The sequence below is a fragment of the Oncorhynchus kisutch genome, linkage group LG17, assembly GCF_002021735.2.
Source record: "Oncorhynchus kisutch isolate 150728-3 linkage group LG17, Okis_V2, whole genome shotgun sequence".
Classification (NCBI taxonomy): domain Eukaryota; kingdom Metazoa; phylum Chordata; class Actinopteri; order Salmoniformes; family Salmonidae; genus Oncorhynchus; species Oncorhynchus kisutch.
The window spans coordinates 45,213,652-45,327,208 of NC_034190.2; the positions used below are offsets into that span (position 1 = coordinate 45,213,652).

Sequence of the window (113,557 nt, forward strand, 5' to 3'; positions counted from 1 at the left end):
TGTATGAGTTTATTATTACTTCTGTCAAGAGAGAGACAGAGAAGAAGAAAACCAAGTTAAAAGGTGAAAGCAAAGCTCTGACTAGATTACATGTATATGAGTGGAAAATGTGATGTCAGTTTTTCTCACAAGGAAGGTTGGGAATGCAATTGTAGGCACATTTATTGGTGTGGGCCCTGGTCTCTGTGCTTGAGCTGTGCTATTGTGTAATAGCAATTGCGGTTGGAGGCAATCATGTTGATATGCATGTAAACCGGAGGGGGAGGGAGAAAGAGAGATGCAGCGAGAGATTGAGCAATCTGAAGGGTGCGTGAATTAGCGCGCTTGCTCCTGCTGGTTTGATTTGTCGTAGAGAGAACTGGCGTTGGGAATCCAAGTCAAAATCAACAGAAGACTTGTTATGCATTTTAGCCTATAGCTTGCTGCTCACCAGAGGTGGAATCGTGAGACAGAGGGCTGTGGATACGCATCCGTACCCGTGGCGACATGCATGCCCGACTCATAATCTGACGCAGAGGACGTAATATCTGAGGACAGGACACAGGAGCGCAGGTACATTGGGAATGATGAAAGGCGAGTTTGAGATACATAAAAACTGTATGAACAGAGGAGAAAATCCGACAGGCCTACTACAGGCAATGAATTATTAATGGGTAATTTAGCCATACACGCGCGCTTAAAGATACCATATTCATATGCCTTTTATATTATAATGAGTTTATTATTTCCGGCTATGTGTGCCACATTTTGTCAATGTGAATGAATGAAATCGAAATATTTGAGTGGCTGTGGTCGTTTTTCTATCGTTGGGAATCTCTGAGCTGTCGGGCACCGTGGGGACAGGCTGCTGCCGACATTCTCTGCCAGTTGGCTGCATCGTCGGTTCTGTAGCCTAGACCAACCTTTCGGGAAAATACGGGCAAGGACAGACGTTCCTCTCCTCCCAATGATGCGATGATAGGCCACCTGATACTACGCCAGACTATTATCCTCACGACGTCCTACTATTCTTTAAATACTAACAGACCCAGATACCCAATGTACTATAAGAAAGAGAAGGGGTGAGTTGGACACACAATGAGAATATGATTGAGATCTTGATTGTAAATGTGGAATGCACAAATAGCCTGTGTGTGTGTGGTTTACACGTGCTCCTATGAAACTGAGGTCTGTCCTCTAGCTGGTAGCCGGTTGTGTGTTTGTGAGTGTGTTTATGCAACTAGCCCTCACAGTCTCATGTCACAATTATACATTCATCCATGTTTCTTAAACATGACACAAGTGTTTAAGGTTAAGTTTAGGCATTAACTCAGAATGGTTAAGGTAAGAGTTAAGGTTTGGGATAGGCTAAAATCTCAAATAGCTGTATTCAATCTGGCAACCTTTTGGATCATAGGCAGATGCTCATTGTTGCCCCTAGTGGGCGATTTCCACTTCAGCTCCCAATGTCCACAGACATGTGTAACCGGAGTGAAATGGCTAGCTAGTTAGCGAGGTGCGCGCTGATAGCGTTTCAATCAATGACGTCCCTCGCTCTGAGACCTGAAGTAGTTGTTTCCCTTGCAGGCCGCGGCTTTTGTGGGGCGATGGGTAACGATGCTTCGTGGGTGTCAGTTGTCGATGTGTGCAGAGAGTCCCTGGTTCGAGCCCAGGTAGGGGCGAGGAGAGGGACGGAAGCTATACTGTTACATTGATGCTGTTTACCCGGATCACTGGACAGAATAGTTAACATATCTGACTGACAAAACACACAGCAGATATAGAACATTAATCACAACAAACCCCAAAACCTATACTGAGAGAGCAATAGACAGAACACAGGCAGAACATTGAGAATTGTTACAAAACACTTAAGAACAACAGACAGAATAAGCGACATAAGCAAGGAAGAATAGTGGAATACACCAAGGTGCAAAAATTGGTTGTGCATCAACAGTTTTTCTCTTGAATGATATGTCAGTGACTCATTTTGGGATTGGCAGACTCCTCAGTATTCCTTCACTATCAGCTGTTTCAATCAGTCAAGAGTCTGCTCGAGTCTGTTCGAGTGAACTGTGGCTTGTCTCAGAAGAGGAGAACATCAGAGAAAGATGTCCACCTCAGACCTAGCTGAATATCTTCCTCATCCAGAGATCACAGCAGGACTCAGATTATTGGTTCTGGAGCCACAATAGCAAGGCTAACTCAGTGGAACAATGAACACCTCTCTAAGGCTTCATCATGTCTCACACTCTTCTGTGTGGTCAAAGTCACATTGGACAGGGTTATAGCCCTAGACAGAGTGGCAGAGGGTCAACAACCTTTAGTGCTGGTTCATGATGGTGTGTCTATATCCGTAATAGAGTGCCTCTTACCACGTCCTTAAATACTTCACATTATGGAGAGAACTGTCATGATACTGTAGGTGCACAAATACTGCATGTATCGCCTATTATTGGATCATTCAAACGGTTAATGTATTTATTACTCCACATGTTTTCTCAACATGGTATTGAGACAGAGATAGGGCATTACAGGTAATCAGAGGTGTTGGGAACACTGAGTGAGTTAGTGTGTGTGTGTGTGTCGGTGGAGGGAGGGTCTGGTCTGATAGTAAGTGGTTTGTTTACATTCCTGCACGATGGTGGAATCTTAGCGGTCAAATTGACCACATACCTTATCTCCCACACACATTTCTCTCACCTCTCCCCTACATGACACGCTAACAGGCCATACATGTATAATAATATGCAGTAATACTTGAACTGTTCTGTTGGACTGTGGAATCGCTCAGTGACCCTTCATGACACAGCTCTCTAGTACTATATTTCTGTCCCTCTCTCTCTATCACTCTCTCACTACACTCTCTGTCTATAACTGTCGTCTAGCTCTATGCCTCTCTCGTACTCCTCTCTTGATTCTCACTTTCTCTCCCACTGTCCACAAGTCTGCTATTATTAGTCTCTTGATCATTATTCCTATCTTTTCTCTTTCTCTCTCCCCATCTCAGTCTCCCACTCTCTCTTTCTCCCACTTCTCCCACTTCCCAGTTCTCTCTTTGTCACTCTCTCTTTCTCACACTCATTCTTTCTCTCTCTATGTCACATTATTTCTGTCAATATCCAGTTCCAGTCTTCCTGTGCCACCTTCACATTTGCAGACTCCCCCATTCCCTTTCACACACATACACACACACACACACACACACACACACACACACACACACACACACACACACACACACACACACACACACACACACGCATATGGAGGCCAGTATGTCACCGTTCAGACTGGGGCTTTCTGGGGCGAACTCAGAGATCCCTCTGTCCACAAATAGGCTAGTCTCTGTTCCTGAAAATAATCACTAAAACGTATGGACATTTCAGACCCTCACTCTCTGGAGTCTGACAAAAATGTGTATGTGTGTGCAAGAAATATAGAGAAAGAGAGTTTGCGTGTGTGTGAATGTCAATCTGGGCAATGTTTGGGTCAAAAATGGCTATGATATGTGGTAATTTCAGTTGAATCTGGAACAGAGATTGCATTCAGAATTGGGGAGGTATTTGGGCTTACTACGATGTACATGGCTTTGTTTTTCAGATTTAGATATTTAGTTTGAGCTTAAGGAAATCATCCTGATTTTTGCCTGTGATTTTTGGAACCCATTCGGTTTTGGAAATAAGAGTTTGCACCGTTTCTCTATTTGTAGAAGAGATAGCAGTGCTTTCAGAAAGTATTCACACCCCTTGACTTTCACCACATTTTGTTGTGTTGCAGCATGAATTTAAAATAGACTAAATTGAGATTTACATACAATACCCCATAATGTCAAAGTGGAATTATGTTTTTAGAAATGTTTACAAATTAATGAAAAAAATAAGCTGAAATGTGTTTATATTCAACACTTTTGTTATGGCAAGCCTAAGTAAGTTCAGGAGTAAAAATGTGCTTAACAAGTCACATAAGTTGCATGGACTCACTATGTCTGCAATAATAGTTTTTAGCACGATTTTTAAATAACTACCTCATCTCTGTACCTCACACATACAATTATCTGTAAGGTCCCTCAGTTGAGCGTTTTAAGCACAGAAAGACCAGGGAGGTTTTCCAATGGTTCGCAAAGAAGGGCACCTATTGGTGGGTAAAAAAATAAACAGACATTGAATATCCCTTTTGAGCATGGTGCAATTATTAATTACACTTCGGATGGTGTATGAATACACCCAGTCACTACAAAGATACAGGTGTCCTTCTTAACTCAGTTGCCGGAGAGGAAGGAAACCGCTCAGGTATTTCACCATGAGACTTAAAACAGTTACAGAATTTAATGGATGTGATAGGATAAAACTGAGGATGAATCAACAACATTGTAGTTACTCCACAATACTAACCTAATTAACAGAGTGAAAAGAAGGAAGCCTGTACAAAATGAAAAATATTTAAATATTTAAAATACTTGTTTGCAGTAAGACACGAAAGTAAAACTGCAAAAAATGAACTGTATGTCCTGAATACAAAGTGTTATGTTTGGGGCAAATCCAACACAACAAGCATGATCATTTCATAGCATGGTGGTGGGTGCATCATGCAATGGGTATTCTTGTCACCGGCAAGGATTAAGGAGTTATGCACAGAGCTATCCACAGGCAAAATCCTAGAGGAAAACCTGGTTCAGACACTGGGAGACAAATGAACCTTTCAGCAGGACAGTAACCTAAAGCACAAGGCCAAATATACACTGGAGTTGCTCACCAAGACAACATTAAATGTTCTTGAGTGGCCTAGTTACAATTTTACATTAAATAGGCTTGAAAATCTGTGGCAAGATGTCACACCCTGATCTGTTTCAACTGTCTTTGTGATTGACCCTACTACCCTCCAGGTGTCACCCATCTTCCCCATTATCCCCTGTGTATTTATACCCGTGTTCTATGTTTCTGTTGCCAGTTCATTTAGTTTTGTCTAGCCTACCAGCGTTTTTCCCTCTGTTCCTGTCTCTTGATTATTCCTGTTTTCTATTTATCCTGGTTTTGACCTTTTCTGCATGCCCTGATCCTGAGCCTGCAGCAGGTCTGGGACAGGTAGCACGTCTGGTGAACAGGTCAGGGTTCCATAGCCGCAGGCAGAACAGTTGAAACTGGAGCAGCAGCACGGCCAGGTGGACTGGGGACAGCAAGGAGTCTGTCATGCCAGGTAGTCCTGAGGCATGGTCCTAGGGCTCAGGTCCTCCGAGAGAGAGAAAGAAAGAAAGAAAGCAGAAAGAAAGAAAGAAAGAAAGAAAGAAAGAAAGAAAGAAAGAAAGAAAGAGAATTAGAGAGAGCATACTTAAATTCACACAGGACACAGGATAAGACAGGAGAAGTACTCCAGATATAACAGACTGACCCTAGCCCCCCGACACATAAACTACTGCAGCATAAATACTGGAGCCTGAGACAGGAGGAGTCAGGAGACACTGTGGTCCCATCCGATGATACCCCTGGACAGGGCCAAACAGGCAGGATATAACCCCACCCACTTTGCCAAAGCACAGCCCCCTGGCACAACCCAAGGGGGGGCGCCAACCCAGACAGGAAGATCACATCAGTGACTCAACCCACTCAAGTGATGCACCCCTCCTAGGGACGGCATGGAAGAGCACCAGTAAGCCAGTGGCTCAGCCCCTGTAATAGGGTTAGAGGCAAAGAATCCCAGTGGAGAGAAGGGAACCGGCCAGGCAGAGACAGCAAGGGCGGCTCGTTGTTCCAGAGCCTTTCTGTTCACCTTTACACTCCTGGGCCAGACTACACTCAATCATATGACCTACTGAAGAGATGAGTCTTCAGTAAAGACTTAAAGGTTGAGACCGAGTCTGCCTCTCTCACATGGGTAGGCAGACCATTCCATAAAAATGGAGCTCTATAGGAGAAAGCCCTGCCTCCAGCTGTTTGCTTAGAAATTCTAGGGACAATTAGGAGGCCTGCGTCTTGTGACTGTAGCGTACGTGTAGGTATGTACGGCAGGAGCAAGCCCATGGAAATGCTTTGTAGGTTAGCAGTAAAACCTTGAAATCAGCCCTTGCTTTGACAGGAAGCCAGTGTAGGGAGGCTAGCACTGGAGTAATATGATCAAATATTTTGGTTCTAGTCAGGATTCTAGCAACCGTATTTAGCACTAACTGAAGTTTATTTAGTGCTTTATCCGGGTAGCCGGAAGTCTAACCTAGAAGTTACTTCTAGTCTAACCTAGAAGTAACAAGAGCATGGATACATTTTTCTGCATCCTTTTTGGACAGAACGTTTCTGATTTTTGAAATGTTACGTAGATGGAAAAAGCTGTCCTTGAAACAGTCTTGATTATGTTCATCAAAAGAGAGATCAGGGTCCAGAGTAACGCCGAGATCCTTCACAGTTTTATTTGAGACGACTGTACAACCAAGATTAACTGTCAGATTCAACAGAAGATTTCTTTGTTTCTTGGGACCTAGAACAAGCATCTCTGTTTTGTCCGAGTTTAAAAGTAGAACGTTTGCAGCCATCCACTTCCTTATGTCTGAAACACAAGGTTTTTCATGTTCTTCTGTTTTCCACTGTGATCTCAACTCATACCCCTTTATCTATGTTTGACATCCTTCTATTCTGCTTCTGCTTATCTCTCTATCTTCACAGCCCCTATCTCCCCTCCCACACCATGTTGAAATAACACCACCTGAACAAGGGAACAGTGATTCATTGTAGGTGGATTGGCCAATAGAAGGCTGGGGTCTGAGAAAAACAGATGGTTGAGTGGGAGAAGGAAATTAAACCGCGATACTACTCTGAGGAGGTGGAGATAGAGACATAACTCTTTATTACCCTCTCTCTATCTATCTCTCTCTCTCTCTGTGTGTTTCTCTTTTTCTGTGTTTCTCTCTTTCATTATACCTCGCTAAAGGCGTCAGCAGGCTTCGGTTTGCTTGGCACCTCGCCGAACCCGGCTAGGTGAACCGAACGAGTGTTCTCTCTCCCTTAAAAGACCTTCGCTTGAAAAACTTGAAAAAACACCAAATAGTACTGCAACCAGAATACACTTCCTCAAAATGTTACTCAATAAATGTTATTACGTTTTTGCCGAGGAGATCTTAGTGGCGCACTTTTACATCTAACTGATATGTGTGGTGCAGTATTTCCAAAGTCATTTTTTGTTGTTGCATGAAAACACTTAACACTTGTTGACCAATCACTGAGGAAGGGGAGTGAACACCATGGGACAACGCAGCCGTCATACCGCTCAGGAAGGACACGCAGTCTGTCTAGTAGAGATGAACGTACTTTGGTGCAAAAAGTGCAAATCAATCCCAGAACAACAGAAAAGGACATTGTGAAGATGCTGGAGGAAACAGGTACAAAAGTATCTATATCCACATTAAAACAAGTCCTATACCGACATAACCTGAAAGGCCGCTGAGCAAGGAAGAAGCCACTGCTCCAAAAGCGCCATAAAAAAAAGCCAGACTACGATTTACAACTGCCTATGGGTACAAAGATCGTACGTTTTGGAGAAATGTCCTGTGGTCTGATGAAACAAAAATAGAACTGTTTGGCCATAATGACCATCGTTATGTTTGGAGGAAAAAGGGGGAGGCTTGCAAGCCGAAGAACACCATCCCAACCGTGAAGCACGGGGGTGACAGCATCATGTTGTAGGGGTGCTTTGCTGCAGGAGGGACTGGTGCACTTCACAAAATAGATGGCATCATGAGAAACGACTATGATGTGGACATATTGAAGCAACATCTCAAGACATCAGTCAGGAAGTTAAAGCTTGGTCGCAAATGGGTCTTCCAAATGGACCATGACCCCACGCATACTTCCAAAGTTGTGGCAAAATGGCTTAAGGACAACACAGTCAAGGTATTGGAGTGGCCATCTCAAAGCCCTGACCTCAACCCTATAGAAAATATGTGGGCAGAACTGAAAAAGCGTGTGCGAGCAAGGAAGCCTACAAACCTGACTCAGTTACACCAACTCTGTCAGGAGGAATGGGCCAAAATGTGTGAAGCCTTTGGAAGGCTACCCAAAACGTTTGACCCAAGTTAAACAATTTAAAGGCAATGCCACCAAGTACTAATTAAGTGTATGTTAACTTGTGACCCACTGGGTTTGTGATGAAATAAATAAAATAATAATTCCCTCTACTATTATTCTGACGTTTCACATTCTTAAAATAAAGTGGTGATTCTAACTGACCTAAGACAGGGAATTTTTACTAGGATTAAATGTCCGGAATTGTGAAAAACTGAATATAATGTATTTGGCTAAGGTGCATGTAAACTTCCAACTTCAACTGTACTAGAGAGAAGAGAGGTATTGTGTCAAAGGCTGAGAGAAAGAGACATACAAGGAGCCAATAAGATATAAAGGGATACAAATCCTCTGCATTGGAGGAGTGAAACCAATTTTGCTCCTTTGCTCTGGTCATTATGCAGGCTTTCTGCATTATGCAATTTAAATTGCAGGCTAAGGTCCGGTCTGTGTGTGTGTGATTGCGTGTGTGTGTGTTTCTGTGTGTGTGTGTGTGTGTGTGTGTGTACACATTTCATTGTTTGTTTGTGTGTCATGACTCACCGTAACTATACACCACACCCCTCTGTGTGTGTGCTGGTGTCGTGCCGCTTAAGCCTCTGGAAGAATTCAGTGACCTGCCCTCTGAGTCAGCACAGCAGAACAGCTATAAACACCACTCTCTATATAGGTACACACACAAAAGTTTCACATTTTTATTGTCAGTGAAATGCCTTTATTGCTTCCAATGCAGTAGTACTATAACAATTTAATTAAAAAGTCAACTAGAACAAAACACACGAGAAATAGAAATAAGAAGAACACGAGAAAGTAAGCTCGGGTCACAGGGTCACATCGCTGGGTCGCTCCTTTTTTCAGTTCGCCACAGCTAGCGACTGGAACGAGCTGCAACAAACAATCACTTTATTCAAACACTCAATCATGGACACTCTTACTGACAGTTGTGGCTGTTTTGTGTTATGTATTGTTGTCTCTACCTTCATGCCCTTTGTGCTGTTGTCTGTGCCCAATAATGTTTGTACCATGTTTTGTGCTGCTACCATGTTGTGTTTCTACCATGTTGTTGTTGTGTTACTACCAAGTTGTGTTGCTACCATGCTGTGTTGTCATGTACTGCTGCCTTGCTATGTTGTTTTCTTAGGTCTCTCTTTATGTAGTGTTGTGTTGTCTCTCTTGTCATGATGTGTGTTTTGTCCTATATTTATATTTTCTTTATTTTTAATCCTCCGTCCCCGCAGGAGGCCTTTTGCCTTTTGGTAGGCCGTCATTGTAACTAAGAATTTGTGCTTAACTGACTTGCCTAGTTAAATAAAGGTTAAATAATAAATAAATAAATAAAGTTCCAGGGTCAGTGCCAATACCATATTTACAATGGGCAGGGATACTGGAGTGGTAGGGTTAGATATGTATAGGGGTAAGGTGACTACACATCAGGATATATGATAAACAGAGTAGCATCAGTATGTATGATGATTGTATGTGACTGTGTGTGCATGTATGTAGAGTCAGTAGAAATGTGTGTGTGTGTGTGTTATGTCTGTGAGAGCAAATGTGTGTGTGTGTGCATAGAGACAGTACAAAAATTCAATAGAAGGGTCATTGCAGATAGTCCGTGTAGCCGTTTTGTTAGCTATTTAGCAGTCTTTTGGCTTGGGGGTAGAAGCTGTTCGTTCGGGAGCCTGTTGGTGGGAGACTTGATGCTCCAGTACCATTGCCGTTTGGAAGCAGAGAGAACAGCTTGGGTGGCTGGTGTCTAACAATTGTGACCGACTGTCTTGATTCGGTCTTATGAAGCAAAATCAGATTTTTTTTTTTTTTACATCGGATAAAGCAGAGACACAGAGCTACAAAATGGTACATCATACACTGTATTTGAGGAACAATGGAAACGTAGTTCTGCTTTGAAAGTTGATAAACTTGTAAACACACTTTTGGGAAAATGGCCTTTGAATGTTTTGGTAGTACTACTGGAGAGCCCTTCTTTGTCTACACCCATTCAGCATCGTTCACACCATCTTAAGCTTTAGCCCAACCCATCTCTTTAAGGGTTGATCCGAGTGTTCTGTACTAACAGCTTAGGTGCTTGACTCCTGTTAACGTGCTAGCTACCTCCAGACACAACTGAGAGCTGGTTAGGCTGTTATGTTATCCAGAGCGTTGGTGACTGCAACTGTGCTGTCAGATTGTCTGTTCGTAAATTCAGAGCGTTTAGCTCTGAGTGTTCAGAGCGCACACTGGACAGTTTGGCCGATGAGTAGGGTTGATCAGAACGTCCTGACCGCACAATGGCAGTCAAGCACCCAAGCTAACTGGCTAACACTGGATAGGTTGCTAGTTATTTCCAGACACAAATGAGAAAACACCCCACTCTTAACATTTTACTCGCCCTAGCAGAGCTGGTTAGGTTGTTTTCATGTTATCCCGAGCATTTGTGAATGTAACTGTGCTGCTGGTAACAATTGAATGCCATTTTTTGCATACATTCACTGACACTGGCTATATTGAACAGGTGTTGAGCGTTTGTAAATTCATCAGTTATTCTGCACTCCGGCACACTCAGGCGAGAGTGCTCTGAAATCGGAGTTGATGGCCAGACTGAATTTACAAATGCACCCGAAATGGTTACTTGCACAGTCTTTTGTTAAGACATGTAGCTTGCTAGCTAGGTAAACAATGAACCACCAACCAGCTTCAATGTTAGCTAGCTAACATTAGGCTATAGCTAGCCAAGCAAATTGCTCTGAGATACGAATAATACGTTCATACACGTAACATTAGCTAGCAAGCCAGCCAGCTAATGTTAGCTAGCTAGCTAGGTAAACAATTAACCATAATCCCAACCCATGACGTTACTACCCTGCATGAATCTGCAGGTAGATAACCAACCAGGTTAAATGTTAGCTAGTTAACATTAGTCTATAGCTAGCCAAGCAAATGGCTCTGAAATATAAATAATAAGATCATACACATAACATCAGCTAGCTAGCTAACAGTACACTTTAACTTGAAATAAACCACTTTCTGTCAAAATTAGAAACTTGTAATATCTGAAAATGTAGCTAGCTAGACTATCTTACCCGTATACATCATTCATGGATAGATGCGTCTCCTGTCAGATGCCATGGTTACTCTTAGTTTGAAGATGTCATCCGGTGACAGGTGTCTCAGTCCTCCAGAAAGTGGAGAGCAACACTTATGCAGTTTTACTACACAATACATTTTAAAAAAGCCGCGTTACACAGGACTACCTAGACAAACTGAGCAGATCAAAAAGACAGAAGCGTGCTATATGGCAGACCAATCCAAACTCATCTCTCAGCATGTCCAGCCCACTAATTATCTCAGCCAATCATGGCTAGCGGGAAGGTTGCTGACTTTTTCTGTGGCTAAACCAACTAGGCTCGTAATTTAACAATTTTATTTGTATTTATAGATGGCTTACAAGTTTGTTATTAAGGCACATGAAAGTTCAGATGTTCAAGAAGGAATTTCTGCCAAAAAACACATTTTGATAGAAAAATGTTTTGCATTAGAACGGCTCTCCTGTAAAGTAGTGACCCACGATATACGCCTAGTTTCCTGAAACGGGTCACAAATGGTTACTTGCATAGTAGCAATATCAAAAATAGATAGTGTCAATATAAAGAAAAAAAGAACAAGTGTCGATGCCAGTAGAAAGAACAAAATAATATACAGTCTGTACAAGAACAATATCAATAACGATATCAGTGATAGATTGTCAGGACTTCTAGGAGTAGTGGGTGCGGAGTCAGGTGCAGAGGGTTTAGGACAATCGTATTTATTCCGGTACAGAAACGGTCACACCAAAAACAGGACCCAAAAAGTCAGGAGAAAATAAGAACAATGCACATCCACAAAAACTAACAGAGGAACAAGAACAGGCGGGCATAACCGGCTTAAATAGTCCTAACCAAAACCCAAACAAGAAACAGGTGTAACCAATAAGACAAAACTAACAGAAAAGGAAAAGGGGATCGGCGGCAGCTAGTAGACCGGTGACGACGACCGCCGAACGCCGCCCGAACAGGAAGAGGACCCACCTTCGGTGGGAGTTGTAACATAGATGAGCTATTTATATGCATACAATCAGGGGTAAAGTGGCTGAGCAGCTGGATAAAAAAATAAATAGTAGCAACAACGCATGGCGTGTGTGTTATGAGAGAGTCATGTGAATAGAGGCACTGCAGATAGTGCTGATGACTGGGAACTCGCCCCCATTGATGAACTGGTCCATCCGAACCACACATGAAAAATGGAATCTGTATTTGGAGAGCCTGTTTCTGTCCTGCCCTTGACTTTGGTGCAGGGTATGTGATGTCTATAGCCTCTTCGTTGCAAAATTCCCTGATCTTCTGTGGTGGTTAATTTATTCACCCTCAAATGAGGAGAGATAAACTTATCACACAAGTCAGAGTCCTACTTTAACTAAATCTTTACACTTATTAATAAGGGATACAACACACACATATAAAGTGAATTGATTGAGTGCTCTACAAGAATGATGGCTGGTCGACGAATCACTCTTAGGTGATTCGTTGAGAGCCCCGAGATAAAGGTATTTTATAGCCAATATACACCCCCTTCAGTCTACATGACAAACAACAGATGTATGGAATGGGTCACAAGGTTAAGATTTGTATGAAATATACTTATAATTCACAGCAGACCGTATCTGCTGTAAAAACTATTTTCATTGTGTAAAAACCAGGGTCTGGCCCTGGTGTCATCTCTCCCTGGTACCATATAAAAGAGAAACATTAACTCATGCTCTGTAATGCAGTCTCTTTAGGTTTTATCAAACAAAAGATATCGTAAATCTCCTGTCAGTGTTAAATCTCCCAGAGGCCCATCCTCAGTAGAACACACCCAGATGAGTGTTCTAGCAACCCATTATTCTGTTGCATAAAACAACCATTTGATGCAATAACAGTATTATAACAATCTTGTAATTGCTCTTACACTTCTCAAAAATATAAGTTTGTCTAGTTGTGTCCAGTCCAGGTGGTGCTTGTACAGGCAGACCATCTATGACAGGAAGGATGTCAGCGTTGCACAGCAGCTGAAACCTGGTCTTGACTGAGTCTGAACCCTCTTTGGCGACAACAACACCAGGCTCCAGAGCATTGAAGCTGTAAAACAGGAAATAACAAAAAAACATAGAGAAGACATTACAACCTTGCATAACATCAATTCACCTCCCAAGGTTAGATAATAATAATAACCTCCTACAAAAAAATTATATTCACCTGAACTGCTGGTACTGCTAGATCTATAACAGTGGCCTAATGTACAGAGTCAGGTGTTGTTGCCAGCCATAGCTTTCAACCAGCACCGTGCCATCCTCCAGTCCAACCAGCTGTGGGATGTTGACCCGTCTCAGTGCTGTGCTTCACAACACCAGCAATCTCAGACAAAGTGGTCACTCTGGTCTTTCTGAAGTGCTGCTTGATGAGGCCGAAGCACCAGTCGGAGGCAAGCTTGTGATCAGGAACTGAAGGTCAAGACTGTGGTGGAGCTTGTGCATGGTCCGCCAGGCACAATACGAGAGCACAAACTTGTTCTTGTTTTGGCCACTGCAGTTATCACAATTCAGGTCCACATGTGTTTCCCCAACTCTGTAGTTGGTGACGAAATAGTGCATGTAGTTGATGACTGGGCGGCTGCCTTTGCTGGATGACATGCCTTCATCAATCAAGTAGTTGACTTGTTGTGGTATTCCTTCACAGCAGGCACCAAACAAGCCACACTAGGAGGATTTAAAAAGGAGATGGGACATGGCTGCATAGGGTCAGAAGGACAGTGTACCTGGAAACAACAAAATAACATAAAGATAAATAAAATATATTGTCTCACCCCTGTCAGTCTGTCTTTACACAGCTCGGTGAAAGGTATTTGCCTACTTCCCAATTATATATTGTGTGTGTGTGTGTGTGTCACGCCTTGGTCTTAGTATTTTGTGTTTTCTTTAATTATTTGTTCAGGCCAGGGTGTGACATGGGTTATTGTGTTGTCGTATTGGTTTTTTTTGTAGGCATTGGGATTGTGGTTGATTAGGGGTGTGTCGAGTGTAGGCTTGGCTGCCTGAGGCGGTTCTCAATCTGGAGTCAGGTGATTCTCGTTGCCTCTGATTGGGAACCGTATTTAGGTAGCCTGAGTTTCACTTTGTATTTCGTGGGTGATTGTTCCTGTCTCTGTGTAGTTTCACCAGATAGGCTGTAATTAGGTTTCACGTTCCGTTTGTTGTTTTGTATTTATTAGTTATTTCATGTATCGTCACCTTTTTCTTCATTAAAGACATGAGTAACCACCGCTGCATTTCGGTCCGACTCCCTTTCAACAAACGAAGAACGCCGTTACAGTGTGTGTGTGTGTGTGTGTGTGTGTGTGTGTGTGTGTGTATCTCTCCATCTCTGTCCTTAATCAGTATAAAGGAGGAAATCAAAGCTGTAATGCATCCTGATGTCTTGCTTGCTGGTTCAGTAGGGGCCCCCAGAGACAACTGCAGGTCTTGACAGGTGGTCTTGCAGTCAGCAATCATCTTCTGGTAGACAGACCGCTCACTCTGAACAAGTGATTGCTTGGGCCAGCTCTCTTTTTGATGGGAGACATTAGACCATTCTCCTTGTATGACTGGTGGAGGAGAGTCAGGCGTGTTGTAGCTAGACTCTTACCCGTATACATGGATGAACGCTTCACCACAGACTGCCACCCCTTTCATTAAATAAAACATCCTGTCATTTCCGTTTAATTTGTACAGCTTGCATGTCCCATTGTGTCAAGTCACTCAGGTTCACATGGTCTGATTAATTTTCAGAGTCAGAGAAGCCAGCATGGTACGATCATCCTCCTGAAAGTAGTCCATTACAACCTTTTCCCACTGACCTTTGTCGATAGCGCCTGAAATTCAGGGCAGCAATGTTATGGAGAGCAGTAGCAACACATTTGCAGTTCTCCATGTCTAACGTTGTATCTTTAGAAAAAACTGCAGCTAATTTTAAAGACGGAAGATGGCAGACCAATCCAAAACTCATCTCTCGGCATGTCCAGCCCATTCATTATCTCAGCCAATCATGGCTAGCGGAAAGGTTCCTGTCTTTTTCTGTGGCTAAACCAACTAGTCTATTAATTTAACAACTTTATTCGTATTTACAGATGGCATACTAGTTTGTTATTAAGGCACATGAAAGTTCAAATGTTCAAGAAGGCATTTCTGCCAAAAAACGCATTTTGATAAAAAATTTAAATAAACGTTCAAATGCCTCTACTGTTAAGTCGTGACTCGTGACATACGCCTGGTTTCCTGAAATTAGTTACAATTTTCTGTTACTTTCTTTCACACCGCCTGATATAGAGGTCCTGGATGGCAAGGAGCTCGGCCCTATTGATGTACTGGGATGTCCGCACCCCCCTCACCACCTGGGGTCAGCCTGTCAGGAAGTCCAGGATCCAGTTGCAGAGGGATGTGTTCAGTCCTAGGGTCCCAAGTATGGCAGCGAGGTTGGAGGGAACTATGATGTTGAACGCTGTGCTGCAGTCAATGCACAGCATTCTCACATAGGTATTACTCTTATCTTGGTGGATGAGAGCAGTGTGGAGTGCAATTGAGATTGCATCGTCAATGGATCTGTGGGGCGGTAGGAAAACTGGAGTGGGTCTAGGGTGTCTGGGATGATGAAGTTGATGTGTGCCATAACCAGCCTTTCAAAGCACTTCATAATTACAGATGTGAGTGCTACAGCGGTAGTCATTGTGGCAGGTAGCCTTAGAGTTCTTGGGAACAGGAATGATGGTGGTCAGCTTGAGACGTGGGGATTACAGACTGGGACAAGGAGAGGTTGAAAATGACTGTGAATATGCCTGCCAGCTCCCTGGTTAAAAAACCTTACTCACGTCGGCCTCGGAGTGCAAAATCACCCACGAGGGGGGCCCTCGTAAATGCCTCGGTGTTGTTTTTGCCCAAAGAGTAATAAAATGCATTGAGTTCATCTGCTAGAGAGGCATCGTTGGGAAGATCACGTCTGGGTCTTCCTATGTAATCCGTAATGGACTGTAGCCCCTGCCACGTGTCGGGCGTTGGAGCCTGTGTAATAGGATTGCACCTTGTTCTTATATTGTCCTTTTTGCTCTGTTGATTTATTTTTACTGATATAGGGTTATTACCATCAGCCTACCACCCTGCATCCCACTGCTGAATTGCATCTGAAAATAAGCAGGGTTGGTCCCTGGATGGGAGACCAGATGCTGCTGGAAGTGGTGTTGGAGGGCCAGTAGGAGGCACCCTTTTCACTCTTTCCCCCCAGGCAGTGATTGGGAACATTACCCTATGTAGGGTGTCGTCTTTCGTATGTACGTTAAACGTGTGTCCTGGCTCTCTGTGGTCGCTAAAGATCCCATTGCACTTATCGGAAGAGTATGGGTGTAAAACCCCATGTTCTGGCTATATTCCCAATATGGCCACCTAATCAATCCCAGCTTCCAATTGGCTCATTCATTCCCCTGTAACTATTCCCCAGGTGTTTGCTGTAAAGGAGAATGTGTTCTCAGTCAACTGACCTGGTAAAATAAGGGTTAAATAAATATGAATATTGCTTATCTCCTATTATGTATTGATTTCCTTTTCATTCTTTATGCTGTGTGCACTGCACGGGAACAATATCTGGTTGTTTGACCCTTATTTTACCAGGTGACTGAGAACACCTTCTCATTTACAGCAACCACCTGGGGAATAACCAGGGAGAAGAGTGGGGTGAATGAGACAATTGTAGGCTGGGGATGATTAGGTGACCGTGATGGTATGAGGTCCAGATTGGGAATTTAGCCAGGACACCAGGGTTAACACCATGACCATTGTAATGTTTGTATGGCTGACCCCAATTAGTCGACTGGTCGATTGTTTGGTCATTAGGCTGTTGTTCGACCGAGATTGTTTTAGTCGAGCAGTAACAAATATATTATATTTGCGCCCATCTCAGTGAACTAATTCATTGCTGAGGCCTAGACTAAAAGCCAATTTATGCTTGATCCGAAAATGTGGTCTGAGGGTGTGACGCAATTGCGGAACCTCCAGAGGCATGCAGAGACCAAATCGAGCTCTGTCCGCATCGCCATGCGCCTCCCAAATTTTGTAACAATGTGAAGGGCTCCATATACTGTAGCTCCGCATAGACATGATTGGTTGATTGTAGGTGGGGGCGGTACATCTTGTATAAACACAAACTCGCTTCCTTGACAACAGCTCTGCACTGCTCTGCAAAGCGCAAGAAGTATGAATACCCTGACTTCTGCTGAGTCCATATCCCCGTAAATGCTGCATGGCCAATGCATACGTCAGATTGACCCTGCGCCCAGATGCACACTGCACTTCTCTTTCCAGAATGCGCTCTCTCCCGCCAATTTGTGCATATTCATTGATTCATAACTCCGTTGTGTGAATTGTTTGCATTTGATTATTAGTGTATATCAATTCCCCATTACATATATCACCAGATGTACATTTACCGTTAATTTCTATCATTTCTAATCCACAATGTTTGTTACTTTGGTTACAGTAATTTATTTTAATATTTTAATAATTTATTATCATATTTTATTATTCCAGACTTCCTGTTGTCATTGTTGGAGTGGACACGTTGATTGCAGAGCGCACAACCTATGCCACACTTGTGAGAAACAAGTTTTGGTTTATTTAATTCCATTTACAAGTTTTGTCAATTTAGTCATTGTCTTTTGTTTAGAGCGCCCCTGTCAATGTTGAGTAAGGTCACGCACACATAGAAGTAGGCCGATAGGCTACGTGGCCTTCACGCAAATGTAGGCATGTAAATGTGCCCGTTTGGGGATCAGATGGTATTTCTGATTGGCTTAATGCACCACCACTAATGACCTGTGGAGCTTCTCAAAGTAATTGTCACGATTGTCGTATGGAGTAGACCAACGTGGTGTGAATCCATTCTTTTATTGAATGACAAAAAGCACGAAGAACACTTAAACAAAAACACAAACGTGACGCTATGACAACGAGTGCAGACACAGGCAACTACACATAACCCACGAACTACAATACAACACAGGCTACCTAAATATGGTTCCTAATCAGAGACAACGACAAACACCTGCCACTGATTGAGAACCATATCAGGCCAAAACACATAGAAATAGACAAACTAGACATAGAATGCCCACTCCTATCACACCCTGACCAAACAAAACATAGAAACAAACAACGCAAATCATGGTCAGAGTGTGACAGTACCACCCCGGCCGCAAAACCTAAACCTATAGAGGAGGGTCTGGGTGGGCATCTGGCCGCGGTGGCGTGGACCCCACTCTAGCATAGTCATTGCCCTCTTCACGGGCCTCTTTAGAGTGATGACCCTCACCTCCGACCTTGGGCCTAAGACCCTAATTAAAGGCCCCACTGGTCTGAGGGGCAGCTCCGGACTGAGGGGCAGCTCCGGACTGAGGGGCAGCTCCGGACTGATTGACGGCTCTGGCACCTCCTGGCTGACTGGCGGCTCTAGCAAGTCCTGGCTGACTGGCGGCTCTAGCAAGTCCTGGCTGACTGACGGCTCTGGCAGGTCCTGGCTGACTGACAGCTCAGGACAGACTGGCGGCTCTGACGGCTCAGGACAGATGGGAGACGCTAGCAGCTCAGGACAGACGGGAGACTCTAGCAGCTCAGGACAGACGGGAGCACCTGTAGAGATGAGACGGAGAGACAGCCTGGTGCGGGGGCTGCCACCGCAGGGCTGGTGCATGGAGCCGGCACTGGATAGACCGGACCGTGCAGGCGCACTGGAGCTCTTGAGCACCGAGCCTGCCCAACCTTACCTGGTTGAATGCTCCCGTTAGCCAGGCCAGTGTGGCGAGGTGGAATAGCCCGCACTGGGCTGTGCTGGCGAACTGGGGACACCATGCGTAAGGCTGGTGCCATGTACGCCGGCCCGAGGAGACGCACCGGAGACCATATGCGTAAAGCCGGCTTCATGGCACCTGGCTCGATGCCCAGGTACCGCACCGGGCTATGCACACACACACTGGGGAGTCTGTGCGCTCCACCACATAACATGGTGCCTGCCCGGTCCCTCTCTCTCTCTCCGGTAAGCACGGGAAGTTGGCGCAGGTCTCATACCTGGCTTCACCACACTCCCCGTGTTGCTCCACCCAATACATTTTTGGGGCTGCCTCTCAGGCTTCCAGCCACGCTGCCGTGCTGCCTCCAGCTCTGCTTTGGGGCGGCGATATTCCCCTGGCTGTGCCCAGGGTCCTTCGCCGTCCAGAATCTCCTCCCAAGTCCATGAGTCCTGCGTTCTTTGCCGCCGCTGGCCGTTACCACACTGCTTGGTCCATTGTTGGTGGGTTATTCTGTCCGCGGACAGACGCCCACCCAGACCCCTATAGGTTCAGGTTTTGTGGCCGGAGTCCGCTCCTTTGGGGTGGTGGGTACTGTCACGTTCTGACCATAGTTCTGTTATTTTATTCTTTGTTTTAGTATGGTCAGGACGTGAGTTGGGGTGGGCAGTCTGTTTGTCTTTCTAAGTTGTTTTTTGTGTTCAGCCTAGTATGGTTCTCAATCAGAGGCAGGTGTCGTTAGTTGTCTCTGATTGAGAATCATATTAGGTAGCCTGGGTTTCACTGTTGGTTTGTCGCCACACGGAAACAATTCAGGTACTGTTTCGGTTTTCATCACATTGTTTTGTATTTCAGTGTTCAGTTCGTTTTTAGTAAATCGTCCTGAACACTTACCATGCTGCATTTTGGTCCGATCCTTACTCCTCTTCAGACGAAGAGGAAATCTGCCATTACAGTAATGTTTTCTTCACAGCAAGCAAATTAAGTCTGTTTTTACATCCATTGAGAATGACAATAATTCCTCAATGTATCTCCCTTTCAATAACCACTCAGCGTGAATGGGGAAAAATGTAATCCTCTGATCCAGTGGGAAACATCATAAAATAGGCCTACCTTATCAGTGCTTGACTTGGACGGAAATAGGTCCCGGTACTCGTTTTGGGTACTGGTGCTGTTTATATTTAGGTGCAGGAACTCCACAATACTTTTGAAATAATATTCTATAAGAGGAACAAAATTTGAGGTGCCGGTACTCCGCTCTGGTGAGCTCCTGCCCAAGTCAAGCACTGCTTCTTATCCCTTGCGCAAATTGCCTACAGCGGTGTCTGTCCCGAGCTCACTGGTGCAGGAAACCCTGACAGCCCAGAACTTTTTACAATGTAGCAAGTTCACTAGTGCAAGCTTCAGGCTGGACCCAACTTAATAGTTGATACAATGTTTCAAGTTTGTTGCAGACAGGCCATGTGTAGCCAATGGGATTTATAGGATATTTATTTTTATCAGGATATTTTCTACCTGCAGGCTGCTATTTTTATTTGTTGGCTTTATGTAGGCTATTTTTACATAGTTGGCAAATGGCAATAGATGTTACTTTTTAGGTTTGTGTCATTTTCACTTAGATTTGGATAGAATTTCGATTGACCACATGACAATGATTTTGAAATATGAAGATGTTATTATAAATGAAATGAAACTGTTTCACGAAAATGTGCATATGAAAACCATAACTGGCACGCAGATCGGTAGAAATGGCAATATAAATGAGAATTGAACATGAAAAAGGTTGCCTACTCCTCATGTAGCCTATTACTGACAACTACAGGAGAGTAATGGCAGAATCAGGAGAATAGCTGGGTCAGTTTTTTTGGGGGGGGGGTTGGTTGGTTGGTTATCTGGTGCCCTCTTGAGGCATTTGTCTTACTTTAAGCATCAGACGAGCTCAATGCATATAGTTGATTTTATAAAAACACATACAGTATATATGGAATGTCAGGTGACTGTGTGGAGAGGATTGTCTATATATGGAAAAATACACGTTTAAAAATGTCCAGCAATCAATTCCGGTCGAAAGAACAGACGACTTTTGGTCGACAAAGATTATTTTTTAGTCGGACAGCCCAAAATGTTTTTCAATTAATCCCGTGGAATGAGTTGCCAACTAGAGATTGTTAAAAGAAATATGTTATTTCACTCATTCATTCATTCATTCATTCATTCATTTGTGTATGCTGCTTATGTGGTTTCATGTGTGGTCCCCGAGAGCTGTACGAAGTTAATGTGTAAAGGAAATATGGAGAGGTAATCATGTGTGCTCTGCGGAAGTGACATTTTATTCCCCGCATCCAAAGGCCGTGGCGCGGATGTTACAATATTCACTCCTATACTGAGTTAACCTCATCCATCATTCTCTGTTCTGTCTGTGTCTACAGAGCCCAGTATGAGGATGGTGTGACAGACGGATGGAAAGACAAATAGAGGGACTGTAGAAATCATTACCCTCAACAGCCAGACCATGACCACTGCATCCATCCTCACCCTCCTCCTCCTCCTCTCCCCTCTCCATCCCTCTTCTGGCCAGGTGATCGTCAGCTCCTCCTCCTCATCCTCCTCTCTTCCAGACCCTGCCATCACTCCATCCCTCAAACCCAGTCTGCCCTCCTCTCGTCCCAGAGGTCAGAGCGACGGGTCTGTCAGAGTGATCAACATGGATTGGCCCACAGAGGGAGGCGGTAGGGGGGAAGGGGGCTCTGACCTGGGACAGGGTGGGGGGGAAATGGGCACTCTCACAACACAGACTAGAACTATAGACCTCAGTCAATCCCATTCCCCCTCTCAGAAACTCAACATTGGGTCTGCCCAAAGCCAGTCCACTTCTGTTGAGGCTAGGACAGGTACTATGGTAACCCCAGAACCAAGTGGGGTTGCATCTGCAAAGGGACCAACCGCGCTCCCACCCACCAAATCCTCAGGTGCTGAGCCAGTGACATCAGGGGGCAGGGAATCTGATGGACCAATCGTACCAAAGGATGTAGATGATTGGCAGATGACTGGATCAGGAAGTGAATTTGTCCCTACAGTGATGGCTGTTGTGAAGAAAGAATCACCGGTTGCCTTGACAACATCAGATGGAATGGCACAGTTCCGGCCACAGGCTCAGACGGCTTTCAGCGGAGGGCCATCATCCAAGATGGCCGAAGCACAGATGACCCCGACGGTCAGCCTCACTGTCCAGCCCCGCCTATCTGTCCTGACAACAGCCAAAACAATCCTTTCCACACAGTCACCTAACATTAGATTGACAGTCGTCACTGTGGTGTCAACAGTCCGTGGAGGAGTAGTGACAGGTGAGTGCCTAAAGATAAACTTGTATGTACAGTACCAGTCAAAAAACACATATGGAATCATGTAGTAACCAAAAAAGTGTTATATTTAAGATTCTTCAAAGTAGCCACCCTTTGCCTTGATGAGAGCTTTGCACCCTCTTGGCATTCTCGCAACCAGCTTCATGAGGTAGTCACCTGGAATGCACTTCAATTAACAGGTGTGCCTTGTTAAAAGTTAATTTGTAGAATTTCTTTCCTTAATGCATTTGAGCCAATCAATTGTGTTGTGACAAGGTAGCTGTGGTATACAGAAGATAGCCCTATTTGGTCAAATACCAAGTCCATATTATGGCAATAACAGCTCAAATAAGAAAAGAGTAACAACAGGCCATCATTACTTTAAGACATAAAGGTTAGTCAATCTGGAAAATTTCAAGGATTCTGAAGTTTCTTCAAGTGCAGTCGCAAAAACCATCAAGCACTATGATAAAACTGGCTCTCGTGAGGACCGCCACAGGAAAGGAAAACCCAGAGTTACCTCTGCTGCAGAGGATAAGGTCATTCAAGTTACCAGCATCAGAACTCTGTTATGAACTGCATCTCAGATTGCCTCCCCAATAAATGCTTCAGAGTTCCACTGACAGACACATCTCAACATCAACTGTTCAGAGGAGCCTGCATATATTTCATGGTCAAATTGCTGCAAAGAAACCACTACTAAAGGACACCAGTAAGAAAAAGGGACTTGCTTAGGCCAAGAAACACGAGCAAAGGACATTAGACCGGTGGAAATCTGTCCTTTGGTCTGATGAGTCCAAATGTGAGATTTTTGGTTCCAACCGCCGTGTCTTTGTAAGACGTAGAGTAGGTGAACGGATGATCTCTGCATGTGTGGTTCCCACCATGAAGCATGAAGGAGGAGGTGTGATGGTGTGGGGGTGCTTTGCTGGTGACACTGTCAGTGATTTATTTAGAATTCAAGGCACACTTAACCAGCATGGTTACCACAGCATTCTGCAGTGATATGCCATGCCATCTGGTTTGTGCTTAGTGGGACTATCATTGTTTTTCCAACAAGACACTAACCCAAAACACACCTCCAGGGTTATTTGACCAAGAAGGAGAGTGATGGAGTGTTTCATCAGATGACCAGATGACCTGTCCTCCACAATCACCCGACCTCAACCCAATTGAGATGCTTTGGGATGAGTTGGTCCGCAGAGTGAAGGAAAAGCAGCCAACAGTGCTCAGCATATGTGGGTACTCCTTCAAGACTGTTGGAAAAGCATTCCTCGTGAAACTGGTTGAGAGAATGCCAAGAGTGTTCAAAGCAAAGGGTGGCTACTTTGAAGAATAAAAAATATATTTTGGTCTTTTACCAAATAGGGCTATCTTCTGTATACCACCCCTACCTTGTCACAACACAACTGATTGGCTCATTAAGAAGGAAAGAAATTCCACAAAGGGTGGCTACTTTGAAGAATCTCAAATATAAAATAGATTTTGATTTGTTTAACACTTTTTTTTGGTTACTACATGATTCCATAGTTGTGACGTCTTCACTATTACTCTACAATGTAGAATATAGTACAAATAAATAAAAAAATCCTTGAATGAGACTGGTAGTGTAGTTTCAGAGGAATATGTTTTAACCTACAGTAGAAGTACTAGTGGAGTAGTAGACGTTCATCCATAACTGGAGCTTGAGTACTGTGTTATAATCTCTGAGTGGTTCTTTATCATGTTGTTAGATCTTTTGAGTAGTATTGGAGTGACATTTATGTAGTTGTCAGCTGCTTCATGTCTCTTGTGTCTTTCTTCAGGTAATATGACAGCTAACACTACTACAGCCACAGACGGACCAATAGTAGGACAGACCTCCACTGTGACATCACCATCTCCCATAGCAACCACTCCTGGCTCAACCAATCATCAGCCACCTCAGGGAACCACTCCCAGCTCAACCAATCAACAGCCAAGTACCACAGCACAAGGAGCAACCACCACAACTAAAACCAATACGACGACAACAAAAGAAGAACCCAGAAATACTTCAATAAGCACAACCAATCAACCGACAAAGGCTACTGAACCAGGAAGAACTACCAGTACCACCAAACAGTCGGCCAAGACAGGTAGAGAAAGTAGGCTTTTGGGTGTTGTAGTTCCCTGGGTGGAAATCAAAAGCCGCTTTGTTTCCTTTTTATTTATGCAGCTGGAGTTTTTACTGGAAGTTCATGGAAGAGGCTCAAAGGAGGGAAGAGGCAGAGACAGAGTAGGCGAGAGAGTGATGGAAAGTGGATGTGCCCAGGGTAGACTCAGGCAGGAAGGAGAGGAAGATGGACAGAGAGAAGAGCATAGAAACAATGTAGCACACTCTTAAAAGTAAATATGCCTGGAACACCTTTTGGGTTGCTACACCGATTAAATCATTTTAATAATATATCAGAAGAATGGAGCGTGGCTTTCAGATAATTATTTTTGGCCACCCATTAGAGTAAATGTAATTCCTGTTCATCATGTTAAGTTTGTACACTACAAATAAAGTTATAAAAATGGAGTGTTTATGCATATGACATATTTTTATATAATATTACATATACATATACATGTAGTAACTATTCCTAGTTTGGGATTTGACTAGGCACTTGGGGAACTCATAAACCTTTGTAAGCCTCATTGAAGCTACAAAACGGTCAATGTTCAACCTTAATATGACAATACAACTGAAGAGATTAACAGGAATTACATTTACTCTAACGGTAGGCCAAAAAGTATCTATCAGAAAGCCACACAGCTTACTAAGCCATGCTACATTGAAACATTAAAGGGTCCTCCAATAAACCCTCAACTAACCGAAGGTGCAAATATGAACCATTGACTAGCCATGCTTCCTTGAGGATCTCCAAGGGTTTCTTCCAATTCTAAGATCGTAGAGAAAAGAAGAAAAAGAGAAAGAGATAAAGGATTAGAGTGATGCTGAGAGTTTGAACAATGGAAGGGGATAGCGAGGACATAGAGTAAGGAGGTAGTGAGTGAAAGATAAAGTAAGGCAGAAGGAGTGGTAAGGGTATAGAAAGTACACAGGGTGAATAATGAAAACGAGATGGATGAGAGAGTGATGGAGAACAGGAAGAAGTAGAGGAGAGGAAAAGCAGACAGAAAAGGAGAATAATGACACGTGGGGTCTCTTTGATACTATCATGACAACATTTGAGCCACGTTTAAACAACCCTCCATTTGGTATGTTGTCCCCAGGAGTGTACTGAAACTGAACGACTATGCCTCTTTACAGAACACTGAGGTTGATAGGTTAACTAATGGCTCATAATAATGATAACAGAGAGATGTGCTAGAGTAGAGTATGTGCTTTCATATGTATTTTGTGTGTGTTGGCACATGGGTTGGTCTTGTTAGTGTATTGTAACGTGTGTGTGTGTGTGTGTGTGTGTGTGTGTTAGAGAGTGGGGACTTCCAAGTGCCTCCAACTGTGAAATTTGAGCAGCACATCTGGGACATGTCTGAGTCCTGCTGCTCAGAAAGTGGAGAGTGTAGATAACATCTCTGGGATATGTGGGACGGTAGCGTCCCACCTCGCCAACAGCCAGTGAAATTGCATGGCGCCAAATTCAAAACAACAGAAATCCCATAATTAAAGTTCCTCAAACATACAAGTATTTTACACCATTTTAAAGATGGCCACAGTGTCCGATTTCAACAAGGCTTTACTGCGAAAGCACAACGGTAGAGTTTGTTAGGTCAGTACCGAGTCACAAAAAGCAGAAATAGAGATAAAATGAATCACTAACCTTTGATGATCTTCATCAGATGACACTCATAGGACTTTATGTTACACAATACATGTATGTTTTGTTCGATAAAGTTCATATTTAAATCAAAAATCTCAGTTTCCAAAACATCCGGTGATTTTGCAGAGAGCCACATCAATTTACAGAAATACTCATAATAAACATTGCTGAAAGATACAAGTGTTATGCATGGAATTTTAGATCTACTTCTCCACACAACCGCTGTGTTAGATTTCAAATTTTTTTTACGGAAAAAGCACACCATGCAATAATCTGAGTACAGCGCTTAGACACAAAAACAAGCCATACAGATATCCGCCATGTTATGGAGTCAACAGAAGTCAGAAATAGCATTATAAATATTCACCTACCTTTGATGATCTTCATCAGAATGCACTCCCAGGAATCCCAGTTCCACAATAAATGTTTGATTTGTTCGATAATGTCCATCATTTATGTCCAAATACCTCCTTTTTGTTCACGCGTTTAGTACACAATCCAAACTCACGAGGCGCGGGAAAGTCCAGGCGAAAGTAAAACAAAGTCATATTACAGTTCGTAGAAACATATCAACCGAAGTATAGAATCAATCTTTAGGATGTTTTTATCATAAATCTTCAATAATGTTTCAACCAGAGATTTAATTTGTCTGTAGAAATGCAATGGAACGCAGCTAATTCTCACATGAGCGCATGTGATCAGTTTATGGCCCTCTGCCAGACCCCTGACTCAATCAGCCGTCATTCCCCCCTCCTTCACAGTAGAAGCCTCAAACAAGGTTCTAAAGACTGTTGACATCTAGTGGAAGCCTTAGGAAGTGCAATATGACCCCATAGACACTGTATATTCGATAGGCAATGAGTTGAATAACTACAAACCTCAGATTTCCCACTTCCTGGTTGGATTTTTTCTCAGGTTTTTGCCTATCATATGAGTTATGTTATACTCACAGACATCATTCAAACAGTTTTAGAAACTTCAGCGTGTTTTCTATCCAAATCTACTAATTATATGCATATTCTAGCTTTTATGGCTGAGTAGCAAGTAGTTTACTCTGGGCACCTTTTTATCCAAGCTACTCATAACTGCCCCCCAGTCCCAAAGAAGTTAAGAGAAGGGAGTTACACAAATGTGAGAGGTGGTGTGTGTGTGTGTGTGTGCTTTTTCCTTTTTCCCTATGTATGTGCCTTGAATATTGTGTTTGATAGACTAGCGAGTGAGAATGTCTGTAGACCATCGCTGCGACTGTCAGTTTTCTTGTCGCACAGACATGAAAAAAGTCTCTGCGACTGTCGCAATGTCGGCAATGTTGTCATGGTTACCAGACTGTAATAATAAACAAAAAGTAGTTGTCAGCTATACTCTGGTCATTATTTGAACTGGCTAGCCAGCTAGAATGAACAAAAGCATTGTTTAGAAATAGCTTTTGGTTGCCTGGCTTGCTTGGTTGACATTTACTGAACTCATTTTTAAACGGATGGGTTCATTGATGTTGAAATAGAGAAAGTATGCTATTTGGAGACCTGGACTGCTGATATAATCATCTCGCTAGGACAATTGTCTACAGACATGTCGATAGACGGACTGTAAACCAGCCTTTAAACTTTTTTCATGTCTGTGCAACATGGAAACTGACAGTCGCAATCTAATTGTCTACAGACATGTTGTTAGACCACGTATAAGCTGGCCTTTAGGACTCAAAGAGCTCTGAGTGTTCTGTTCACCATTTCTTTACTTCTCCAAGTGTGTGTGTGCATTCTTGCGTGTGTCAGCTAGCGAGCACGCACGTGTGTGTGTGTGTGTCTTTACAGAAGGCTGGGAGAGACTGGTAGAATTTACGATTACAAATTGTCTGAGATTAAAGTTGAGCCAAACCCCATACATTTCTCATTTGGACAGCATACAGTGCATTTGGAAAGTATTTAAACCTTTTTCTACATTTTGTTACGTTACAGCCTTATTCAAAAATTGATTAAATACAAATATTTCCACGTCAAACTACACACAATATCCCATAATTACAACGTGAACACAGGTTTTTAGAAATTTTTGCAAATGTATTACAAATAAAAACAGAAATACCTCATTTACATAACTATTCAGACCCTTTGCTATGAGATTTGAAATTGACCTGCATCCTGTTTCCATTGATCATCCTTGAGATGTTTCTACAACTTGATGAGGTGATCAAGAACCCAATGGTAACTCTGACAGAGCTCCAGAGTTCCTCTTTGGTGATGGGAGAACCTTCCAGAAGGACAACCATCTCTGCGGCAAACAAAATTCTCTGGTCTGATGAAACCAAGATTGAACTCTTTGGCCTGAATGCCAAGTGTCATGTCTGGAGGAAACCTGGCACCATCCCTACGGTGAAGCATGGTGGTGGCAGCATCATGCTGTGGGGATTTTTTTCAGCGACAGTTGCTGGGAGACTGTTCAGGATTGAGGGAAAGATGAACGGAGTAAATTACAGAGAAATACTTGATGAAATCCTGCTCCAGAGCGCTCAGGACCACAGACTGGGGTCAATGTTCACCTTCCAACAGGACAACGACCCTAAGCACACAGCCAAGACAACGCAGGAGTGGCATCGGGACAAGTTACTGAATATCTTTGAGTGGCCCAGCCAGAGCCCGGACTTGAACCCGATCGAACATCTCTGGAGAGACTTGAAAATAGTTGTGCAGCCACGCTCCCTATCCAACCTGACAGAGCTTGAGATGATCTGCAGAGAAGAATGGAAGAAACTCCCCAAATACAGGTGTGCCAAGCTTGTAGCGTCATACCCAAGAAGACTCAAGGCTGTAATCGCTGTCAAAGGTGCTTCAACAAAGTACAGAGTAAAGTGTCTGAATACTTTGTTTTTCCTTTGTGATTATGGTGTATTGTGTGTAGATTGATGAGGGATTTAAAATGTAATGTAACAATGTGGAAAAAGTCAAGGGGTCTGAATACTTTCCGAATGCATTGTAAGTTGTGTTATGGTAGTCCACCCGGTCAGTGTTATCTTAGTGTTTAAGCTCTGGTGGTTGGAGGGGATGAATGGAATTGTGATTGGAATGTTATTGGCTTTACCGGGCTTAACAGGATAAGGTGGAGCTCTCTGGGAAAATGATTTGCTTGTTTTACCTTGAACTGCAGATCGTATTGTGTATGTGCATTTTCATGTGTGAACACATGTACGTGTGTGTGTGTGTGTGTCAGAGAGAGAGCGAGAGAGTGTGTGTGTGTGAAGGGAGGGGGAACAGGCATATGTGATAGATATTGTGGCAGGTCTTTGATAGTTTCAGTTTGTGTCATGTGCTTCATGCTCCATTCCCACAGATATATTATGTGCTATACAGGATTTTTCATTGTAATTTCTGAAAATGTCCATTTATTTTTATTGAACCTTTATTTAACTAGGCAAGTCAGTTAAACAAATTCTTATTTATAATGATGGCCTACCCCGGCCAAACCCTAACCCGGACGACGCTGGGCCAATTTGTGCGCCGTCCATAAAAAAAAAATTGATAAAAAATATATAAATATTTTTGGGGTTTAAATGCTCATAAAAGTGTGGTAAATGTGTACATGTTCCTGTTTTAAATATATATTGTTCAAAACAAGCTGTTCAGTTACTTACTACTCCACCCCTCAGTGACTGCCAGCAGCTCCGCCTCCGTGGGCACATAGGCCTTGCGAACATTGCTTGGATTGTTTTGACAGCTTTTTGCTATGAGGGGAACTGCCCTAATTAAATTGCAGGAGTTCATAGCATAAATTATAACAGCACAAAGTAAGACTAACCCAGTGCACTGCTTGCTACAAATTCTACAGTGCCTTCGGAAGGTTTTCCTACCCCTTGATTTATTCGGTCACAGCCTGAATTCAAAATGGATTAAATAGATTTTCTTCTCACCCATGTACACACGATACCCCATAATGACAGTTTAAATGTTTTGAAAATTAAATAAAGAAATATCTGATTTACATAAGTATTCATAGCCCTGAATCAATTCGTTAGAATGACCTTTGGAAGCGATTGCACACCTGGATTGTACAATAATTGCACATGATTATCTAAATGCACATTCAATCTTTTAGCTCTGTCAAGTTGGTTGTTTGTCATTGCTAAACAGACATTTTCAAGTATTGCCATATACTTTCAAGCTGTTTTAAGTCAAAACTTTAACTAGGCCACTCATTCAATGTCATCTTGGTAAGACTCAGGGGTGTAAATACTTAACGAAATTAGATATTTATGTATTTCATTTTCAATACATTTCCAAAAATGGATAAAAACATGCTTTTAATTTGTCACTTTGAATTCAGGCTGTAACACAGCAAAATATGGAATAAGTCAGGAGATATGAATACTTTTTGATTATGTCAAGAGATGATCTCATCAATTACACAATCTAGTAGTAAGCAGTGAGCTCCTATCAGGGAGAGGAAGAGGTGGAGAGGAGGTGATAATAAGAGAGAGACTATTTACTATTTGGATTGTGTGTGAGGGCTGTTTGGGGTTGAGAGGTGAACTGTTTCACAATTACCCTTTGTGATTTTTGCCCTCATTGGAAAAGACTGTTGACAAAATATTGAGTATTGAGTGTCCTTTGGCCTGGTAGGAGAAAAGAAGGTCAAGATATTCAACTCCCTGTGGGTTATTTGTTGCCTTGTGGAGGAGAACCTGCTGTGCTTTCAATACACTCTTCTCATAGGAAATTAGCCCCCTCTAGTGGGGTAGATGGTTCACGTATGTGTCCACTTGTTTTAGCTGGGTTCTGCTCTATTAAAGAAAGTGTATTTGAGTATTATTGTCAATCATAACAATCATGTTTTGGGACAGTTCAATATGATGAATTAACAATTTCTCTCTCTGCCTCCAGGGATGACCCCTCTCCACATCACCCCTACTCTACATATAGTCAGAGGGCGGTACATCCCCAAAAATGACACCCGCCCAGTTCAGAGGAACCACTCTATCCCTGTGGGCCGCCCTCACCTCCACCCATTCTCCTCTCCTTCCTCCACTCTCAGCTCCTTAACTTCCCCCAACGGCACCTCTCTCCTGTGGGATGACCTGAGAAGGACGCTGGGCTTCGCCTGGGGGCTCCACGTCTACGGCTCGGCTGTCCTCTTCCTGCTCTTCCTGGCTGGAGCGACCCTGGCTCTGGTCCTATCCCCTAGCATGCACTGCCCTCACCGTGGTGCGCTGGTCCTGGCCAACACCCTCCTCCTCCTGGCGGGCGCAGCCAGGGCAGCTATGTGCCTGATTGACCCATACGGAACAAGGAAGATTCTTCCACGGTCTACATTGACTGCTCTTTATAACCTCCCTCTGCCGTTACTGGTGTGGGCTCAGGCTGCACTGGTGCTGCTCGCCATGAAGGGAGCAGGTGTGAGTCTGCTGCCATCTGCTCTGGAGCGCCCTCCTCTGGTGGCTGTGTTGGCTGTATTACAGTGCACCCTGCTGCTGGCTACTGACCTGCTCTCCCCAGCTCTGTCCCCAGCCGTGCCTGTCACCCTGCAATCTCTATCTCTCTGCTGGGGCCTGGCACTCTGTCTGGGATTCCTGTGCTACGTCTTCCCCAGCCTCCGCCACCCACCCACCCAGCCACCTGTCCCAGAGGAGGGGAGGGCAGTTGAAGCTTGGCTGGGGGGTAGGAGGGCAGGGTCGGTGGTGGGTCGTGTGCTGGTGTTGTCTGCCCTCCTAGGGGCATTGTGCTGTGGGCTCCATGTCCACGCCACCATGTGGCTCTACGGGATGTTGGGGGACTGGAGGCGCTTCTGCTGGGAATGGTGGCTGGTGCACTTCTGGGCCCGGCTTTTGGAGCTGGCCTGGGCCTTTTCTCTCATTCTCTTGGGCTCCTGGGTGTTCTGGAGGCCCCAGAGGGCCCAAGGGAGAGGAGAGGAGGGAGCAGTGGAGAGCAGGGGGGGAGGAGATCTCCCCTCACCTGGACAGTCATCTGCGTCGACTCATAAACACACCTGCTGGGCCAAGATAGTCAAGAGCCTGACGGGGAAGCCCTGTGGGAAGTCAGAGAGTAACGGAGTGGGAGGGATAGGAGTAAGAGGGGGCGGGGCGGGGGAGCTGCCTAATAACTGGGCAGGGCAGGAGCGCTCAGGGGCTGACATCAGCAAGAGTCTGATCAGAAACCAGAACCGTGAGGCTCCACCATCACTCCCCCGTGGCGTCAAGGACAGCAACCGTGGACGTAACCAGAGGGGCAGGTCTGCAGAAAATGGGGTGTCGGAGAGGTCCACAGGATCTCTGTTGCAGGCGTTAGGCCACCCCCCACTGCACTTGCTTAGCGGCAGCCTGGAGCAGGAGAAGGAGTCCGGGGTGTCTCTGTATGAGTTTGACCTGCGACCCCCCTCCCCCATTGACCTGAGCCGCAGCATCGATGAGGCCCTGCACCAAAAGCACCTCCTCCATGGGGGCAGCCTGTTTCAGCCCCTGTGCGGCCCCTCACCCACTCCCTTCCTGGGCTCAGCTGTCAGTCAGGGGGGCCACTGGCTCCGCAGGAACACCGACCCACAGATCTCTGACAGCAGTGAAGATCGCTTAGCCTGTACAGATTCCTCCGTGCCACTTGGGGGCAGTGTGCTCAGCAGTGTTCCAAACAGGCAGGTCACTGCTCCCCCCATGCCCTCTCACCAGGGGCACTGCTGGGCCGGGGACGGGGGAGCCAGTGTCCCCTCCTCAGTTTCCTGTCCCATCTCCCTGCACCCCTCCAGAACCTCCAAGGGGCATCTTGGGGATGAGGGGGAAGTCGACACAAGGCTGTTCCTCACCCCAGACACTAAGACCCAGAGGGGGAGGGTGAAGAGGGAGGGAGTGGGAGGGAAGAGTTACCTTGTGGTCAGCAGGCAGGATGACTTAGCCAGCATCAGCAGTGAGATTATTGACCTCTGAACCCATAACTCTAACCTAGGACATCAGGACCAGTGACCAAGCCCCAAGCAAAACCATCAAAAAACAAACTTACATGAGACCTTAGACTTAGGTAATAACTTTAAGTGTTATCTAGTCAACTAGACTTTATCATAAACATTGACTCAACTACATGAAGAATGTTACGTGATTCATGGACAGAGGACCTATTTTGAGAAGCTGAGGGAAAATACATAAAAGCTTTCATATCCCCTGAGTAAAAACAGATGTCCTATATGGGACATTATCCAGTGTTTGCTCTAAATGTGAGTGGTTCAAATGTATTTATGGCACAGGTGTGGCTAACCTGACTCAGATTCTTCTGTGAACAACAGAACACACACACAAACACACGCCTACAGATACACACCTGTGTACATTTGATTAACTCGCTGCATTTCAAGCATCACATACATCAGCACATACTGTACATTCACTCCTTGTAGCACTATTATTTAAGGTGGTACTGAGCGAACAGAGGAATGGATTGATACAGGATTCATATTGGTGACTACCCAGGGATTCCTTAAAATATTTATTGGTCATCTCTCTACCATTCCCTCTGTGAATCTGTTGCCAGCCATGTATGTTAAATATGAACGTCATGGCTCTTTCTGAAAGCCCCTGTTAAAAATGCCTTTATATGAATTTATTCACTTTGTTCGCTTTGATAGTATTAATTTGCTGTCCTTGATATTTGAACTTGATGCATACGTTCATGTGTTTTTAAGAGTTGTGCCATACACATTGATCACATTGGTGGTTGATTTCAAGTTATGCTTAAAAATACATTAATAACACATTACCTGACTGACAACAGTGGTCTTTTTCCATATTTCCTCTCGCAGGAAGTTCGTGTAGCAGTCCACATGCATAGGATTGCTGGTAATCGGCTCATAATTGAGTTGCTGTTTCAGTAGTTTGCCTTGTATGTAAATGTGATGTTTATTAGGAAAAACAACTGAAATGACACGCAGAAAGAAAGTGCATTATCCTGTGAAAATAGTTCCTGCTAAAACCAAAATGATGCTGATACATTTCACCTGCTGATTGTGTGTGGTACATTCTATCATCACGGACTGTCAAAGCCTATGACTGCATTTTGTAACACTCAGTATAACTGACATCAGTATAAACATACCCACAATATTTTATCAGTTGCAGCATATCAGTGCACACTTTTTGTATTTTCTAGCTATGCTCCTTGCTCCATACAGCTAAGCAGCTATATTTAATTATATTTGCTTACTGTACTATGAACTACAACACTTATGTACTGTAGTACGCTACAGCCTAGACATGAGCACTCTAGGCAGAAGTATTTTTACTACTCAAGAGGAAAATATCATACAAGTATATTATGTAACGTAAGAAAGTATGTATGTTATTTTTGGATCTTTGTAAATAAAGGTGCACTTCAAAAATGATCAAAAGGTATTTACTGTGAAGACAATCTGAAGTGGTCTTACTGCAGTCTTTGAAGCGTTGAACAGAGTTATCTGCCAAGAGAGTGATGACTGGTCATGGCTTATGGGGGAATATTGGGAAGAGTGACTGTCCAGCCCTAATTTCTGATATGCAGGGCTCCGTTCAGGATAGAAGTGTTGAAATACGTTTCACAACAAACAATACCAGGGATTGCAGTAGACATTAGCATTTCATTTTTAGGGGTTAAATGGCAGTGGCACTCTCTAATTTGGAGCTGTGTCCATTTTAAAATGATACTGAACAAAGTCCAGGAGTCGACCCTCAGTCCCATATCTCCTTTTGAGACCTGGGTTGAGCAAAATAGGCACAAAATGGGAGAAGATATTTTGAAACGGAGTAAAATGGGGAGGTACTAGATCACCTCCAATAAGAAACTATTTTTATATTTTTTTTATTTAAAATCCTTCCAAATGTGTCATACCGAACACGGCCTGGGTCCCTGTACAACAGGATCAGCTGTTTTCTGCCTCTTTCAGGGTCATTGCAGTCTCTCCCTGTGACGTGAAATGATTGACTTGTTTAATATTTACAGTACAGTACAATGGGGTGGTGCTGTTGTCCACATTCCAATGACCCCATCTGATTTCAGTATACTTTGCTGTTTTTCCATTCACTTTCAGCTTGAGGTACTGTAGAAATCATCCTTATAACTACACGTTTAGGATCAGATCACCCTACCTCCAATTCTAACCTTAACCATTTGGATGGATGACGAATATCTGACCCTCTATCCGTGATCTGGGACAACTTCTGCCTTCTCCTTCATTGCATTATGGGGTTGGGTTAGAAGGACCTTCAGCAGTGATTGGCAGTTGTGGGGATGTTTGTGTTGTTTGTGCCATAGTACAGCAAACCAATCAGTCCTCCTCTGTGAACAGTCATCACAGTGCAGAAGTAGAGATTTTCCAACATATTCATTTAATTCATTTGCTAATTGACTGTTTCTATATAAAGTTGTATTATATTGTGTTGCGGCATCTTATCTGGTTTCAAATAAATGAGAAATATTTTAAAATAATCTGAAATAATGTGTTATTACTTAGACAGTGTGTCTTTGCTGCCAATACTTACAGTGTTATGTGTTATTACACTTGTAGTACAGGTCTTAAAAATGTCACAGCATGTAAATTGCTTTAGATAATGAAGGCAGTCCTATATTATTATACAGCTCATTCATTTACTCGTTTATCTCGTTCACTTAATCTTTTTAGGAAGTTGTTCTTGTGTCCTTGGCATTACGGGCCACATGAGTGAGTGAGAGAGAGAGGTATATAACAGAGAAACATAGAGGACAAGCATAAATATAGGCAGACGGTACCCTGGAATTCTGCTCCCAGATGGACTTGGGCAGCAACTGGACTGGGAGGTGAGTCTTGAGGTGAGAAGAGGTGGTTAACTTGTCCAGAACCTCCACCCCCAGGACAAACAGTAGAGTAATAAAGTAGCTGTTTGATGATCATAAACAACGTCACCAATCCCTCTCTTGATTTTAAACATGTTTTTACATATCCATTTTTTTTACAGTGAAATTACAAAATGGCAGAAGTAAATGTTGAAGTTTTCCAATTCTCTATTATAAACTGAAGGGAAAAGTGGAATGTGCATCTTCAGGAAAGGAACTTGGATGTCAGAAGCTCAGGGGCTGTCTAACCAAAGTACAGCAGGTCTAGAATGTAGGAGACCAATGTGGTTCCTAAGAAGGATAAAGAGAGAGGATGGATACACAGTCATTCACAAACCCAAACACTGTCTTTAATGAAACATCAACATCAGACATAGAGAATGTAATCCAGCCTGGCCTGGAAGTTATTATTCTGTCCCAGCTGTCAGTGAAGTAGTTGGTCATAGAGACTATGGAAGTCAAAGAGTTTTGGTTTAAGTTGGCAGCCCCATCTGTAAAAATGAGAAATGTAGGTTATTTTCTCCAGAACCAAAACAATAGGGTGTTTAGGATGTGAGGTTTAGTCCTTGTGAAGTTTTTTTAACAGTGAGGAAGCAGATCTGACTTTTCTTGCCCAGAGTGAGGCTTTTTATTTGCGTGGAGATAATAATTAGCCGGTGACTGTACAATATACACAAAATATAAGAAACTGCACTGTATATAGCGTACATTCTCCTTGTATAGCCTATAGCATACATTCTCCTTGTATAGCCTATAGCGTACATTCTCCTTGTATAGCCTATAGCGTACATTCTCGTGTCTTTTACTTTTCGTGTTGTAAATTAGTTTTTATTTGGCTCTTTAAGATCCCAGATCTTCTATCTTTTAACATATTACAACTTATTTTGTGACAATTGTTGTTTAGGCTACTCTATAACATGCTAGAAATGCATTCATAAGGCTTAAAAGGCCATAGCCCACGCAGTGGTGTGTATTCATGGACACTAAGGGAAGCCAGGCTTCCCCAAAACACTTACCCCCAAAAATTACAATTAAAATACTTTTGTCACTCTGTGTTTCACAATTTTCCTTCAATTAGCAAGAGGCTGAATGTATCACACAGCAGAAAGCATCCTAGCGAGCGAAACAGCGCCCCTACGTGTAGGCCATCCAGTGTTTCCAACTTATCGACTTTGTCGCTATATTTAACGAGTATTCAGACTTATCTAGCGACACATTTTCAAAAAAGCGACTAGCGACAAATCTAGCTACTTTTTCTGATGTTATTGGAGACTTTTGGAGACTGGCGTGAAAGCACGTATCGTTCTTACTCTTCTCAACGAGCAGCGGGTGCTGCCATGGGCCCCACCCCCGTCCCAAAGCCAGCTGCAGTCAGAGCAGGAGATGTTCACCCCTCCGCTTCCAGACTGCAAATGTATCGCACAAGCGGGAAGCCGCCGCTGGCTGATCCCACCCTGGTTTACATTTAAAAAAACAATTAACCTGAATTAGGGCCAGACTAGTCACCATAATTATCTCACATTACCATTGACAGTTTTTTTCTATTGGTCCATTTAGATTGTTTATGTAGATTGTATACAAAAAAAATGTTTAAAATGTTTTACTGTGGCTCCTAAACTAAACAAAAAAACAAAAAAATGTAATAAAAAATGTAATTAAAAACTAAGTAACTCCGCCAGAGTGTCTCTTTTGGGTCACTTTGCCGCTCCTGTTAGTGTTTATATATTGGAGAGTCGAGACCAAATCACGGACGCTGGACAGAGTGGATTTCAGTTGTAACAAAAGACAGTTTTAATGAGTCAAAGATATCTTGTCCCGCAGTTTTACGTGCACGGATCTAGTTCATACAACTCGGCAAGGAGTCAGGTGAAAAAGAGGCCTTATACAAAGGTTACATAAATTTTTATACATAGAATAAAGTAGGTGGAGTCTTGTCGTTTGGGTCTTCTGACTGGTCACAAAGGGTTGGAGGCGGGCCTTGCTCTAGCCCGAGCGGGCCCCATTGATGCACAGCAAAGTCCTGTTCTCTGAGCTCCCGACCAGTAGAGGGGGTGAGATGTGTGTTTGTACTAGGAGATGTTTGTGTCAGGGGTTCGTGAGGTAGAGGGGCAGTTTTTATGGCTGGGTGTATGTGTTTATGCGATGGAATGTCTTTGTTTCCTGGGGTCGGGAGACAACCAAGCTGAGGGGATAGTTTTAGGGGGGTAGTTTTATTGCTGGCTGTGTGAGCTAGTTCCTGTTTTAGCAAGGGTACGTAAGATAACTTGAGTCAGGCGGTTTAGCTTAGCGCTGTATAATATATGAGCTATGTGTATGAATATTTATATAACACTCCCTAGCCCAGATAAAGAAGGAGGGTTGGAATTGTGACATAAAAAAAACAAGAATCGACAGAAAAGTGTAGTTCTATACATATTTAGGGTGTTTAGGGTCACTCACTTTTCATTTAGGGTCACTCACTTTTTGTCTCCCCCACGACGTTATTCCTCTCTCCTAAAGCGTCCATCACAATTACATGCACATGGCCAATTATGCAAATTAGGTGATGATGTCATTTAGCAACTTCTAGCGACTGAGGCCATCTATCGGATACTGTCCAAATGAGTATGACATTGTTGTCGCCTGTAGCATTGAATGCAAGGGTGCCAGTGAGCATATGGTCTCCCATGACAAAAAAAGTATAAAAAGTTAGCCAATCAGCTTTGAGCTAAACTGAGCGAGCTCAATTGTGAATGGTCCTGGCAGGGAAAAAAAGTTTAATGGGAAGCCAGTTTGGATTTCAGTACTGTTGATGTTCAAATACTGGAGAGTTGAGACCAAATCACGGACGCTGGACAGAGTGGATTTCAGTTGTAACAAAAGGCCGTTTTAATGAGTCAAATATATCTTGTCCCGCAGTTTTACGTGCACGGATCTAGTTCATTTAACTCGGTAAGGAGTCAGGTGAAAAAGAGACCTAGACATTGGTCACAGCAGATTTTATACATGGAATATGTAGGTGGAGTCTTGTCGTGTTGGTCTTCTGACTGGTCCCAAAGGGTTGGAGGCGGACCTGCTCTAGCCAGATCAGGAGCCCCATTGGTGCACAGCAGAGTCTTGTTCTGAGCACCCGACCAGTAGAGGGGGGTGAGATGTGTGTTTATACAAGGAGATATTTGTGTGTCAGGAAATCTGATACAGGAGAGCAGAGGGGGTCGTGAAAGAAGAGAACAGAGGGGGTCAGTTTTATGGCTGGGTGTATGTGTTCTTACGATGGAATGTCTTTGTTTCCTGGGGTGGTAAGACAACAGAGCTGAGGGGGGGTAGTTTTATTGCTGGGTGAGTGAGCTGGTTCCTGTTTTAGCAGGGGTACGTAAGATGATTTGAGTCAGGCGGTTTGGCTTGGCGCTGTATAATATATGAGCTATGTGTATGAATGTTTACATATATATATATATATATATATATGACAGTACTCTCCAATCAAATTGCTTTGAGAGCATATGTCATTAACAGAAACAACTTGAATTGTTGCATCTAGTTGTGTTGTTGTCCTCTGGTGGCTAGCTAGCTAGCAATGAGGAATCGGCCCAGAAGCAGCCCTGATTGAATCGGCCCAGAATCGAGTGTCGGATTCGGCCCGGAATCGAGCAGTTTCCGTCTTCTGGAATTCAGCCGAATTGCCAGCATCTTACCAGAATCCCTCCAGAAGTGGCCCCATGGAAATTTTTATAAATGACCCGATTTAGTAATTTTAAATATGACTATTATACATTTTATACATACAAATTATACCCATCCCCAAATGTGTTGTTGTTTTTTTACCCCCTTTTCATCATATCCAATTGGTAGTTACAATCTTGCCTCGGGGAGGCGAAGGTCGAGAGCCGTGCGTCCTCCAAAACACAACCCCGCCAATCCACACTGCTTCTTGACACAATGCATGCTTAACCCGGAAGCCAGTCGCATCAATGTGTCAGAGGAAACACCGTACACCTGGCGACCGTGTCAGTGTCAGTGTGAATGCGCCCGGCCTGCGACTGCAGTCGAGACAGCGTGATGGGACAAGGACATCCCGGCCGGCCAAACAGGTATCAAACCAGCATCTGTAGCAACGCAGCTTGCACTGCAATTCATTGTCTTAGACCACTGCGCCACTTGGGAGGCCCCATCCACAAAGTTTTTAATGCTGATCAATTGCCTTGCACAAAGTTTCAAAATTCTAAAATATTACTTAAACAGCAAAGACTCTTAAAGAATTTAATTGAATGTTAATTGAATTTTTTGATCACAGAAACATTGAGAAAATATGGAAAAATAATGAAATAATGAAATGTTAATTATAAAAAGCAGCCAGTGTAATCATCTGCCAGAGAGTAGCCACAATCGGCCCGTGCCACAAGTACTACATGTGGGCCAGATAACTCACACCGGAATCGGCCCGAGCTCAATCCCCGCATCCTACCCATAAGTAATATTGCCGAAGGCGGGCCAGACTCGGGCCACAGACTCAGCCGAGTCTCAGTCGGAATCGGCCCAGATCCACTGTGCTAGCTGGGTAGCTACAGTGGCGGAATAAATTCAACCACACACATAGGCCTAACTATTGATTCAGGACTACGGACAGTTACTGCGAGCCAGAGCAAAGAAAAAAGGCACACCGTCTCTGCTATTTCAGTATCATGCTGAAAGAGAGCGCCGATTAAAAACAGCAGTCACACACAGCATCAAATAATGTTAAGGAAAAAGCAGCCCATTCACTCGAAAATAATAAGCCAGTAGACCCCAATAAAAAGACACAACCATTTAGCATACACAAAATGAACAAGCTAGCTATTACGTCACATTGCAAACATATTTTATCATGTTCAGCACACAAAATAACCGGTAGTCTAAAGTTAAAATGCAACAATGTTTCACACGCATTATATCAAAGATATTAATAGCGGGCATTTGCAGGGTCATATAGTTTGTCCTTTGATTTTATATAGGCGAGAGGTACTTTCTTGATTGAGATCAAAGCCAAGGCTGACAGTTCAGGGTGGTGAATGTCATTTCAACAGAGGGAATGGTGAAGACCAGACGACAGGTCAACCTGGTCTCAGAGCATTTCGTATTATTCTGTACGTACATCCAATATACTTCCTTTAGTATGATACACTACATGACCAATTCATCCCAAAGGTGTTCGATGGGATTAAGGTCAGGGCTCTGTGCAGGGCAGTCAAGTTCTTCCACACCAATCTCAACAAACTTCAAGGATGTGCCGTACGTACAGTGGACCGGGGGCAGCTCTAGCTGGGCAGAAATTTGACGAACTGACTTGTTGGAAAGGTGGAATCCTATGACGGTGCCACGCTAAAAGTCACAGAGCTCTTCAGTACAGGCCATTCTACTGCCAATGTTTGTATATGGAGATTGTATTGCTGTGTGCTTGATTTTATACACCTGGCAGCAACGGGTGGGGATAAAATAGCCGAATCCACAAATTTGAAGGGGTGTCAACAAACTTTTGGCCATTTAGTGTATGTTAGTTTCATTTGGTGTGGATGTCCATTACCCATTTCGTATATTATGAATTACAATTCATATTATCTGGTACGAATTTGCAAAAGATTTGATATGTTAGGAATTCTAGCTAGGTCGCTAGGTGGCTAACATTAGCTAACTGGCTAATGTTAACTAGGCTAGGGGTTATGGTTAAGGTTAGGGTTAAGTTTAAGTTTAGGAGTTAGATTAAAGGGTTAAGTTTAGAGTTAGGGAAAGGGTTAGCTAAGAGAGTTAGGGTTAGCTAAAAGTGTTGAAGTTAGGATAGTGGAAGGGTTAGCTAACATGCTATGTAGTGCAAAGTAGCTAAAAAGTAGTAAGCAGTTGAAAAGTTGGTCAAATTGTCAGTGATGAGATTCGCACTCGCAACCTTTTGCTTGCTAGAATTTCGCAATATACACCCACCCATCTACCCTGACGAACCACTCTACTTTAGTTTTTCCTTAGAGTAACCAACTCTCTTGCCGTGTGTAACCATACCGAATATACTGTATCATACTAATTTCAGTGTCCTGAATTTACTTTTACTATTTTATGTCTAGTCTATGAAACCAGGTTGGTCAGGAAAGCAGATACATACTCTCATTCAGCCTCTTCTACCATAGAAAGTGGAGGAGGTCGGCTAGGCTCCTACGCTCGAAGTGAGACATGGAGTTAAGTTTTCATCCGCAACACCAGCAATCTCCAACAATGTGGTCACTCTGGTCTTTCTGAAGTGCTACTTGATGAGGCCGAAGCACCAGTCGGAGGCAAACTTGGTGTGGCTTGTGATCAGGAAGTGAAGGTCCAGACTGTGGTGGAGCTTGTGCATGGTCCGCCAGGCACAATACCAGAGCACAAACTTGTTCTTGTTTTGGCCACTGCAGTTATCACAATTCAGGTCCACATGTGTTTCCCCAACTCCGTAGTTGGTGACGAAATAGTGCATGTAGTTGATGACTGGGCGGCTGCCTTTGCTGGATGACATGCCTTCATCAATCAAGTAGGTGACTTGTTGTGGTATTCCTTCCACAGCAGACACCAAACAAGCCACACTAGTGAGGATTTAAAAAGGAGATGGGACCTGGCTGCATAGGGTCAAAAGGACAGTGCACCTAGAAACAACAAAATAAAATTAAGATAAATTAACATTTATTGTCTCACCCCTGTCAGTCTGTCTTTGTACCGAGTGGTACAAAGACAGACTATATACAGTGGGGCAAAAAATATTTAGTTAGTCAACAATTGTGCAAGTTCTCCCACGTAAAAAGATGAGAGAGGCCTGTAATTTTCATCATAGGTACACTTCAACTATGACAGACAAAATTAGGGGAAAAAATCCAGAAAATCACATTGTAGGATTTTTTATGAATTTATTTGCAAATTATGGTGGAAAATAAGTATTTGGTCACCTACAAACAAGCAAGATATATACACACACAGAGTTGAAGTCAGAAATTTACATACACTTAGGTTGGAGTCATTAAAACTAATTTTTCAACCACTTCAATAATTTCTTGTTAACAAACTATTGTTTTGTCAAGTCGGTTAGGACATCTACTTTGTGCATGACACAAATAATTTTTCCAATAATTGTCTACAGACAGTATATTTCACTTATAATTCACTGTATCACAATTCCAGTGCGTCAGAAGTTAACATACATGAAGTTGACTGTGCTTTTAAACAGCTTGGAAAATTCCAGAAAATGATGTCATGGCTTTAGAAACTTCTGATAGGCTAATTGACATCATTTGAGTCAATTGGAGGCTGGATTTCAAGGCCTACCTTCAAACTCAGTGCCTCTTTGCTTGACATCATGGGAAAATCAAAGGAAATCAGCCAAGACCTCAGAAAAAAATTGTGGACCTCCACAAGTCTGGTTCACCTTGGGAGCAATTTCCGAACGCCTGAAGGTACCGCGTTTATCTGTACAAACAATAGTATGCAAGTATAAACACCTTGGGACCACACAGCCATCATAACGCTCAGGAAGAAGACACATTCTGTCTCCCAGAACAACAGCAAAGGACCTTGTGAAGATGCTGGAGGAAACCAGTACAAAAGTATCCATGAATCCTATATCGACATAACCTGAAAGGCCGCTCAGCAAGGAAGAAGCCACTGCTCCAAAACCGCCATAAAAAAGCCAGACTATGGTTTGCAACTGCACATGGGTAACAAAGATCGTACTTTTTGGAGAAATGTCCTCTGGTCTGATGAAACAAAAATAGAACTGTTTGGCCATAATGACCATCGTTATGTTTGGAGGAAAAAGGGGGAGACTTGCAAGCTGAAGACACCATCCCAACCGTGAAGCACGGGGGTGGCAGCATCATGTTGTGGGGGTGCTTTGCTGGAGGAGGGACTGGTGCACTTCACAAAATAGATGGCATCATAAGGGAGGAGAATTACGTGGATATATTGAAGCAACATCTCAAGACATCAGTCAAGAAGTTAAAGCATGGTCGCAAATGAGTCCTCCAAATGAACAATGACCCCAAGCATACTTCCAAAGTTCTGGCAAAATTTGTGGGCAGAACTGAAAAAGCGTGTGCGAGCAAGGAGGCCTACAAATCTGACTCAGTTACACCAGGTCTGTCAGGGGGAATGGGCCCAAATTCACTCAATTTATTGAGGGAAGCTTGTGGAGGCTACCCAAAACGTTTGACCCAAGTTAAACAATTTTAAGTTAGTACTGCCAAATACTAATTGAGTGCACTATGAGACATAAATTGTCTTAAATCATTAATTTATTACTAACTAAGTAATTCACAGAAATGCATAAACAAACAGTAAATATGGTTACATGAAATGATAGAATGTGCCCTAGTGGGCTGAACCGGCATGGCAGCTTGTTAGACAAAGGCCCTCTCATAATTGAGTAAAGCTTGGTCTACAACCTTATAGTCCCCTTCCTAATGGAGAAAAACATGGTCTGGTGATAATTTCTCAAAGTTGGGTTTTATTCAGAATGGCATCCTGGCTGTCCCAGGATGTCTGACCCTAACTGGGCTCAGGGGCGGTCCTCTGATTTAGTTCAAATCAAAAGGGAATTGTATTTTTCATTCGTTAAACAGTCCACACTCATTACACCATTATACAAACAGTATCATCCTTACTCATTCATCGTATACAACAATTAGATGTAAAACCTCATATCTGAGGCTATTACATAAACAGCGTTATGGTAATGTGGCCATACCATCTCCCATGAGCTTCCCAAGTTGTGACAAACACACCAGTTCGCACCAGGATTCTTCACCGATCTTTTACACTTACTCTGGAACATAAAATTTGTTTGTACCTCACGTTCTGTGAGGTGGAAGGATTTCCTTTGTCCTCTGTGAAAGTTTACCCTCTATAACTGTGTGTCCATGAGGCAAGGTTTTCCTTAGGAATTTACGACCTCACTCTGCCCACAGGAGTCTGGTTGTAGAAGCAGAGAGCGGGGGATGGTGCTCGCTGTAGTCAAAGAGGGCAACATCATGACAAGGGTTGCAAAGTGTCGGAAACTATCCATGGGAAGTTAAGCCTGGGGAATCTTGGGAATTTTGCTTAAATTCATCAAAAAAGTTAGCTTATAACAGTGAAGCTTTTTTTGTGGGATACACATAAGTTAATTTTAGGTCTTGTGGCATATTTTGATTAAACTATCCCCAATTCAATGGAATTGCAACTCAATGCAATGGAATTGTACAGCTGATTCTCAAGATCTTGCACACCAATGAGAAGCTATTGAGCCCACACTACTACACTGTCTGAGCCAAGGACCACATGCTTTCTGGTAAGTTTTGATTACAATACTGGGTGGGGTGAATATATTTTAAATGACATATATGATGTTTGTTAACTAGTAAATAGTAGCCTACAGCAAAGTGTGTTTAAATCATTTCTAACTTGTTAACAATTTCCACTAGTTACTTTTTTCTACCATGTGGGTTTTAGCTTGCTTGAGCCTGCTAACTGAGTGTTAATTCACCTGTTTCCATACATGTTTCATTTTAAAACATTTATCTCACAAAGAAGTTGTTTAATCTAACTGCTTAACTATTTATCTGTACATGGATTTGTATTTGCTTGTTTTTTTACTAATTTTTTCCTAATCTTGATGGGAAAATAGCTCAAACGTGGAGGTGGAGAGCACTATCTGATGTGTGGAGACATTTCACTGCAGCTAATGTAGAAGGGAAAAGCTGTGTACATTTGCAAATACTGTGCCAAATCATATGTGAAGACTGCAACAAAGATGCCGAATCATCTGGCCAAGTGCATAAAGTTCCCTCAGCGCTCACAACAAGCAACCTCTGACAAAAGTCCCTCTACTTGAGGTGAAAATTATGAATCAGACACCTTATCGATAGCAACAGCTCATGGTCCTCCTGGAATCAGAAGTTCAAGTGAAGGTCAAGCAAATCATAGAGAAAGCAGACTGTATTGCAATCATCTCTGATGTGTGGTCGAATGTTTGTGGGCAAGGAATAATTAACTACATAATCTCCACCCCTCAACCAGTATTCTACAAGATCACAGACACAAGGGACAACAGACACCCCTTGCTGATGAGTCATCTACATTGCTGATGAGCTGAAGGCAATCATCAATGACCTTGGACCACTGAAGGTATTTACACTGGTGACAGACAATGCTGCGAACATGAAGGCTGCTTGGTCTAAAGTGGAGGAGTCCTACCCTCACATCACACCCATTGGCTATGCTGCTCATGCATTGAATCTGCTCCTCAAGGACATCACGGCACTGAAAACAATGGATACACTCTACAAGAGAGCCAAGGAAATGGTTAGGTATGCAGTTCTGAAATACATCAGAAGCTTCAGGCTTCTGCCTGAAGCCCATACTCGCCACAGCATACATGTTGGAGTATGCTGTGTATGCTGCCAAGTATGCTGGCAAGAGCATTCTGTCTGGTGCAGAGATCAACAAGGCCTATGGTGTCATTTCTACCGTGTCTCTCCACCTTTGCCTGGATGAGGGCAAGGGTTTTGTCAGTCTGGCAAAGTGCACTTCCAAGCAAGGGCTTTGGGATGGAGATGCAATATGGCAGTTGTGCCAAAATATCTCATCAGCCACCTGGTGGAAGGGACTTTGTGGTTCTGAGGCTCTTTCCCCTGTTGCCTCCATCATCCTCCAAATCCAACCAACATCAGCTGCCACAGTGTGCAATACAAGGGTTGAAAAATTGGTGGCCATCTGGGCAAATTTGAGAAATCCTCAACAAGGTTGGAAAGTGACAGTGAAGATTAGGTGGACATTGAGGAGGTCCAGGGAGAAGACATGGAAGCCTGAGAGGAAGACGACCAAAGCTTTAGTTTCTAGACTCATTTTACAGATGTATGTTGAAAACATTTTTGGGAGATGCGATCGATCATTCAATATTCCCTTTTCTTTGTTCAGTGAAATCCTCCCATGTGAAGAGTAAAGTCATGTAATTAAAGTTAAATTTGGAACTAAATAGTTTATTTTATTTCTATTATAAGGATTTAATCATTTGCAATTGTGTCTACTTATAAGGTAAAATGTTTCTGTTTCTGTCTCCATATGATATGGTAAATATATCCAATGCAAAAACATCTACATTTCAATGGCATTAATATGAATTTGCATATATTTCCGTTAATTCCCACGTCTCTAATATGGTCATACATTTGGCAGAAGGTTAAGAAGTGCGTCTCAGCATCCACCTTCATCCCGCGATGATTGTATTTTCAGTCACCGGTAGCTTGTGGGTGCTTTATATGCGCTAGTCAATTATGAGTGCGTCTACTTATATTAAATATATAATAAGTAATATATGCCTACTGTATGCTGTAAATTAATTAACTAACGTTAGTCTGCCAAGTTGGAACTTCAGATATGAAAATGTTTTATTTGGACAATTTCCAAAAGATAACCAAACATAAATATATTTACTTTTAACGAGACGTGTTTTTTTTTGCCGTCATTTGCATTAGTAGCACCATTTCTAACTTATTTGCATTCGTTTTTACTTATACTTTTATGTTCCGTTGATGTTGTTTTTAAGTTTTCGCAGACTTTTCTTAGCGGATGTACAATCGTCGCAATTTGAATTATGGGGAGTTCCAGGCCCCTTAGTGAACATAATTGCATACCACCCTGCATACCACTGCTGGCTTGCTTCTGAAGCTAAGCAGGGTTGGCCCTGGTCAGTTCCTGGATGGGAGACCAGATGCTGCTGGAAGTGGTGTTAGAGGGCCAGTAGGAGGCCCTCTTTCCTCTGGTCTAAAAAATATCCCAATGCAGTGCCCTACACTGTTATGGGTGTAAGATGGCACAGTGATGCCATCTGTTGGTAAATGTTCATTACTGCAACTCTTGTGTTTTACCGGGGTGCTTGAGATACCCGGATGTGTTGTCATGTACTGAACAAGTCACCTGCTCTGGTTTACAAACAAATGCTTATTTGTGTAACATTTCGCCCGGAATTGGCCTTAAGCTAGAGTGAGTTTGCTAGTTAGCTTCAGTGTTGTTAGCACCGGTTAGACATGGCAGCGAACATTCCCCCTCCCGCCGTTATGAAGCTCAGCGGGGATTGGAGCACGAACTGGGATACGTTTAGAGGTGAATGGGAGGACTATGCGCTAGCAACGGGACTTCTGGAAAAGGAAGATGAGGTAGTGGCTGCCACTTTAAGGACTATAATGGGAACTGAATGCCGACACGTATACAAACACAACCTGAACCTAACAGCAGCACAGCAAGGTAACGCTATAGCTATTCTTGATGCTCTTGAACATTACTTTACGCCAGCAAAGAACGTCATCTACGAGCGTTATGTTTTCGGTCGTTGCAAACAGGAGGACGGGGAGTCCATTGACAGCTTTGTCACTAGGTTAAGGGAAAAGGCAGCTACATGTGACTGTGGTGCTTTAAGAGATAAACTGATCAGAGATACGATTGTGCTTGGCATAGCTGATGAGGGCACCCGCAGACGTTTGCTGAGAGAATGTGACCTGACGCTGGCCTTGGCAGTGGAGACATGCCGTGCAGCAGAGCTTACTGATATACGGATGAGGTCCATGGAGCTAGAAAGGCAACATATGGCCAATGTCAATGCTACATCTGAAGCAAGCTTCCAGAAAATTGGAACGGAAATGGCGCCACACCAAACTGGAAGTCTTCCGACTAGCTTGGAAGGACGGTACCGTGCAGTACCGTAGAGCCCTTACTGCTGCTCGATCATCCTATTTTTCTAACTTAATTGAGGAAAATAAGAACAATCCGAAATTCCTTTTTAATACTGTCGCAAAGCTAACTAAAAAGCAGCATTCCCCAAGAGAGGATGACTTTCACTTTAGCAGTGATAAATTTATGAACTTCTTTGAGGAAAAGATTATGATTATTAGAAAGCAAATTACGGACTCCTCTTTAAACATGCGTATTCCTCCAAACCTCAGTTGTCCTGAGTCTGCACAACTCTGCCAGGACCTAGGATCAAGAGAGACGCTCAAGTGTTTTAGTACTATATCTCTTGACACAATGATGAAAATAATCATGGCCTCTAAACCTTCAAGCTGCATACTGGACCCTATTCCAACTAAACTACTGAAAGAGCTGCTTCCTGTGCTTGGCCCTCCTATGTTGAACATAATAAACGGCTCTCTATCCACTGGATGTGTACCAAACTCACTAAAAGTGGCAGTAATAAAGCCTCTCTTGAAAAAGCCAAACCTTGACCCAGAAAATATAAAAAACTATCGGCCTATATCGAATCTTCCATTCCTCTCAAAAATTTTAGAGAAGGCTGTTGCGCAGCAACTCACTGCCTTCCTGAAGACAAACAATGTATACGAAATGCTTCAGTCTGGTTTTAGACCCCATCATAGCACTGAGACGGCACTTGTGAAGGTGGTAAATGACATTTTAATGGCATCGGACCGAGGCTCTGCATCTGTCCTCGTGCTCCTAGACCTTAGTGCTGCTTTTGATACCATTGATCACCACATTCTTTTGGAGAGATTGGAAACCCAAATTGGTCTACACGGACATGTTCTGGCCTGGTTTAGATCTTATCTGTCGGAAAGATATCAGTTTGTCTCTGTGAATGGTTTGTCCTCTGACAAATCAACTGTAAATTTCGGTGTTCCTCAAGGTTCCGTTTTAGGACCACTATTGTTTTCACTATATATTTTATTATTCGAAAACATAATGTAAACTTTCACTGCTATGCGGATGACACACAGCTGTACATTTCAATGAAACATGGTGAAGCCCCAAAATTGCCCTCGCTAGAAGCATGTGTTTCAGACATAAGGAAGTGGATGGCTGCAAACTTTCTACTATTAAACTCGGACAAAACAGAGATGCTTGTTCTAGGTCCCAAGAAACAAAGAGATCTTCTGTTGAATCTGACAATTAATCTTAATGGTTGTACAGTCGTCTCAAATAAAACTGTGAAGGACCTCGGCGTTACTCTGGACCCTGATCTCTCTTTTGAAGAACATATCAAGACCATTTCGAGGACAGCTTTTTTCCATCTACGTAACATTGCAAAAATCAGAAACTTTCTGTCCAAAAATGATGCAGAAAAATTAATCCATGCTTTTGTCACTTCTAGGTTAGACTACTGCAATGCTCTATTTTCCGGCTACCCGGATAAAGCACTAAATAAACTTCAGTTAGTGCTAAATACGGCTGCTAGAATCCTGACTAGAACCAAAAAATTTGATCATATTACTCCAGTGCTAGCCTCTCTACACTGGCTTCCTGTCAAAGCAAGGGCTGATTTCAAGGTTTTACTGCTAACCTACAAAGCATTACATGGGCTTGCTCCTACCTATCTCTCTGATTTGGTCCTGCCGTACATACCTACACGTACGCTACGGTCACAAGACGCAGGCCTCCTAATTGTCCCTAGAATTTCTAAGCAAACAGCTGGAGGCAGGGCTTTCTCCTATAGAGCTCCATTTTTATGGAACTGTCTGCCTACCCATGTCAGAGACGCAAACTCGGTCTCAACCTTTAAGTCTTTACTGAAGACTCATCTCTTCAGTGGGTCATATGATTGAGTGTAGTCTGGCCCAGGAGTGGGAAGGTGAACGGAAAGGCTCTGGAGCAACGAACCGCCCTTGCTGTCTCTGCCTGGCCTGTTCCCCTCTTTCCACTGGGATTCTCTGCCTCTAACCCTATTACAGGGGCTGAGTCACTGGCTTGCTGGGGCTCTCTCATGCCGTCCCTGGAGGGGGTGCGTCACCTGAGTGGGTTGATTCACTGTTGTGGTCATCCTGTCTGGGTTGGCGCCCCCCCCTTGGGTTGTGCCGTGGCGGAGATCTTTGTGGGCTATACTCAGCCTTGTCTCAGGATGGTAAGTTGGTGGTTGAAGATATCCCTCTAGTGGTGTGGGGGCTGTGCTTTGGCAAAGTGGGTGGGGTTATATCCTTCCTGTTTGGCCCTGTCCGGGGGTGTCCTCGGATGGGGCCACAGTGTCTCCTGACCCCTCCTGTCTCAGCCTCCAGTATTTATGCTGCAGTAGTTTATGTGTCGGGGGGCTGGGGTCAGTTTGTTATATCTGGAGTACTTCTCCTGTCCTATTCGGTGTCCTGTGTGAATCTAAGTGTGCGTTCTCTAATTCTCTCCTTCTCTCTTTCTTTCTCTCTCTCGGAGGACCTGAGCCCTAGGACCATGCCCCAGGACTACCTGACATGATGACTCCTTGCTGTCCCCAGTCCACCTGGCCATGCTGCTGTTCCAGTTTCAACTGACCTGAGCCCTAGGACCATGCCCCAGGACTACCTGACATGATGACTCCTTGCTGTCCCCAGTCCACCTGGCCATGCTGCTGCTCCAGTTTCAACTGTTCTGTCTTATTATTATTCGACCATGCTGGTCATTTATGAACATTTGAACATCTTGGCCATGTTCTGTTATAATCTCCACCCGGCACAGCCAGAAGAGGACTGGCCACCCCACATAGCCTGGTTCCTCTCTAGGTTTCTTCCTAGGTATTGGCCTTTCTAGGGAGTTTTTCCTAGCCACCGTGCTTCTACACCTGCATTGCTTGCTGTTTGGGGTTTTAGGCTGGGTTTCTGTACAGCACTTTGAGATATCAGCTGATGTACGAAGGGCTATATAAATAAATTTGATTTGATTTGATTTGATACATTCAGGCAGCCAGTAAAGAAATTCCCCTTTGCCACAGCTAATGCTAATACTACAGCCAACTCTGCAGTAGACAACCCCAAAACATGCCGATATTGTGGCATTTCTCATGGACGAGGAAAAGAACACTGCCCAGCCTATGGAAAAATATGCAAATCCTGTGGTACAGCTAATCACTTCGCAAGGGTCTGCATGAAAAGCAAGAGAAAGGAGGGTAAAGTGCACTCCATGGAAACAAACACAGATGAAGGGAACGACAGCACAGAGGATGTATATGCTAGCGAGTGCATAGGGGCAGTGAGGGCAAAAGGACAAAAGTGGTTTGTCACTCTGTTACTTAATAATAAACCACAGCAATGCCAGCTAGATTCAGGGGCCACATGCAACGTTATGAGCCTTAAAGACAAAAGGAGGCTCGCGCCCAGAGACAAACTCACACAGAGTAGCACCAAGCTGAAACTGTATTCAGGCCAGTTCATGACCTCTTTAGGCCTGTTTGTGACAGAGTGTGTTTTACGTGGCCAGAAATACACCCTTGAGTTTGAAATAGTTGAGGCTAGTCAACAGCCATTACTGTCAGGTTCTACATGCGAGCGCCTTGGACTTATTAACTTCACCATCCCAGTTGATCTTAACATTATAGACAAAGTCCAGGCTGGGCCCCTGAGCAAGGAGACACTCCTAAGCATGTACCATGATGTCTTCAACGCACCGGTCGAGTCAGTTCCTGGGGAAGTCCACTTTGAGTTGGACGCAGCAATCCAGCCTGTCCAGTGTGCACCCCGCAATGTACCAGTGGCCATGAAAGCAGCTACGAAGGCTCAGCTTGACAAATACGAAGCAGATGGCCACATCATATCCGCCTACGGACTGGATAAGTAATATGGTTATCGTCAAGAAACCAGACAAGCTACGGATATGCATTGATCCTAAACACCTCAACCGGGCTCTGCGACGTTCACATTACATTATGCCCACGTTGGAGGATGTTCTTTACAAGCTCCCAAAGGCCAGAGTCTTCACGCTCGTGGATGCCAGAGATGCCTTTCTGCAGTGCAAGCTCGACGAGCCCAGCAGCTACATGACCACCTTTTGGACACCCTGGGGCAGGAAGAGGTGGTTGAAGCGTCCGTTTGGTGTCGCCGTGGCTCCAGAGGTGTATCAGCGGAAACAGCATGAGCTGTTGATGGGACTCAGTGGCGTGGAACCCATAGCAGATGACATTCTCGTAGTGGGCTGTGGGGACAGTGATGAGGAGGCAGAATGTGACCATGACGTCAAGCTGCTGGCCCCGATGGTCAGATGCAGACAGGTCAAGCTAAGGCTAAGCATAAAAAAGCTTCAGTTTAAAGTGCCAGAGGTCCGCTTTCATGGGCACATCTTGTCCTCCACCGGATTGAAGGCGGATCCTGAAAAAGTGAAGGCTGTCTTGGAAATGCCCCACCCATCTGACGTGAAGGGAGTGCAGCGCTTCGTCGGATTCGTCACCTACCTGGCCAAATTCCTACCGCGGCTCTCTGAAGTGTGTGAGCCACTGAGGAGGCTCATGGACAAGGACACCATCTGGCATTGGCTCCCAAAACATGACGCAGCGGTGAGGGAAATAAAACAACTGGTCACCCAGACACCTGTACTGCGATACTACAATGTATCAAAACCTGTCACGATTCAGAGTGACTCAAGCCAGTATGGACTTGGCTGTTGCCTCATGCAGGAGGGCCAGCCTGTGGCATTCGCCTCTAGGGCACTCACCCCAACAGAGCAGAACTATGCCCAGATAGAGAAGGAGTGCCTCAGCATTGTGTTTGCATGCCAACGCTTCCACCACTACCTGTACGGGCGCGACAATATTACCGCAGAGACCGATCACAAGCCCCTTATTGCTATATTCAGCAAGCCTCTCCTGAATGCCCCAAAACGACTGCAGAGCATGCTACTGGCCCTACAAAACTACAACCTCAAGGTGGTGTATAAGCCAGGGCCAGAGATGTATGTGAGTGACACGCTCAGCAGGGCTACTGCATCAGGCACTCACACACGCTCCATGCATGAACAACACGCAGTGTGCAGCTTACAAACAGAGCAAGTGGATGTTGAACACATCAACCAGGCTGACTACCTTAATGTTACGGACCAGCGCCTTATACAAATCAGACAGCACACAGACAGGGACGGGCAACTCCAGGCATTGAGGTCTGTGATTCTGATGGGCTGGAACGACTGCAGGGAAGAAACTGCTTTAGCCGTCAGAGAATATTGGCCAATCAAAGAGGAGCTCAGTGTTCAAAACGGAGTAATATGCAAGAGTCAGAGAGTCGTTATTCCCCGGTCTCTGCGCCCTGAGATGGGGCGGCAGCGTAGCCTAGTGGTTAGAGCATTGGACTAGTAACCGAAAGGTTGCAAGTTCAAATCCCCGAGCTGACAAGGTACAAAATCTGTCGTTCTGCCCTTGAACAGGCAGTTAACCCACTGTTCCTAGGCCGTCATTGAAAATAAGAATTTGTTCTTAACTGACTTGCCTAGTAAAATAAAGGTAAAAAAATAAATAAAAATACAAAATAAAAAAAGATGTTGGCACGTGTGCACTCAAGTCACATAGGAGGTGAGGCCTGTTACAGACAAGCACGTGACACACTATTGGCCAGGAATGCAGAGTGAAATTAAAGACTATGTCAGTAAATGCACAATCTGCAATGAATATGCCATTGGTGCGAATGAAGCCACTACCAGGGGACCGGACAGGCCTCTGGAGACTCGGATCCTGTGTACAGAAAGTGGCACCACGCTCCTACTTGGTCGAAGTGAATGGATCACTGTACCGTCGTAACAGGGTTGACCTTCGGATTGCTGAGCCAGCACCTACTCAGAACCCTGATGGTCAAAGGGGTCGCATGACAAAAGACAGAACCCCAGCAAGTCACATGGCCTGAGGCACTGGGCGAAGAGCCAGGGGATCACAGGTCCCTCGCCCATCAATTCTCCCGCAGACAAGCCCCCTGTCTTTTCACGATGCGGGCGTCTGTCCCAGCCACCAAAAAGACTTAATCTGTAGGTTTCCCATCAGGGATTGTTGACAGAGATAAAAGTGAAGAGAATATCAAAATGTGTTGTTGTTCTGGAAAAAAAAAAAAATTGTTACTAGGTTTGTTTTGTTAGTGAATTGACACCTCCTGTCCTATTTTATTAAATGGAAGATGTTATGAGTGTAAGATGGCACAGTGATGCCATCTGTTGGTAAATGTTCACTACTGCAACTCTTATGTTTTACCGGGGTGCTTGAGATACACGGATGTGTTGTCATGTACTGAACAAGACTGGTTACTCGCATCAATGCCTCTGTCTCGTCATTTAACATTCAAACATACACTGCCCTGTGTAGGGTGCCGTCTTTCAGATGGGACGTTAAACGGGTGTCCCGACTCTCTGAGGTCATTAACGATCCCATGGCATTTATCCTAAGAGTAGGGGTGTTAACCCCGTTGTCCTGGCTAAATTCCCAACCTGGCCCCATACCATCACGGTCGCCTAATAATCCCCAGTTTACAATTGGCTCATTCATCCCCCTCCTCTCCCCTGTAACTATTCCCCAGGTCGTTGCTGCAAATGAGAACGTGTTTTCAGTCAACTTAAAATAAAATGGTGCTCTCCCAAACCCGACTGAAACCGGGGGCTTACGTACCAAACTTCCCTTGCTTGGCTAATCATTGGACCGCCCGCCAAGATGGCGACGGTGATTCCCCATAATGGGAGGGTAGGTGAGTTTGAACCGCAACCCTTCTCTAGGGAGGACAACTGAGGTATAAAGAAAGGGGTGGACATCACCACTGTGATGTTCAGTGTGTCCAATAACACTTGTTTCCTCTGATGTTCCTCTGTATGTTTTCCTGTTGTGAAAAAGGACAGAAAGTCAAATAGATGCCTCTTGGCTTTCCCATCCATATGCATTTTGTGCGTTCTTCCCTCTGGTCTTGGCTGTATGCTAGTCACATGACTAGGCTAGGGCGGCTAACCTTTCAACCGCGAAGAGTGTTGCAGCGAGCTGTCAACATTTCATTCATAAACTGCACCGTTAACAGGTTTACATTGTGATATGTAAGTACACAAATGCGTCTTTGGATAGTTTTTGTCATTGCAAACGGTATACTCACCACTGGCGAAACGTCATTATCTACAGTAGCTAACTGTTAGTTAGCTAGGTTGTTAGCCTTTTGCTAACTTTAGCCAGCTAATTGCTAGCTAGTGTGAATAGTTCTAACTAGTTAGCTATCTATGACTGGCTGGTTCTAATCAAATTATGTCCCTACCTAGTGCCAATATGTTCCTCAATTAGATACAAGGTGAGACAGATGACTACCGTAAAGATACATTAGCTACATCACAGCCATCACTGGCTTATGGAGAGTTGTAAACACAGCCGACTGCAGCCGTTGTTAGCTATAAGTTAGTTAGCTAGCTAGTCTGTTTATTCTTTCAAACGCGGTTCTTTTAAGTAACGCCATGCATAGGATTTACGTGAGCAGTTAGCGTTCATTAGGTAACGTTAATCAGTGACTTCCATGTTATCTGACAAGTCTTTCATGCTGGAAGTTTTTAGAGTTCGTCATTCAGTAAGCCACTAAACCATGACTTTCATACACGTCTGAACTTCTTACATGTATGTTATTGTCAGTACCCTTAACCCCTCTACTGCTTCAAACGATTAGTATCTGCCTCAGGCTTTCTCCTGTCATAATGGAGCGGATGAGGGGTGGGCATCACACCCAGTTGGGCGTGGCATGAGACAGACATACACCCTGGGTGTCTCTGTTACCATCGTGCACCCACCCCCACCAAAATGGCCTCCAGCTACCCACCCCCATTCGAGGGCACAGGGGAGGTGAAGGAGGGCTTCCTGTGCCCGCTGTGCCTGAAGGACCTACAGTCGTTCTACCAGCTCCAGGAACACTATGAGGAGGAGCACTCTGGGGACGATCGACATGTCAGGGGACAACTCAAGAGTGAGTCCATTTTGTGCTCTACCAGACTAAATATGCACATCATGGAGGAGCAAAGGAAGTTCTAAAGCAAAAGGGTCTCTGATAATACTTTTAGAAGGCATGCATCCTTGCTTGAAGTAATCACAACTCTCTCCTTTTGGCTACAGGTCTGGTCCAGAAGGCTAAGAAAGCCAAAGACAAGCTGCTGAAGAGGGATGGTGAAGACAAGCCAGAGACGGGCAGTTATGAGTCCTTCTACTATGGCGGAGTGGACCCTTACATGTGGGAGCCTCAGGAGTTGGGTGAGACTGGGAGAAGAATGCAGGGGGGGTTACTGGGAGTAGAGGAAAGGGGTGGTGTGGTAGAGGGCTTCCCAAATCAAATTGTATTTCTCACATACATGGTTAGCAAATGTTAATGCAAGTGTAGTGAAATGCTTGTGCTTCTAGTTCCGACAGTGCAGTAATATCTAACAAGTACTCTAACAATTACCTAACCACTACCTAATACACACATATCTAAAGGGATGAATGAGAATATGTACATGTAAGTAGGTCGATGAGCGATGACTGAGCGGCATAGGCAAGTTGCAATAGATGGTATAAAATACAGTATATACATGTGATGAGTAATGTAAGACATGTAAAGATTATTACAGTGGCATTATTTAGAGTGCATTGTATAAAGTGACTAAATCTACACTACATAAGAGATGTATTGGTCTGGTCATTGAATGCTAGTGAGTCATCTCGACTGAATTGAAAATGTGGTGCTACATTGTAATGGAACACCCTTCCATCCAGTCTGATGGTGTCCCTCCTATACCCCATAGGAGCCACAAGAAATCATATGGACTTTTTTAAGAAGCACAGAGCTGCCCGGATTGACCACTATGTCATCGAGGTCAACAAGCTCATTATCAGGCTGGAGAAAGTGAGGACTCTTGCACAAACTACAGCAGACAATCACAAGTTGTTTGTCAATGTGGCTTTGACACATACTGTAGCAGTTACACTGCCCTTATTTTATTTTATTTATTTTATTTAACCAGGTAGGCTAGTTGAGAACAAGTTCTCATTTGCAACTGCGACCTGGCCAAGATACTGTCAGAACATGACTCACCATGTATCCTGTGTTCTGTTTCAGCTGACATCTTTTGACAGGATGAACATAGATGCAGGCAAAATTAGAGGTGAGTTAAGTGGGGATCATATTGCAGTGTGTTTTGGTATTCACCATCACATTATACCAGATCCGCATTTCTTCTTATTGAGTACAGTGTGGATTTGAATGTCATTTTCATTGTGTGAATCCAGAAAAGCCTCTTCTCTTCCTCTCTAGCGATTGAGAAGTCTGTTGTGGCGTGGGTGAGCGACTCTGATGTTCCGTTCTGTCCTGACTGCGGGAACAAGTTCAACCTTCGCAATAGGCGACACCACTGCCGCCTCTGTGGCTCCATCATGTGTAGGAAGTGCATGGAGTTTGTGCCCCTGCCTTTGGCTTGTGAGTACACTCACACACACATAAACACACCACATTATGGACATATATAACGTGTGCATGTGTTTACATGCATACTACAGTATTACATATTATTGCAACATATCTCAGTGTTGCTCAGTGAATCCTCACCCTGTTTGTTCTCTTCTCTCTAGACAAGCTGACCAGTGGGACTCGGGAGGCCCATAGTGTTACGGGCAGCCAGTCCCAGTCCCCTGCAACAGGGGGCGGGGGCAATGTCAGCGGGATGGGCTCCAGGAGGGGCAGCATCAGCAGCCTGAGCAGTGTCACCTCAATGCTGGAAGAGAAGGATGACGAGAGGATCCGCTGCTGCCTCCACTGCATGGACACCCTGATGAAGAGACAGCAGAAACTGGAGGAGAAAGACCACGTGCCTGACATTGTCAAGCTCTATCAGGTAACACAGAGCTCTGTGTGCTTCCTCTTGTTCACCATGTAGTGTACTTCCTGTCATTCACCATCCATCTTCCTGTCTTCCTCCCAGAGGCTGAGACTGTGCATGGACAAGGTGGATGAGAGGGCTCCAGAGTATATCAGAATGGCTGAGTCTCTCAAGTAAGATATAGCCTGTGTCTTAAATGACACCTCATTCCCTATATTGCGTACTACATTTGACCAGAGCTATATGTGGCTCTGGTTCGGTTGTTTTATCCTCATTGTCGAACTTCCATTTTCACAGTGCTGGAGAGACCACCTATAACCTGGACACGGCTGGTGGACTGAGAATGGAAGTCCAGAAATACTACGAACTGATCGATGCACTGAGGTACATACCGTTTACAGAACATGTGTTAACTAACTTCAAGTCACTTTGTCTGCTAAACGACCATATTATAACCTTCTCTCTATATATATATATATATATATATTCATGTCAGTAAGAAGATCTTAACACTGGGAATGAAGGAGGAGCCACAACCCCATCAAAAGACTCTCCAGCTGCAGAGGATGGTCAGATACACAGCCACACTGTTTGTCCAGGTGAGACACAGAGGGTACACTACTGTACACACAGAGCAGCTATGGACGAGCTGAATAGCATACTAAACATGTCATTGATAACTGAGACTGCCACCAGTAAAGTTATACTATATTCAAGCAACCCCCCCCCCTCTATACTTCTCCCTCCCTCCCTCCTGCAGGAGAAGTTGCTGGGTCTGATGTCTCTACCCACTAAGGACAAGTATGAGGACCTAAAGGAGAAGAGGAAGCAGGAGCAGGAGAAGAGGCTCACGCAGGAGAGACTGGTGAGTAGGCTGCTTATTGTTTAATCTAATGGCCCAACAATGATATTCCAAAAAGGATCTAATATATCTATGATAACAGACAAGCAAAAAGCAACACAAATAGTGTTTTATAATGAAGCCGTCTCTAAAAGCTTACCTTCCTATTTTACTGCCAGATTGCCCAGGTGGCCCAGAAAAGGAGACAGGACTCTGAGAAGAACCGCCCAGCTGCCAGCACCAATGGGGAGGCTCCCCAGGCCCCCAGGGCCCCCCGCATGACCAAAGCTGGGGGATGGCTGCCCTCTTCTGATACCCTCCACACGTGCGGGGAGCTGGAGGACCCCCTGCTGCAGCAGATAGACAACATCCAGTCATTCTTGCGGCAGGCCAAGGCCGCCCAGAGGCATGACGAAGTGGCCATGCTGGAGGAGAACCTCAGGCAGTTGCAGGTGTGGAAACCTACATTATATTAGACATGTACCACAACTAGTATTGATCAAGGCATTCATTGTTGTATATACTGTGATTTACAATGCACCACATCAAGTAGGCCTCTGTGTAGGAATAGGGTGTTATTTGTTGAACTATGTGTTTCCCAGGATGAGTACGACCAGCAACAGACCAGCTTGGCCATCGCTCTGTCCCAGAGGCTGGCGCAGGAGGAGAGTCTACAGCAGGACGAGCTGCAACGCTTGGAAGACAGAGAGAGGGAGCACAGGGCCCAGAGCCAAGCCCCAGGATCCCAGGCCACATACACCTGGCAGGGCTCACTGAACCTAACCGATATAGGGAGCCTCCATGGGGAGGAAGAGGGGGAAGAAGAGGTGACACCTAAAGCAGAGAGCAGCCCCCTGTCCATGAGGGCCTTCCCTGCCCTGACCGACCAGGATGAGGAGTCACCCCCCCGGCTGAGGAGGCTGCGGGGAGATGTGACACCTCCTGGTGGCGAGGGACAGAACAGCTCCTCCCTCAACCCCTTTGAGGAGGAAGACTCCACCCCTGTGGAGGATCCTTCCAATCCGTTCTTTGAGGAGATCCAGAAGGAGCACAAGGAGGTGGCTAACGGGAAGAAGGAGTACAACCCGTTTGAGCAGGAAGAGGGTGGGGAGGAAGAGGAAGAGCAGGGGCAGGCCGAGGGCGCCACTGGCAACCCTTTCGAAGTGAAGGAGGAAAACAATGAAGGTAACCCTTTTAAAGAGGCTTCTGGGTCTATCCCGCCGGGAGCCTCGACCAATCCCTTCGAGGGGGAGGATGAGGAGGCGATGCCGGATGTTGACGTGATTGAGGAGGAGTTGCTGCTGCAGCAGATCGATAATATACGGGCGTACATATTTGATGCCAAGCTCAACGGGAGGCTAGACGAGGTAGAGCTGCTGTCGGAGAACCTGAGAGAGCTGCAGCGCACGCTACAGGAACAGAAGAGCAAGACACACTGACAGACACCTCCCTGTCTCTTTCTCTCATACCCCCATACCATTACCTGACGCTTACAACAGGGCTGCCCACCCAGGGCTAGAAGGCTACTCCTGAGACGACGGTAGTTCCCTTTAAATGACCAATGATCTCGTTGATACTAGGTTGTGTTAGGTGACGGAATCACCCAGTGCCACCCTTGGTGAGTAGCCCTCCAGAGCCAGGGTCCAGAGGGTGCATCTCAGTCTATACTCCAATAGCCTATACTCCTTCATCTGCACTCATGTGAATAAACTGCATATAATAATAGCATTATTTCTTTGCCGATCCTGATTGCCCTACCAAGTGCAGGTCAAGGAGAGGAAGCATCTACAGACTTGAGGCTTTCTCAGGTTGACAGCCAAGCCACTAGAAGGATGCCGACCACGAGATGTATTTAGGTTGTGTTTTGATTTTCTCACTCTCGTACTTGCGAATAACACTCTCACTCTATAAAGGTGTCTTTTAGGAGCCCAGGTTGGTTTTTATTATATTTGTATGGTAAGAAGCACAAGGGCAGAGTATCATCACTTACAGACAGATGTCTGTATTCAGCCACTGGAGAGAGGATTCAAGGGGTCATAAGGGAGGTTATTTGAGGCCGGACATCGATCTGTAGTCCTGCTACACAATAGATATCTTATGTAGAGTCAGGGTTGCATTCAAGATCACATGGTTTTGAAAACATTCACTCAAGGGTTGGGCGATATGAGACCTACGATATGCTACTCCAAATACTGCGATAGCTGATATAATTGATTTGCACGTTAATGACCAGATAATTCCAGACTATGCCATTTTTGTCCTTATATTGTATTTAATCACATCGGCCCAACCTTGGTTTACTCTGAATAGTTTAAAATGGCAGCTGTGAGTGCCATGAAAACGTGTTGTCTGCACAAAAATGCAGCCCTGAATACTAAGCATGTCTAACCTGTAACCGCTACATTTGTCTGTCAGATCTTCACATACATGTTTGTAGGGGAGTGGAAACTCATTGCCGTTCGCACATAATCTTTTATCTTGGTCTTCTGTCATCCCTGGGGGTCGTGACCACTAGAAAGAAAATGTTGAACAAAACATGAGCGAAACCAACAAACTGTTTTTGAAATCCTACTTTGCCTCCTTCAGTTTCTGTAAGCTGGTTTTGTGTCTGTTGAAGTGCAGGATAGATGCATTAGCTTTCAGTGTGTGTACATCACTAGGAGGCACTTCAGCAGTGGTCCAAAGTAGGCTTTCAAAGCTGATAATGTCCTAGTCTCTCTCATGCTGTTTCTCTAACGTGTCCTAGTCCTCCTACTGTTCTCTCCTAGTGCACTGAGGGTCAGAATCTGTCCTACTCTGAACAAATCTAAAGCTCTTTACAGGGTAGAAAAACCCCATCCCATTTACTTTCTCTTATGCCAAGCCTGGTTCAGAATATTGGCCTTTGTCATCCTTATTCAATAGCGGTCTAGTCTTGTAACTTCAGTCTGTATTTAGTGTATTTATGCAACTGATTCAGCAAAGTCTTTCTTGGCATCACTTACCATTAACTCAGAACACCAACAGTTGAGCTGTTTAGGTCTGAGGCACATAATAGGTTAATTTACCCAGAGTGCTCTGCTTAGCACCTATATCTGTCACTGCATCAGCCTGCTCTGTATCCATAAGGTTGTGGCAACTTTAAGAGATGAATCAAGATAATCTTTTATCCTAAAGATAATTTACCTATGACAATAGATTAACACTAAACCTATTCCACGCTACCAAGTATAATTTATACTGTTGGCAAACTCCTGTGTCACCTGTTGAATAAGTACTTTGATGTATCTAAGTACTGGTTCGCTTTCCTTGCAAAGTATACAATAGTACTTGTCATTTTGAACTAAAGCAGTATTGTGTTCGCTGTAATCGATCATGCACCACTAACTCTCAGCTGTGTTGCATCTAAACCAAACATTTTCAGACATGAATAATGTATTTGTGGCAAATGTGAATGACTTGTCGAGTAGCTTTTTGATAATGTTGCCCGTTTGCCTTTTGTTATCGTAGAAGGTTCCGTCACACAACACTAATTAAAGACATTACCTATGTGAACAATAGGAAGTGGCCTTTTCATTCACCCACTCCAGCGACACGATGTGATAGTGTGTTGCAAAGATTATATACTTTCAACCTCACGAATCTAAGGAGCAGATTCTAGTTCACCGATCTCCAAATCATCATTGTTTACAACAGCTGACAATGAAACTAAATCCTGTCTGGTTTTTAAATGTACAGAAACATCCACAATATTTCCAGTGAAACATGATATACTACTAAATAACAGTTCAGTCCATGATTCCTTCCAGTCTTAGTCCTGTGCAGCTAGCATCTGAGCGCAGTCTTTCCCTGTCATCTCCTTGGGTGGTGCTGGAGCAGGGGACCTCCTCAGACAGTACTTCTCAGGCCCAAACTTGTCTGGGTTAGCAGCCTCCATCCTGGCTAGAGCCTCCGCTTGCAGGGCCTCGCTGTGAAGGGAGGGACAGGAAAAATAACGACAAGGGGAAGACAAATGACCCAAATCATAAATACTGTACACAGGTTTGCTCCTAGAACTCGGATAGTCAAACTGAAAGTCTGCTCGCATACTCCCTAAAGACCTTCACTTGAGCAACCATAGCAAAAACATAGCCGTAACACTTCTTCAAAATACTCAAATTTAAAGAAGTTCAAAATCAAGTCGATTTTTTTTGCAGAGGGTCTTAGTCACACAATTATACATCTAAGAAGTTTGGTGCAGTATTTCTCAGGTGAAAGAAATAGCATGAAAGCTAAGTCTCTCCTTGAATGGCAAACACTTCATGTTCCCACTCCTACTGTTGCCCAATCACAGATGAAGGGAGTGTTGACTTCAGCTACTGAACTTTGACTTGACTCAAGAAAAGAAATGTGCGGGCAAACAGCCAAGGAAAAACATTTTATAATATGCGCTAATCATTTCAAATGGGAAGCTTTAGATAAGAGCGTAGCATCTAACCCTGTGGTCACCAACCTTGAGTCAAAATATATGCCGAGATCTACCGCTCTAATTTTGTATTAACATGACTTAAAGGTAAGCCTATGCAACATTAACCAATTAAAGAGTACTTTAGCAATGAGGTTTGTGCAGTAAGCTGGCCAATACATTATCACCGCATACTGGCTTTGCTTGAATTTACCTGCCAATGCATTGTTGTTTGGGACATTTAAAAAAAATTTATTTCAAAAGTTGAGGTAGGCTATATGATCACACCGGTAATAGATCCCTTGTTACAAGTCAGAATGTTGAATAAACTTTATTGGAACTTACTCTCCCGAGTGTCTAGTGAGTTTGTCCTTGAACCAAAATTTGAGACAAAATAGTCACAGTAAAGTATTAGGCTATTAAACCGATTTGCGTGGCTCTCACGGTTTGTTTGTTCATCTGAGGCAAGAGCAAGGCACTTAACCCTAATTTGCTCCAGGGGCACAGTACTACTATGGCTGACGATGTAAAACAACACTTTTTTTAATACATGAATGATGCATGCATACTAACAGAGCTTTTTTTTTGTTGCATGGGGCGCTTCAGCAGGACATTTTGGAACATTGTCACGAACCGGCTCAAAGCCCGTAACAAAGGGAGACAACGTGGAGATAAGGAGTAACAAAATATATATTTATTAACTAAAGCAACTAAGGAAAATATACAATGGTGTGTGTAAGCAGTAATCAGTAGCGTAAGTGAGTGTTTTGCATGCATGAATGTGATAATGCAGGGTGTTGAAAGGTGCCAAAGCAAACAAAAGGCCACCAAGAACCACAACAATCTACAAAGGTGTCTGCATGGAGAGAGTCTCTTCCATGAATGTGGAAGAGGTCTATTTATCCTGGGAGACACCTGGCCCAGGTGTTTCCCATAAAGCTGACGACCCTCCCAACTCCGCCCACCGGCATCCTAATAAGGAAACAAGAACAAAGACAGAATACGGCAGACAGAGTGGGAGGGTCGTCACAACATTCAGAATAGAAACTTGCTATGTAGAATAAGGAATCACATCTCCCCTATTTGTGGAATTTCTATCTACAATGTTCTCGAACATGTTCGTACTGAACGTGCCCATGGTTTTGCACAGGTGATAGAAATCTTAACAGCAGTACTAGCATTTAAAAAAGTTGTTTTAGTAATATTCCCTGTGGATATTTTGTCTAAAATTTCCAGCTGCATAAGGACCAACTACCCAGACAACCAGTTGAGTAAATTTAAATGTAATTTCTACAAAGTGCATAAAGATGGCGGCCCCCATGTACATACCGCAAACGCCGGCAAATAAAACAAATTAAAAAGTATATTGATTTATCGGCACATTGAACCATGTCGCGTGCCGTAGTTTAAAAAAAATCTGGATAGCGCTCAAATGAAGACGTATCTAAATTCCTCCATCTTTATGCCCCTTTGCCATTGTACTGTTTGACTGATAACTATAAACTATCAAAATAAGTTGCACACTCCATGTATAATCTCCCAGCAATTGAATGTGTATTTACCAACGTTTCAGCATCACTGTGCCTTCCTCAGGGTAATGTCATGAATACTTGAACCAGGTTATGTAGACACACTGTGCAATTAGTGTAACCAATGACAGTAGTGAGGGGTGTGGCATAATGATTAAGTTAATTCAAATGAATTAGTGAAACTTAAATAGTATATGGCATAATTAAATATGCTATTACAGAGATAGGGATGCAGGCCAGGTAGCAGGCTGTTAGCCAGGTGAAACGTGGCAGTGTTCGCTTCAGCAATCTCACTGGAATAAAGACCACTTCCATTCCTGTCATTATTGAATGAGATTGTGATATTTCACATCTCATGGAATCCAAGATGGCGGCGCAGTAGGACCTGTATATCTGTCTTTGTCTTATCCCCTGTAAATAGCTGGCCTTTTTTTGTATACTTCTTAATCTCACTTTCTATCTATGAACTAAATATACTTTCCTGAAACCCGCCTCACCCAATGTGGTACGGATCTGCTATTTTTCTTCCTTATAACTGAAAACAAGACTCCCTAAATTGTATCAGCATATCGATTGCGCAACCAGGGCTGGTAAAACCTTGGATCATTGCTATTCTAACTTCCAGAAGCTAAAACAAGAAGCTCACCCGCTGAGGTCTGTTCAACGCTGGTCCGAACAATCTGATTCCACGCTCCAAGACTGCTTCCATCAAGTGGACTGGAATATGTTTCGTATTGCGTCAAACAACAACATTGACCAATACGCTGATTCGGTGAGCGAGTTCATTAGAAGGTGCATTGAAGATGTCGTTCCCATAGCAACGATTAAAACATTCCCAAACCAGAAACCGTGGATTGATGACAGCATTCGTGTGAAACTGAAAGCTCCGAACCACTGCTTTTAAATCAGGGCAAGGTGACCGGAAACATGACCGAATATAAACAGTGTAGCTATTCCCTCCGCAAGGCAATCAAACAAGCTAAGCGTCAGTATAGAGACAAAGTAGAATCGCAATTCAATGGCTCAGACACAAGAGGTATGTGGCAGGGTCGACAGTCAATCACGGATTACAAAAAGAAAACCAGCCCAGTCACGGACCAGGATGTCTTGCTCCCAGGCAGACTAAATAACTTTTTTGCCCGCTTTGAGGACAATACAGTGCCACTGACAGGCCCGCAGCCAAAACATGCAGACTCTCCTTCACTGCAGCTGAGGTGAGTAAAACATTGAAACGTGTTAACCCTCGCAAGGCTGCAGGCCCAGACGGCATCCCCAGCCGCACCCTCAGAGCATGCGCAGACCAGCTGGCTGGTGTGTTTGACATATTCAGTCAATCCTTATCCCAGTCTGCTGTTCCCACATGCTTCAAGAGGGCCACCATTGTTCCTGTTCCCAAGAAAGCTAAGGTAACTGAGCTGAAGGACTACTGCCCCGTAGCACTCACTTCCATCATCATGAAGTGCTTTGAGAGACTAGTCAAGGACCATATCACCTCCACCCTACCTGACACCCTAGACCCACTCCAATTTGCTACAGTGGTAGGCTTGATTACCAACAACGACGAGACGGCCTACAGGGAGGAGGTGAGGGCCCTCGGAGTGTGGTGTCAGGAAAATAACCTCACACTCAACGTCAACAAAACAAAAGGAGATGATTGTGGACTTAAGGAAACAGCAGAGAGAGCACCCCCCTATCCACATCGATGGGACAGTAGTGGAAAGGGTAGTAAGTTTTAAATTCCTCGGCGTACACATCACGGACAAACTGAATTGGTCCACCCACACAGACAGCATTGTGAAGAAGGCACAGCAGCGCCTCTTCAACCTCAGGAGGCTGAAGAAATTTGTCTTGTCACAAAGCACACAAACTTCTACAGATGCACAATCGAGAGCATCCTGTCGGGCTGTATCACCGCCTGGTACGGCAACTGCTCCGCCCACAACCGTAAGGCTCTCCAGAGGGTAGTGAGGTCTGCACAACGCATCACCGGGGGCAAACTACCTGCCCTCCAGGACACCTACACCACCCGATGTCACAGGAAGGCCATAAAGATCATCAAGGACAACAACCACCCGAGCCACTGCCTGTTCACCCCGCTATCATCCAGAACGTGAGGTCAGTACAGGTGCATCAAAGCAGGGACCGAGAGACTGAAAAACAACTTCTATCTCAAGGCCATCAGACTGTTAAACAGCCACCACTAACATTGAGTGGCTGCTGCCAACACACTGACTCAACTCCAGCCACTTTAATAATGGGAATGGATGTAAAATATATCACTAGCCACTTTAAACAATGCTACTTAATATAATGTTTACATACCCTACATTATTCATCTCATATGTATACGTATATACTGTACTCTCATCTACTGCATCTTTATGTAATACATGTATCACTAGCCACTTTAAACTATGCCACTTTGTTTACATACCCTACATTACTCATCTCAAAGTTTGAAATATCCAATAAATGTCATTCCACTTCATGATTGTCCCACTTGTTGTTGATTCTTCACAAAAAAATACAGTTATCTTTGTTTGAAGCCTGAAATGTGGCAAAAGGTCACGAAGTTTAAGGGGGCCGAATACTTTCGCAAGGCACTGTATATATGTATATACTGTACTCGATACCATCTACTGCCTCTTGCCTATGCCGCCGCTCTGTACCATCACTCATTCATATATCTTTATGTACATATTCTTTAACCCTTTACACTTGTGTGTGTGTGTATAAGGTAGTAGATTTGGAATTGTTAGTTAGATCACGCTTTGGTTATTACTGCATTGTCGGAACTAGAAGCACAAGCATTTCGCTACACTCGCATTAACATCTGCTAACCATGTGTATGTGACAAATAAATTTGATTTGATTTGAACTTCCATCAGGAGCTAGCCAGCTAACTAGCTACTAGTCTTTGATAGCCACGGCTAGCTGTCCTCGCCTTTTTTCCTCCGGAATCAGCCAGCCTTAGCTCGGACAACACCTGCCTGTCTGCACAGCACGTTATCAACCCAGAGCATAACAGACTGCTTCTCTCTACCATATCACCGGATTCCTGCCACTCTGGATCATTACTCCTAGCTAGCTGCCAGCTAGCTAGCTGCACACAAGTGGCTACTGTTAGCTAACGCCTCTGTCCCGAAGCAAGCACCAGCTAGCCTGGAGCTAGGCCCATATACCAGCTAATTCTAGGGCTACAATGCCTCCTTTGCCAATTGGCCTGGACCCTTTATTGTCGACACGGATCGGCAGGGCTCCATCACGACTGGATTGCCCGATGTGATTGCCCGATGTGATTGCCCGATGTGATTGCCCGATGTGATTGCCCGATGTGATTGCCCGATGTGATTGCCCGATGTGATTGCCCGATGTGATTGCCCGATGTGATTGCCCGATGTGATTGCCCGATGTGGTCTCAACAGGCTATTCTGTTACGATATTGCCGCAGAACCATCTACTAGCTCCGGCCCGTTAGCTTTTTCTTAAGTCTGTGTCCCCTGCTTGCCCAGCGTTTTAGTGAATACCATACAGCACCCTGACTCACCCATTGCTACTCTTTTGACCCTACGATCACTCGGCTACACAGCTGATTCCCCCTGGACTGTTTCAATAACACGGTACCTCCTTTTGTTTACCTTTAGGCCCCAGCTTCGAACTCAGGTCCTGTATGTATCTGACACGCTCTGCCATTTCTTCACCATTTACCCGTTGTCTTAACTCTCCTAATCAACACCTGTGATTGCTTTATGCCTTGTCTACTGCTGTCAATGTCAATATGCCTTGTCTACTGCTGTCTTGGCTAGTTTTTATTTCACTGTAGAGCCCTCAGTCCAGCTCAAAATTGCTTAGATAGCTCTTTCGTCCCACCCCACACACATGCAGAGACTTCACCTATGTTAATTGATGCCTCCAGAAACTAAACCTCTCTCATCATGCAACGCATAGGTTTACCTCCACTGTACTCACATCCTACCATACCCGTCTGTACAATATGCCTTGAATCAGTTCTTATAGCTTTTAGCCATACTCGTATCCTACTCCTCCTCTGGTGATGTAGAGGTTAACCCAGGCCCTGTAGCCCCCAGTTCCACTCCTATTCCCCAGGCGCTATCATTTGTAGACCTCCGTAACCGTAAAAAGCCTTGGTTTCATGCATGTTAAAATCAGAAGCCTCCTCCCTACTTTTTTCTTTCTTTCACTGCTTTAGCACACTCCACCAACCCTGATGTCTTAGCCATGTCTGAATCCTGGCTGAAGGCCACCAAAAATTCTGAAAATTCCATCCAACTATAACATTTTCCCGCCAAGACAGAACTGCCAAAGGGGGTGGAGTTTTAATCTACTGCAGAGACAGCCTGCAGAGTTCTGTTATGTTATCCAGGTCTGTGCCCAAACAGTTCGAGCTTCTACTTCTAAAAATCCACCTTTCCAGAATCTCACTGTTACCGCTTGTTACAGACCCCCCTCAGCCCCCAGCTACGCCCTGGACCCCATATGTGAATTAATTGCCCCCCATTTATCTTCAGAGTTTGTCCTGTTAGGTGACCTAAACTGGGATATGCTTAACACCCCGGACCGTCCTACAATCTAAGCTAGATGCCCTCAATCTCACACAAATGATCATTGAACCACCAGGTACAACCCCAAATCCGTAAGCTCGGGAACCTTCATAGATATTATCCTGACTAACATGTCCTCTAAATACACCTCTGCCGTCTTCACCCAGGATCTCACGATCACTGCCTCATTTCCTGTGTCCGTAATGGGTCCGCGGTCAAACGACCACCCCTCATCACAGTCAATTGCTGGCCTTTAATTGGCCTGGCCCGGGTTTCCTGGAAAGATATTGACCTCATTCCGTCAGTAGATGATGCCTGGTTATTCTTTTAAAGTGCTTTCCTCACCATCTTAAATAATCAAGCCCCGTTCAAAAAAATGTAGAACCACTCCAGACCTGACTGCCCTTGACCAACACAAAAACATCCTGCAGCGTACTGCATTAGCATCGAATAGCCCCCGCAATATGCAACTTTTCAGGGAAGTTAGGAACCAATATACACAGGCAGTTAGGAAAGCAATGGCTAGTTTTTTCATACAGAAATTTGCATCCTGTAGCACAAACTCCAAAAAGTCCATGGGGAATAAGAGCACCTCCTCCCAGCTGCCCACTTCATTGAGGCTAGGAAACACTCACCACCGATAAATCTACGATAATCAAGAACTTCAATAAGCATTTTTCTATGGCTGGCCATACTTTCCACCTGGCTACCCCTACCCCGGTCAACAGCTCTTCACCCCCCACAGCAACTTGCCCAAGCCTCCACAATTTCTCCTTCACCCAAATCCAGATAGCTGATGTCCTGAAAAAGCTGCAAAATCTAGATCCCTACAAATCAGCCGGGCTAAACAATCTGGACCCTCTCTTCCTAAAATGTTCCGCCACCATTGTTGAAACCCCTATTACTAGTCTGTTCAGCCTTTTCATATCTGAGATTCCTAATGATTGGAAAGCGGCCGCGGTCATCCCCCTCTTTAAAGGGGGAGACACTCTGGACCCAAACTGTAACAGACCTATATCCATCCTGCCCTGCCTTTCTAAAGTCTTCGAAAGCCAAGTGAACAAACATCACCGACCATTTCGAATCCCACCGTACCTTCTCAGCTATGCAATCTGGTTTCCGAGCTGGTCATGGGTGCACCTCAGCCACGCTCAAGGTCCTAAATGATATCATAACCCTCGTCGATAAGACAGTACTGTGCAGCCATCTTCATCGACCTGGCCAAGGCTTTCGACTCTGTCAATCACCGTATTCTTATAGGTAGACTCAATAGCCTTGGTTTCTCTAATGACTGACTCGCCTGGTTCACTAGCTAGTTCTCTGATAGAGTTCAGTGTGCCAAATCGGAGGGCCTGTTGTCCGGACCTCTGGCAGTCTCTATGGGGGTGCCACAGGGTTCAAATATCGGGCCGACTCTTTTCTCTGTATATATCAATGATGTCGCTCTTGTCGCTCTTTGATCCACCTCCCCTCTTTGATCCACCTCTACGCAGACGACACCATTCTGTATGCATGCTCTTCAATCGATCACTGCCCGCACCCGCCCGCCTTAGCATCACTACTCTGGACGCTTTTAACTTAGAATATGTGGACAACTATAAATACCTAGGTGTCTGACTAGACTGTAAACTCTCCTTCCAGACTCACATTAAGCATCTCCAATCCAAAATGAAATCTAGAATCAGATTCCTATTTCGCAACAAAGCCTCCTTCACTCATGCTGCCAAACAAACCCTCGTAAAACTGACTATCCTACCCATCCTTGACTTCGGGGATGATATTTACAAAATAGCCTCCAACACTCTACTCAGCTAATTGGATGCAGTCTATCACAGTGCCATCACCATAGTCCCATATACTACCCATCACTGCGACCTGTACACTCTCGTTGGCTGGTCCTTGCTACATATTTGTTGCCAAACCCACTGGCTCCAGGTCATCTTTGCTAGGTAAAACTCTGCCTATCTCAGCTCACTGGTCACCATAGCAACACCAACCCGTAGTACACACTCCAGCAGGTATATTTCACTGGTCATCCCCAAAGCCAACACCTCCTTTGGCTGCTTTTCCTTCCAGTTCTCTGCTGCCAATGACTGGAACGAATTGCAAAAATCACTGAAGTTGGAGACTTATCTCCCTCACTAACTTTAAGTATCAGCTGTCAGAGCAGCTTACCGTTCACTGCAGCTGTACACAGCCCATCCAACCAACTACCTACCTCATCCCCATATTTGTTTTTGTTTTTCTGCTCTTTTGCACATCAGTATTTCTACTTGCACATCATCATCTGCATCATCTATCACTCCAGTGTATATTGATAAATTGTAATTACTTCAACTATTGCCCTATTTAATGCCTTACTTCATTTGCACACACTGTATATAGATTTTTCTATTGTGTTATTGACTGTACGTTTGTTTATCCCATGTGTAACTCTGTTTTGCTTTATCTTGGCCAGGTCGCAGTTGTAAATGAGAACTTGTTCTCAACTGGCCTACCTGATTAAATAAAGGTGAAATAAAATAAACAAAACGACTTCCAAGGCAGTCATACTCAATGAACTAATCACTGATCACAATCTTGATGTGATTGGCCTGACTGAAACATGGCTCAAAGCCTGATGAATTTACTGTGTTAAATGAGGCTTCTCCTGGTTACGCTAGTGACCATATCTCACGCGCATCCCGCAAAGGCGGAGGTGTTGCTAACATTTACAAGAGCAAATGGCTGCGTTTGAGTCTTTTGAGCTTCTAGTCATGAATTCTATGCAGTCTACTCAATCACTTTTTATAGCTACTGTTTACAGGCCTCCTGGGCCGTATACAGCGTTCCTCACTGAGTTCCCTGAATTCCTATCGAACCTTGTAGTCATGGCAGATCATATTTGCATTTTTGGTGATTTCAATATTCACATTTGTGGAAATTTCCTTAATTACCAAATGATGAGAGAGCAAATCACACACCAGTCAGAGTTATGCTTAATCTTCACCTTTAATAATAATTAAGCTTTTGCAATAGCATTTTGGCATTCAACATTTCAGTATCTCTAATGAAAAGTTGAGTGGTCAACATAATGGCAACAGATATTTTATAGCAAAGATCCACCCCCCTAGTCGACATTTCAAACCACAGGTCTTAGGAACTTACAAAGAAAGACTACTTCAGAGAAGAGTATCCCATAGCCAGACAGCATTGGCTATAAATTATTGTTCAGTTTGGTCTCCTAAACGAAGCTCTTATCTCGTTCTTGGTACAAAATGGTACCAAGACATTACCTCACCCAATGGTATATATCAATTGTCATTTTAGATACTCCCATCCCAAATACAACCCATTCTGGGCACGCTCACGGAGAGGAGAGTGAGCCTCTAGGTCAAGATAAGGGCAACCAGAGAGGGAACATAGAATGGTTCCAGACGCTGCCATCCTCCTCTCCCCGATGGGAAAAGTAGGGAGTGACTGGCACACAGACATTATGGAGCCAAGAGATAATTGGTTCCCCCTCAATCATTCCTTCACATGGTTTAAAATATACGTTTACACATGACGACAAGCTTGACCTCTCCCCTCTATGTGGCCCAAGTAACTGAACCCTGACAGAGAACAGATTGCAAACGGCCACCACTATAGGACAACAATATACATTCTAAATGACATGCATCTCACAGGCATATTATGAAAATAAAACATCTTATCTATGTTACCCAACTAATTCTGATTCATCCCCAACATGGAAAACTCCACGGACCCACTCAAAGGATTTTGGAGTCATCATCGACTTTTGTCCAACATCTCTCCGGACCTACTCATTACCACAATCATACGTAGAATAAATATTGTGGACCTAAATGCTTTTCCTCAACCCTGGACTATTGGACCACCACTTTATTACGTTTGCAATCAGAACAAATAATCTGCTCAGACTCCAACCAAGGATCATCAAAAGCCATGCTATAAATTCTCGGACATCCCAAAGATTCCTCGATACCCTTCCAGATTACCTCCACCTACCCAAGGACGTCTGAGTACAACAATTGGTTAACCACATAACTGAGGATCTAAATTGAACCTTGAGTAATACCCTAGATGCAGTCGCACCCCTAAAAACCAAAAGCATTTGTCACAAGAAATTAGCTCCCTGGTATACAGAAAATACCCAAGCAAGCTTCCAGAAAATTGGAACGGAAATGGCGCTCCACCCAACTGGAAGTCTTCCGAGTAACTTGGCAAGACAGTACCGTGCAATATTGAAGAGCCCTCATTGATGCTCGAGCATCCTATTTTTACAACCTAATTGAGGAGATTAAGAAACTAAAAATCATGATCATTAGAAAGCAAATTACGGACTCCTCTTTGAATCTGTGTATTTCACAAAATCTCAGTTGTCCTGAATCACAGAACCAGGCCAGGACCTAGGAACCACAGAACCAAGCCAGAACTAGGCCAGGACCTAGGATCAATGGAGACATTCAAGTTTTTTAATCCTGTATCTCTTGACACATTCATGAAAATAGTCATGGCCTCTAGACCTTCAATCTGCTTACTGGACTTTATTTCAACTAAACGACTGAAAGAGCTACTTCCTGTGCTTGGCCCTCTTATGTTGAACATAATAAATGCCTCCCTATCCTCCGGATGTGTACTAAACTCACTAAAAGTGGCAGTAGTAAAGTCCTCTTGAAAAAGCCAAACCTTGGCACGGAAAATGTAAAAAAAAAATATTTAAAAAAAGTCGGCCTATATTGAATCTCCTATTCCTCTCAAAACCTTTAGAAAAAGCTGTTGAGCAGCCTTCCTGGAGACAAATAGCATATATGAAAAACGTACGTCTGGTTTTAAACCCCATCGTAGCACTGAGGATGCACTCGTGAAGGTGGTAAATTACCTTTTAAATGGCATCAGACCAAGGCTCTGCATCTGTCTTCGTGCTCCTAGACCTTAGTGCTGCTTTTGACACCATTGATCACCACATTATTTTAGAGAGATTGGGAACCCTAATTGGTCTATTCAGACAAGTTGTTGCCTGGTTTAGACTATCTCTGTGGATGGTTTCAGTGTTCCTCAAGGTTCTTGGTGATGTCATTCGGAAAGTCAATGTCAAATTTCACTGCTATGCGGACGACACACAGCTGTACCTTTTGATGAAACATGGTGAAGCCTGTGTTTCAGACATAAGGAAGTGGATGGATGAAAATGTTTTACTTTTGAACTCAGACAAAACAGAGACTCTGTTTCTTGAAACCTAGAACCTAAAGAGATCTGCTGTTGGATGTGACAATTAATGTTGATGGTTGTACAGTCGTCACAAATACAATTGTGAAGGAGTCTCTGCGTTACTCTGGACCCTGATCTCTTTTTTGATAAACATATCAAGAAAATGACAGCTTTTTTCCCAATCTTCATAACAGACTAGTGCAATGCTCGACTCTCCGGCTACCCAGATAAAGCACTAAATAAACTTCAGTTAGTGCTAAACATGGCTGCTAGAATCTTGACTAGAACCCCAGAAATGTATCATATTACTCCAGTGCTAGCCTCGATACTGGCATCCTGTTAAGGCTAGGGCTGATTAAGGTTTTACTTCTAACCTGCAAAGTATTACATGGGCTTTCTCCTACCCATCTCTCCAATTTGGTCCTGCCGTACATACAGTGCCTTGCGAAATTATTCAGCCCCCTTAAGTTAATACTTTGTAGTGCCACCTTTTGCTGCGATTACAGCTGTAAGTCGCTTGGGGTAAGTCTCTATCAGTTTTGCACATCGAGAGACTGACATTTTTTCCCATTCCTCCTTGCAAAACAGCTCGAGCTCAGTGAGGTTGGATGGAGAGCATTTGTGAACAGCAGTTTTCAGTTCTTTCCACAGATTCTCGATTGGATTCAGGTCTGGACTTTGACTTGGCCATTCTAACACCTGGATATGTTTATTTTTGAACCATTCCATTGTAGATTTTGCTTTATGTTTTGGATCATTGTCTTGTTGGAAGACAAATCTCCGTCCCAGTCTCAGGTCTTTTGCAGACTCCATCAGGTTCTTTTCCAGAATGGTCCTGTATTTGGCTCCATCCATCTTCCCATCAATTTTAACCATCTTCCCTGTCCCTGCTGAAGAAAAGCAGGCCCAAACCATGATGCTGCCACCACCATGTTTGACAATGGGGATGGGGTGTTCAGGGTGATGAGCTGTGTTGCTTTTACGCCAAACATAACGTTTTGCATTGTTGCCAAAAAGTTAAATTTTGGTTTAATCTGACCAGAGCACCTTCTTCCACATGTTTGGTGTGTCTCCCAGGTGGCTTGTGGCAAACTTTAAACGACACTTTTTATGGATATCTTTAAGAAATGGCTTTCTTCTTGCCACTCTTCCATAAAGGCCAGATTTGTGCAATATACGACTGATTGTTGTCCTATGGACAGAGTCTCCCTTGGTAGATTTGCAGTGGTCTGATACTCCTTCCATTTCAATATTATCGCTTGCACAGTGCTCCTTGGGATGTTTAAAGCTTGGGAAATCTTTTTGTATCCAAATCCGGCTTTAAACTTCTTCACAACAGTATCTCGGACCTGCCTGGTGTGTTTCTTGTTCTTCATGATGCTCTCTGCGCTTTTAACGGACCTCTGAGACTATCACAGTGCAGGTGCATTTATACGGAGACTTGATTACACACAGGTGGATTGTATTTATCATCATTAGTCATTTAGGTCAACATTGGATCATTCAGAGATCCTCACTGAACTTCTGGAGAAAGTTTGCTGCACTGAAAGTAAAGGGGCTGAATAATTTTGCACGCCCAATTCAGTTTTTGATTTGAAATATACAATAAATGTTGTTCCACTTCATGATTGTGTCCCACTTGATGTTGATTCTTTACAAAAAAAATACAGTTTTATATCTTTATGTTTGAAGCCTGAAATGTGGCAAAAGGTCGCAAAGTTCAAGGGGGCCGAATACTTTCGCAAGGCACTGTACCTACACGTACGCTACGGTCACAAGACGCAGGCCTCCTAATTTTCCCTAGAATTTCTAAGTGAACAGCTGGAGGCAAGGCTTTCTCCTATAGCGCTCCATTTTTATGGTCTGCCTATCCATGCGAGACGCAGACTCGGTCTCAAATCTTTAAGTCTTTATTGAAGAATCATCTCTTCAGTAGGTCCTATGATTGAGTGTAGCCTGGCCCAGGAGTGTGAAGGTGAATGGAAAGGTACCGGAGCAATGAACCACCCTTGCTGTCTGTCTGGCTGGTTCCCCTCTCCCTACTGGGATTCTCTGCCTCTGACCCTATTATGGGGGCTGAGTCACATTATGGGGGCTGAGTCACTGGCCTACTAGTGCTCTTCCATGCCATCCTAGGAGTTGTGTCACTTGAGTGGTTTGAGTCACTGACGTGATCTTCCGGTCCGGTTTTGCGCCCCCCTCAGGCTCATACGGTGGAGGAGATCTTCGTGGGCTATACTCGGGCCTCGTCTCGGGGTAGTACGTTGGTAGACTGTTAACATCCCTCTAGTAGTGTGGGGGCTGTGCTTTGGCAAAATGGCTGGGCTAATATCCTGCCTGTTTGGCCCTGTCCAAGGGTATTGTCAGACGGGGCCACAGTGTTCGGCCCTCCTTTTTCTGTAGTCCACGATCAGCTCATTTGTCCTGATCATGTTGAGGGAGAGGTTATTGTCCTGGCACCACACTGACAGGTCTCTGACCTTCTCCCAATAGGCTGTCTCATCTTTGTCGGTAATCAGACCTACCACCGTTGTGTTGTCAGCAAACTTGATGGTGTTGGAGTTGTGCTTGGCCACACAGTCATGGGTGAACAGGGAGTACAGGTGGGGACTAAGCACACACCCCTTAGGGGTCCCTCTGTTGTGGGTCAGCGTGGCATATGTGTTATTGCCTACCCTTACCACCTGGGGGCGGCCCATTAGGAAGTCCAGGATCCAGTTACAGAGGGAGGTGTTTAGTCCCAGGGCCATTAGCTTAGTGATGAGCTTAGATGGCACTATGGTGTTGAACGCTGAGCTGTAGTCAATGAACAGCATTCTCACGTAAGTGTTCCTTTTGTCCAGGTGGGAAAGGGCAGTGTGGAGTGCAGTAGAGATTGCATCATGTGGATCTGTTAGGGCAGTATATGAATTGGAGTGGGTCTAGGGTTTCTGGGATGATGGTGTTGATATGAGCCATGACCAGCCTTTCAAAGCACTTCATGGCTACAGATGTGAGTGCTACGAATCGATCATCATTTAGGCAGGTAACCTTGGCGTTCTTTGGCACAGGGACTATGGTGGTCTGCTTGAAACATGCAGGTATTACAGACTCGGTCAGGGACAGGTTGAAAATGACAGTGAAGACTCTTGCCAGTTGGTCAGCGCATGCTTCCTGGTAATCCACCTGGCCCTGCGGCCTTGTGAAAGTTGACCTGTTGAAAGGTCTTAAAAGTATGCAATAAGTTGTCTGTAACAGGAAAAATGTGGCAAAAACGAATGTAGACATTAGGGATGCACATTTTGGGGAATATTCAGAGGTGGAAACTTTGTGGGAATTAACTGAAAAATATGCAAATTAATATTAGTACCATTTAAATGTAGATGTTTTTTCCATTGGTTATATTTACCATATATGGAGACAAACCTTTTACCTTATCATAAATAGACAATTGCAAATGATTAAAATCCTTCCAATAAAAAAATAATTAATTATTAAGAATTTAAATGAGTTGACTCTTCACATGGGAGGATTTCACTGAACAACAAAAGAAAGGGAATATTGAATGATCCCCAATGATCCATCGCATCTCCCAAAAATGTTTTAAACATACATCTGTAAAATGATAGTCTAGAAACTAAAGCTTTGGTCATCTTCCTCTCAGGCTTCAATGTCTTTTGCCTGGACCTCCTCAATCCCCACCTCTTGAACATCAGAATCTTGAGGCCTCATCTTCACTGTCACTTTCCAACCTTGTTGAGGTTGGCTCGTTGTCAGGCTCAAAAAGCCTCAAATTTGCCCAGATGGCCACCAATTTTTCAACCCTTGTATTAGTCAGCCTGTTGCGTGCGTTGGTGTGTGTGTTCCCAAACAAGGACCAGTTGCGCTTTGAGGCGGCTGATGTTGGTGGGATTTGGAGGCAAAAGGGGAAAGAGCCTCAGATCCACAAAGTCCCTTCATATCTCTGGCTGATGAGATATGTTGGCACGACTGCCATATTGCATCTACATCCCATAGCCCTCGCTTGGAAGTATACTTCGCCAGACTGCCAAAAACCTTGCACTCATCCAGGCCAAGGTGGCGAGACATGGTAGTGATGACACCATAGGCCTTGTTGATCTCTGCACAAGACAGGATGCTCTTGCCAGCATACTTGGGGTCCAACACGTAAGCTGCGGCGTGTGTGGGCTTCAGGCAGAAGTCTTCATGCTTTTTGATGCATTTCAGAACTGCAGTTTCCTCTGCTTGGAGCAACAGTGAAGTGGGCAGGGCAGTATGGATTTCTTCTCTTACATCTGCAAACAGAGTGAACATCAGACAGGATGGCATTGTCTCCCTCAATCCGTGCAATGGCTACTGCTATAGGTTTCAGGAGTTTCACGCTGCTTACCACTAGAGATTAAACATTTCATATCATGATTATAGTGACAAATTATCACGGTTATCAGTATTACCGTGGTATTGTTAAAATGTGCTGGAAATTTTCAAAAAGTATTGATACACACACTGAAATTATTTCACCAAGTTTTATATTACAAATCAACAAACAAATTGAGCAGCGCTATGCACTTATGTGCATAAACATTAAAATAATAACATTAAAGATGGCACCATGTGGCCATGAGGTAAGTTTCCCTAGTGCAGGTTTTAATGAACACAACCTTAAGTAAGCAAATCAAATGTGCATATAAAAACTACACAAGTAAAGCAATGTGCATGTAAGAACAATACAACCATATGTAAACACATCCAATGTGCAGGTGTTGACATTAAAATAACAGCACAAAATATGTCAACTAATCAAATGAACAGCCCTGATTGTATGTCTGTTCTCTCCTTCATAAAGAAATAAGGTACTGCTGGCCTAACATCCTGTACGTATGCATCTTTGTTCACTTGAGATTGAAATGTAAAAATGTCAGTATATTTATTTTGTCCGGTTTAAGTAGTGATCTGCAAATGGAGACAATGTGCCCGCTGGCACTCTCTCTGATGGCACGCTGGTTGCTGGGATGCACAAAAGCTTCCTGGCAACCCTGGCAAGGTGAGGAAACTGATGTATTGCCCCCCTTGTGGTTCTTCCCTGACTTGTGAATCTGCCAGCTTCAAGGCCTCCTGGACACAGCTGCCAGCTTCAAGGCCTCCTGGACACAGCCGTCAGCTTCAAGGCCTCCTGGACACAGTCGTCAGCTTCAAGGCCTCCTGGACACAGCCGCCAGCTTCAAGGCCTCCTGGACACAGCCGTCAGCTTCAAGGCCTCCTGGATACATCTGTCAGTGTTAACTTTTGTAGCCTCAGGTTTATCTAAAAAGCTCCTTTTGAAGCGGGGGTCAATGAAACAAGCCATGTGGATGACTCTTTGCCTTCTCTGTGTATCTGTTAATGTCTTCTCATTACCCTTTTCATCTCCTCGGTCAGGGATGGCTCCGTATCCTTTTCCACCAGAACATCATGGGTGATGTGGTCCAGGACAGGCTTGACAGTGTCACTTGTGTTTTTGAGGAAAGTGCATCTGTAAACTTGCTCAGAGGTTCAAGGATCTGGCACAGTTGCTCCATGACACTTATGTCAGCATCCTTGGGCATCAGATGCCATGTTCCTCTTTCTCCAGCCAGTGTCACACAGACTGGCTGCTGTTGGCTGAGGAAACGCTCAAGCATCTTGTGTGTAGATCCCCATCGGGTCACCACATCATGGATCAGAGCCTTCTGTGGCATGTTGAGGGCAGCTTGCTTTTCTCTTTGTTGATCCCCCACTCTTCCAGCATATTCTCAAAAAACTAATGTGAGCAGAGTGATCTTCTGGGAAGAACTGTGTTTCCAGGCAGTTTGATTCCAGTTGACAGTCTGGGTTGAGGTAATGGATAGTGAAGCTTATGTAGGGTTGACCACCCCCGCTTTCACTGGTCTAGAGGTCAGTAGTTGCAGAAAACCATGTTCCTTGAGCCAAACTTTTTCCATCAGTTTTAACCTGGCTGTACAGGTTTGGGATTTCAGTCTTGGAAAATAAAGTTTGTGAAGGCACTTTGTGAGGCACGGCAACTTCCATCAGCCTCAGAAAGCCAGGCCTCCTAACAATTTGAAATTGCATCATGTCCACTTGCAATGTAATATGAAAGGGCTGCAGTGAAGTCTTGAGCATTTTTTGATGCGAGTGCATAAGCAGCCTGCCTTTTTAACCTCTAGCGTCGAGCAATCCCGTATCCGGGAGCATAATCATAGCCTCAAGCTCATTACCATAACACAACGTTAACTATTTATGAAAATGGCAAATGAAATGAAATAAATATTGGCTCACAAGCTTAGCCTTTTGTTAAAACCTGTTGACGGGTTAGGGTTCCCTTTTGGGAACGACCCCTCCCACGTTCAGCTGGAACGGTGGCGCACGGAATGCAAAAATATTCTTAGATACATTATATTATAATATTATATTAATATTTAACCTCCACACATTAACAAGTCCAATAGCTCAAATGAAAGATAAACACCTTGTTCATCTAGCCAGCAAGTCAGATTTCTAAAATGTTTTACGGCGAAAACATAGCACATATTTATGTCAAACCACCACCAAAGACACAGCTAATTTGCATAGCCAAAAAATGCAATCAACAAACGCAGGATTAAAAGAAAAATAATTCACTAACCTTTTGAAAATCTTCATCAGATGACAGTAATAGGACATGTTACACAGTACATATGTTTTTTTCAATAATATGCTATTTATATCCATAAATCTGTTTACAATGACGGCATGTTCACAAAATGCTACTCAAATGTCCGGAGAAATGATGATATCTGCCGGAGCTAACGTCAGATAACAAGCAATACACATCATAAACTTTGACTAAATATACATGTTCTACATATAGATAGAAAGATACACTTCTTAATGCAACCACTGTGTTACATTTATTTTTAACGTTCACTGGGCTATAATATGAGACGGCGCTCAGAAATTAGCATTATGTCTCCTCTATCTCGGAGTCCACAGAAACCCATAATTAACACATAAATATTCCCTTACCTTTGATGTTCTATGATCAGAAGACGTGGAAGGAGTTATACTTACCAAAAACTGTGTTTGGTTTTCAAGTCTGTGTCTTTAGGTTACCAAACGCAACAAATTCCGGTTGAAATGCAGCCAAAATTCTAGTCGATGCGCATCTAAACTTCAATATTACATATTATATGTCGACTAAACTGGTCAAACTAAGTGCAGAATCAAGCTTAAACATGTTCTAAACATGCAAAACAAACCGAAATAGTTTGGTCAATCCTGGAAGAAAGAGAGCTCCGGACCAGACGCGCGCATGAAAGTACATGTATTTTCGCGTGACCCGGAGGTTTCAGCCCGCCAAAACTTGAGGGAGCACGTGATTCTCACAAAGAGAGGCCCCACTGAAAGAGGACACCGCGCTGAAGAGATAGGAACTGTTCCCAGGTCTGTAGCTGGTTGGGAAGGGTGGGGGCGATGACGTCAAAGTTGGTCCAACTTTCATGAAGGCAAGAGAGAGTTTGGGAGAATGACTGCCCTGAGAGTTCTGCTTTACATAGACATAATTTGAACAGTTTTAGAAGCTTTAGAGTGTTTTCTATTCAATAATATTTATTATATGCATATATTAGCAATTTTTTACAGATTTTTTTTCTGTTTACTATGGGCACGCAATTCCTCCAAAGGGGGCAGTAGTCGGCCTTATCTTTAACAGGTTTTAACACTGTCATATCAGATTTTCAAAATATGCTTTTCAACCATAGCTACACAAGCATTTGTGTAAGAGTATTGATAGCTAGCATAGCATTAAGCCTAGCATTCAGTAGGCAACATTTTCACAAAAACAAGAAAAGCATTCAAATAAAATAATTTACCTTTGAAGAACTTTATGTTTTCAATGGAGGAGACTCAGTTAAATAGCAAATGTTCAGTTTTTCCAAAAATATAATTTGTGTAGGAGAAATCGCTCCGTTTTGTTCATCACGTTTGGCTAAGAAAAAAACCAGAAAATTCAGTCATTACAACGTCAAACTTTTTTCCAAATTAACTCCATAATATAGACAGAAACATGGCAAACGTTGTTTAGAATCAATCCTCAAGGTGTTTTTCACATATCTATTCGATGATAAGTAATTCGTGACAGTTGGGTTTCTCCTCTGAAGCAAATGGAAAAATACACGCAGGTGGAGATCACGCAATAATTGCAACGGAGGACACCAAGCGAGCACCTGGTAAATGTAGTCTCTTATGGTCAATCTTCCAATGATATGCCTACAAATACGTCACAATGCTGCAGACACCTTGGGGAAACGACAGAAAGTGTAGGCTCATTCCTGGCGCATTCACAGCCATATAAGGAGACATTGGAACACAGAGCCTTCAAAATCTGGGGCATTTCCTGTTTGAAATTTCATCTTGGTTTCGCCTGTAGCATCAGTTCTGTGGCACTCACAGATAATATCTTTGCAGATTTGGAAACGTCAGAGTGTTTTCTTTCTAAAGCTGTCAATTATATGCATAGTCGAGCATCTTTGTGACAAAATATCTTGTTTAAAACGGGAACGTTTTTTTATCCAAAAATTAAGAGCGCCCTCTATATCGAGGTTAAATGCTTGCTGGTGTGTCTGTGTCACAACTGTAGATGAGGGACCAGTAGCATCACTGGGTTTGCCTGCTGCTCACAGTGTTGTTACATTATAATAACAATTATTATTAACACACACAGTGTTTCTCCTGTTGGAACACTTTTACAACCAAGTCGAAGACTGACAGATTTTAAATGAACAAAATATGTTGGTTGGGTGACTAAACTACATAACGTGTTATCGTGTGCAATGGGTGAATAGTCGTCAGACACACGACGCATACAGCAGCAGAACAACGTGTAGTGTTTATACAAGAGTAGGTAACACTGACAGCTTCATTTTACATTATTGACAAGCTATTAGCAAGTTAGACAGACAAACCATGACATTTTCCCCCATCCCGAAGTCCCCACATCATGCATTGAGCTAAAAGTTAACTTACCTTGCATACGCTATAAAGTAGTTAGGTGGTGGTCACGAAGATGACTCAAGAGATTTGAAGTGTTGCCCCTTCGCAGAGTTTATTTTGTTTGCATGTTCTGCAGACAATTGAAGATGATCACCCTAAGTTTCCCTCAGCACTCTTGTAAAACCCAAAATATGACCACACTTCAGATTTAGTCCCCTTAGATGGCTGAAAAATCTCTGGAGCGCTGTCACCATGTTTTCAGACAAAACAAAACCCACGTTGCATGCTGCGCCTGCGTCAGACTGTTGCTAACTTTGGTTGATGCTGGACAGTATTTACCGTGAGTATTTACTGCGGTAATCAGACAGTTTTAATGATAATTCAAATTTGAAATGGTAATACTAACCGTCGGGAATTTTACTGTGGTTTATCGTGAAACCGGTACCAGTTTCATCCCTACATACCACTCTCTCCAAAAATACATCATCCAGGAGGACATTTTCTATTTAACGCTCCCAGGGTACGAGTCAAGAAACCTATAGGTGCTTTCAAGACCACAGGGAACTCTGAAAAAGTGATCTTCAGGTCGGAAAGTCAGAGCTCTAGAAAGATGCCAGAGTTTGAGTTGGAATTCTGAGTTGGTCCTGGATATATATATTTTTTTTAAATCCCAGTCAGAGCTGGTTTTTTCCCAGTTGTCTTGAACACCATGAAGTCAGATGTCAGAGATTTCACGGGTTCCCAGTTGTTTGAAAGCTGCATATTTTCCTTAATTTTTTTTACCTTTATTTAACTGGCAAGTCAGTTAAGAACAAATTCTTATTTTCAATGACGGCCCAGGAACGAACAGTGGGTTAACTGCCTGTCCAGGGGCAGAACGACAGATTTGTACCTTGTCAGCTCAGGGGTTTGAACTTGCAACCTTCCGGTTACTAGTCCAACGCTCTAACCACTAGTCTACCCTGCCGCCCCGACTATTGTTCTCAGTTGTTTAAAAGCTGCCAAAGCTATACAATATTACAAAGAACAAGTTCATTATCTCACATCTCAGAAAATATTTGTAATGTTGTACTTCTTGTTCATAAAATTCATGCCATTGTTGGGTTTTTTGAGCTAGTGCCCAATTGACTCCCATTCACTCCTTCAATGGCTGGGTTTTCACTAGGTGGTATACAGCTACGATCGGACGTAACTTCTTCGTAGCAGGTTAAAGGTGCTACATGGTTGAAGGTTGATTGAAGGTCATGCCATTTTTAATGAGGTCGCATTCAAGTTGCTGCAGTTGTTTCTCACCAACTGCACCATGTAGCAATCAACTGCATTGTAGAAGGCACTGTCAATCAACCATTAGGGTGTTTTCGCCACATGAACGTGACCAAATATGTAAAATGAAAGAGGTACCAACAATAGTAGCTATGTTGACACTACCATGTTGATCTGAGCCTTGCTGTTGGAAAAGTGTCCGACTTCGGCTGTCGCAGATGCACCTCTGACTTTACTCACCAACTTTCGCCTACAGTCGGCTTCCTTTAGGCTTACCACTCAAACACACATAGTCCAAGAATCGCCCAGAATGCACCATGCCACCCATTCTTCTTCTTTGGGAATGTGTTGGAGCGATCGTATCCAATTTAAGGTGCATACACTGCCACCTACTGTACTGGAATGTGAGGCCATTCACAGCCTTCCCACATTGAATTCTTTGTGATACTGTACTATTAAAATCGAGGAAAAGGAAAAATTACTCTGCCAACTAATAGCCCTCTCAAATATATATTTTTATTTAAAAAATAATACCACCCCATTCCACTATTTACCCTTTCTAATCCTATTCCAGACCAACTGTCTGGGAGGACAGAACATTACCATTCAACACCCACTGCAACTGTTCTGAAGTAAAAGTACTCAAGTATTTCTCTGCCGCTGCCACCACAACCTTTCATTTTCTGTAACTTTCCATCCATTTCTGCAGTACAATTGACAACCATCGCTATGAATGCCAAGAAACCTACTTTATAGAAGCACATTTTCCCCCCATCACTCTATTGGTCTCTGCCTATTCACAGGAAGCCTCAGGATCTCTCTCCCCGTACCAATCTTCCTCTATCAATCTCTTCACTGTTTCAACATATGATACTTTCTGTACTACTCTGACCCTAGCAACCTCAACCTGTCTTAATCTCACCGGGCATCCCCACAACTAACACACACAACTTCCTCCACAGAAACGACATATTCCTTCATCTCATGCTCTCCTGCACACTTCTCACATCTAGGACTCTCCCTTCCGCATAGTGCTGCAACATGCCCATAAACTTGATACCTAAAAAAGTACAGTGGGGCAAAAAAGTATTTAGTAAGCCACCAATTGTGCAAGTTCTCCCACTTAAAAAGATGAGGCCTGTAATTATCATCATAGGTACACTTCAACTATGACAGACAAAATGAGAAGATTTTTTTTTTGGGTGTGTTTGGGATCATTGTCATGCTGAAAGACCCAGCCACGTTTCATCTTCAATGCCCTTGCTGATGTATCGTGAGATTTTGAGTGAAAACCTCCTTCCATGGCCCCATTCATTCTTTCCTTTACACGGATCAGTCGTCCTGGTCCCTTTGCAGAAAAACAGCCCCAAAGCATGATGTTTCCACCCCCATGCTTCACAGTAGGTATGGTGTTCTTTGGATGCAACTCAGCATTCTTTGTCCTCCAAAACACGATGAGTTGAGTTTTTACCAAAAAGTTATATTTTGGTTTCATCTGACCATTTGACATTCTCCCAATCTTCTTCTGGATCATCCAAATGCTCTCTAGCAAACTTCAGACGGGCCTGTACATGTACTGGCTTAAGCAGGGGGACACGTCTGGCGCTGCAGGATTTGAGTCCCTGGCGGCGTAGTGCGTTACTGATGGTAGGCTTTGTTACTTTGGTCCCAGCTCTCTGCAGGTCATTCACTAGGTCCCCCAGTGTGGTTCTGGGATTTTTTCCTTACCGTTCTTGTGATCATTTTGACCCCACGGGGTGAGATCTTGCGTAGAGCCCCAGATCGAGGGAGATTATCAGTGGTCTTGTATGTCTTCCATTTCCTAATAATTGCTCCCACAGTTGATTTATTCAAGCCAAGCTGCTTACCCATTGCAGATTCAGTCTTAGCAGCCTGGTGCAGGTCTACAATTTTGTTTCTGGTGTCCTTTGACAGCTCTTTGGTCTTGGCCATAGTGGAGTTTGGAGTGTGACTGAGGTTGTGGACAGGTGTCTTTTATACTGATAACAAGTTCAAACAGGTGCCATTAATACAGGTAACGAGTGCAGGACAGGGGAGCCTCTTAAAGAAGTTACACGTCTGTGAGAGCCAGAAATATTGCTTGTTTGTAGGTGACCAAATACTTATGTTCCACCATAATTTGCAAATAAATTCATTTAAAAAAAATCTGTGTGATTTTCTGGATTTTTTTTCTCATTTTGTCTGTCAGTTGAAATGTACCTATGAAAATTACAGGCCTCTCATCTTTTTAAGTGGGAGAACTTGCACAATTGGTGGCTGACTGAATACTTTTTTGCCCCACTGTATATTTATTTATTTATTTGATTCAAAATACAGATGAACAATATACATTGTTACATCATACAAAACAGAATGCAGGTATTAACGAGAATTCTAAAACCTACAAAAAATATCAAGCGATAAAAAATAAACAATTCTAGTGCAATTGTATTCACTATGAAAACATCTTATTATAATGATTCAGGAAGATGTTATTCTTGTTATTATTCACTAGGGTTAATGTTTTAATAAGATAGTTGAATTCAATAAAACAAATGTAATTTTGGTATAGAATTTTGGAATTTTTGTTTGTGTATAAAGTATTTGACAACAATAATTAAAAACAATCATTTCAATGGTCTTGTTTTCATTGCAATAGTAACATATTATATCCTTCATGTCAAAAACATGGGTTGTGTTCATAATGGTAAATAAGTATTTTGCAAGGTTTTCACAAAATTCTGACACAAATTTACATTCAAAGACCGAGTGAGACAGATTCACCTTTTTCACAGAAAATGCAGATATCATCAATATCCACAAATTTGAATATCATAGAATTACATGGATATATCTTGTGTAAAATTTTAAAGTGCACTGCCTTAACTTTGTTAGGTATACAATATTTGTAGGGCCTTTAACCATGCATTTTTCCAGACAATGTCAGGAATAAGCATGTTCCAGAAAAACTTTCCTCACAGTGTAAGTTGGTTTTGTGAATGAAGAATTGGTCTTATATATTTCTTACAAGATTTCTCAAGTAAGTCCACGCCTTCCAATCTGAGTTCTGGATAAACTTCGTGATCATTACCAAAGCTAAGATGAGTTTTCATTAGTGTAGTTGGACCACTGGGAATGGCTTTGATCACAGAAATAAAAACTCTGAAAGGTACTGGAAACTCTTTCAATGTTATAAATTGTTCATGTGTGAGAATATTACCCTTGTCAAAAACATCAAGAACAAAGTCAATATTCTTCTCATGCCAGCTGGGGTAGAACAATGACATTCCTTACAGTTATGTCTGAATTATTCCACAAAAGAGCTTTGTGTGGAAAATAGGTTTCCTGCACAATTTTCCAGGCCATTAAAGCTTGTTGGTGAAACCTAGACAATTTAGTGGGTAATCTTTCAGGAATATAATTACATTTCAGTAAAAATTGAAGACCTCCCAAAATGATATTGAGAGGGGGGGGGGGGTACATCAGATCTTTGTTTCCCAAGTCGATGTACCACGTCGATCACGTCTCTTTGCTTGTCTTTGATGCACGGAGACACCTTTCCCAGGATATTAATGACTGCTTCCCTAATATCCTCTCCCTCTACCTCTACCTCTTTTACACCTTGGATTTTCAGATTCCACCTGCAAGAGTATCTTTGAAGTTCAGCTACATTCTCACACCGCTCATTATTTTGGGATTGCAGTTTCTTCAACTCATTCTTTAGGAACATGATCTTTTCCTTGTTCTCGCTCATAATTTTGTGTAGCTGGCTGACAATTTGACAAATTATCGATCTTCCTTGATGTTCCTTCGGTAGCCCGCTCTATGATGGACACTTTGGAGAGTGTGGCGTCTTGTTTAGTAGACAGGGACTGGATTGCAGAGAAAAGTTCAGACATGGAAATGTCCTCTTTTACTTTTTTCACCAGTGGATTTTTAACTGAGGTAAAGATGTTGCAAGGATTTCATCCTGTTGGCCACTATCGGTGGTCCGATAATCCTGGACTATGAGGAAAAACATTAAGATCCACAACATTTATTCCACGGGACAAAACTAGGTCCAGAGTATGACTGTGGCAGTGACTAGGTCCGGAGACATGTTGGACAAAGCCCACTGAGTCGATGATGGCTCTGAAAGCCTTTTGGAGTGAGTCTGTGGACTTTCCCATGTGAATATTAAAGTCACCAGAAATGTGAATATTATCTGCCATGACTACAAGGTCCGATAAGAATTCAGGGATCTCAGTGAGGAACACTGTATATGGCCCAGGAGGCTGTAAACAGTAGCTATAAAAAAGTGATTGAGTAGGCTGCATAGATTTCATGACTAGGAAGCTCAAAAGACAAAAACACCTATTTTTTTAGTAAATTTAAATTTGCTATTGTAAATGTTAGCAACACAGCACTTGAGACCAAGAGGAGTGCAACCAATTCATTACCTCCAAAAACAAGCAATCCCGTCAAAACAACAAAATTCATCCGGGAGGGGCAGAAAAGGCCCAAGCATCCTCCTACGAAGCCAGAAACTGGACACCTAGCCATGGCCCGGGACTGGAAGATGCTTGTCGATATTGGCCAGCAACTCATTTTTCCACCTGAGATTGCTTCTACCAACCTTAGGCCAGACATGGTACTCTGGTCCCCTTCACGAAAGGCTGTGTACATCAGAGTTCACAGTCCCGTGGGAAAACTCTGTTGAAGAGGCCTACGAGCGTAAGAAACTGCGTTACACAGTTGGCAGCAGATGCAACTCAGCGTGGCTGGAATGCAAAAGTCTGGCCAGTTGAAGTGGGATGCAGAGGATTTGTGGCTTCTTCCACCATCAGGTTGCTGAAAGAACTTGGAATCCATGGACAGGCTCTGTGGCACACCGTCAGAGCAGTTTCTCAAGCAGCTGAAAGAGGCAGCCAGTGGATCTGGATCAATCGGAAGGACCCTTGCTGGGCTATAACTTCATGACCCCCCACCCCCACCTGAGAACCCAATTCAGATCCCTCCAACATGAGGGCATATGAGGTATGCGGTCAGCTGTAGGGCTGGCTCAGGGAAGAGGACGCCCCTGTCTTGCATAGTCCTGTGGGAAATCTTAATTGGGCATGGGACACAAGCTAAGGCTGGATCACCCTTTAACTGGCCACCTTTGATGAGAGTGTTTAGTGATTAACTGGCCGAAACACCCACTGATTCGAAGGCACACTACTGAGGTTGTCCCAAAATTGACATCTTAACCCAGTCTAAGAAATACACCTACCATTCCACTGTCAACATCACGGCATACCATCTAGTGCATACCATCTATTGGCACAATGGACAGTTTTTAACATCTCGTCCCGTGTTTATGATTTCGCCTTTGCGGGATGCGCAGGGATATGGTCACTAGTGTAACCAGGAGGTGAGGCCTCATTTAACACAATAAATTCATCAGGCAAAGCCATGTTTCAGTCAGGCCAATCACATCAAGATTATGATCAGTGATTAGGTCATTGACTATAACTGCCTTGGAAGTGAGGGATCTAACATTAAGTAGTCCCATTTTGAGACGTGAGGTATCACAATCTTTCAATCATGGCAGGAATGGAGGAGGTCTTTATTCCAGTGAGATTGCTAAGGCGAACACCGCCATGTTTAGTTTTGCCCAACCTAGGTCGAGGCACAAACACGGTCTCAATGGGGATAGCTGAGCTGACTACACTGACTGTGCTAGTGGCAGACTCCACTAAGCTGGCCCTGAACCCTCTCTCATTGTGGAGCTAGGGGAGTTAGAGCCCTGTCTATGTTCGTAGATAAGATGAGAGCACCCCTCCAGCTAGGATGGAGTCCGTCACTCCTCAACAGGCCAGGCTTGGTGAGTCCATGAAATTGGGCCAATTATCTACAAATTATATATTTTGGGAGGTGCAGAAAACAGTTTAACCAGCGATTGAGTTGTGATGAGCTCTACTCTGCTGTAGAGCTCATCACTCCCCCTAACTGGGAGGGGGCCAGAGACAATTACTCGATGCCGACACTTTGTGTTCTTCCCATTCAACTTGACAAAAACGACCGCAACTTACCCTATGTCCCCAAAACAAGTTATAGTTAGTTTCTTTCAACATTGATAGCCAATAGACTGTTAACCACCTAACCCTCAATGTTGCTTTGAAGAGCGAGAAAACACTCACATTGACGCCATCTTGGCGTGGTTATGATGTGGCTACCAATACTGAAATACCAGATCTTACAATGCCTGATGGGTATGCGTCACTTTGATTTAAAGCTCAGTGAGGACTGTCATTGGCCAAATTACGAGTCTTTCAAAAACAAATTGCCATTGACATTCAAACGGAACAAAATGAAGAACCTGGCAATTCGTCAACATATTTATATCTATGAGATACCCGTTATTTAACATTTTATTTGAATGAGAAAACCCTAACAACAAAAATATAAGCACCCGCGTATATTTACACGTACAACCCCCCAAAACAACCCTTGTCCATGAGATGGCAAAGGTAAAAGGGTCGGTCGGGTTTATCTGCGTAGTACTAGCCGGCTATCAATGTGATTGGCTGCATTGACAGCTACAGCTCATCTTTTGTCCTCCGTTATAAACTTGCTACATTAAAGATCTATCAAAGGTTTGACATGGGAGACAGGGTATTCAACGACGTTGTCAATGAATAGATATTTTAATAGCGTTGAAAGAAGGGATGACAGCACCGCCCAGTTTTGACAACCATCCTCCAGCCCACAGGGAAGAGTTCTCCCTCGAAAATCACAGCACCAGCAGTCTAACCGAGCTAAATTGTCCTTTCAATACTAGCTTTAAATGTTAATGTTTATTTCACTGATCGGGTTAAGGTGGGGGTGTGGCTATATGTAAAATCTAAATTCCATGTAAGTGTGGCAAAGTCTGAAACTATTTGTAAACAGTTGGAATTTCTTGCTTTGAATATTGAGGTTTCAAAGGGCCTCTATGACTGTGATTGGCTGTTATAGGACCCCCCCCCTGCTCTCGGTGATGCATTTTATTCGACGCACCTGGTCTAAACTTCTTTACAGTGAAATGATCTTGATTGGTGATCAAAAGCCTGTGATTAATTCCTGTGTCTGATTTAAAAAGGTTTTGTAATTCTATGAATCTTACCCAGTTGATTAACTCACCCAAATCTTAAATGCCCAGATAAATCTACCCTGATTGATTTGATATTGACAAAATGTTCCACATAAATATTCTGTGGTTGGTGTTTTTTGTAATGATGTAAGTGACCATTGTGCTGTTGCTGTTAGAAATACTAAGGTTCCTAAGACAAACCCAAGTTTTATTTGTAAGAGAAATGTGAAGTGTTTTAATGAGCAGCTTCTTTCATGGTTTGTTTTATTTTGACTGGAGCAAGATTGAGTTTATCCCTGATGTGAAAACTGCCTGGAAATTCTTTCATGTTTTTTCCCAAATAGTAAACATGCCCCATTCCGCAGGTTCAGGGTTAAAGGGCGGGATAATCCATGGTTTTCTGAGCTGTCTTGTATTATTCACGACCGTAATCTAGCCTGGGCTATATATAAAGCAAGGAAATCATGTTCTGATGCTGATTCTTATTTTTAGGCAGATTCTTTTCTTCTCAGGAAGGCCAAGTCTGAATATTTTATGTCTGTTACCACTGAACCTGAATGACCCTAGAAAATTTTGGAAGGCTATTAAGTCTGTCTGGTAACAGTAATGTTAATGAATTAACGTCATGTGTTTTGAAGGACAAAACTGAAATGCTGAATTGTTTCAATGAGCACTTTATCATCTGGTAGGCTGTTTGATTCAGTGTCCTCTCTCTGTACAACCCTGTGTGGATGAACCAGTGAGAGCTCGTCAAACTTTTTGCTTTTGCCATTCTCAGTGCAGGTGGTACATAAAAGCCCTGAAATCCTTAGATCAGAGAAAGCCTGTAGGTCCTGATCTTTCAGATCCCTGCTTTTTAAATCTGGTAGCTGATTTCATAGCTGAACCACTTACATCTGTTCAATATAACCCTGGAATGTAATGAAATTCCAAGGATCTGGAAATCAGCATTTGTCCTACCACTTTCAAAAAGGGGGAGATCCAACTCTTTCAAATAATTATAGGCCAATCTCAAAGCTGTCACCCCTGGTGAAAATGCTTGAAACGCTTGTAAGTGAACAGCTAAAAAGAGTTTTTACCAACTATTTTACCAAATCGGTCTTCAGGAAGAAGCATAGCACAATTACAGCAGCCATGAAGGTTAAATGATATCACTGAAGCCATTGACAAAAAACAGCACCGTGTCTCACTTTTTATTGATCTCTAAAGCTTTTGATACAGTTGATACTATACTAAGGCAGTGTAGGTCGAGTGTAGGTCTTTCAGAGCATGCAGTTGCATGGTTTGCTAACTGTCTGATAGTGCACTCAATTTGATGGGCTTATGTCTGTTAAATTGTCTGTCTTGAATGGTGTGCCCCAAGGCTCTGTACTTGGTCCTCTTATTCACTATTTATATAAATTATTTAGACAAAAATGTCCAAAATGCACAACTTAATTTATGCTGATACTGTTATGCCTAATCTCTTACAAAAGCTTTCCAGAAAATGCAAACTTCTTTTTATACTGTTCAATTGAAGCTTATCCTCAATACTGACAAAACTAGTGTTTTCCAATGCAAGAAATAGACCTCTGAACCTTTCACCTATTACAACCTGTCAGGGCAAGGAGATTGAGGTTGTAACCTCAAATAATTTTGGAATTTTAATTGATGACGGCCTCTTTTAAAATTGCATACTCAACAACTTAAAAAAGAATTGTAACTGAAATTGGGATTTTATTTTAGGAATAAGGCCTGTTTTTCTTTTGAAGCCAGAAGGAGGCTAGTATTTTTGGAGGCTACATTTATGCCTTTAGACTATGGGGATATTTTTTATATATATATATATATATATATATATATATATATATATATATATATATATATATATATATATATATATATATATATATATATATATATATATATATATATATATATATGCTTCTGCTCAGTGTTTGAGATCAATTGACAGATTTATTTTAAACTGCAAAACCCTTAGCACCACTGCACTTTGTATACCAGGGATGGCTGGCCTTCTCTAGTCACTCGTAGGCTGTCACTGGTATACTTTTATTTACAAAGCCATTTTGGGTTTACTACCTTTTTATTTGGGCATTTTTATTGTTCAGAAATGTGGTGGGTACCCTCTTCGTTCGCTGGACTTTATCCTGCTAACTGTTCCAAATGTCCGAACTGAATTTGGTAAAAGGGCTTATGTACTCTGCGCCATCTTGGAACACCTTACAAAATACATTTAAAACTGGAAGAACTTGCCCCGATTGGTGTTAAGTCACTGATGAAAGATTGAGGCTGATTCCCTGACCTGTTAAGGCTTCTAGGAGTAGTGGGTGGAGGAGTCATGCACAGAGAGCAGGTTTAGTTCCGAACGTAGAGCTTTATTCCAAAGACAGTGAAAACGGACATGCCAAACAAAAGGGCGCATGAAATAACCAGTCCAAACTGTCCGGAAAAATAGAATCCACAAATAATCCAACACCATAAACCGGAAACAAGCAAACAAAACTAAACTCAAAAGGTGTAACCAATCAGACCAAACTAACAGAAACAAGGGAGTCAATGGCAGCTAGTAGGCCGACGACGACCGCCGCCTGAACAGGAAGAGGCACCATCTTCGGTGGGATTCGTGACACCTGTCAAATGTTTAATTTGCACATTTTTTTTTATACTCTTGTGAATGCAATGGTTTTTACTAGATTACTTGTAGTTTTTCATGTTGTCTGTCTAATTTTTTGTAATGACTGGTGCTGCCCATCTTGGCCAGGGCTCTCTTGAAAGAGATTTTAATCTCAATGAGCCCTTCCTGGTTAAATAAAAGGTTAAATAAAAAAATTCAACAGCGTAAATATTTTGGATGACGACTTACCCCCGGGATCAAAGTTGGAAGATTTAGGGATTTAATTGAATTTGGTTTTTTAATATGTTGTTTTTATTCATTGAAAGGTCATAGTTCGTGACTCCGTTCCTCAAGCCCCTTGCTCTTTTCTCCCTTCTAGTGCCTGATAGCACTGACTTTAGCCTGTCTGCCTTCTTCAAAGGGGAGCTGATTGGTAGATTGTCAATCTTGTAAACCTTTCATACATTCTTTAGAATAGAACATTCCTTAAAATAAGGAGAGAGCTGATTAGGATATTTATGGGTGTGTAAATCTAACCTGTATGCATTTATTGAATCTGACTGTAAAAAGTAGAGGTCGACCAATGATTTTTCCACGCAGATACTGATTGGAGGACCAGAAAAAAAAAAGCAGATACCGATTAATCTGCTGAGAGAGATATATATATATATATATATGACAATTACAACAATACTGAATAAAACTTAATGCATAAATAAAATCAATTTAGTCTCAAATAAAGAAACATTTTCAATTTGGTTTAAATAATTTATTTAATTTTTATTTAACCAGGTAGGCTAGTTGAGAACAAGTTCTCATTTGCAACTGCGGCCTGGCCAAGACAAAGCAAAGCAGTTCGACACAGAGTTACACATGGAATAAACAAACAGTCGATAATACAGTAGAAAGTCTTTATACAGCATGTGCCAATGAGGTAAGGTAAGGGAGGTAAGGCAATAAATAGGCCATGGTGGCGAAGTAATTACAATATAGCAATTAAAACAGTGGAATGGTAGATGTGCAGAAGAGGAGTGTGCAAGTAGAGATACTGGGGTGCAAAGGAGCAAGATAAATAAATAAATACAGTATGGGGATGAGGTAGTTGGATGGGCTATCTGTGAGCTGCTCTGACAGCTGGTGCTTAAACTTGTTAGGGAGGATGTTCCTGTCGCGGGATCAAATCAGCGCATATTTTAGAGCGCCACCGAAAGTTTGATAAAACTCAAACTTTCATTAAAACACACATACAAGGTAGTGAATTAAAGCTACACTCGTTGTGAATCTAGCCACCAAGTCAGATTTGTAAAATGCTTTTCGGCGAAAGCATGAGAAGCGAATATCTGATAGCAAACACCCCCCAGAATACCAGACCGTCAACAAAACAGATTTTGCGGTAGCCGGCGCTACCCAAAACGCAGAAATAAAATATAAAACATTCATTACCTTTGACGAGCTTCTTTCTTGGCACTCCTATATGTCACAAACATCACAATTGGGTCTTTTTCCCGATTAAATCCGTCATTGTATACCCAAAATGTGATTTGCTGAAGACCGGTCTGATCCAGAAAAATGCACCTTTACAAGACGCAACGTCACTTTAAAATTACAAAAGTTGCCTATATACTTTTACAAATCACTTCAAATTACTTTTCTAAACCAACTTTAGGTATTAATAAACGTTAATAATCTATTAAATTGATCACGGGGCGATCTGTATTCGATAGCAGCAAGTCTTGAAATCGTCCATGTTTTCACATTCAAAACATCCTGTGGTGAGCCCAAAGAAAGGAAATGCATCACGCTACCAAACCAAGGATAAAGCAGAATGAAAATGACAGCATTGGCGACATCGTGTGGAAGCTGTAGGCATTTACAGGGGATTCCTATGTAATTTTTTCAGCGTTAAACAATACATTGACTGGTGGATGGATATTTTTTTTGTGTTTCGGGGAACAGTTTTGCGATGCATTTTGACTCCTTAAACACGTTATGTTATAGCCACAGACACGATTTAACCAGTTTTAGGGACTTCAGAGTGTTTTCTATACACACACACTTATCATATGCATATACTATATTCCTGGCATGAGTAGCAGGACGCTGAAATGTTGCGCGATTTTTAACAAAAAGCTGAGAAAATTCGCATCATCCCAAAGAGTAGCTAGTGAGGGAGATATGAGTCTCCAGCTTCAGTGATTTTTGCAGTTCGTTCCAGTCATTGGCAGCAGAGAAGGCAAGTGGCCAAAGGAAGAATTGGCTATGGGGGTGACCAGTGAGATATACCTGCTGGAGCGTTTGCTACAGGTGGGTGCTGCTATGGTGACCAGTGAGCTGAGATAAGGTGGGGCTTTACCTAGCAGAGACTTGTAGATGACCTGGAGCCAATGGGTTTGGCAATGAGTATGAAGCGAGGGCTAGCCAACGAGAGCATACAGGTCGCAGTGGTGGGTAGTATATGGGGCTTTGGTGACAAAATGGATGGCACTGTAATTGACTGCATCCAATTTGTTGAGTAGTGTTGGAGGCTATTTTGTAAAGGACATCGTCGAGGATCGGTAGGGTATGGTCAGTTTTACGAGGGTGTTTGGCAGCATGAGTGAAGGATGGGGTTGTTGCGAAATAGGAAGCTAATTCTAGATTTCATTTTGGATTGGAGATGCTTAATGTAGGTCTGGAAGGAGAGTTTATAGTCTAACCAGACACCTAGGTATTTGTAGTTGTCCACATATTCTAACGCAGAACCGTCCAGAGTAGTGATGCTGGGCGGGCGGGTAGCGATCGGTTGAAGAGCATGCATTTAGTTTTACTAGCATTTAAGTGCTGTTGGAGGCCACGGAAGGAGAGTTATGACATTGAAGCTCGTCTGGAGGTTAGTTAACAGTGTCCAAAGAAGGGCCAGAGGTATACAGAATGGTATTGTCTGCATAGAGGTGGATCAGAGAATCACCAGCAGCAAGAGCGACATCATTGATGTATACAGAGAAGAAAGTCTGCCAGAGGTCCGGACAACAGGCCCTCCGATTTGACACACTGAACTCTATCAGAGAAGTAGTTGTTGAACCAGGCGAGGCAATCATTTCAGAAACCAAGACTATTGAGTCTGACGATAAGAATGCAGTGATTGACTCTGTCAAAAGCCTTGGCCAGGTCTATGAATACGGCTGCACAGTAATGTCTCTTATCGATGGCGGTTATGATATCGTTTAGGACTTTGAGCGTGGCTGAGATGCACCCATGACCAGCGCTGAAACTAGATTGCATAGCGGAGAAGGTACGGTGGGATTCGAAATGGTAGGTGATCTGTTTGTTAACTTGACTTTCGAAGACCTTTGAAAGGCAGGGTAGGATGGATATAGGGTTTGGGTCTAAAGTGTCTCCCCCTTTGAAGAGGGGGATGACCACGGCAGCTTTCCAATCGATTTGAATCTCAGACTATACGAAAGCGGTTGAACAGGCTAGTAATAGGGGTTACAACAATTTCGGCAGATCATTTTAGAAAGAGAGGGTCCAGATTGTCTAGCACAGCTGATTTGTAGGGGTACCGATTTTGCAGCCATCTGGATTTGGGTGAAGAAATGGGGAGGCTTGGGCGAGTTGCTGTGGAGGGTGGAGGGCTGTTGATCGGGGTAGGGGTAGCCAGGTGGAAAGCATGGCCAGCTGTAGAAAAATGCTTTTTGAAATTCTCAATTATATTGGATTTATCGGTGGTGACAGTGTTTCCTAGCCTCAGTGCAGTGGGCAGCTGGGAGGAGGTGCTCTTATTCTCCATGGACTTTACGGTGTCCCATAACTTTTGAGTTTGTGCTACAGGATGCAAATTTAAGATGGTGAGGAAGGCACTTTTAAAGAACAAGCAGGCATCCTCTACTGACGGGATGAGGTCAATATCCTTCCAGGATACCCGGGCCAGGTTGATTAGAATGGCCTGCTCGCTGAAGTGTTTATAATGCAAAAACAAAAGTGTTGGAGAAGAAAGTAAAAGTGCAATATTTGCCATGTAAAAAAGCTAACATTTAAGTTCCTTGCTCAGAACATGAGAACACATGAAATCTGGTGGTTCCTGTTAACATGAGTCTTCAATATTCCCAGGTAAGAAGTTAACTACAACTTATTATAGGAATTATAGAACTATTTCTCTGTACCATGTTATAGGTCAGAGCCTAGTCACAAAAACACATACAGCCATTTTCCAGCCAAAGAGAGGAGTCACAAAAAGCAGAAATAGAGATGAAATGAATCACTGACCTTTGATCTTCATCAGGACTTCATGTGTCACGCCATGACCTGAGAGACTTATGTCTCCATTTTGGTTTGGTCAGGGTGTGATTTGAGTTGGCATTCTATGTTTCTTTATTTCTATGTTTTGATATGGTTCTCAATCAGGGACAGCTGTCTATCGTTGTCTCTGATTGGGTATCATACTTAGGTAGCCCTTTCCCCTCCTTCAGTGTGGGTAGTTGTCTTTGTTAGGGGCACTATAGCCCTTCTAAGCTTCACGGTCGTTTTTGTCATTTCTTGTTTTGTTGGAGACATTTTACAAAATAAAAGACAATGTATGCTCAGCACGCTGCACTTTGGTCCGCTTCTTTCGATGGCCGTGACATCATGTTACACAATACATGTATGTTTTGTTTGATTAAATTCATATTTATATCCAAAAATCTGTTTACATTGGCTCTTTATGGTCAGTAATGTTGTGCCTCAAACATCTGGCAAATTTTCAGAGAGCTACATCAATTTACAGAAATACTCATACTAAACTTTGATAAGAGATACAAGTATTATGCACAGAATTATAGATATACTTCTCCTTAATGCAACCGCTGTGTCAGATTAAAAAAAACAAAAAAAACACCATGCAATAATCTGAGTAAGGCGCTCAGACAAAACAAGCCAAACAGATATCCGCCATGTTGTGGAGTCAACAGAAGTCAGAAATAGCATTAATATTCACTTACCTTTGATGATCTTCATCAGAATGCACTCCCAGGAATCCCAGTTCCACAATAAATGTTTGATTTGTTAGATAAAGTCCATCATTTGTCCAAATACCTCCTTTTTGTTCACACGTTTAGTACACAATCCAAACTCACTAAGTTCAGATGAAAAGTCATTACAGTTCGTAGAAACATGTCAAACGAAGTATAGAATCTATCTTTAGGATGTTTTTATCATACATCTTCAATAATGTTTCAACCGGAGAATTCCTTTGTCTTTAGGTATGAGAGAGGCAGCGCCCTTACTCAATTAGCTCTTTCCCCTCTCATTCACAGTAGAAGCCTCAAACAATGTTCTAAAGACTGTTGACATCTAGTGGAAGCCTTAGGAAATGCAATATGACCCCATAGACACTGTACATTTGATAGGCAATGAGTTGAAAAACTACAAACTTGATTTCCCACTTCCTGGTTGGATTTCCCCTGCCATATGAGTTCTGTTATAGTCAGACATCATTCAAACAGCTTTAGAAACTTCAGTGTCTACTACTATGCATATATTAGCAACCAAACAGGTTTTAATATGATCAAATCCGGAAACTATCATTTCGAAAACAAAACATTTATTCTTTCAGTGAAATACAGAACCGTTCCGTATTTAATCTAATGGGTGGCATTCCTAAATCTAAATATTCCTGTTACATTGCACAACCTTCAATGTTATGTCATAATTATGTACAATTCTGGCAAATTAATTACGGTCTTTGTTAGGAAGAAATGGTCTTCACACAGTTCGCAACGAGCCAGGCAGCCCAAACTACTGCATATACCCTGACTCTGCTTACACAGAACGCAAGAGAATTCACACAATTTCCCTAGTTAAAAGACATTCATGTTAGTAGGCAATATTAACTAAATATGCAGGTTTAAAAATATATACTTGTGTATTGATTTTAAGAAAAGGCATGGATGTTTATGGTTAGCTACACATTGGTGCAAATCACCCGTTTGGCGAAGTAGGCTGTGATTCGATGATAAATTAACAGGCACTGCATCGATTATATGCAACGCAGGACATGCTAGATAAACTAGTAATATCGTCAACCATGTGTAGTTAACTAGTGATTATTTTAAGATTGATAGTTTTTTATAAGATAAGTTTAATGCTAGCTAGTAACTTACTTTGGCTCCTTGCTGCACTCGCATAACAGGTAGTCAGCCTGCCACGCAGTCTCCTTGTTGAGTGCAATGTAATCGGCCATGATCGGTGTCCAAAAATGCCAATTAACAATTGTTATAAAAACTTGAAATAGGCCCTACATAATCTTCCATTCCGATTAATCGGTCGAGCTTTAGTAAAAAGCCTAAGTGTTCTTGTTATAGGCCCTAGTTAATTTGTGCATATACAGTACCAGTCAAAAGTTGACACCTACTCATTCAAGGGTTTTTTGTTATTTTCTACATTGTAGAATAACAGTGAAGACCTCAACTATGAAATAACATATGGAATCATGTAGTAACCAAAAAGTGTTAAACAAAACGTATTATAGATTCTTCAAAGTAGCCACCCTTTGCCTCGATGACAGCTTTTCACACTTTGAATTCTCTCAACCAGCTTCACCTTGAATGCTTTAACAGTCTTGAAGAAGTTCCCACATACACAGAGCACTTGTTGGCTGCTTTTCCTTCACTCCGTGGTCCAACTCATTCCAAACCATCTCAATTGGGTTGAGGTAATGTGATTGTGGAGGCCAGGTCATCTGATGCAGCACTCCAACTCTCCTAGCCCTTACACAGCCTGGAGGCGTGTTGGGTCATGGTCCTGTTGAAAAAGAAATGATAGTCCCACTAAGCTCAATGGGATGGCATCTTGCTGTTGAATGCGGTGGTAGCCAGTGTGCCTTGAATTCTGAAAAAAATTAAAAATAATCACGGACTATGTCACCAGCAAAGCACCCCACACACGACCTTCTCCGTGCTTCACGTTGGGAACCACACATGCGGAGATCATCCATTCACCTACTCTGCGTCTCACAAAGACACGGCAGTTGGAACCACATTTGGACTCAGACCAAAGAACAGATTTCGACCAGTCTAATGTCCATCGCTCGTGTTTCTTGGCCCAAGCAAATCTCTTCTTATTGGGGTCTTTTAGTAGTGGTTTCTTCGCAGCAATTCGGCCATGAAGGCCTGATTCTCTCAGTCTCCTCTGAACAGTTGATGTTGAGATGTGTCTGTTTCTTGAACTTTGTGCAGCATTTATTTGAGCTGCAATTTCTGATGCTGGGAACTCTAATGAACTTATCCTCTGCAGCAGAGGTAACTATGAGTCTTCCTTTCTTGTGGTGGTCCTCATGAGAGCCAGTTTCATCATAGCACTTTATGGTTTTTGCGACTGCACTTGAAGAAACTTTCAAAGTTCTTGAAATGTTCCACATTGACTGACCATGATGGACCTCTTTGCTTATTTGAGCTGTTCTTGCCATAATATTGTCTTTCACCAAGTAAGGCCCTCTTCTGGCCCTACCTTGTCACAACACAATTGATTGGCTCAAACGCATTAAGAAATTCCACAAATGAACATTTAACAAGGTACACTTGTTAATTGAAATGCATTCCAGGAGACTACCTTATGAAGCTGTTTGAGAAAATGCCAAGAGTGTGCAAACCTGTCATCAATGGCTACTTTTGAAAAATATTTTGTTTAACACTTTTGGTTACTACATGATTCCTTATGCGTTATAGCCCTCCCGAGTGGCGCAGGGGTCTAAGGCACTGTATCTCAGTGCTAGAGGCGTCACTAGAGACACTGGTTTGATTCCAGGATGTATCACAACCGGCCGTGAATGGGAGACCCCTAGGGTGGCGCATAATTGGCTCTGGGTTAGGGTTAGGCCGGGGTAGGCCGTCATTGTAAATAAGAATTTGTTCTTAACTGACTTGCTTGGTGAAATAAAATATGTTATAGTTTTGATGTCTTCGCTATTATTCTACAATGTATAAAATAGTAAAAATAAAGAAACTCTAGAATGAGTAGGTCTGTCTAAACTTCTGACTGGTACTGTATACACTGAATAAAAATATAAAAGCAACATGTAAAGTGTTGGTCCCATGTTTCATGAACTGAAATAAAAGATCCCAGAAATATTCCATACTCACAAAAAGCTTATTTCTCTAAAACATTGAGCATTTTATCCATTTATCCAAGATAATCCATCCACCTGATAAGTGTGATTAAACAGCATGATTATTACACAGGTATACCTTGTGCTGTGGACAATAGATATATTTTTTTAAAGCTTTAGTTAACTAGACAAGTCAGTAAATAACAAATTCTTATTTACAATGGCCTTGGGACAGTTGGGTTAACTGCCTTGTTCAGCGGCAGAATGACAGATTTTTACCTTGTCAGCTTGGGGATTTGATCTAGCAACCTTTTGTTTACTGGCCCAACACTAACCATTAGGCTAAAGGCCCCCTAACCCTAACCCTCTAAAATGTGCAGTTTTGTCACAACACAATGCCACAGGTGTCTCAAGTTGAGGGAGTATGCAATTGGCATGCTGACTGTAGGAATGTCCGCCAGAGCTGTTGTCAGGTAATTTCTCTACCATAAGCCTCATCCAACATTGAGTATTTCTGTCTGTAATAAAGCCCTATTATGGGGAAAACTAATTCTGATTGGCTGGGCCTGGCTCCCCAGTGGGCATAGGCCCACCCATTGCTGCATCCCTGCCCAATAATGGGAAATCCATAAATTAGGGCCTAATTCATTTCCTTATATGAACTGTAACTAAGCAAATCTTTGGAATGGTTGCATGTGTTCAGAAGGCATTACATTGCTTCCCCAGGCTTCATAGCGAATTGATGTTGAGAAAAAAAAATGTCCAAAGTGTGACACTTTGTTTCTTGTGTTTTCTAAATATGTACTGTACACATGGAGATGGGTGCACCTACAGGGTTTGGAATATCACTGTCACTCTCTCAACCAAACAGTGCCTGTCATTTGAGATGCAGACAACCTGTTCTTGTAAAAGATTATGCAACATGCACAGCTTTAGCACTGATTTAGTTAAATAAAAGTAAAAAAAATAAACAAATAAATTAGTACTAAAAAGTAGGGCCCATAAGGCAATACATGGACAATGTCAATGCTACACTCAGGCAGCCAGTAAAGAAATTCCCCTTTGCTACAGCTAATGCTACAGACAACTCTGCAGTAGACAACCCCAATACATGCCGATAGTGGCATTTCTCACAGACGAGGAAAACATTGCACAGCCTATGGAAAAATATGCAAATCCTGTGGTACAGCTAATCACTTCAAGGAAGCTAATACTTCTGGCCCTTCTTTGGACACTGTGTTAACAACCCTCCAGGCAAGCGTCAATGCCATACAACTCTCCTTCCGTGGCCTCCAATTGCTCTTAAATACAAGTAAAACTAAATGCATGCTCTTCAACCGATCGCTGCCTGCACCTGCCCGCCTGTCCAACATCACTACTCTGGACAGCTCTGACTCTCCTTCCAGACGCACATCAAACATCTCCAATACAAAGTTAAATCTAAATCTAAATTTCACAACAAAGCATCCGTCACTCATGCTGCCAAACATACCCTTGTAAAAATGACCATCCTACCAATCCTCGACTTTGATGTAATTTACAAAATAGCCTCCAATATCCTACTCAACAAATTGGATGCAGTCTATCACAGTGCAATCCATTTTGTCACCAAAGCCCCATATACTACCCACCATCGTTGGCTGGCCCTCGCTTCAAACTCGTCGCCAAACCTACTGGCTCCATGTCATCTACAAGACCCTGCTAGGTAAAGTCCCCCCTTATCTCAGCTCGCTGGTCACCATAGCATCACCCACCTGTAGCACGCGCTCCAGCAGGTATATCTGTAACGGTTTTCTTCCTGGGAAGGATCGGAGGACCAAAATTCAGCGTGGTTAAAGTTCATGGTTCTTTAATTAGAGAAACTATACATGAACAGAATACAAAACAAGAACCATGAAAACCTAAAACAAGAACCGTGAAAACCTGAAACCAGTCCCATGTGGCACAACCACGGACACAGGAGACAACCACCCACAAAATACCCAAAGAATATGGCCGCCTAAATATGGTTCCCAATCAGAGACAACGATAAACACCTGCCTCTGATTGAGAACCACTCTAGGCAACCATAGACTTCCCTAGACAACTACACTTAACACAACCCCATAAATCTAATAAACCCCTAGACAAGACGAAACACAAAAAATCACCCATGTCACACCCTGTCCTAACCAAAATAATAAAGAAAACACAGATAACTAAGGCCAGGGCGTGACAATATCTCTCTGGTCACCCCCAAAACCAATTCTTTCTTTGGCCGCCTCTCCTTCCAGTTCTCTGCTGCCAATGACTGGAACGAACTACAAAAATCTCTGAAACTGGAAACACTTATCTCTCTCACTAGCTTTAAGCACCAACTGTCAGAGCAACTCACAGATTACTGCACCTGTACATAGCCCACCTAAAATTTTGCCCAAAAAACGACCTCTTTCCCTACTGTATTAATTTATTTTACTTATTTATTTTGCTCCTTTGCACTCCATTATTTTTATTTCTACTTTGCACATTCTTCCACTGCAAATCTACCATTCCAGTGTTTTACTTGCTATATTGTATTTACTTTGCCACTATGGCCATTTTTTTGCCTTTACCTCCCTTATCTCACCTCATTTGCTCACATTCTATATAGACTTGTTTATACTGTATTATTGATTGTATGTCTGTTTTACTCCATGTGTAACTCTGTGTCGTTGTATGTGTCGAACTGCTTTGCTTTATATTGGCCAGGTCGCAATTGTAAATGATAACTTGTTCTCAACTTGCCTACCTGGTTAAATAAAGGTGAAATAAATAAATAAATAAAAATAAAAGGGTCTGCATGAAAAGCAAGAGAAAGGAGGGTAAAGTGCACTCCATGGAAACAAACACAGATGAAGGGAAGGACAGCACAGAGGATGTACATGCTAGCGAGTGCATAGGGGCAGTGAGGGCAAAAGGACAAAAGTGGTTTGTCACTCTGCTACTTAATAATAAACCACAGCAATGCCAGCTAGATTCAGGGGCCACATGCAACGTTATCAGCCTTAAAGACAAAAGGAGGCTCGCGCCCAGAGACAAACTCACACAGAGTAGCACCAAGCTGAAACTGTATTCAGGCCAGTTCATGACCTCTTTAGGCCTGTTTGTGACAGAGTGTGTTTTACGTGGCCAGAAACACACCCTTGAGTTTGAAATAGTTGAGGCTAGTCAACAGCCATTACTGTCAGGTTCTACATGCGAGCGCCTTGGGCTTATTAACTTCACCATCCCAGCTGATCTTAACATTATAGACAAAGTCCAGGCTGGGCCCCTGAGCAAGGAGACACTCCTAAGCAAGTACCATGATGTCTTCAACACACCGGTCGAGTCAGTTCCCGGGGAAGTCCACTTTGAGTTGGACGCAGCAATCCAGCCTGTCCAGTGTGCACCCCGCAATGTACCAGTGGCCATGAAAGCAGCTACGAAGGCTCAGCTTGACAAATACGAAGCAGGTGGCCACATCATATACGTCACCAAGCCTACAGACTGGATAAGTAATATGGTTATCGTCAAGAAACCAGATAAGCTATGGATATGCATTGATCCTAAACACCTCAACCAGGCTCTGCGACGTTCACATTACATTATGCCCATGTTGGAGGATGTTCTTTACAAGCTCCCAAAGGCCAGAGTCTTCACGCTTGTGGATGCCAGAGATGCCTTCCTGCAGTGTAAGCTTGACGAGCCCAGCAGCTACATGACCACCTTTTGGACACCCTGGGGCAGGAAGAGGTGGTTGAAGCTTTGGTGTCTCTGTGGCTCCAGAGGTGTATCAGCGGAAACAGCATGAGCTGTTGATGGGACTCAGTGGCGTGGAACCCATAGCAGATGACATCCTCGTAGTGGGCTGTGGGGACAGTGATGAGGAGGCAGAATGTGACCATGACGCCAAGCTGTTGGCCCTGATGGTCAGATGCAGACAGGTCAAGCTAAGGCTAAGCATAAAAAAGCTTCAGTTTAAAGTGCCAGAGGTCTGCTTTCATGGGCACATCTTGTCCTCCACCGGATTGAAGGCGGATCCTGGAAAAGTGAAGGCTGTCTTGAAAATGCCCCACCTACAAAACTACAACCTCAAGGTGGTGTATAAGCCAGGGCCAGAGATGTATGTGAGTGACACGCTCAGCAGGACTACTGCATCAGGCACTCACAAACGCTCCATGCATGAACAACACGCAGTGTGCAGTTTACAAACAGAGCAAGTGGATGTTGAACACATCAACCAGGCTGACTACCTCAATGTTACGGACCAGCGCCTTATAAAAATCAGACAGCACACAGACAGGGACGAGCAACTCCAGGCATTGAGGTCTGTGATTCTGATGGGCTGGTCCGACTGCAAGGAAGAAACTGCTTTAGCCGTCAGAGAATATTGGCCAGTCAAAGAGGAGCTCAGTGTTCAAAACGGAGTAATATTCAAGTGGTCAGAGAGTCGTTGTTCCCCGGTCTCTGCGCCCTGAGATGTTGGTGCACGTGCACTCAAGTCACATAGGAGGCGAGGCCTGTTACAGACAAGCACGTGACACACTGTATTGGCCTGGAATGCAGAGTGAAATTAAAGACTATGTCAGTAAATGTACAATCTGCAATGAATATGTCATTGAGCAACAGAGAGAGACGATGATGTCCCACGAGCTACCGATGCGCCCCTGGCAGATAGTAAGTCTAGATCTCTTCCAGCACAGTGGCAAAGACTTTCTGCTGGTAGTCGATCATTACTCAGACTTTTGGGAGATTGACCTCCTCCCCGACCTCTCAGCAGAGACAACGATCAAACGCTGCAAGGCTCAGTTTGCCCGCTATGGCCAGCCAGATAGGGTAATTTCAGACAATGGACCCCAATTCTCCAGAGTTGAGTTCCGAAAATTTGCTGCAGGATGGGAATTCGAGCACATCACTTCATCACCAAGACACCCAAAAGCTAATGGGAAGGCGGAGTCTTCAGTAAAAATTGCAAAGAACCTCTGCAAAAAGGCTCTGCGAGAGGGCAAAGATGCCTGGAAAGCAATCCTGCAGTGGTGCAATACCCCGACAGAAGGCATGGATAGCAGCCTGGCACAGCGCCTCATGGCACGGCGCTTAAAAGCAGCTCTGCCAGTAGCCAGCACTCTCCTGGAGCCATGTGTGGTGAAGCTACGTCACAGAAAACAGGTCTTCAAGTTCATCTACGACAAATCAGCAAAAGACTTACCTGAGCTCAGGGTGGGTGAAACGGTGCGAATGAAGCCACTACCAGGGGACCGGACAGGCCTCTGGAGACTCGGATCCTGTGTACAGAAAGTGGCACCACGCTCCTACTTGGTCGAAGTGAATGGATCACTGTACCGTCGTAACAGGGTTGACCTTCGGATTGCTGAGCCAGCACCTACTCAGAACCCTGATGGCCAAAGGGGTCGCATGACAAAAGACAGAACCCCAGCAAGTCACATCGGGCCTGAGGCACTGGGCGAAGAGCCAGGGGATCACAGGTCGGCTGCTCCCTCGCCCATCAATTCTCCCCTTAGACATTCAGGTGACACGCCTGTGCGGGAACCCGCAGTCCTCGCAGACAAGCCCCCTGTCTTTTCACGCTGCGGGTGTCTGTCCCAGCCACCAAAAATACTTAATCTGTAGGTTTCCCATTAGGGATTGTTGACAGACAGAGATAAAAGTGAAGAGAATATCAAAATGTGTTGTTACCTGAGAAAAAAAAAGAAAAAAAAAATACTGAACTGTTCATGTTGGAAATTGTTACTAGGTTTGTTTTGTTAGTGAATTGACACCTCCTGTCCTATTTTATTAAATGGAAGATTTTATGGGTGTAAGATGGCACAGTGATGCCATCTGTTGGTAAATGTTCATTACTGCAACTATTGTGTTTCACCGGGGTGCTTGAGATACCCGGATGTTTGTGATGTACTTGAACAAGACTGGTTACTCGCATCAATGCCTCGGTCTCGTCAAGCAAATTGTTTCTGCTCAGCGGGAATGAATTTGAAGCCGTACAATATTGCGGACCAAAACGGAACCAAGGACAGAATGTGTTGACACTGTCGTCTTCATTGGATTCAACGTTTGATGTTATTGCGTTTTTCTTTATTAGCGTGCTCAGATGATATCAGCATTTGATTGTTAGGCTATACAGCAGGGGTGTCAAACTCAATCCATGGGCCTAGTGTCTGCTGGGTTTAGTTTTTCCCCTTTCAATTAAGAGCTAGACAACCAGTTAGTTCATTAATCAAGTACAAGGGACGAGCGAACCAGCAGAGACTTGGCCTTCGTCGGAATGAGTTTGACACGTGCTATACACGATGATAAGCAATAGTTTTTTACCTTTATTTATGCAGAGAATCTAAATTGACACTATGGTCTATTTTGCAACTGTTGCCTGTATTACAACAAACAACAATTCAAAAAGCTCAAATATTACATAAAGATCAGAAATACAGAGCAAAATTATTCGATTTTCAATAACAAACAAATACACGAGCAAGCAACATAAGTACAGGAAATACGCAAAGAAAAACAAAAAACTATCATAAAAAACAACCACATTCCTTGGTAAATATTTGAATCTGAATTGCCCGTAAGGCACTATATATATGTACATACATATATAGATATATATATACAGTGCCTTGCGAAAGTATTTGGCCCCCTTGAACTTTGCGACCTTTTGCCACATTTCAGGCTTCAAACATAAAGATATAAAACTGTATTTCTTTGTGAAGAATCAACAACAAGTGGGACACAATCATGAAGTGGAATGACATTTATTGGATATTTCAAACTTTTTTAACAAATCAAAAACTGAAAAATTGGGCGTGTAAAATTATTCAGCCCCCTTAAGTTAATACTTTGTAGCGCCACCTTTTGCTGCGATTACAGCTGTAAGTCGCTTGGGGTATGTCTCTATCAGTTTTGCACATCGAGAGACGGACATTTTTTCCCATTCCTCCTTGCAAAACAGCTCGAGCTCAGTGAGGTTGGATGGAGAGCATTTGTGAACAGCAGTTTTCAGTTCTTTCCACAGATTCTCGATTGGATTCAGGTCTGGACTTTGACTTGGCCATTCTAACACCTGGATATGTTTATTTTTTAACCATTCCATTGTAGATTTTGCTATATGTTTTGGATCATTGTCTTGTTGGAAGACAAATCTCCGTCCCAGTCTCAGGTCTTTTGCAGACTCCATCAGGTTTTCTTCCAGAATTGTCCTGTATTTGGCTCCATCCATCTTCCCATCAATTTTAACCATCTTCCCTGTCTCTGCTGAAGAAAAGCATGCCCAAACCATGATGCTGCCACCACCATATTTGACAGTGGGGATGGTGTGTTCAGGGTGATGCGCTGTGTTGCTTTTACGCCAAACATAACATTTTGCATTGTTGCCAAAAAGTTCAATTTTGGTTTCATCTGACCAGAGCACCTTCTTCCACATGTTTGGTGTGTCTCCCAGGTGGCTTGTGGCAAACTTTAAACAACACTTTTTATGGATATCTTTAAGAAATGGCTTTCTTCTTGCCACTCTTCCATAAAGGCCAGATTTGTGCAATATACGACTGATTGTTGTCCTATGGACAGAGTCTCCCACCTCAGCTGTAGATCTCTGCAGTTCATCCAGAGTGATCATGGGCCTCTTGGCTGCATCTCTGATCAGTCTTCTCCTTGTATGAGCTGAAAGTTTAGAGGGACGGCCAGGTCTTGGTAGATTTGCAGTGGTCTGATACTCCTTCCATTTCAATATTATCACTTGCACAGTGCTCCTTGGGATGTTTAAAGCTTGGGAAATCTTTTTGTGTCCAAATCCGGCTTTAAACTTCTTCACAACATTATCTCGGACCTGCCTGGTGTGTTCATTGTTCTTCATGATGCTCTCTGCGCTTTTAACGGACCTCTGAGACTATCACAGTGCAGGTGCATTTATACGGAGACTTGATTACACACAGGTGGATTGTATTTATCATCATTAGTCATTTAGGTCAACATTGGATCATTCAGAGATCCTCACTGAACTTCTGGAGAGAGTTTGCTGCACTGAAAGTAAAGGGGCTGAATAATTTTGCACGCCCAATTTTTCAGTTTTTGATTTGTTAAAAAAGTTTGAAATATCCAATAAATGTCGTTCCACTTCATGATTGTGTCCCACTTGTTGTTGATTCTTCACAAAAAAATACAGTTTTATATCTTTATGTTTGAAGCCTGAAATGTGGCAAAAGGTCGCAAAGTTCAAGGGGGCCGAATACTTTCGCAAGGCACTGTAAATGTCTGTCTGTTAACCCCAATTTGTATTTGCCTCTTTAACGCACAGTTTTACCGGTCTGCAGAGTGAAAGCATCACACAACACCCACCAACAACCTGGATAGTTATCCACTAGCAGATCAACTGAGGTTCAAGCAAGAGATGCAACGAGGAAGTAAAACATGAGAAAAGCAAACAATTCAGAGTTATAAAGCTGGACTGAGAGAAGACCAGAGGATAAAGAGAGAGAGAAGGGGTGAGTTTTTGAGCTGTAGTGTGGAGGTTGGAGGGAGGTCATGGTGTGGCAGTGGCTGTGGGTGTTTAAGCCCCGCTTTGGGAAGCGTGGGGGCCTGTTCGGAGTGGTGCCTGCTCTCTGTGTGCTGATAGTCAGTACTGCCCTGCTAGCTCTACTCTTCATTGACTCCATTGAGTCATGGGCCACATACATGAATATGAACACAATGGTAGAGGCACAGGGGGGGATCATACCCCCTCAGAGTGTCCCCTCAACCAGACCCGAGGAGTACCTCCTTATGCCCAGCCCTCATGTCTGCCAGCATGCCAAGCCCTACCTCATCACCATGGTGACCTCCGCCCCAGCCAATCAGAGGGCCCGCCAGGCCATCCGGGACACGTGGGGTGGGGAGGGGGAGGTCAGGGGTCATAGGGTCATGACCTTGTTCATGCTCGGGGTGGCCTCTGACCCCGGGCTAGCCAAACTGCTGATAGATGAGTCCTGGGAAAGAGGGGACCTGATTCAAGGGCGTTTCTGGGAGTCCTACTCCAACCTGACCCTGAAGACGCTATCGATGCTGAGCTGGGCCCAACGCTTCTGCCCCCAGGCCCACTTCCTGGCCAAGGTGGATGATGACGTCCTGTTCAACCCTGGGGCCCTTCTGCTCTACCTGAACAGTACCTACGAGCACGAGGACCTGTACCTGGGCCGGCTCCACCAAAACGTGGCTCCAGACCGAGACCCAGGCAGTAAGCACTACCTCCCTAGAGGGGCGTACCCTGCCTCTGTCTTCCCCGACTACTGCAGCGGCACTGCCTACATCCTGTCCCGCTCCGCCTTGCTCAAGATCTCCCTGATGGCCGCTGCTTCGCCTCCGTCCACTCCTCTGCCCCCGAGGACATGTTTGTGGGACTGTGTGCCCGTGAGGCTGGAATGCCAGTATTTCAATACTGTGAATAGCACAAGCGGCAAGCACTCTATTTCATTAGCTACGATGAGGAATCACTGTGCAGTGTGAAAATGTACTTTTATTTTTATAGACTTTTAGGAACACTTTAAATGTATTTTATGGTGATGATTATTACGCTAGCATTTTGTAAAAGCTGAAGCTATATGAATCCGTTGATTTATTAGTGTGAATATATTTTTAAGACTATTAAAACACACACTACACAGACATTAACTGTAGATATGAAAATATTACTGACCAGGAAACATAACATACAGGATATCCTAATGTCAGTGTTTCGCCTATATTAATTTCGCAGTGTTTGATATTTCTCCCTCCAGCATGTGGCATTTTTTCATTGTTTCGCCCAACAAGCAAGGAGTTTTCTATGGAGGTCAATGAGAGGGTGTCGAATTTGGTTAACAAAAACATTTATGGATTATTTGCTGCATGAGGTTTATTTGATCGAATAGAAGTTTCGTAATGATTATGTTGATACGAGTCTACTGATATAAGTAGGACACATGACATCCCGGCAACTTTGAGAAAAAACACGTTAAATCGGAGTTGTCTCTAGATGGCTATGCATATTCATGGCATGAGGCTAGTACCATAGCTTCTCTCCACTGAATATAGGCGGTTGCGGGCGGTTGTCAACATCCCTCATCGAATATTCAAAAAAGGATTACAATAATGAGCTGTATCCACCAATCCAAAGAAAGGATAGGCGGGAGCTAGACAGCCCGCCATGCCGCTTTGTGGGCAACGACTCCCATTGTTAGGGTGGAAAGACATGTATCTTGTCAGTATACGGTATCTATAATATCTGGTATTGCTAGCATGCCCAGGCAACCTCTTCCGCCTCACATTACCAAAACACCGCCAACCGTGTTTGATTGACAGGTCTAACACATTGAAAAGGCAAAGGAGCAATGAGGAAACTATATAACATTTGAATTTTGACAGTCTAAACCACAGAGTTTGGAAAATAATTGTCAATTGTAACTGAGAAAGCATGAATTGTGACAAAAAGAAAATGCAGTCACAACAAGCAAAAACATGAGAAATAGTTTGTCATTTAAGCATTTAAATGTTGTTTTTAAATATGTCAGAGTTGTACTGGATAGTACCATGGAATTTAAATATGTGACTAGTTTCAGGAAACTACTTCACAGGAGAGGCATTTCAATATAAAAAAATATAAAAAA

At 43.3% G+C, this 113,557-nt stretch overlaps 2 protein-coding genes across 5 annotated transcripts; both read left to right on the forward strand.

Annotated features, from left to right (window-relative positions):
• Positions 1 to 219: 219 nt before the first annotated feature.
• Positions 220 to 34,374, forward strand: LOC116354416 (proline-rich transmembrane protein 3). 2 transcript variants are annotated; one of them, XM_031793911.1, is made up of 4 exons: positions 220 to 552; positions 21,326 to 22,240; positions 24,043 to 24,354; positions 30,900 to 34,374. In XM_031793911.1, exons 2-4 carry the CDS (start codon positions 21,409 to 21,411, stop codon positions 32,927 to 32,929), a joined length of 3,174 nt encoding a protein of 1,057 aa, XP_031649771.1. In that variant the 5' UTR covers positions 220 to 552; positions 21,326 to 21,408; the 3' UTR covers positions 32,930 to 34,374. The 2 variants fall into 2 exon arrangements, with proteins under 2 accessions (XP_031649771.1, XP_031649772.1); XM_031793912.1 differs by having other exon boundaries at positions 551 to 1,061.
• Positions 34,375 to 55,224: 20,850 nt separating this feature from the next.
• On the forward strand, positions 55,225 to 62,738 carry LOC109907739 (rabenosyn-5). Of its 3 annotated transcripts, none has more exons than XM_020505903.2 (13): positions 55,225 to 55,571; positions 56,183 to 56,476; positions 56,623 to 56,757; positions 57,288 to 57,388; positions 57,602 to 57,647; positions 57,797 to 57,958; positions 58,111 to 58,373; positions 58,461 to 58,531; positions 58,656 to 58,742; positions 58,855 to 58,957; positions 59,119 to 59,223; positions 59,379 to 59,651; positions 59,802 to 62,738. In XM_020505903.2, the coding sequence occupies exons 2-13, from the start codon at positions 56,314 to 56,316 to the stop codon at positions 60,636 to 60,638; spliced, it is 2,346 nt and encodes a 781-aa protein (XP_020361492.1). In that variant the 5' UTR covers positions 55,225 to 55,571; positions 56,183 to 56,313; the 3' UTR covers positions 60,639 to 62,738. The 3 variants fall into 3 exon arrangements, with proteins under 3 accessions (XP_020361492.1, XP_020361493.1, XP_031649773.1); XM_020505904.2 differs by having other exon boundaries at positions 56,195 to 56,476; XM_031793913.1 differs by having other exon boundaries at positions 55,225 to 56,476.
• Positions 62,739 to 113,557: the final 50,819 nt, after the last annotated feature.

What these genes read in the sequence shown, in the direction of transcription:
- LOC116354416 (XM_031793911.1), top strand. Translation starts at nt 21,409, where the DNA reads ATGACCACTGCATCCATCCTCACCCTCCTCCTCCTCCTCTCCCCTCTC. An exon ending in CCGTGGAGGAGTAGTGACAG is followed by an intron (nt 22,241 to 24,042) that starts GTGAGTGCCTAA and finishes GTCTTTCTTCAG; the next exon opens with GTAATATGACAGCTAACACT. An exon ending in CAAACAGTCGGCCAAGACAG is followed by an intron (nt 24,355 to 30,899) that starts GTAGAGAAAGTA and finishes CTCTGCCTCCAG; the next exon opens with GGATGACCCCTCTCCACATC.
- LOC109907739 (XM_031793913.1), top strand. Translation starts at nt 56,314, where the DNA reads ATGGCCTCCAGCTACCCACCCCCATTCGAGGGCACAGGGGAGGTGAAG. An exon ending in TGTGCCCCTGCCTTTGGCTT is followed by an intron (nt 57,959 to 58,110) that starts GTGAGTACACTC and finishes TCTTCTCTCTAG; the next exon opens with ACAAGCTGACCAGTGGGACT. An exon ending in GAACTGATCGATGCACTGAG is followed by an intron (nt 58,743 to 58,854) that starts GTACATACCGTT and finishes TATTCATGTCAG; the next exon opens with TAAGAAGATCTTAACACTGG.